Below are 127,827 nucleotides of genomic sequence, written 5' to 3' on the forward strand. Positions count from 1 at the left end.
GCACGGAAAAATGAGCATGGCGTGCGAGGCGTCGTGGCGCACAGGGGTGTGTGTGTGTGTGCGAGAGAGAGAGAGAGAGAGAGAGAGAGAGAGAGTGAGAGGGAGAGTGTGTGTGAGTGTGTGTGTGTGTAGGTGGATTTAAAGCGGAGCTCAGCTCGCGTGACAGCGTCCAGGGGCTTGGGCTGTCTGGCCTGAAGAGGGAGGGGCGGCGGCGGTACAAGTTCAAAAGAGTTCAACCCACCACCGGGGACCGACCAGGGAGGAGAGGGGGGGGGGGAGCGAGAGGCTAAACAAAGTGTCGCCCTGCCGGCCTCACCTCCTACAGGAGAGACCGATTCCGAGAGTCGTCTTCGTCTCTCTCGCACTCGTGGGGCGCCCCTTATGGGTGCGAGGGGGACGGAGTGACGAAAACGACTCTCGGAATCAGTCTGCGGGTGCTTTTGTCTCGGGCGCCGGATAAAAGTCTGGGAGCCGCAAAGTTTTGACCGAGCGGCTCATGACAAAGACTGCGGCACGCGACGGTGGCGCACGGCAGTCTCAGTCTGGTCAATTTGACGACGCAAACTTCAACCTACACTGAGAATGAATTGGCCACCACCATCACCCTTTAAATGGGTGATGCAACTTCGTTGCCCAAATTTTGGTGACGAAAAATTCGTCACCCGAAACGAGGGGTCAACAACTCTGGATTTTGGTGTACACCGAATACATGATTATGCCGAATATTTAAGATTATGGAGAATATTGCGAATATTACGATTATTTTTGATTATGGTGATTATTTTGATTCTAAGTGAATATTGTGAATATTCGTGATTATTGAAATTATTGGTAAAGATTCTGTGAGATTATAGAGATTATCGGTGATTATCGCGATTATAAATGATTATTAGTGAATATGGGATGATTATCAGGGATTATCGGAAGGAAAAAAGCCCTTACATGGAAAAAATGGTTGCATGTATGTACCCAGCATTTGTTGTGCACATGACACGTAGGCTTGATTATTCGTGATTACGAGTGATTATTGGCAATATTATGGGATTATCTTCGATTTTTAGTGATTATAGCGATTATTATGAATATGTCCGATTATTGTGATTATACTGAATACGGTTGAATAGTACGATTATACTGAATATGGTTGAATATTATGATTATATTACTGATTATCAATGATTACCAACTGAGCGTACACCGAATATCCCGAGTTGTTGACCCCTCGACCCGAAATTTGGTATAACGGGCGTTTGGTCGCCCAAATTTGGGTAACGCCGTCCGTCGACGACGCCGTGGCGATGGCGTCATTCCGGGGGCCACACCAAATTAATTTCTAAAAAAATATTCACGAACTGAAATGAGCGAAGAGACCTAGAGGTCCGAACATTTTGTACTTGAAGAAGCCCTGCCTCGTGAACTCACCCTTCAATTTCAGCAGCAGATGACTATAAAGAAGACTCAGTGCGTGAACAGGAGTAGTCGGTACAGATTCGCAAGATCATTTAGGTGGCGGTCAAGAGGTGCTTGTAAAAAAAAAAAACAACTGAAAACCGTGTCTGGGAGTAAAAAATAGAATGTTTACGGACATCCACGCGGCGGCGGCGCGAGAATAGGGTACTTTCGTAGATTCTGCACCGGAAGCAAGCAGACCAGCAGCCCGCGAAACGGAATCTTATAAACCTTTATTAGACCTTTATTTGAATTGTATAAGACTCATATAAGGGCTGTTTCAATTTACTCATTTTAATGTGTCTTATTAAGTTTTATATGGCATATATGGACATTCTTATTAAATCTTTATAAAAACCTTATACACTTTTGCTGCTCTTTATAAAGAGTCAGTATCTAAAAAAAATCCCAAATACAGTACATATATGGTTTGTATAAGGTCTATATAAAGATTAAATAAGAATGTCCATATATGCCATATTAAACATAATAAGACACATTAAAATGAGTAAATTGAAACAGCCCTTATAAGTGTCTTATACAATTTAAATTAAGGTCAAATAAAGGTTTATAAGATTCCATTTCGCGGGAGACGCCAAATTGGCCGGAAACTAACCTCCCTTCGGATCTGAAACTATAGCCGAGCTGTACAAATATTGCTCGCGAAACACATATGCACTGCAAACAAGTATCAAACGACTGTTTATGTTCAAGTGTGGCCGATACGTTTGACTAACGTATCTTTCCCAAGTCAAGTTTGGATCTACTTCCGCCAACATGGCGTCTGTGTGCTTCCGGTTCAGGGATCTACGAAAGTACCCTATCCCATCGCCTCCGTACCGCAGCGCTACGCAGGTCAGACCCTTTAGTACGAAACGCAATAAATGCACGCTAAATGTTTTTGTGCTAATTTTGTTCGAGGCATCGCAGTTTTTCATGCCCACTAACTTTTCGTACAAATTTGTACAAAATTTTGCACAATTTTGTACGAAAATGGCGAAAAATGTGCAGTTTTTCGTACGAAAATTGTACGAAAATTTCGTGTGCTCCAAGGACTGATGTCTCGCAGAAAATTGTACATAACATTTAGTGTGTGGACATCGCACTCTCGACACGTCGTGCGCTCTATTACCTTCTCCCCAGGCGGGGCTCCAGGGAGGGCAAGGGGGGTAAGTACCATCACTTGGGTACTCGATAGGCCGCCTGGAAGGTGGGCTAAATGCACCGTAAGTGCATTTAGCCCACCTTCCAGGCGGCCTATCGAGTACCCAAGTGATGGTACTTGGTGCCGTTGCAGTTATATCGACCACCTTACGGCTAGGAAGGAACCCAGGGCGCGCATTGCAGTATTATCGACCAAAATCCTAACCCCGATTCCTGCAGTGTCGACCAGTGCCAAGATGGCGAGTGCCACTGTTGTGGCCCCGGTACATTCAATTGTCAACTGTTCCCCTAGAAACGCGCGCCCCCAAAGCAATTCAAAATTTTCTGTCCCAAAATTTTCCTTTTCCCCCCAATTTTTCGAAATGTTCCAAAATTGTAGCGACGTAACCGATGTCGTGAAAGTGTTTGATGGGCAGGACCCAAAATTGTTAGAGAACTGCAAAATGAGGGGTTCCTTCGAAATTGCGGGCAATGTCCGACCTGTCCCGGCCAGCCTGAGCGCAAGTTGGGTGCCAACAAAAACTACAAGGGTGGGTATGGGGCTAGGTGCCCTTCTTGCCGCAAGTTCACCAGGCTCACAGAAGGCACATTCTTTGAAGGTACTATGTTGCTTGATAAGTATTCTTAACTGGTCAACAAATGTACACTGACGATTCTGTTTTGTACAATATCCAGGAACAAAGCACTTACTATGCTCGTAGGCTAAATGCACTACTATGCTCGTAGGCTAAAAGCACTATTTTGCCCTCCCCCTAGCAAAATTTTGGAGCCGCGCCGCGCCTGCCCCTTACGATGTGACGATGTGACAAAACTTCTGATCCCAATGTTTGTGGCTTTGGTCCTTTTTGTACAGAAAACCCCGATCCGCATCCACCACATCGATTTGGCAATGATGTTAGCGACGCGTCATGTTGGGTTACGTGCCTTGCCTCCCTGGGCGCAAGGGAGCGTGACAGGGAAGACCATCAAATTATCAGACACTGCTGTCCCATGATTCTCCTCCCCGGTCCCTGCACACCTGTCAAACTACTTGCAGCTGTTGCAATGCGGAGGGGCGAGGCTGTTTACATTGTCAATGACACCTTCCACAGCAGTGCACAGGAGTCAGATGGGGAACTAACATGGGGCTGATGGGTCATTTCACCGAAACAAGATGTTCCTTACATGCGAAAAGAGTAATGTCAGCAAGTACGAGATAACATAACTCGAAGAAAAGTCGCGTCTGGTGGAAGAATCCTGCACGGCCTCGGGAAGAAACTTTTAATAAATCCAAAGCAATTCCACAGACATCCCACCCCATTGGATCGGTTTTTTTTTCGCCTCCCCGTATCTCAGATTACTTCCCTCTCTGTCCTTCCGAGCACATCACTTTGCGAAATTTTCCTCGTGTGCCATCTTTCCGCACCGCCTTGGCATCGACATAAACAAGGGGAAATAACTTCTGCCGAATTTGGACACCAAAATGCAACACATGAGTATGGGGCGTTCCACGTCAAAGCATCATGGTCCAAAACGTACTTGCTCAGATCCGGCCCCAAATTTTTTATCTGGTAGTGTACCACTCAAAGACCACTCTCATAAATTTTTTTGAAAAAAAAATTCAAAACTTTGGCCGCAGTGATTTTTTGAAACTTCAAAAAAAAAACATAATTTTTTTTTTCAGTTTTTTTTTAAATTGTGTATTTAGGTGCTCAAATGGGTTGAAAACAGTAAAGGGCAACATAAAATAGTGGGAAAAAAAATTGGGACCCCCAGCCCTTACCAGAAACAAAGTTTACGACTAAAAAAAACACGGTTTCTTGAATTCCCCAAAATACGCCGTCTCACTTTTGGACCATATTGGCATCAAAGGACCCCAATGAGGTACTCTAACTGTCACTAAAAAATTAGGGACGGCAATCCATAAACACCAGAGATATTGTCAAAAAACTCTAAAAGTTATCGAAGGTTATCGAAGCTTTTCCCCCCAAAATTGTCAAAATGGGACCTATATTGGTTCCGCTGAGGCGCTGTGCACTGAAATACTATTAAATTGTCTGTCTTGACACCATGGAAGATGTGAGAGAGGTGAAGGTCAGCATTACAAGAGTTTTGGATTTACACGGCAATAAGTTTTTTAAATTATAATAACCAAATGCGACAAAATGCATTATTTGGCAGTCGCCAACTGAAGCTCATTGATTGGTGGGGACTTCACCCGGGGCCCATTTTCACCTTGACCATGCAACGGGTGGAGACTTAAAAGAAGAAAATGAAAAATGCCCCGGATGAAGTCCCCCCCAAATCAATGAGTTTCAGTTGGCGACTCCCAAATAATGCATTTTGACGCATTTGGTTATTAAAATTTAAAAAATTTATTGCCGTGTAATTCCAAAACTCTTGTAATGCTGACCTTCACCTCTCTCACATCTTCCATGGTCTTAAGACAGACAATTGAATAGTATTTCAGTGCACAGCGCCGCAGCGGAACCAATATAGGTCCCATTTTGACAATTTTGGGGGGAAAAGCTTCGATAACCTTCGATAACTTTTAGAGTTTTTTGACAAATCTCTGGGTTTATGGATTGCCGTCCCTAATTTTTAGTGACAGTTAGAGTACCTCTTTGGGGGTCCTTTGATCCCCAATATGGTCCAAAAGTGAGACGGCGTATTTTGGGAATTCAAAAAACCATTTTTTTTTTTAATCGTAAACTTTGTTTCTGGTAAGGGCTGGGGGTCCTAATTTTTTTTCCCACTATTTTATGTTGCCCTTTACTGTTTTCAACCCATTCAAGCACCTAGATACACAATTTAAAAAAAACTGAAAAAAAAAATTATGCTTTTTTTTTTGAAGTTTCAAAAAATCACTGCGGCCAAAGTTTTGAATTTTTTTCAAAAAAATTTATGAGAGTGGTCTTTGAGTGGTACACTACCAGATAAAAAATTGGGGGCCGGATCTGAGCAAGTACGTTTTGGACCATGATGGTTTGACGTGGAACGCCCCGTATTTTACTCGTCAAAATCGTCAAAATTTATTAAAATTTATTCAAACTACTTAACATTTACTGTTTTTTGTTTGAAATTCATTAGATTTGTGCACTGAAATTCACAGTTATTTCCCCTTGTCAACAATATCCGGTTTTCCCAGGGTTTACTTTAAAGACAAGCTCGTCAAACTAGTTTTGGACTCAGTAGATGATCTGGCACGCGTCGTGGTTACCCTATTCCAAGATGACATTCTAAGTTTACAGTGCACGCACTCACTGACTTAGTTCCTGATTTCTCGCAGAGGTTGGCTGTTTCCCCAGTTGCCGTAGTGTTAAAACAATTCCGCGCTCCGTTGGTGGGGACTTAGTTACTTCCGCAATGAGGGCTTCCCCTTCCTTCGCCAGAGGCTGGGTGGCTAAAGCAGACTGAATGCAGGAGTCGCTTTCATCGCTCTGTCTCCCTTTCACGTCAACCAACGAGTCCGAGAGAGACAGAGCGCCGAAAACGACTCTCGCATTCAGTCTGCTGTGCCACTGTCTTCAAAACGCAGTCGCAGTGGAAAACGCTTTCCCGCCCGAGCTGGCCTCTCCGTCCACTGCCTGTTTGTCGCCGCGCTGCCGAGCGATTCAGAAGAATCGTCTCGTCGCTCTTTCTCTCTCGCACCCACGGGACGCCCCAGGAGTGCGACAGAGACGAAGTCAGGCTGCTGCAGCGCACGCGTGCGCCTTGAAGGAGGCACTCATCGTGAATGCACCACGCCGCCCTGGCGTGCACGCCTCGAGGCGCCAAGACCCGAACAATGGCAGAAGCCGCACACACTGCCAAGTGAAACCAAAGGCAACGAATTCATTGCCTTGGCCTTGGGGTTCACTGCGATATCAATATCGCACGCCACCTTCATATTATGCTAGCGCCAGTTTGTCCGTAGTTAGGGACGGCCGATACCGATTCGATACTTGGAGGTATCGATACTTTTCTAAAGTATCGAACTTTTTACTCGATACTTTTGGGGTTTGATACTTTTTGGTATCGATATTTGGGTCGATTTCCCTCGATACTCGATACTCTGGCCGCCCTTTCCCACACTGCGCATGCGCGGTCTGAAGATGGCAACTTTTTGTCGCGCAACCAAAATTTCCAGTTTTTTTTTGTTTTGATATGTTAGATTATAAATTCACTTAAAAAACTGGCAATTTTGGGGCCCCTCCCCTTTATTTTTTGTAAAAAAATGACGGGGGGGACGGGCATTAGTATGATGCTGCTGTGCGTCCGTTCGTTCGTCCGTTCGTCCGTTCGTCCGTTGTTTGTCCGAGGAAATTTCCCCTGGTCCGATCTTGACCAAATTTGGTATGCAGCCTCCTTGGGGGACCCTAAGAGCCGCCCGGTGGCAGCAAATCGATCCGAGCCCCGGGGGCGCTGCTGCAGGTGCATCATGGTCTACATGGGGTCGAGGAGGATCTCGGCAACGGATGCAGCTAGAAGGCATGTGGGGGTTATTTTGGAATCGGGGCGACGAAGCAAAACCAATGGTGCCAGTTTCAAGCGAATCGGAGAAGTTTGGACCCGGGTTCAAATCCCAGTGAGGTATATTTTGTACTTTCTTTTTATTCAAGTTTTTGCATTGTTTGTAATGTTTTTGAGGGCGCTGATGACGAAAATAACTCCTATTTTGACTCCAGACTCAGGTTCAAATCCCTTTGGGGGTTAAGCATAGGCTAAAGTCGCAGTTTTTTAAATGTACGGGACGGGCCAAAGTTGCCGATGTGTATCGCTACTTTTCCTGTTATTACTGAGGAAATACTTACTGAGGTTCATTTAAAGCATCGACTCGATACTCGGGGGTATCGATACTTTTGAGGTCGAGGATCGATACTCCGATACCTTCGGCTGCTGGAAGTATCGATACCCAAGTATCGATACTTTTAGAGGTATCGGCCGTCCCTACTAGAAAGTTTCTTCACCGGTTGAACAAAGGCATAAAAATTATGTCCTTTAAGGGCGTAAACAATTTACGCCCCTGGAGCTGCGTAAATCGTTAATACCTTTTGGACGGGCATTAAAATTTTGCTTGAAATTCCTATACACTCTAAATGTTGTACAGTGAAGATTCTCCATATTATGGTGAAAATGTTCCATATTATGGTGGTGCAGCTGACTTCGTAACATACCATTGAGAATTCCCCTGTACCTTAGGGAGATTTTGACGGGAAATTTTTTGGTATATGGAGAAAATCTCTAAAAATTATGTTGGTGCAGCCTTTCACCGTAAGACATTTACTGTGTAGCATTTACGCCCTTCCCAAGGGCCTAAAACGATTTATGCCCTAAAAGGGCGTTAAAGAGTATTTATGCCCTAAAAGGCTTAATTTTTATGCCTTCGTTTTACCAGTGTTCGGAAGACTTTAAAAGTGCAAAACTGGAATTGCATCGGCATGACTTCGCGCCATGTCACATGACGGAGAGGTCATACCAAAAATTAGCGAGGCTCAAAAGGCGGGGAAAAGGCAAGAAGGAACAGAAAGACAAGGGTGACAGATTTGACTGTCACAAGCACGCACACAAACCCACTCTCTTTCGCTAGTTGAATTACCAACTATTTCTGGAATGAAGAAGAGACAAACGAGGTGTCTGGGCGGGGTGCAGGGGACGGTAATTTTGAGCGATGGAATGGGCTGTCCATGTCGAGTCAGTGTGTGTGTGTGTGTGTGTGTGTGTGTGTGTGTGAGAGAGAGAGAGAGAGAGATGGAGTGAGAGACGTAGAGAGACAGCAACAGAGGCAGAGTGAGACGTGCACAGAGAGAGAGAGAGAGAGAGAGAGAGAGAGAAATAGAGAAAGAGAGGGGGAGAGAGATGCTGCTTCCTCTGACAGCCATAAATCCTCCGGGGAGTGACGACATAACGTGACGCTGCGTCAGGCCGCGGGCGGCGTGGCTGCGGCGGCGGTCCCGCGGTCCCAGGATGGAAGGGCAGGAACTGACCACAGACAACGCGTCCCCCTGCCGCTGGGACACTGACCTCCGCAACAGCGGCAGTCACTTCCCCCTCGCCGTGATAAGCAGCCATTCCCCGCAGTAGACGGGTCTCGATCAACGCTTCGACGCTCTTCACTTCAAATCTTCGTGTGCGACAAGGACAAGCGCTCACTAGATACCCTGGGACAAGGACAGAGCACTGTGAATTTCAGTGTACAACTAAAATTCAAAATTTTCCTTCGAAAAAATTTTTTTTTGTATTTTTCGGCCAAAAATTCGAATGAAATTTCCGTTCAAAATTTTAATTTTTAATTTTAAAAATTGTAGGTGAGTTTTAAACATAAATTTGATGAAATTTTGGGGCACAAATTTCTGGGGAAATTTTCTTTTCCGTGGGACATAGGTTTTTAAACGGGGAGGGGGCCGGTTTTGGGTTTTTCTACTTTCTTTAATACGAAGGCATCGTAAAATCAAACGAAGAAATGCCAGTGAAGTAAAATCCTTCGTGCGTGGTGTACGGGAGCAAATGCACCATTCCTTTTTCTCCGTATTTTTCATTTTCTCTTAATGTCAAGGGACCTTTTTTTGTCCTATGAATGATGCAATTTTAAGCACATCAGTCGGTGATACAACTTTGTGCCCACGAGGTGACACAAATTTTCCGATGCCTATTGCAATTTGATGTTTCATCCAACAATTTGTGTCACCTGGTGGACAGAAAATTGCATCATTCGTGGGCCAAATAAGTCCCATGACAAACCGACTTTTTTTGGGGGGGGGGGGCCCAGAATAACCTTCACTTTCAGAACCTGATCCGTTAATGGCCTCGAAACCAAATTTTGCGGGGCCCGGCACGTGTGAGCTCCTCAGTGCTCTCGGCCCGACTGATTATTCATCCGAAGCACCGCTTATCACAGCGACGTGGCCCAGATCCCCTCCACGGCGCTAACCGTGCCGTAATTGAACATGATGGATCATGTCCAGCAGAGCAATTTCGCACTGCTGTGTTTTAGCCGCTCGCTCACAGTCTCTCGTGCTCTCATTCCTGCCCCACACCCTTAGAGAGAGAGAGAGAGAGAGAGAGAGAGAGAAAGACTACTCTCGGCAATTTTATGCCCTCCTTTCCCCTCGAGCTTCCGTCATCGAGGTGGACGGACCTCGTTTGCATGTACGGTGTGGGTCATCTGTCCCCATCGACGACAAGTGCGTCTTGCGGTTGTTGTTCTTCTTGTTTGATGTTACTGTTGTTGCTGTTCCGTCACCTCTGCAGTGCTAACGAGCCCCTCTGCCACATTGCGGCAACCTGATGCTTCCAATTTGCAGACTGCATGTTTGCATGTTGTTCACTCTAATTGCACACTCTCATCCTTCAATTGTCATTTTATTAATCTTCATCGAGGCTTGTGCACATGAATGCACTCTCAGACTCGTATTGTCTTTTTTCTCTCCATTATTGACTTTTTATCCTTTGCTTACGCAGTTTTTTTAAGCAGCAATAATATGTAGCTTTTCCTTCGTAACCATGTACAATAATGTTCACTATAAAGACTAAACTGTCATCAATAATTTACTATATTTTAAGTCAATTGATTATTGACTCCTTGTCAATAGCAAACTGACTTTAAGTCAATATAACGAACTAAATCCCTCATAGATATTGCTGAAATAGTTGTTTTTATTGCTGTGTAAAATACTCTTTACCGAAGGATAAAAAGTCAATGATAGTCTTAGAGTGTGGAATTTCGTCAAGGGGTCTCACAGATTTGTCAAGAGGAACTGGATAGTAAAGTTTCTGAGACAAATTCCTGGTTTTCCCCAGGAACTCCCTGGTTATCACCTTTTGTCTTTTCGACAGGCTACACTCTCAGACTCGTTCTTGACTTTTAGAACATGGTATTGACATGTTGTCGATAGCACCTCTGATTTTTTGTGCAACAATAAAATGAACTTTTAAAAGTGAATTCACTTTTGTTTATTATTTTCTGCATTTCCTCAATAATTTTATGCAGTCTATTGTTTCTATCCAAGAGGAAAACAATAAATATTATTGTTGTGGGCTTTAGGTACCGGGTTACTGACGATAAGGTCAGTACGGGGCTGAGAGTGTACCTGAGAAAACCAGGAACCGTATTTGCCGCGCCCTTTCCGATCCCCATCTTTGTTCACACGTGTCGTCGTCGCCCCCGCACAGTGGGCCAGAAGACCGATGGAGGCGGCCAAAACTCTAGACGCGTTTTGAGCTCCAGAGTCGCTAAATGGGACTCGAACCGAACGTGTGACCCCACCAATGGACTGCTCTCCTAACGAGGAATCCATTGGTGGGATCACACGTTCGGTTCGAGTCCTGTTTCGCGACTCTGGAGCTCAAAACGCGTCTAGAGTTTTGGGCGCCTCCACCGGTCTTCTGGCCCACTGTGCCCCGCCCCGTGTTCCCGCGAAGTGCGGCTTGCCCTCATTTGCGTGATGGCTGGCGGGGCTGGCGAGGCGGCGCCCTGCCACCGCACTGTGGAGCTCGTTGAGCAAGGTCCTCGTGCGACACTCACACACACACACGTACACAAACCCCCTGCACTACACATGTACGTACACGCACCCTCTCTCCCACTATCCCTTTATCTTTCTCTCCTTCTCACAACACACACACACACACACACCAACTTCTCTTCCTCCTCCCCTCGCGCATCCCACGCCACCCCCACCACAAAGCAATATGAGCAACTAGGCGCTCCGTGCGGTGAACCCGGTGCCGCCGCGATCCGCGTTCTGCAGACTGATCCCGAGAGTCGTTTTCGTCGCTCCGTCTTCCTCGCACTTTCACGGGACGCACCATGAGTGCGAGAGAGACAGCGCGACGAAAACGGCTCTCGGAATCAGTCTGCTGGCGTTAGTTTCCGCGCCGTCGCCTCCACCACTAACACTATCCCCCGAGGGTGTCAATCATCCCTTGCCGGCACTCAGGAGAGAAGTACACCCGCAGGAAGGGTTGCCTGAGGTTCCTGACTCTCCCGAGCTCTTCATTTTTAATGGGAGGACTTCTCGGGTGCGAGATCGCTGTGCCCTTCGTTTGGATGTTCAAAGCGACTGCCAGAATAGTCGAAAATGCGCACTGACGAGATTAGGAGGCGGAGGCCATGGCTGGAAGTCGCACATTACACACCCACCAAAATCATACAATGACTGTGGATCCATATTAAAGTGGATTTTGGGACAAGTAAAATACAAAAGAGCACTTCTCCGCTACATTAAACTATGCCTGATCTTCACCGACAACAAATTGTTGTTACTGTTTAGACAGACTTGCAATGGAATGCATCTTGAATATATAAGCGTTAAACACTCCTCAGTGTATTGCTAGCGTTAATCGTTTGCATGGGCAGGCACGGTCATCAGAGTGATTCTTCCCTTCTGTGGTTTCCAATAAGTCTTTAAATATATATTTTACTATTTATTTATTAGGTACGGAAGATTTTTCTGCCTCGTACATCATTTGTTTTACCACAGACTTCCAATATACGTGCGAAAGTATTCACTTTGCCTGCATACTCTGCGACTCGCGCCCTGCGTGTCGTGATGAGTGGGGCGCCTCATTACACACACACACACACACACACACACACACTGCATATCGAAATGCACGAACGCCGTCGTAATAACATCATCAGCCGATGCTGTGTGTGTGTGTGTCACTCACACCGACGCGCCACGCACTCCACGTTTTTTTCGTCTTGTTCGACGCGGCCGGGACATTTCTATTATGCAGCAACGCGAACGCGAGGATCAAGGCTGCTAACGCGAATTGCAATGACGGTATTGACAGCGAAAATCGAGGAAAAAGGAACGGAGCCGTATTTAAAAACCAGCGATACGCAGAGGGCGCGGGGCGTGCGGGCATTGCCGCCCAGGGCAGAAAATGTTTCTTGTTTTTGTTGTTGTGATCGCGAGTTCGAGATCACAATGCATCCTTCGGGTACCTGGTTTGTGCACACTAAATGAATTTGTACCATTTTGTAACTTTTGAACTTTTTCGCTCAAATGTCCACGCCAAATCGCACGCGCTCGTGCGAAATTGCGTACAAATTCATGCGAACAGAAAGTATGCCCAACATTGTGTGAGACGAATCGGCAAATTTGTAACATACCAACCGTAAACTCGTACAAAACGAAAACAAAAACTGAATGAAGGGAATTTTTAATGTTCCTAAGATCTAAAAGCAATCTTTTCCCCACAAGTTTTTTCGAAATTTTAAAAATTTATTCAGCTGAATAGAATAAAATGTTCTGCATTCAAAGTCGGTCAGATAAAAGTATTTCCTCCCAAATTTTCTGCATTCGAAGTCGGTCTGTAAATAGTACTTCCCTCAAACTTTCCTGATGACCATAACTCGTTCTATTCGAACTAAAGGATCCCCGCCCCGCCTTACAGCCCAGCTGTGGTGAGACAAGGGATAAGAGAGAGTTGTGTTGTCGTCGGCAAGTGTGGACTGCACACAGAAAGATCGCTACTGGTGTTAGACTTCAAGACCCCACAGGACATACGGCACGCCGCACCAAATCCTATAAGCGCAGCGCAGGAATACGGAAGAGAGAGAGAGAGAGAGAGAGAGAGAGAGAAGAGACGCCCCTTGTTGTGAGGGCAAACAGAGCAGCGACGGCTTTGTCAGCGAGAATCATTTCTTCTGAAAGGAGAGCTGCTGCCCGTCGGGCGGGAAAACAGAAAGAGGCGAAAGAAAAGTGAATAAGTAAAACGTGTCGAGCATCGCGTCGACGACAAGCGACTCGACTGCCGCATTCGAGCTTTCTTCCCCGAGTTGTTTGCTCGCCCCTCAGCGAAGGTGCGAATGGCACGTGATTGCAATTCGGGTTCGACTGGCACGTGATTGCGATTTGGCACGCAGTGTGCGTACCACGCGAACACGACCCAGGCAAAGCAAGTGTGCCCGTGCACCTCCTTTGCGTCGGTGCCTTTACCGCCTTCGCGACGAGTTTCCTCACTTCTCTTGATCTTTTCCACGGGATGCAGAAGGCATGCTGCTGCATGCAGCACGAGTGTGACACGCTGCCTCCGGGAAAACTGCCGAGGTCTCTCAGCCGAGGAAGGCTACATTTCGCATGTGCAGCACCCAAATTTCACTCATTCAAGAAAACGAACTGAACTGTATTTGAGCTGAAATAGTTAATTTCAAGAAAAGAGAACTTCAACGGAAACAGACTTCCCCCTTTCTCTAAAGTATAGAACGGGATTCAGCTTGACACACTGTCCGTGTGAGCCTCCAATCAGACGTCCTGAAGCAGATCACGCGAACACTGGGGAGCTGATCGACCACCGCACTTTAAAAATTTGTAAACATTTTCGTCTCTCCAAATTGAAGACAAAATCGTGTGCTGCAAGCAGCACTTGTAAAATAGGAGAGAATTCTGGACGAAAAACTCGTAGAGCTCAAAGTTTACTCCAAAATGATGACCATTTCGACACAACGCACGGTAAAAACGGAACCTGGTCTTCCCAGAAACTCCCCGGAAATCGCTTATGTTTGTACCCTGGGCCTCCTGGGAAAACCAGGAATCGTTTTTACCGTGAAATTGACTGACATTTTCACCACAGTTCCTGGACTCATTTCATTGGCGTCAAAACAACGTCATTAACTGGTTTGATGGCATTCTTGTCAGGAAAAGAAGCCTTGGAGTCATCAAAGTGACAACAAACAAAAGATTTCACCGTGCCCGCAGCTCTTTTCGCACGGTCCTGACAGTCCCTCATCCCGCTTTTATTTTCAATCTGCCTCTCCTCCGCGCCACGTGCAGATTACCCTCTTACCTCCCCCTCCCCTCCTCTTTTCCCCCGTATCCCGACAATTCATAACCGTTACGAAGCCGTTGTGTACACGGTGGCCGAGGTGAGACCCGCCACGCCTCCCGCTTGTCACGCCCGTTATATCTGAACCTCCCGCGTCGGCCTGCAGCAGCAACAACAACAACACCAGCAACAGCTTCAAACAACAACAAGAGTGCATGCGATTCATCATCGAGGCCGATGGATGCGAGTATTCTCGCGGCCGAAGCCCTTCCCCGCAGACTGACTCCGAGAGTCGTTTTCGTCGCTCTGTCTCTCTCGCACCTGTAAGGGACGCCCCATGAGTGCGAGAGAGAGAGAGAGAGAGAGAGAGAGAGAGAGAGAGAGAGAGAGAGAGAAAGAGAGAGAGAGAGAGAGAGAGAGAGAGAGAGAGAGGGACGGACGCGACTCTCGGAACAAGTCTGCAGGCGAAATTACAAGAGGAGGCGTGGCGTAGCAGCGGGGCCACAGGCGAAGCCGGGCGCATTATTGCTCAGATTTAATTTCTGTGATTGTCCGCGCCCGGCCACCGACAATTTTTCTCCGCTGATCGGTTTTCGCGCGCGTCAGTAAATATGCCGGGGTACTTCGGTCCCGCGCTCAATTTGCGCTCCGCGTCGCACAGTGGGGCAGAAGACCGCGGTCGGAGGCGGCTAAAATCCCGGACGCGTTTTGAGCTCCAGAGTCGCGAAACGGGCAATCCCGGGCAACGAGCAATCCATTGGTGGGGTCACACATTCGGTTCGAGTCCAGTTTAGCGGCTCTGGAGCTCAAAACGCGTCTCGCCTTTTGGGCCGCCTCATCCGGTCTTCTGGCCCACTGTGCGCCTCAACTCGACACGCGCAGATTACAAATACTAGATTACCAGTGCGTCCAATTCATGAATCTCGGTCTTACTTTTTCCAGGAGCTGTCACTGATAGCGGCCCTGCCTAATTGGCAGTTTGCCTCCGAGGGAACGAGCCGCCGTCTTATCGGACTGCCCAAGAAATGCCCGCGCTCCTCCAAGCGTCTCCATTACCGTAAATTCGTCCGATGCATATTTCATTGCCCGCGTGCCCATCGCCGCGCACACACTGTAAAGAAATAAGCTGTCGTTGATGCCAACATAGAATACGACATTTTCATTAATTTCAAAGAGCGTCATTTCAAAATCATGACAGCTTGTATACTAATAGACCATTATAGTTGTGGCCGAGTGAAGAACAAGAAGAATCACGAAAGAGTCATTTAGGGCATTTAAAATGCATATGTTCACTGCAAGTATGTTGTATTCACTGTAAAATATTCTCACTAAATTCTACCAAGTTAAGAGTCTTAAATATTTAAAGTAAAAGTGCTAAAAAGTTGTCTGTTGTGATTCTTCTTGTTCTTTACTTGGCCACGACTAGAATGGTCAATTGCACGGGTGTGACAATGTCTTCAACTGGTTTGATGACATTCTTTTACGTGCTTCAGGTTTTAGTACAAACACTCGTGTAAATTTTATCAGAATGTCAGAAACATGTCTGAAATCCTGATCAAAATTCGCGCACCTCTAAAACCTGAAATTATGAAAAATTACTCTGGTTTTCTGGCATTCTGACAAGATTTACACGAGTGAATTTTGTGCTGAGACCTCCCCCTAAAAAAGGTAAAATTTGTGCAGTTTTTCGTATGTAAATTGCAGTGCGCAAGGTAAATAAGCCTTTGACTTTGTCATCACATGGCAACAACCAAAATTTTCACAGTACACGTACACGTTTCTGTGACGCATACAGCGAGGGGGAAAAAGTGCATTGAAACAACAGAAAATTAAAATTAGCCCTAATCCCTTGGATATGCTAATATGCGATTATTTGCAGATGGTTGTCGATGCCGCGGGTTCGTGTTCGTAGCCTGCGGGATACAGTGTGGGAGCGATCTCGCACGCCTGTGTGTGGCGTGAGTGTAGCGAGGCGAATCTTAATTATCCCATCGTGAGCTGCTCCCGGGCAGCGCCCGCCGCCGGGACAAAGCGGAGTCGACGATACGACACCGGGGGCGCAAACGGCTTGATAAGAAGAGCTCGTTCCGTGACCTGCCGCAACTAGGACGGGCTGGGATATAGCCACTGCTTTGCTCACCGCACTGCCACCACCGTTTTCGCGCGTTGGCACTCACATACACATGCCTGTCTGAACACTGGTAAAACTAAGGCCTAGTAATACGCCTTTCGTCAAGTGTACAGTATTTACGACCTTGGAGCGTGCAAGAGCCCATGCGCTCCTTTTCTCCTATCTTAAGGCATATGGGGGAGACTGCCTTGAAGCGTACATTCCTAAAGCTGGTATGCTCTAAAACTGGGCGCCTTTGTCGCCCGCTCCACGTTTTAAGGTTCCAAATGCCCAGTTTCTTGGCTGGGAGCATCTTTGTCGCCTAGTCCCGGGAGAGACAAACCATTAAGGAACCTGCCATCACCTACAGCCCAGCAGTGCCCAAGGTGCCAATGAGAATCTGGGCACAGTCGACCAGGACCTAGGCACCTGTGCATGCTATACCATGGGAGATGGCCAGTTGCTGTGTGATTTATGCACCCCGTGACTGGGTCACAAAGATGCCCAGAGACTGAGTGACATCCCCCCCCCCCCCACCTTTCACCCAAGAAGTGGGGTGGGCGAAAAAGGCGCCCAGTTTCAGAGCATGCTAATTTAGAGTGCAGTTCTATGCTTCAATGAAGCGTAGAACTACGCTTTAGTTTTACCAGTGTACATCTAACTACGCTTACAACCACACGAAGTATTTTGAGCATATGTAAGGCAGAAACTATTTGCGTGAAGAAATAGTTCTCAATTTACGAGGTATTTCCTTTGTATGTAAGCTTATGCATTCTCAAAGTACTTTGCTATGACGAGCTGTTTGTTTTTGTAAAACCCAAAATAGTTCGTAAGGTTTTCAGAGTGCGTCTGGGCGGGAGGGCTGGATTGGCTAATAAACAAGCCCCCTTTCCCCCTCCCGCCCGTCCACTTCCGCGTGGCAGGATGAAGGATAAGCTACCTGTGGAGCGTCTCCTTAATCCCCATTGGCCCCGCCGAAAGCCCCGGCCTTTCCCGGGCGCCGGAAAGGCGGACGGCACTGTAAAAATGTGTTGTCGCTTCACGATGAAAATCGTGGATCACATTTCCATACCGCTTTGCAAAATGATGAAAATGTCATTTTCATCAGAGCTCCCATACTTGTTGCATGGGCGTGACAACTACGTCATCAATAATGTTTTCACGGCATCCTTGGTGGGAAAATTTGCCTTGAAATTGGCACCAAATGTCAACCAACATTTCATTATCTTTAATTTCTGCTGTTTTTCGCTTCATCTACGTTTATTGTATATATTTATTCTTCGTGATTTTCTGATTTTAGCCACATTGCGCCAAAACAACTGGGTGACATGTGTACAAGTTTTAATTTGCTTTCGGGCAGGTTTGGGAGGGATTAACGGAAGGGCGCTCAGGTAGCTTATAATAATGATGTCATAGGAGATTTCCTGCAAGTTTCAACTAAAACCAGGAACCGTTATTCCGTGCTAGAAATAAAACATTCTGAGAGGAAAACCAGTCTCCTGGGCGTCAGACGCACAGTTGAGGTCAACGTTCGATCTCCTTCGGGAGACACGTCGGCACGGCGCCGGGCCGCGACCATAAGAGCAGGCTGGGGTGGGCTCTGCGTCCCTAATATCGTCAGACAATAACAGACTCTCTTTGACTGAGGTCAGCCACGTGGCGGCGCGTCGTCTCCGCGGTGGGAGAGAGAGAGAGAGAGATTGAGAGAGAGAGAGAGAGAGAGAGAGAGAGAGAGACAGGGTGTCTCGAGGGGCGGTCGAACCCACGCAGGGGCGTCTGAGGGGTGGCCGCTTAAAACGCTCAGCCACCGCCATTCCACTGTCTGGCCGTCCGAATCCGAACAGCGCTTCGCCGCTCCGTCCCTCTCGCAATCCCCCCGCCGGGCGTCCCGTGAGAACGAAGATGGCAGAACGGCGACAGCCGGGTTCGGAGGCAGCCCAGCCAAATGGAGACTTGTTCGTCATTGCACGACACCCCAAGAACGCGAAGCTAGTGTTCTACTTCATACGACTATCGTCTCGCTCACTCAAATTCATTTTGACTGCGAAAGAGTTTAAGAGGCTAAGTTCACTGCTGTGAGTGTGAGAGTAGACGTACAAGCGTGCACTAGTTCAAAGAAAGTCACGCTAAGTGAGGGTCAAAGACGGCCGCTCTCGATGGTTATTTCACTTGGAAAATAGGTGTACAATGACTGATGACTGGACTGAATTTACACTCTGATTAGAATGTAAATCTTACGAAATGCGTTACAAAAATGCCGCAAATAGGGCAAATTTACGCGTATGTGCCTGTTTTTTAGGTGACTAGACCGAGACAAGGCAGTGACTGGACGAAGTGACGCACCCCGGCTAGGCCGCTCTCGCTGAAGCCTGCCGCGTGACGCACATGATTGCAAACATTTCAGAGACCCACAAGTTATTGTCAATCACGAGCACTAAGCCAGCATTTCCACGCGACGACGTAGGCTGGCTCTGGAGGAGGAAGCACCACACTCCGCTTCGTGCTAGCCCAGGCCGAAAATGCACACTTAATGTTATGAACAATTTTGTACACGACATCACAGTTTTTTGGGCACACGAAATTTTCGTACAACTTTCGTCCGAGAAACTGCACATTTTTCGCCATTTTCGTACAAAATGGTACAAAATTTTTAACAAAATGGTACAAAATTTTTAACAAAATGGTACAAAATTTTTAACAAAATGGTACAAAGTTTTGTACAAATTTGAACGAAAAGTTCGTGTGTACAAAAACATTTAGCGTATGCGCGAATATTCAACTCGACCAGCTTTGCTGCGCCAGAGAGGTAGGCAGCCGCCTTCATATTTCGCGCGAAAGCCCGGCCAACCCTCATTCCAAATGGTCTCCCGCCCGGCGGGCGTTGGCCGCTTCTTTATTCCCGCCATTATTTGAACGCGCCGCGAAGGTAGGTGCGGGTTCGTATCGGGATTGCAGTTCGCGCCGAGCCGCCTCTGCAGCCGTTGCCGTAAGTCTCCACGCCAGCCGAGGCGTGAAACGGGGCCCGGGAAGGGAGAGTCTCGGACGCAGCAGCACATAAGCCACTGGCCCGCCCCGACTCGTGGAGCAGTTTGTTATATTTTCCCGCGGCCAACACCCCCTCCCCAGTTTCACCTGCTGCGATGGCGAGTGGTGAACTGAAGGCACTGCGATGAGCAGAGATGAGGCCACCCGACCAGCAGGCAGTGCCCCCCCCCTCCCCAAATTTTGCGACAGTACTGCCTGTACAGCAGCAATTTCATGCATCACACTTAGTTTGCTGGACACGGGGTGTGCGTTGTTGATTCAGTGGACCCTGGACAGCCCGGGATACGCCTTTCTACACTTTTCCGATTTGGATTGGCAGTGGCGCACTGTGAAGCGTTTGCAAATTTATTGTCACGTGGTAAATTTCACATGGAGCTTTCCACTGCGACCTCGGAGAAGGTGCTAAGTCTGCTGAATGAAATGGGAAGACTAAAATTGTACCGAACAAAGAAATTCCGACCGAGCATATAAGTAGAGAAATCGGATATTAAAGCTGGAGTGCCCATACCTAAACAATACTGTATCCTCTTATTAGGTACACTCTCAGCCTTTTACTGACTATTTCTCATAAACAGACGCATTTCTGTAAGCAACCATAATAATTAGTATTTTTTGTCAGTATTACTTAGTAATTGCTAAGTACTGTATTGATATTACTGTTTTCTTAGTAAATTACAAAGAAATTTTTAAGTATTTAAGAACTAAATACTAAGTATTATGGTTGCTTACAGAAATACGTCTGCTAATGAGAAATAGTCAGTAAACGGCTGACAGTGTACGCTTTAGAAAAGAAGTGAAACAAGGAAGTCCGGTTTTTATCCCAATCTTATTCTGTTTTCTAAATCGCTTATTTTCTGCAACTTGCAGAAAAACAAAAATACAACACGTAGGACAAAGACGTTGTCAAATTCGGAGCTGTTAGCTGTAAATACTCGGCATCGTGCACCGTTTGTACTCTTAAAAGCCTACGAAGCATTCGCTTCATATCTACGAAGAAAATAAAGGCGTCGTAGAACTGCTTCATATTACGAAGCATTTCTTCGTAGATTTTACAATGCCTTCATTTTCTTCGTATTACGAAGCGATTCTTCGTAGAGTTTTTACTGTGTGAATATCTGCTGAGAACCCAGCTAGGTGATACGTGTCCATTTCGTTCACAATCGGTGCTATTCAGCAGGTCACGAACAGGCTCCAAGACATAAGTACCCCGCTGAAAAGCTATAGTAACACGCACTGCAAGAAAAAGTGTGGAAAGTACAACAAAACTACAACAAAAACTGTACACCACAAGTACAACAGGGATTAGACAATGTACAACGAGAATTGTACAAACCACAACGAGGCCTGGACTGCACAGCACTCGACATGCAGGTCCAATTGTACTTTGTACAACAATTGTTGTACTTTAAAAGTACAATAAATTCCTGATAAAAAATTTGCCAGAAATTTGTGTACTTTCGTTGTGGTTTTTTCTTGCAGTGGGGTATGTGTAAACAGTAACGTCCTCCTCCCGCAAATGATATACTGGACTAAATGAGGACTTTCGAAACACGAACAGAAATGCATTCGATCCCGAACCGCCTCGCAATGCACTCAGCAGAACTTAGCACGCAAAAAGTAAGCAGGAAAGAAAAACGACATACCTGAGATACTTTACTTTATTTCCGTCGAAATATTCAAGCAAAGCAACAACGGAGACACGAATAAGTTGTACCGATTATAGACACTCACAAAGCAAGAAGACACTAACAACATTGTTTTTATTAGTAGATCGACTAACTTACTCCGCAGTTTTATGAACATAAGATTTGCACAAACCTATGCATCTCGAAATGCATGCAATATCGAGCAAAGCTTATGCACATTAAACTTAGCAAGAATTTGGTGTGCACATTTGTAATATATAGGAAAAAAAGTAAGCTACATCACATCTCTCACAAGATCGAAATTAACCGAACAAACAGGTAAAACAAAAAACTTTCAAAAGGCGTGGCAAACGCGACAAAACCTAAAGAAGCAGGTCAGTACGTTTGAATGCAAAACTAAGGTTCGTTTCACCCCCAAAGGATTCGAAGACGTGTTTTGAGGCTGTCTTCAGGGAAAAAAGGAAGCAATTGCAAAAAACACTTCATTAAGACTTATCCCCTGAGTGCGTTCGAAGATGCCATTTGAGAACAGATGCATGGCGGAACATTCTATTGCAAACTGGGCACTCAAAAGGCTTTTCCCCTGTGTGGGTTTTAAGATGATCTCGAAGAGTGCCTGCTTGTCTGAACTTCTGGTTGCAAACTGTGCACTCGAAAGGCTTTTCCCCTGTGTGGGTTTTAAGATGAAGTCGGAGATAGCTTGCTACACTGAACTTCTGGTTGCAAACTGTGCACTCGAAAGGCTTTTCCCCTGTGTGGGTTTTAACATGACCTCGAAGAGTGCCTGCTCGTCTGAACTTCTGGTTGCAAACTGTGCACTCGAAAGGCTTTTCCCCTGTGTGGGTTTTAAGATGAAGTCGGAGATAGCTTGCTACACTGAACTTCTGGTTGCAAACTGTGCACTCGAAAGGCTTTTCCCCTGTGTGGGTTTTAACATGACCTCGAAGAGTGCCTGCTCGTCTGAACTTCTGGTTGCAAACTGTGCACTCGAAAGGCTTTTCCCCTGTGTGGGTTTTAAGATGTTTTCGAAGAGTGCCTGCTTGCCTGAACTTCTGGTTGCAAACTGCGCACTCGAAAGGCTTTTCCCCTGAGTGGGTTTTAAGATGTTCTCGAAGAGTGCCTGCTTGCCTGAACTTCTGGTTGCAAACTGCGCACTCGAAAGGCTTTTCCCCTGAATGGGTTCTAAGATGACGTCGAAGAGTGCCTGTTTGACTGAACTTCAATAAGCAAACTGTGCACTCGAAAGGCTTTTCCCCTGTGTGGGTTTTGACATGACCTCGAAGAGTGCCTGCTTGTCTGAACTTCTGGTTGCAAACTGTGCACTCGAAAAGCTTTTCCCCTGTGTGGGTTTTAAGATGAAGTCGGAGATGGCCTGTTTGGCTGAACTTCTGGTTGCAAACTGTGCACTCGAAAGGCTTTTCTCCTGTATGGGTTCTAAGATGATCCGCGACATGACCTCTTCGATTGAACTTCTGGTTGCACACTGCGCACTCGAAACGCTTCTTCCCAGTGTGGGTTCTCGAATGACTGCTGAGCTGGTCCTTCCCACTACATTTTGTATCGCTATCTGAGCAATGGACAGTCTTTCCTGATGCACTGCTGTTGAGATGCACCGTCGACTCCGGCGCAGGAGAGAATGCTGCACAACTCGAAGAACGTGACTTGACCATGGTCGTATGTCAAAAAAAGACGCCACCTGAAACACGCAATACATAAGAGTAAGTGGGCAGCCTGCAGATAGAGGTTCGCTCCCAGCTTACTGTGACGCGACGACACTATTCGGAGCGTCACGTCACGTTGGAAAGAGCGTTCAAAAATGTCAGGCTCCTGTATGCATTGGGTCACGCTCGCTGTAACGTCACCATGCGCTTTTCAGGCCGCAGTGCGGCCCGCAGCGGGCCGCAATGAAAGCTGGGGAAGAACCACGCGTCCAGGCCGGGCCGGCGACGGCGGCTGGCTCGTCTCCCTGCTGTCGAACGAGTCAAGCGGCCGGCAGTGAGGCTGTCTCTCTCGCACTCCCACGGTTTTATGGGAGGGACAAGGATAGCCAGTGGGCTCGCGCCTCATGATTAAGGACGTTTTTGCAGCTCATGAGGCGAGGTCACATTAAAAATAAATCGGTCGAAATCGGAAGGGGTCGGGAAGGCGTTGCACGTATTAAGAAAATTAGCAGTGCGTTGGTCAAGGTGCGCGCAAAGATAATCTTAAAAAAATTAAAACATGAGGGGATGAGTCGGCACGACATTAGGGGCGAGTCGAGTCTTCGGCCCGGGGCGAGTTAGACTGGGGTCGGAATGTACCCGAGACGAGTCAGCGGGGACGAGTCGTCCGTCGCCCGAAATGAAAACCGGGCTCGACTGAACGGCGACGAAAACGGTCGTTCAGAGGAACGAATTTTTGAATTTAATTCATAGACAAATCCTCGGAACTTTCTTTCTAGCTCTTCTCCCAGGTCACTACAGCGTGTACACTGTGGCAAAAAAGTACGGAAAATTCTGTTAAGTTTTTTGCCAGGATTATCCATAGCCCTCCTATCAATGTTCTCCACAGGCTCTTACAGTATTCTCCGTTAGGCCGCACAGTATTCTCCGCAGGACCACACAGTCTTCTCCGTAGAACCTGGAAGACTCTATAGTCCTACGGAGAACACTGTGAGGTCCTACGGAGAATACTGTGAGAGCCTACGGAGAATATTGACAAGGGGGCTACGAAGAATTACAAGCTGTTTACAGAATTTTCCGTAGCTTTTTGCCACAGTGTACCGCGATTGAAAGATAAATCTGCACCTCACTCACCTAGTGGCGTTGAAGAGTCGACGACTGCCGTCAGGGGAAGGAGTACCGCAGGGTAGAGCCGGAAGCAAATCGGAGCACGATACAGCGGAACGGCGAGTCGAAGTTCTGAAGGTCGAATAAAATCAAGGTTAGAATCGTAAGCGATGCGAATTGTAGCCAAACGAAATCAAGATAAGGTTTGTGGGCAAAGCGACTACCACAGAATGTTCTCCTTCACAACAACGGTCCCGCAAGCTGAAGACTGAAAGTCAAGGGGAAAACAAATTGAATTTTGATGTACGTTTCTCTTGGAATAACCAGGAAATAACGTGAGATAACATTAAAATGACGTCAAAGCACCGTGAAATGAATGGGGTTTGATATAACAGAGAACGAATACTTTCGAAGCTGCAAGCTGAGCAGCTTTGCGCATGCGGATAAATTTTCTTGGGTGGATGACACATTTTGTCACGAAATAGGGAATACCCTGTGGTCAGTGCCACAGACCTAATCCGTGAACTTTCACTCAGTAGTCCGTCTCGATGTTGAGCCTAGTGCAAGTAACCACCATGAGGAAAGAGTAAATCTTAAGTCAACATACCTTCAGTCGTGTCGCAGAGTTGACAGCCGTCAGGGAGCAATCCCGCAGGAGAGCCGGAAGCAGGTCAATGTGCGTCAGAGCAACAGCCAATCGCAGTTCTGCAGGACAAACAAAGGTCAGATTAGAATTTTGAAACGAAACCAAGGTTATACCCTGTGAAGAGTGAGGAAAGAATGGGATTAGAAACTCAAGGTACCTTCCGTCGTATTGCAGAGGCGACAGCCGTATGGGCGAAGCAGTCCCACAGCGAGTAAAATCAGAAGCGAATAGAAGTGCGTCGGACGAACAGCCAATCGCAGATCTGGAGGGCAAATGAACTCTAGGTTAGAAATGCAAGCAATGTGACTGTTACAAACGGCCTTCTTGCATCTTAAAATAAAAGATCAGGTTCAATTACTACAAGGGAGAAAACTTCTGGTCATAAAATGGGGGGCAAATGTACCGCAGGAACAGAATAATCATGACTTCCGGTTTAGCCGATTGTTGGATAAGTGGATGAGAAAGAAATGAGCGGGTCCGAACGGTACTCCAACTTAACTTGGAACGAATGGAGAACAGAAGCAAAACCGCTTCTGTGTATGAGCACATGGATCCTCTCACGATCAAGAAACCCATATTTTACATGGTTACGAACTGAACTCCACACTCGACGGTAACCTACAACTATGCATCAACGATCAAGCGTCTTCTCAACAAAGGGTCCTAATGAATCTTGAAACGGAAGATCTGATGTAAGCCCCAACAACAGCTTTTGAGCGTGCGCAGACGTTCCCGCACCTCCCAGTACGCATGCGCCACGGTTCCCCCACCACCAGGTGAGCATTACCAGAAGCTATTTTGAGGTCTTACTTTTGTTTCTCGTCTTCCGTTTCAATAAAACAATAGAATACCCTATTGTCTTCATGCGGTTCTTGCAGTCGATTAGTACGCTGGGACACCGTGAGAAACTTTCAAAGTAGGTTCCTTTGAAATTGACCACCACCACGGGCGTAAACCCAAAGCTTTAAAAGGCAACGGGCTTCCCCTGGGAAGCGGTTAACAATTACCTGAAGTCAGCCCTCAAACGAAATTTACATTCTTTGGACGTCCGGATCCTCTACTGAAAGTCTCTCACTGGTCTGACTGCACCATACCACATGCTGGCGTATCAGGCTTCTATCATCCATAGACTTGCGTACCATTGTCGCAGAGCTCCACTATACGCAAGAGGGGTAGTTAGAATTAAAGAAGAAGAAGAGAAATAGCAAATCAGCTGCCGCTTGATCATATCAATCCCATATGCTTGTTCTCAAATTTCCTCTGCCTCGTGCAAGAGCAAAAGCTCTCGAGCAGCAAAAAATACGTAAACGAGTGAGGGTCTGTTATGTTCTTGAGGCGGCCAACTTGCAATTTCATTCGTACTTCTTTCAACCGAAATACCTCATTCCCAACCCTTACCCAGTTACGCTGGCTGTGCACAGTCGTCACGTTGTCGCACCCACTGCAAGAGAAGAAGGGTCCGCAGGCTCCTGAACTTCCGCTGACGTGGAAGAGAATGCAAGCTCTCACGTGCTTCGGGCGACGATTGGATCGTTAGTGGTAAGATGACACCCCGAGCATGTGCCCAGTGTTAAGTGCAGGGCATTCCGATGTTGAAACCCTCAGCGTAGACCCGAGAAATAGATGCCTGATCACCAACGTCTTTGTGGCGACGAAGCCGCGTTCGCTGGTGATTGAGGTTCCGTTCCCGATCAAGATTTAGTTGAACACCCTAGTTCGGAGTGGTAATGTTAATGAAACTGCCGGTGTTTACTAGCACGGAATTTTAAGGGGCATTTTACATTGGCCGCGGGATGGAAGCAGGATAAGCCAACCGGTGAGTCAACGACCCAATAGGAATCCGTTAAGGAGGGAAACATGCAATGTGAACAGAGCCTCTTACCGCAGCGCGTTTCAAACAGTTCGCAGATGTTTTCGTTCTTCTGCTGAAATACGATGGGCTACATTTAAAACTATTTCTTGGTCATGCTTAAGTTTCTCTTACTTCCGGTGCAAAGACACTGGTCGATGACTACGCACTTCGCTCTTGACAGGGGCTTCTTTCTAGGGAGGGGTGTATACCAGGTAGAGGCCGTCCTTCCAAGGCGTATTGTAACGAATCCCTAGACCGGAAGTAAAAAATCTACAGCAAGACCGGTTCTGCGCATGCGCAGACGTCCGCCCTCCACTGGGAAGTAAGCGTCTGAGCATGCGCGGAAGTGGTTTTGGTTCTTACTTCTTTGACTTCCGGTCCAGAGATACGATAAAATACCCATTAGAGTCACGTAGTTAACGCATGGTCAACCACCCTCCACACAAGCCGGTGTTACGCTGGACCACGTGCCACCCCCTCCTCCTGCGTAACGTTTCGCAAAATTTGTCATTGTAAGCAGAATTCTTACCCTCATGTACTGATTGCTTGTCATTAAGTGCTCCCACACGTGGTGTCTTACGTAACGGTAGTACACTCTAAATGTTGTACAGTGAAGATTCTCCATATTATGGTGAAAATGTTCCATATTATGGTGGTGCAGCTGACTTCGTAACATACCATTAAGAATTCACTGTACCGTATAGAGATTTTGACGAATTTCGTTGGTATTATGGAGAAAATCGCCACCATATTATGGTGGTGCAGCCTTTCACCATAAGACATTTACTGTGTATCCAATAGTAGGGATCGCAGCAGGGGTCACTGCTTGCTGTGAACTTCTCTTAGACCTATGCTTGCGATCAGAGTTCGGCTTTTGACGGTTTACGCTAACGCACTATTGGTGGCGCGCGGCTGGATCCTGACGGTTTGAGTACTTTCGTTCACTCTCAGACTCGTATTGACTTTTTATCTGTTGCCATAAAGGTTTTAGTGCAAACGTAATATGTCCTATTTTCTCTTTGGCTATGCACTATTTTGTTCATTGTATAATGTTTAAAGTCCCATTAAACCGGACTTAATGTCATTTGCAATATACTTTTTAATTTCTACATGATCTATTGACAATTATATCCCGGAAACGATCAAAATTGTGCATAGTTACGGAGATAATAGTACATTTGACGTTTGCTCAAAAACCGCTATAAGCAAGAGAGAAAAAAGTCCTTATTGGTCTGAGCGTTAGAGGGGTTCGTTTTGCACGAAGTTTCGAAATGTCATTGGGCCCGCTCGGATTCCGGTTCTACGTCCAATTATAAGATTTTTGACACCTTGGTCGACTTGATCAGACCACCGGAAGGGGTCGCACCAGGCCTCGGAAGTTCCTGTCGACGGACACGCCGGTTGCCGACTTTCCAGGGGCTAAACACGCGTAACGCTTCGTTTCCCAGAAAATTTCATAAAATGAAAGTTGCTGGAAATGTAAAAGTACGTTGGAATCAAAATTTTGATATTCAAAAACTCAAAAAAGTCGAACTTTTGTTGCCTACTTACAGGGGGCAAAAGGTCGGAAATCTATATTAAACACGTTACACATAGGAACTGTTAGACAAATGTATGTAGGTTAGTAAAAAACAATTATATTTAAGTACACTTCGGCTTCATATATTTATAAATAATGTTTTTGTACCATTATGCAGATTATGGTTACACAGTTCACTAACGCTGCCTAAAGAATTTGCTAAGTTCATCACATTTACAATCCACTGTTACAACGAAGAGGAGACGCTGCATTTCTTCTTCGTCGGTGGTAATCTCGTTTCCCTCGATGAGCCTGGTAACTCATTGCAACCCCACGTCATCTGATTTATTTACATTGTTAAAATTTGAGACCATCTCTGTGCTCTCCTAAAAGTTTATGTCAGTATTCAAGACTGGTGTTCATCTACCTAGCTTGTTATGTTTCTCTTTAACATCGAAGTGATCTTCGAGGAAAATAAAGGCTAAGAAACTACATTTGACGTAGGCTGCTACGATGAGCCACCTGTTTTGGCCTCAGTCACCCTGGCTGACACTGTGAATGCAAGCAATTCTTGTGGTTTTTTAAAGCTACGAGGTAAGCAACTAGCTTTCCGAAAAGAGATTCCTTAGTATTGAATACTGACATAAACTTCCAGGAGAGCACAGAGATGGTCTCAAATTTTAACAAGGTAGGTTTACGCCAGACCGCGTCTTGTCGTAACAGGCTTCGCGATGTCTCGCTGCCTGTTCCTCCAATCCACGCCTGGCGTACCTACCTTGGCCTGCGGCGCTAGCCTGCCTGCGGCAGGCAATGGCTTGTCCGTTGTCGGTTATTTTTTAACTTGTTGAATGCTGGGGGGCTCCGCCCCCCAGACCCCCCAACATTCTAAACAGAGTTGTTTTATCTACAGATAACACGATCTTGACCCTTGTCACTTTTTAACTTGTCGAGGCTGGGGGGCCCCGCCCCCCAGACCCCCCTTTCTCCAAGACAGAAGTGGTCTATCTGCAGAAATCTCTATTTTTCGCCGTTTTTTAGGTGTTTTTCGCCTATAAAAACTGAACCAGTTGAGCTAGGATGGTGAAATTTCGCGTGTGCCGAGCCAAGGACATACCCAAGAAGTGTGCAAAATCTCACCGAGATCGGCCGAGCCGTTCAGGAGGAGTAGTGCGGACAGACAGACCGACAGACAGACCGACAGACAGACAGACCGACAGACAGACAGACAAAACTTTTCAACCCCACTGGAGTAACAGGCTTCGCTATCGCTCAGCCAACAATGTAAATAAATCAGATGACGTGGGGTTGCAATGAGTTACCAGGCTCATCGAGGGAAACGAGATTACCACCGACGAAGAAGAAATGCAGCGTCTCCTCTTCGTTGTAACAGTGGATCGTAAATGCGATAAACTTAACAAATTCTTTAGGCAGCGTTCGTGAACTGCAACCATAATCTGCATAATGGTACTAAAACATTATTTATGATATATGAAGTCAAAGTGTACTCAATTATAATTGTTTTTTACTAACCTACATACATTTGTGTAACAGTTCCTATGTGTAACGTGTTTAATATAGTTTTCCGACCTTTTGCCCCCTGTAAGTAGGCAACAAAAGTTCGACTTTTTTGAGTTTTTGAGTATCAAAATTTTGATTCCAACGTACTTTTACATTTCCAGCAACTTTCATTTTATGAAATTTTCTGAGAAACGAAGCGTTACGCGTGTTTAGCCCCTGGAAAGTCGGCAACCGGTGTGTCCGTCGACAAGAACTTCCGAGGCCTGGTGCGACCCCTTCCGGTGGTCTGATCGAGTCGACCAAGGTGTCAAAAATCTTATAATTGGACGTAGAACCGGAATCCGAGCGGGCCCAATGACATTTCGAAACTTCGTGCAAAACGAACCCCTCTATCTGAGCGTGCTCCTCTCCGTTGGCGATGATTAGAAGGGTCTATGGATTCTCCAATGAATCCGGTAGCGGAAGAAGAACAATCGTTTGTCCTTAATGGGCATGCGTATCAGTGGTGGGGGAACGTCTCCGCACGTCTTGAAGCTGTTTTAGGGGCTACTTTTGTTCTTCCGTTTCAAGATTCATTGGAGTACCGTCTACACTGACTCCATACCTTTTACCGCTTGGCCTGACTCGCTGTGACCACGCCTGCGGTTGTCGTGACCTGATGTTGTCCTGCCAGAAGCTCAGATTGTTCGGAAACAACGCTAATGCGATCCTTCCTCATTCCAGAAGTTGCTGCTTCGATCCGCTGGACGACGCCGGCGGACCATCTCTTCGACGCGGCGACTGCAGTGTTCCGTGCTCACTTTCAGTGCGTCTACAGCAGCGGCACTCCACGTCAAGGTATTCTTGTAGGGTTAGATCGTTTACTACTTTATGGTTTTTTCATCACGTCCGACTGATGACTTCTTTATCCCAAATTTACGACCTTTCCATGAAAGTTCCCATACTGATTGCGTGGTCGTGACAACTTGGTCATCAACTGGTTAGTTAAAATTATTCGATTGGGACGCGTCGATTTGATCAGTTCTGAGTCCGGTCTGAAGCGGGTGCATTCTGAGAGAATATTGTGTCAGTGATGTAATTTTTACTCGTTCTCCACCCTTACTCTTGTTTGTCGTGTCCTTGTAAATGTCTACCAATGCTGTTCCCTCCTGAATGTCTCGCGGGTAGATATACTAGGTCAGTATTTTGGCTTGAGTTTTTCATGTCTCAGGGATGTTACGGTCTCAATTAGGTCTGCAATATTTTGCGATGATTTCCACTTCGGTTTCGCGGTCATCAAAGACTTTGTATGCTTAATATTGCATCTTAACCATGAAAATGTGCGCGATAATTATTTTTTTTGTAAAATTGGGCAGTCGGCGTAGCTTACTGCTACGAATAACAGTGTCGTGTTGCGTTCAAAGGGGAAACATGTTAAATTTTTGTGAATTATGGCGTACTTTCCTTGGAATGACAACGTCAAATATCGTGGAAATGACGAGTATTAACGGCGTAGTAACTTGTACACTGCTATCCGGAGTGCGATAATGAACTCGTTTTAAATGCAATGCCATTTTCATTGCATCATTAGCGCAATGAAAAAGTTCTTGCACCATAAGTGTCATAAATATCTTATGGCGTGGTATGTTACAACTTTACTACGTCTTAAATGATAATCTGGGCCGAAACCGACCAGCATGCAAAGAAAATCATTGCATTTTTAACGCGAAATTTTTTTATTGCTCAGATGCCACAAGTTGCAGGAATCACATTGGCCTAACTGCTTATCGTATGAAATTTATCATGTCAGAAACAAGGGGAAATCACTGTGAATTTCGGTGTACAAATCCGATAAATTTCGATAAATTTCAGTCAAATTTCGATTTATTTCAGTCGAATTTCGATCAATTTCAGTCGAATTTCAGTCGAATTTCGACGATTTTCAGTCGAATTTTGATGAATGTTACGTGAATGATGAATTTCGGTGTACAAATTCGACTGGAGTTATTTCCCCTTGGTCAGAAATACCAGTGTAATGACTTGCATTCGAAGCGACGGCGTTTCGATGTTGTTTGCCTCTCGGTCGCGTCGTACTGCAGACCGATTCCAAGAGTCGTTTGCATCGCTCTGTCTCTCGCGCTCACGGGGCGTCCCCTACAGGTGCGAGAGAGACAGAGCGACGAACACGACTCTCGGAATCAGTCTGCGTGGAGCCGGGCTTTTGAAGTCTCCGCGTACCGCTGTGTGTAAGTTCCTGGAGCGAGGTGCGTCTGGCGGCCGAGAGGGAGTCCTGGAAAAGGGCGAGGCGGAGCGGGGCGGATTGGCAACGGGGACCAGCACAGTGTAAGCCGCAAGGAAATCCCTCCAGTCGGAGCATGCCCCGGGCGATCCTGTTTTAAACGCGACCCTTTGGCGGCGAGTCCGAGTCGCAAGGCTCAGGGCTGCTGCCGGCCAACCCTTGCCCTCTGCGCGCCCCGCCGCCGTCTCTTGCGGACACATCTTGGTCACCGACTCCACTTTTACTCATTAAAAACGGAAAAGGAACATGAGGGAGTGCGCGGGGGGTAACGTTTTTCATGAAGTACACGGACGCGCTCAGTCTGAATTTGCGAAAAACAATGGGGAAAAGATAGGTTTTTAAATGGGTTATGAAAGGTCTGGCTTGAAGATGTCTAAGAACCATGTTACCTGCACTGTAAGGGGGAGTGTTGTGTTGAAACCTATTTCATTAACATGTAACGTGCCTGGCACCTAATTTTATAGACCACCGGAAATATCTCCAGTAATATCTCTGAATTCATTCTTCTTTATTTTGTACTGTTATCGTTGCTATCACACGGCAAAAACAGCGTCCGGGTTTCCCAGGCGCACCCTGGAAAAATGCCCTGTTTTTTCCAGGTTGCGCCTGGGAAACCCGGACTTTGGTTTTGCCGTGCACTTTAATAGTCACATCAGCAATCAGGTTGGTCCTGGCTCCAAAAGTAGCGAAAACGAAGTGGCTGCTCGGAGCGAGGAGGCAGTTTCTGTTGGACTGTGATTGCTACCGTAGACCGAGGTAATATGAGACAATTTCGGGGTAATATGAGACGCATGATTCTTATCGTTAGAATTATGATGCTTGTGGCATTTGATGACTTATCCCTGTCAAACTTCACGGCGAAAAATGGTACCAATCAAGAGTAATAAATTTTTTAGAGCAGTGGCTCTCTTTGTGGCCTAATAGCGAGCTCAGAGTGAATCTTACGCAAACCAAACTCCGTCTCATATTACCCCGAAATTGTCTCATATTACCCCGGCTTACGGTATTCTTTTTGGAGTGTCCCCGTTCCCCTCATCCTGTCTCGGTCGCCTGCAGTGGACGCGGTGAGGGAGACCCGCGGCGAACGCGAGTTTTACTCGGAACGAAGTTAGCTGCTTGGGGCAGCGCGGCTGAAAAGAGTCGGTACCTTAACCGGCGGAACCGGCGGACCAGGAAAGACCGTAACGAAATGAAGAGATAGAGACGAGAGACGTCGCGGGCTCACCTACACTGTTTAAGTCGCACGGTGAAAATTCTTTCCAGTGCAAGCCGACCTTGTGACAAACCTCAGAAAGTTCACCGCACTTAAAAGACATTTCGTCGAATTTCTTTCTTCACTCTCATTCCAGGAATGTGATCACGTTGAAACGAACGTGCTAAAGTGTCACGTTCGTTTGGGCATTGTGTCACGTTCGTTTGAATGTGAACAAGCTGATTTTTGGCCAATTCACACCCAAACGAATGTGACACAATGCTGAAACGAACGTGACATTTTGTCACGTTCGTTTCAACGTGATGTCGCGTTCCTGGAATGAGAGTGTTGATGCGGAGGAAATCTTATTATTTTATAGTCGGTGCAGCATGTTACCGTATGACATTAACAGTGCAGACGCCTTATGGCGGGCCAGCCCGCGGGCCTCGCGTGTGCTGCGGCACAGCCTACCCCCGACTTCGCAGGCGCTAGGCTGCCAGGAGGCCGGGTCGGCAGTGCGCACGCACTGAGATTCTAACCGCTATGAACATAGAACGTGTGGTGAATTGTGATATCGCACACGCTTTACACCCTACCAAGTATTTTGAGCACATGCAAGGCGCAATCTATTTTGTTTGTTATACGAAGAAATAGGTATTCAATTACGAAATATTTTCTTTGTAAGCTTATGTATGTACAAAATACTCTGTTCTAATATGCTGCTTTTCTTTGCGAGGTCATAAATAGTTTGTCACGTTTTACCAGAGTGCGCCGTTCTCTCCCGTCGCAAGGGTTTGGTCAACATCTTACACGGTTCCTGGTTTTGCAAGGAGCTCCCTGGAAATCACCCATGCCTTCATCATAGCCTTCCTGCGAAAACCAGAAACTGTTTTTTTGCCGTGTACGCCCTCCATCCACTCGCTCTAATAAAGAATGGATGTCATATTGGGTGGGAAATCAAACGCGGGTCGGCGTGTTTACAACAGCTTTAGGCAACGCCGGACAGACCATTTGCCGCGTGCGTACACCATGTTGACGTGAGTGCAGTTTGACATGAAGGGGGATGGGGGGCTCATTTCAGTGCACGCGTCCTCCCTTTTTGATCGGGGACGCTGCAGCCTTTTACATTATCGCGGCTGTCCATATTGCGAGGATCTCATTTTGTGATTTCTGCGCGCTTGCTTGTGTGTGTGTGTGTGTGTGTGTGTGTGTGTGTGTGTGTGGTTTGGACCAGCTAAAAGCGCGTGCGTCCACACACCCACACACGGACTACACGGTAAAAACGGTTCCTGGTTTTCCCAGGAACCCCCTGGAAATCGCCTATATCTTCGCCATAGGGCTCCTGGGAAAACCAGGTACCGTGTTTACCGTGTAGGGTCACTCGTTATGTTCCGTTTTTATGCAAAACAGCCCTGTGGCGACGGGCTGCACGTCGGGGGCCCCGGCGCGGGAAAGGGGGCGGGGGTGCAAGAGGGGCGCCAGCCTGGACCGCGGAGCTGTGCGACCCAAGCCAGGGCCAACGGGTGCCGTCAAACTTGTGGATGCATCAGGGTTGGCCGGGACCAAGGCGCACATGGCGATTTCTCATGCTGGGGCAAGGCGGGCTTAATGGAGGGACTGAGAGTAGGTTGATGGAACGGTCTGTTGGATGTGACACTATAGATAAAGTGAGTTTTAATGTCCCAGAGGAACATGCGTGGCAGGTGTTGTCTTCGCAACTTTTGACGCTGAACTGGTCGTTGCAGACTTTTTCGGAGAGTCGTTTTTTGTCGCTCTGTCTCTATCCCTCTCGCACTGATGTGGCGCCCGTTACGGGTGCGAGGGAGACAGAGTGACGGTAAGGACTATGTGGAGCAAGTGCCACGTCCCTGCTGGAATGAATTCTCCTTGAATGGAAGCCCACCCCTGTGGAAAATGTGAAAGACAAGTGCAATGGTAACCGAAAAGAAGACACAAATCCTGGTGCAACATGACTGAGGTGTGTGTGTGTGTGTGTGTGAGAGAGAGAGAGAGAGAGAGAGAGAGAGAGAGAGATGCTGGCGTCGCTTTCAAGCCTTACCGCGTCCTTCAGGGCGAAAGGCTCTGCACCGAATCGTGGCCCTTTGAGAGTTTACTCGAATTTCACAGTAGAGGCGGCCGCCGGCAAAGGGTGGCTGGACGGGGGTCGGCTGCCTCATTAGGGCGGACTGGTCGCTCTTTCTCTCTCGCACTCGTGGCGCGTGCCGTAGGGCCCGGAGAGAGAGGGCGCGCCGTGCATGGTCGCAATCACTACTTGCTTAGTGCAGTGCAGAACAACCTTCCCCAGTGCCGGCCTGCTTGTCCGTCCGAGCTCCCCTCACAGCCTCAGCCTGCCAGCCCGCCGGAGCGGTACACGTTACGTCTGCCGGCCTGATGTCTGTTAATTTCTGTCAGCTCGCTGCGGTCCGAGACGCTGACGCTACTAGTTGTGTTTTCTGGTCGATGCATCGAAGCTCTACCCCCGACCACCTACAAGTCATTCGGTCTCCTTCCATTCTTCATTTTGATATCACATTCTCACTGCGCGTGACCAGAGGTGGACAGTCCACTTAACATTTTTCGTGAGTTAACTGTCACGTTTCTGCTATAGGGAAAACTTCGCTGGGGTCGATTCTCCCTTAGTGGGTACGAGTTTGCGTCGCTTGTACACGGTAAAAACGGTACCTTGTTTTCCCAGGAGCCCTATGGCGAAGACATAGGCGATTTTCAGGGGGTTCCTGGGAAAACCAGGAGCCGTTTTTACCGTGTACACAGTCCCCATTTCCTACTGAGAAATGTCGTGCAGTCCTAATACTGAGCTAATTCGCGGTATTTTACGATACAAATCTGTCATAAAACACTTCCACTACCCTACTGAGTTTTTCCTCGTAATACGAACGAAAAGCTTAGTATTATGACTGCGCAGCGAAGGTAGAAACTTACGATAGTGACTTGTGGTTCCGTGCGTCACCCAATGAAAGGGCAATGGTGATAATTCACCCTCAGTGTATAATAGTCATCGTCTGAAGAGTAAGATGGGAACTCTGCTTACAGCTGCCAGAGCCTGCTGCTGGTGACTCATTGGAATCTGCTGAGAAGTTGCGTCCATTGGGGTGTTGCGTCGCCAGCAGAGAAATCACCATTGAAGTAAGTCATGTCTATAAGCCTTGGTGAGGCATACTTTTTAAAGTTACATTTGCAGAGTATGTACACGCTTAAAATCTACGAAGTATTTTCAGCATACGTAAGGCACCAACTGTTAAGTTTGTGTTACGAAGAAATGGTTTCTACGTCACGGAATATTTTCTTTGTAAGCCCACGTTTGCTCAAAATACTGTGTTATAGGGTATGTAGCTACATACTTTACTTCGTAAGGCTAAAAGTAGTTCGTAATGTTTTCAGAGTGTAATCTGGCTGAGACTCGAAAAGTCAAAAGTGGCAGTTCGAAACTTGAAATGCGGGATCCACCGTGCCGCGCACATTTGAAATGTCATGTGGTGTTTCTGACTTCCGCTCTGGTTCGTCTTCGTCCTGGCCACCTTCGACGTTCCGCTGTTAGTTGGTGTACAGCACTATTTGAAAGCACGTTAAAACGTTAACATGCGTGGCAAAGAAGTACTTTTCCATTGGTTTTTGGAACGGCCCTTACATACTCTGAAAAGGTTGCGAAAAATACAGTGCGCATTGCAAAGAAATTTCTTCGCAGACGTCAGTGAAAACACGGTCATTGAAAAGCAAACATTTTTTTTCGCAAGCGTATGAAGAATTTTCCTCAATGCAAAAATTATGTTGTGGATTTACAACGGAATATTTTACGAAGGTTTTTGGGAATGTCCAAAAGTGCACTGTAAATGTTTCTTTCCTTCAGGAACTTTTGTAAATCAACGGAAGTTCGTCGTTAATTTACTAAGGTTCTTAGTAAATTTACGAAGAAAAATCGTAAATGTACAGAATCTGTTGTAAATTTACGAAGGGCTTCGTAAATTTACGACGGGCTTCGTTAATCTACGACGGGTCTTCGTAAATCTACGGCGGACCTTCGTAAATAAACGAAGGAACTGTTGGAAAATATTTTGCCGAAGGATCCGTTGTTAATTCCAGACGTATAATTACGAGGGTTCTCTGTATATTAACGAAGGTTCTTCGTTCATTAACGAAGGTTCCCTGTAAATTTACGAAGGATCTTTGTAGATTTACGAAGGTGCTTCGTAAATTTCCATTGTGATTGTAAAATCGACAGAGATCGTTCAAAAAATTAACAAAGGTTTTTGTAAATATACGAACAGCTTCGTAAATTAACGAAGGAACCGTTGGCAATTTTTTTGCCGAAGGATCCTTCGTTTATTCCGGACATTAATTTTTACAGTGCTGTAAGTTTGCGTATTAAGTTCTTCGTAGATTTGCATGGAAATTTCGTTGTAAACTTGCGGAGGACAAATGGCCGTCCTATTGTGTGATAACAAAGCGATCATAATATGTTATAGAAGGAATTCAATTTTAAGATAGATAGACGTATATTTGTGCCATATCATTCAGATGTGAAAATGACGGCTTACATTTTACGCATGAAATTAGGTCGCAAGTTACGAGGAAATGTCTCAAATTGTTTCATTCGTAGAGTTGGTTTGCTAGGTGCTCACAAATTTGTTTGAAGCCCAAAGTATTTGTTAACTTTATTCGTAAGCGTGCAAAGAAATTTCTTAACATTGCGAAGAAAACTGGCATGTCTTATTTAAGTTGCATCATCCGATCCTGTCATGTTCAGATTGGAATTTAATTGGTGGATGCTCTTCTGGATTCCAGATTGGTAAGTGCAATTGGATTTTTGGCCCGCTAATGCTCGCGTGTACTAGAGTTTCCCTTCAATGCGCAAGATGGTTGTGCATAGCCGCATTGATGCCGACAAGAACCCTCTCCAGTGCAAATTTTGTCATAAGAAGTTCCAGAACGGTAAAACACTTTCAGCTCATTACCAGATCCATACAAAAGAGGAACTGCACGAATGCGTCGTTTGCTCTAAGAAGTTGAGTCGTAAAGATTCTCTCAAGATTCATCTAAGAACCCATACCGGGGAGAAGCCTTTCGAATGCACAGTTTGCAAGAAGAGGTTTTCTTCATCCAGTGGTTTCTTGACTCATGCAAAAACCCACACAGGGGAGAAGCGTTACGAGTGCATGATTTGCAGCAAGAAGTGGAGTGCATTAAGGGACCTCAAGACCCATCTTAGAATCCATTCTGGGGACAAGCCTTTCGAGTGCAACGTTTGCAACAAGAAGTTTAATCAAGGAAGTAATCTGAAGACCCATCTTAAAACCCACTCGGAAGAGAAACCTTTCGAATGCACAATTTGCAGTAAGAAGTTTAGGTTTAGAAGTAACCTCATAGACCATCTTGTAACTCATAAAGAGGAGCGACCTTTCAAGTGCACAGTTTGCTCTATGAAATTTAGCCTAAGACAAAGCCTCAAAACTCATTTGCAAACGCATCTAAAAGGGCCCAAACCTTACGAGTGCACAGTTTGCAGTAAGAAGTTTACTGCAGTGGGTGGCCTCAAAACTCACCTTTCAGTTCACACTGGTGACAAGCCATTCGAGTGCGCTGTTTGCAATAAGAAGTTCAGGACAGGGTGTGAACTCAAAATTCATCAGAGAAATCACACGGGGGACAAGCCTTTTGAGTGCAGTGTTTGCAACAAGCAGTTCAAGCAATCGGCCCATCTCAGAAGTCACGTTAAAACGCACACGGAGGAGAGGCCGTTTGAGTGCACAGTTTGCAAAAAGCAGTTTAAGCAGAAGGATATTCTTAAGTCTCACCTTCAAACTCATACCGGCGAAAAGAAATTTGAGTGCGTAGTTTGCAATAAAAAGTTTAGCCGATCTTTCGTCCTCAAAACTCACTTTAGAACCCACACAGGGGAGAAGCCTTTCCAGTGCGCGGTCTGCAATCACAAGTTTGCTGATCGAAGTGACCTAACCAAGCATTCCAGAGTTCACACAGGGGAGAAGCCTTTCGAGTGCACGGTTTGCGGGAAGAAGTACAGTGAAGCACGTGCTCTCCGAACTCATCTTAGAAGCAGCCATACAGGGGAGAAGCCTTTTGAGTGCACAGTATGTGATGAGAAGTTTACTTCAGCAGATCACCTGAGGCGTCATCTAAGAAGAACGCATACAGAGGAGGAGCCTCTCTAGTGCACAGTATGCCATCAAATATTCACTGTATCAGGCCATCTTAGAACCCATAAATGGAAGCAGCCATTTGAGTAAGCTCGCCCGCCAAAATGAAGCAGAAAGTTCTCTCGAACGTCCATCAGCTTCAGGGATTAGGCCCCACGGAGTGCACTGACACCATTGAGTTTCTTCAAGGATCTCATCAAAAAATTAAGGCAAGGGTGGGGTTAAACCTGGTGCACCAATTATTGTTTGAAGGTATTTTGTGCTCAGCAAACGTATCATAAAACTTCCTGTAAACTTTGTTTTGATCGTGGTCAGTGTTCAGTGAACATTGTAATTAGAGTTAGTCGGCTTTAAAACCATTTTTTGGAACTTTATTCCATGCCAAATTGGTGTGAAGTTTAAAAAGATAGTATCTGCATCGACTGCTCCAAGGTGTAATGTTAATTTTGTTTTAATGAGCCCTTTGGCGTCACTGTGCGCAAAAAGTTACTTTTCTGTTCATATGTGCAAATAATTTTTGGAGGGACGTGAGACCCTATGTGTTATCTCTTAAAAATCTTATCGATAGCTACCTTTTCATTTCTCTTGAGTGTTTCTTGTGTGTGTTTCTACAGGTATCATTAGTGATTGTTTTGAAAACTTTTGTTAGTTTCGTCAATCGTAAATATATATATTTTTTTTGTATTGTTACTTGATTAATTTGTGGGGGCTTTTTTGCCGGCCAAAGATATTGTTTTTGTTTTCAAGATGCTGCAGCTGATCCACTGTTCTTTGCTTATTTACAGGGAAGCAGAAGATATGCATATATTTTCAAATGTTAGTTATTTTTGAGAAGTGTTTTGACTAATTAAATTTGACATAATGTGGCGTTGTGGCTCGAAAAATATGTTAGACGTCTCTCTAACCCTCCACCCCTCATAATCTTTTTTTTGTGTATCAGAACAAGCAGAAGAGCAGGTGTTACTGCGCCATGGCGCCTCCGAACACACTCTACTCACTAGCTCATTTGGGAGCAATCTGGCGGGGACCAGGAAGTTCGTCTTCGTGTCGGTGATCCATTTGTAGTTTCAGTGGAAGTTATTACTTTCCACGAAGGTCTTGACATTCGCACTCACCATGTTACTGACTTTTTTCTTATGAATTACGTATTTGTATAAGCAACAATAATACTTTGTACTTCCTAAGAAAGTATGATTAATGTTGCACAAATTACTCACATAAATACTCACAAAATGAGTAAAAAGTCAGTAAAGTGCTTAGAGTGCGTCCTCGTCTGGTGCATTGAAACTTGGAGAGGCGTACTCAGTCGAATAGAGGCGAGGTGGGCGTCTTGAGACGGCGATAGCAAGCAGCGCGGTGACGCAAATCTTCTCGCACAATGTTTTGTCTCAGCCTTGCAGCCCGATGCGAACAGTAACTTAGTTAACGAGGGTCCACCATTGGGTGCGACCAGCTACCCACTCAACCCCAGGCGGGTCGCACCCGCCTCAAGTGAGGCCACTGTGTACGAGACAGCACGTCTCCCCGGGTGGATTCGTGGCGTGGCAAGCGGCCGACCAGGTGCCAGCGGCAGACTGATTCCGAGGGTCGCGGGTTCGTCGCTGTGTCTCTCTCGCACTCATGGGGCGTTCTCGTGGGTGCGAGAGAGAGAGAGAGAGAGACAGGGAAGAAAACGTATCTCGGAATCGGAGGGCACAGAGGGGTAGGGACCTCCGCCGAAACTGATTGGTGCGCACGGAGTACCAGAGCAAAGTGAGTAGAACCCCGGACTGGAGCTCGCACCTTATCCCCCCCCCTCTCTCTCTCTCTCTTCTCTCTCTCTCTCTCTCTCTCTCTCTCTCTCTCTCTCTCTCTCTCTCTCTCTCTCTCCAACCCTTCCTCCCTACGGAAACTGTGCGCTATCGCACAGCCATTCCCGTCATTCATTTCGGTCATCTTCTCGATCGTGTGTGTCTTCTTCTTCTTCTTCTATACCACTATACTACTACTACATTCTTCTTTTTTGTCGTCCTCTTCTTCCTCTTCTTCTTCAGTTTACGTCTGCTCTTGTCCCGGGTGCGAGCAACCAGGCGCGCGTTACCTGGACCTCCCTAGGACCCGGGCGCGCCAAATTTATACCAGCAAAATTGCCGTCAGTGACCGACTATTAATTATCCGGGGCGAGCCAGCAGCAGCAGCAGGGAGAATCCGAACGGTTCATCGCTGCCTTGTCTCTCTCGCACTGCGGCGCTTTGTTGACGCGCGAGCGAGAGAGAACGCGGGAGCACTGTTGGGAATCGGCCCGCAGCAGCGTCGGGCTGTACCTAAACTAGTAGCGTATGAAGTAGTAGTAGAAAATGGACGGGGGGGGGGGTGTGCAAACACGACGTGCACCGTAGCGACCTGACAGGAAAGGTTCCCTGCCTTGTTATCCAGTAGACTGATTCCGAGATTCGTCGCTCTGTCGCACTCGTGGAGCGTTCCGTGCAGGTGCGAGAGACAGAGCGACGAAAACGACTCTCGGAATGCGTCTGCCGAGGCTGGCGTGGGGCGGGCCCTCCACCCGCGAGTGCATTATTAATCGCAACGTAATTGTAGGCGAGGTTGGTAATAACCGGTGTGTTTAAGCAGGACGGGGTGAATTGGTGGGGTAAAGCGAACGCAGTGGCGACCGAGCACGCGCAGATAAGGATATATAGTTGTGCCGCTGTGTCAACCTCATTACCTGGCCGCAAATACTGATGAACGCCCCTCTGGAGTCGGCCGGCCCGTCCCGGCATGGCCCTGGCACGGCTAGTGCAGCGAACGGTCCCACCGGGAGGTTTGGAAGGCAATGACTCGGGGCACACTTGCTGCTATACGCGTACTTGACCAAGGGCACACAGCGCAGGTGTCTCTCCACTGAGGAAAACTGGCTCGCCACGGCAAACACACCAGTTTATTTGCAGTTCAAATGTACAGAATGTTACAACCTCACTGTGAAAATTTGAGTCGTTACTTGCTGGCACTTTCAGAGCTAGTTTCTCTTGCAACGTCATCAAAACAATTTGACATTGTTGTCACATCCATGCAATAAGTAAAGGAGCTTTGATGAAAACGTCATCAATTTGTTATGCGATCATTTGAAAGTGGTGAAAATATCCAAAAATTTGTCAGAAGTGACAACAAATTTTCACAGTTGTCACAGCAACAGCAGCAGTACCACAACTAGGAGAGCTGTAGTTTGCTGTTCTCCAAGTGTGTAGCATCCCCACTTGCTGCCTTCCAGTTTCGGCCAGTCCCAGGGATCCGTTCTACCAGTCGCCCTGATTAATGAAAGGAAAGGGGTAGGTAAATTAAAAAGACGACTTTGGGAGAAGAGGTGCTATATTTACTCACCCAAATGCCACCCTGGAACCGGCGACGGGGGCGAGAGGTAAACCCCCCCTTTTTTTCGTGGATCCCTGCCTGCACGCAAAAAAATAAATCGATTTAGAGCTAAAAAGTTAGCACCAGTGCTAATTTATCTAGCTCTGTAGGCCCAGCAAAATTTTTAGCTGCACAGCTAAAAATTATTAGCTGGGTAAATTTAGCTATGGAGAAAACGGAGATTAGTGGCATTGAAAACAACTCTGGCTGCATTAGCAGTGTAGAATTCTTCATGATTATGATATTTATTAGAAGGTGCGGGATTTTCTGTTTAAGACGGACCAGTCGTCCTGAGGCGTAAGGCTCCTCCGGGACAGACGTGTCTCAAGGGACTTTTAAAATTGCTGACCATGGGTGATGTCACGGTGAGAACATGGGGAGCATCCGTTCCCCGACTAACCCATCTCTCACTGCTAGCCACCAGCGCGAGCGAAGCGCCACGGAACGAACGTAGCCTTGCCCTATCTCCTAAACATTTTTGCTGCATTGTAAATCCCATTTTTGCAGTCATTGATTAGCACTGCAGCAAACTGAAGTAGCTGAATCCTCAAGAAATATAGGTTCCGGGAAAGCCGATCTCCGGCAGACCCTCAACTAAAGGAGCAGCGCTACTCAGCAGAGGTCGCTAGCAGAGTTGCAATTTTTTTAGCTGTGGTGCTAAAAAACGCCAACTAAGAAAGTTAGCTCTGGACTGACTTTTATTTTTTTGCGTGTGGCACCACAAATTGCATCCCGGGGTGGACAAGGAGGGCTCAACACAGAGAGGAGTAAGGTCCCGGTCAACGTGCCGTCCCGCCGCTGTATTCCGAAGAATCGTTTTGTCGCTCTGTCTCTCTCGCACTCACGGGGCGTCCAGGGTGCGAGAGAGACAGAGTGAAGAGGCGGTCCTTCGAAATCCAGCGGCTGGGGGTGACGGGGTGGAGAGAGAGTCGTGCTGGGGAAGAACGGGGGTCGGCTGAGTCAACAAATCAAGGAGATAATACACTGCTAGAGGTCTCCGCCGTTCACTGTTGCAAATGAGTCAGGGCGAAGCACGCTGTCACAGCCGCTGAATAAGGACCGAGATAAAAACCACGCCAAGTCCGTTTTCTTCCGACTCGGGTTCGAGACGGAGTACCGCCGTCGCCCGGCCAGAAAGTTGCCCCCGATCGTCCTTATGCAGGAAACCAAGTTCGGAACTAACTTGCGCAGCGCGGTGGAGAGAATATTGACTTCTTCGCAGGAAAGAAAAGTCCATTAATTACGTGGATGCTGGCAGGGCGGCCGGCGGACGGGAGATACTATGCAGACTGAGAGTTGCAAGAGTCGTTTTCGTCGCTATGGCTCTCTTGCACTCATGGGGCGTCTCGTGCGGGTGCGAGAGAGACATAGCAACGAAAACGACTCTCGAAGATTTAAAGCGAGGCGAGGGTGCTGCATAAATCTCGCCAAATCTCACATGAAGGAGGTTGAGCGAGCGACGAAAAGGGGCCAGCCTCGCGCTAGCTGCGCTGACTCTCGGGCTGCAAGCCAGGTAGTGCGAGAACAATAACCGCTATTTACTGTTCAGGGTAAAAACGCGACACGGCGAGATTGCGGCTCCAGGAGGTGGCAGGGCAGTGCGTTGCCCCGAGTCCTAATTTGAGCATCCCTTCCTTCCCCTTCCCTCCCCTTTACCTCCCCTTGCCCTCCCTCTCCCTTTTCCCTCCCCTTGCCCTCCCTTTTCCCTCCCTTTTCCCTCCCCTTGCCCTCCCTTTTCCCTCCCCTTCCTTCCTCTCCTTCCCTTTACCTTCCCCTTTCCTCCTCTTACCCTCCCTTTTCCCTTCCCCTCCCCTAGTGCCTCCTGCACCTTCCCCCGTCCGTCAGCACTGGCACCTTCAACGGGTGGACGGCATTTCGGACGGGACAAATTTGATTTCTGCTCCAGGGCACGAGCCCTTGCCGTCGAAATGGAATGGCACCTTCGGAGGATTGAGAGTGGAGCTAGGACGGCGACGGGTGCCGCTGGGAGCACTGGTACTGGTCTGTCGACGGAATATAGAAGAACACGGCAAAATGGGAGGGGAGGGGGTCACCTTTTTGCTTTGCGAGAGGAATTTTTGAATTAACTGCTGAGCAGACCACAACACACAATTCAGGGCTGGGAAATACCTAGGTAAAAAGTACCTAGGTACTTTTTTGATACCTATAACTGTACCTAGGTACTCAAGTCACAATTGTAACTGTACCTGTACCTAGGTACATTTTGGGCAGTAACTTTACCTAGAACTGCAGGTACTTTTACAGGTACTTTTGAGCGCGAATGTAGGGAAAGACGGGTAATGAGATGCGCTCACAACAGTGCGGGGATAAAGAGAGACACTCAGAGGACTGCCTGTTTTCGGGTCGGCCCCCTCCCCTTTTTATGCGCCTCCTCCGGGCTGGTCACCGCACGCACTGCCAAGGTGAACGCAGAGGACTTGCACTATGAAACAATGGACACACTCAGCAGGGATCATAGGGTTTGTCCCTAAAATGCGTTACCGGAACCATCCCATTATAGGAGCGAGGTCAAGGATGGTCCCTGGAGCCGCCGGCGATGCGGCGTGACGAATCGGGGTTGTAAACAGCACACACGTTGGCATGAAAAGGGTCATTGACGCAAGAAAGTTTAAAGGGACGAAAAAGTCGCGCGAGGTTTGTTTTGGTTGCGTTACTGGGCGGATGTGTTAAAATATCAAAATATCTGAAAGTACCTGAAAAGTACCTAGGTATTTTGCCAAAGTACCTGTAACTGTACCTAGGTACTGAGCTCGATCAAGTACCTGTAACTGTACCTAGGTACTTTTTTGATCCAGTATCTGTATCTGTACCTAGGTAAAAATATAAAGTATCTGTCCCAGCCCTGACACAATTCTGACACGTCGCAAACTGAAGAGTGATTGACCCTTTTGTCAACCTGATACCTGATAGTTGACCGAGTAGTTGTTGACGATTATTGTCGTCCTCCTGGACGGACCTGTCAGTAGCGTATGTATGCGCAAATATCGCAGCACTTCCGGACGATGAAAGTACACAATCATTCAGTGCCGACGCCGCCCTGCAATTCGGCGGATTCTCCCCACCGCTATCGGGATCTTTGCTACAGCCACTGCCTGCCGGTTCTGTTATCTCCCGCTAAATGGTGAAGGTCATAGGTGGCCGCGCAGTCCATGCATCTGACGCGGACTGCCCGTCTGTATCAGGGAGGGGTTTGGCGTCGAAGCAGTTCGCCGCAGTTTGCGCTGTGCTCCCGTCTTGTAAGGCCGACAGTTTTTTACGACTGTGGACCGCAGTGCAGTGTCTTTGTGCCTGCGGCACCGCGAACCTTCTACGATTATGTCATCTTTTCACCTGTACCAACTGTGAAATCGTTTGTAAAATACTGGTTTTTAATTCTAATGGAAGCATGATCATTTTAGCACCTGTCAGACTTAAGTCCTTTTGTTTCTTTCCTTCTTTGCTGCTGCAGGCATCCAAGTCAAAGATGAGGGTTTTCCTTTGCTTTTCATTGGTTTTGAGTGCTGTTGTAGCTCATCCTGTCAATCAAAGCACAAAAAGACCCGATGATGGACTTTTGGAACAGAAAGAAATAGTTTGTCCTCCTTCGGTTTGTAATTTTCATGTCATTTTCTTCTTGTGGCAGTTTATTGGGACTCCATTTTCATCATGTGAAATGTTTTTTCAGGACACCGACGCCTCTGAACAACTCTATCTGCATAGAGTTTTTGGAACCTTGCGCAACGATGCTACATTCCGAGAAAAACTTGTCCAAACAGACATTCAAGTAATTGATATCACATTTAATGACCATTTTTTTTATTCATAATAGTTACAGCAAACTTAGCCTAATTTACTCTTTGTGTAGTCTAGTGAAATTGCCTACGATTTGAAGTCGGCAAGCCCTGACATTCAAACACGTTTGCATGAAGGTAAGAGGATGGAAATGGAACGCCTGGGAAGGAACTGTACCTTTGGTACAAAACATATTGATTGTGCGCACCCTGATTCCTTCAAAGAAGAGGACTTGAAAAAGACTTTGTCTGTGGTTGGTATTTGCGATGGTTTTAATCACAATTTCCTCTAAAACCCCATTTGATTCTCTTTTTCGTCCTATCAGACGATAAAGTACTTCGCAGTACAATTTTTGGGTACTCCCAACCCGAAAACTTTCTTCCATCTACATGGTGAGCATAGTTTTCCTCTTGTAGTTATTCTTACCTAGTTGAAAGCGAAGTTGAATTCGTCACAGTATGACTGATTTTGCTGATCCATTTATTCTAGATCGCAATGGAAATGGTGTGTTGGAATTCGAAGAAGTTAAGGCCATGATAAAAGCTCAGTTAACTTTTCTGAGAAAGTGCAGTAGAGACTCGAAGACGGATTTAGATGAAGCATCTGCAGCTGCTCTAAAAGACCGCCTGGAGCGTGTATTCCAGGATGGAGACACCAACAAAGATGGCCTCACTACTTATGAAGAATTTCAACGGATTTTCATGACAGGAGTTCTGACATGGTTTGACTTTCTGGCTGTCATAGATGAAGTCATAAAGCAAACTCTTGATGGCCTGGCCAGAGGCTTGAAACAGGTTGTTGAAGTGTTAAGACACTAGTGCTTTTTACGTCTTCCCTCAAAAAGTTTTTCACTCTGTCCGTTACGCGACCAAAACGCTGAGAAATTTTATGAGGCCTTATTCCCAATTTCTCAAGGCCTCATTTTCATTGCGCGTTTGTCGTTGGAGCTTGAATCCAGCCCCCGCTAAGACAGGAACCCTGTTCGAATGGCGCAGTCCCATTGTGTCCGTTCAGTATGTCAAACAAATAAAAAATAAATACAAAAATTAATGTTTTTGTGGCGGTGTTCCTGGTTGTCGGAGGCGCGTGCCCGGGTGCGTGGTGCTAGACTTAAGTCACAGGAGGGCCGTTTGGCGGCGGCAGACGACACGCGACCGCCATAATCCGTGCAACAAACACCCTTCCCAACTTGGTGTCGTCAACAACATCCTATCTACCAGGGATCCTTAACTTACCTCATAAGGGCATCATAACGTTATCATAAGAGTTAAAGTTATTACCCTTAACTTCTAACATCTTTTCAAAAGGGTAAGTTATTTCTTTTTGTCTCGAACTTGTGTGAATATACTTTTGGAAGTACTTGCAGAAGTCCGTACCCTTAACCTTTAGGGGACATTGTCTAATGTTACGTTATGAAAGCAGTGTTAGTTAAATGTTAAGTTAAGGATCCCTGCTATCTACACTGCCAATCCAAGTGAGACAGTCTCACACTATTTAGTACGAACCACGATGTCTCACGCTTACAAGCGTGAGCCACGTGTGTCCCACGCTTGCAAGTGTGAGGCAAGCGTGAGACACGGTTTGTCTCACACTTACGAGCGTGGATCCTGTGGCATTAAACCACGGGGAACCAATGGTTCCGAACCATAGGCTGTAAGAGTGGGACAAACCGATGTCTCACACTTGCAAGCGTGGGACAAACGTGCGAAATTTTTTTTCTCCAAACGACAAAACTCTCTTGGAGATTGATCAAGGTGACCTTTTTGTCTCCAAGCTTTTGTTTCCGCTGCCGTGGCCGCTTGACTGTAATCACAAGCTGGCGGGGGAATTCCGCGGACTGATTCCGAGGGTCGTTGTCGTCGCTGTCTCTTCCACACCTGCAGGAGACGCTCCGAGTAGGAGAGAGACAGAGCGACGAAAACGACTCAGAATCAGTCTGTGGGAAATCACTGGGAGGCGCCGTCTTTTGTCTCGGGACAGACAATCCAAATCGAAGCCGGAAATTAATTTCTTCGCTCACATCGCTAGACTTCCTCAATCCTGACGTCGACGTTTTATATCTATTATTTTGGCGCGCGAATGGTTCGTCCCGTGCACGATGCACGTCATGCTAGACGCAACCCTCCCCGCCCCTCCTCTCCTCCCGATTGCACTTAGGCCGCGCCGAGCTCACTCCCCACACGGCCCCACCGCGCCATACATTAATAATCCCAAAATTCGGCGCGTATAAAACGAGCGCAACCGCGGCGGCGCGAAAGCAGCTTGGTGCACCGCCGCCGTCGGAGCAGCTGGAGCGGACCAGTGGCTTCGCGTGGATAGATCAACCGACCTGCTCGGCGAAAATGAAAAAAAGAACAAAATCAGTGGAGCGGAGGGAGACGAGAGCAGGGGGTTGGGGGAAACGGGTGGGGGGCAGGTGCCTCACCACAAGCAATCGAGGGAGCGAAGGTATTAGACGGGATTGTGTACTCACAAACATGAATTATGAATGACGGTTAATATGAAAGCTAGCAGTATGTGCACACAGACACGTATCGACTCACCCCACGAGCGGGCACACACACACGCACACACTCGTACACACACCAAAGCCCAATCGCACCACGCGGCAGGCAAACGCGCTCGCATCCCGGTATAAGACAATCTCTCTCCGGTCTGGCTGACTAGACGCAAAGCACCGTGCCCACACACTCGAAAACACACACACACACACACACACAATGTCGGGAAAAAAATTCCGAGTCAACATCGCCAATCCTGCCACCACAAAGCAAGCTCTTCTCGACGCGAACTGGGCAATATGAAGCTCACACACCGCTGCCGAGCCGAGACCCGCGGCAAGCCTGCAGAATACAAACAAGAGGAGCACTATGATTTCATTTTGTTTTTGTTTATGACTTCATTGCCCGTTTGGAAGCCAACGCGTGGCACTGACAGGGGCCGACAAATAATACGACGAGCGGGGCCACTGCACATTTTCGGAATAAATGGCCGAAAACGCTGTCCCCGGACTGCTCTCGGGTGCGGAAATAAAATGCAAAACCGAGCAGCGCGAAGGTCTTCGTTTTGTTTTCGTTCCAGCCATGATCCCCCTGCAGCGCACTGCCTAAAGTAATGTATTGGACGAAATGTCGGAGTTCGTCGGGGAAATTACGGGTGGTTTCGTTTCTTAAAAGGGGCACATTTTTACCATACCTTTTGACATCTCATAAAACATGTACAAACCTTTCTCTACACAGTAAATGTCTTACGGTGAAAGGCTGCACCAACATATTATGCTGAAGATTTCTCCATATTACCAACAAAATTCGTCAAAATATCATTAAGGTTCAGTGAATTCTCAATGGTTTGTTATAAAGTCAGCTGCACCACCATAAAATGGAACATTTTCACCATAATATGGAGAATTTTCAGTGTACAACATTTAGAGTGTAGTCTGAAGTTAAGTCCCCTGACGAGTTTGCTTTTAGGTGTGTACCCTAGTTCTTACGATTAAGCGATCCTAAACTTGTTCCAAAATTGCTAATTGTTGTTATAATTGCCATCTGCATCTAACCAACTATTTTTCGTTTGACGTGTTTGCGTTGCACGGTTTTGGATTTGGATGCATCATCATAGCATCTGCAGTGGACGGCCCCTAAAAAAAGGGGAAAAACGCATTTTAATGAGGATGTAATTTTTTTCGTGAGAGCTTTGATTTTATTTATTCATTGTTTTTACGTCGAGGGCGGGGGACTCAGTTTAGCCCCGGGCATAATGCATTCACAACTAAAGCCATGCAATTGTGCAGTCATGGTGGTGGGCCTGTGGCCACCAAAGGCTGGCGGGCTGTGTCCGGCTGGGGTCGCGCGTTGCGTGCGGCGTTTCCGTCCTGTTCGCAATTGCGGCCGATGAGCTGACGCACAATGTTCCTGCACTATGTACCATGACTATTGTATTATTTGTGCTGGTGTCAACTATGTACCGGTGCTTAAGCATCCGGACCTGGCAGCATTCTGACATCCGTAACTCTTTCCTTATAAATTCTATACCTTTATAGAAATCTTTATAATTCTTATACCATCTACTTAAAATATCGACGTTCGTTTTAACGCTAACTTACTACGATTAGTCAGGATTTTTTTCTCCGCGTGCAATAAGTCTCTGTAGGCGATTTTGGTAAACGTTACGGAATTCGCGAATCACGAGTTGAGGCAAGTTATGGATCCCTGCTCTTGTCGCCAAACACCGCCGGCACGCAGAGATTCCAAGTGGGCAACTCCACCCATAAAAAACTTGTCGAGCGCGGTGTGGCCGCGCTGGTGTGGCTTCGCAGCCGGCGCTACAGGCTGCTTCCCCTCAGTGCCTGCGACGTCGCTGTCTCTCTCTCGCGCTCAAATGGTTTCGTCCCACTGAAGTGCGAGAGAGACAGAGCGACGAAGCGCCGTTCGGAATCAGCCTGGGTGGCGCGTGCTGCGACTGTCTGGAGAAGGTGACTGCCTCACGTCGCATTATGAGACAGGCGCCTCAGCCCCCTCTTCCTCTCCCTCTCCCTTTCTCTCTCTCCCTCTCTCTCTCTCTCTCTCTCTCTCTCTCTCTCTCTCACACACACACACAAACACAGACAGACGAGGCTAAATTGTGCGGCTCACATGATTGTCATTCTTCGTCCCAATTATCTTATTCTGGGTGTCGCTTTTGTCTTTGTGTGTGTGCCCCTGGCTTCCGACGCCCGAGAGGCGACACGCACACACATGCCTCAACGACACACGCACACACACGGACGACGCACACACACACGCACGCCAGCGTGTTATTGTCAAGCCGCGGGGCACGGCGGCGGTGTGTGCGGCCGCCGATTCCAAGCAGCGGGCCGCTTCCGAGAGTCGTTCTCGTCGCTCTGTCTCTCACGCACCCGCATGGGACGCCTCATGAGTGCGAGGGAGACAGAGCGACGGAAACGACCCTCGGCATGAGTCCGCAGGAAACGAGTAAACTGCAATAAAGACCGCCGCCCCTTTTGGGGGAATGGGAGCTTAATTTTTAATTCGTCCCCGAGCATTCCATAATTAGACCTCGGTGTGTTACACGCCGACTAATGACGGGTCTGCCGCGCCAGACGCGCCGTGTCCAGTGCCGTGTGCTTTTGGTTCAAAATTTATGGGGCTAGAGGGGAGGTTGTAGAAATGCCCACAGCAGTGAAGCATGCAAAGGACAAGTGTCCTCAACTTACCCCAAAAGGTGGTCCAACTCTGCTTATGACCTCAGTCTTGGCTGGAAAACCGAAAAAAAATTATGAATGCAACTGATAACAGTCCTGTGGAACTGAACATCGTTTGAGGTTGGTGAAAAAGTCTGACACTTGACCAAAACCAACGTCAAATATAGTCGCAAGTAACCATGTGGTGATTTGAACTGGCTCCCGAAATGTGTGCCATAGAGTTTGCCGTCTTGCTATCTTTTTACCAGTCCAGTCAGGAATCACTGGCAAAACTAAAGCAGAACATTGCGCCTTTCGCCAATGTGTCCACTCCGTACGCCCTTCTTGGATCGCATACGACACACATTGCGAGAAAAAAGTATACAGAAAAAGTACGGAACATGTCTGGTCAATTATTTGCCTGGACCGTCGGGTATACCCGATTACTTAAGTTCTTATGCAACAAGTAAGGACGCTGCGTACTTTTTTCAGTACTTGCGTACTTTATTTGTCTGTACATTTTCTGTAAACAGAAACGGATTTTTTACGGTGCACACCCTCAGATTCCTATGATGAAAGGGTCATCGTAACATACGTTGAAATGAGAACATACGTACTACAATCAAATTCATGCGTAATACGATGAAATTTATGCGTAATACGATGATATACATGCGTTATACGATGAAATTCATGCGTAATACGATGAAAAATTAAGCATATTACGTATGTGCAAATTTATGCGTACCTTACGATGAAAAACCATCGTAATACGTATAAAAACGATCATAAGATGTTGAGTGTGCAAGAGCTCCTTTCAAGCGCTCCTTTCCTCCGATATCAAAATGCACGGAGGAGTTGCCTCGAAGCCTAATTGTATGCTTCAAAAAGGGCATTAGGTCTCTCTCTAGACTCGAATCAAGCGTCGAACTACGTTTGAGTTTTGTAAGTGGTGTGTCTATACTTTATACAATGAATGTGAGGAGTTTGTTCCCTGCCGCTTCTCAGCAACGTGGTCGCGCCATCTGGCGGCGCTATCCACCGCTGCGTCGATACCCCCCGTGTCGAGGCTCCTTCAGGCGATACTCCACGACTCTCCAGTGAAAGTTTCGCGCGCGGGGTGTATTCGCCGCAGGCTGAGCAGTGAGTGGAGCACGCAGCGAAGGGCCCAACCGACTACCTTACTTATTATAGCCGGTTTGCGTTGGCAGGAGATGTCGGTCAATTAAACGATCAATTTTAGCCTCAATGCGCACTTGTTTTTCTGTCAAATGCTGCGTAGATATTCATCCAACAGCAACCCATTTCAAATCTCCCATTCGTAAACGAGGCACTTGGTACTATAACTAGTTGTAATCTTGTGAAGAAGCTGGCGTGGCTGAAGCGCCTGTCAATGTGAGGGTAGGCAACGCCGCAACACTCGCTTGTCTTTGGGTCGCCTACCCTCATTGTCGCAGGGGTCTTCCGACAGTAGAGTTTTGTACTCCTTTTGAATCAAGTCATTTCGATGCGAGCTATCGACTTCGAATGCAGGTATGCATGCCTGTTTCCACCTTTGACGAGCGATAAAAAAACGGAAGATCGACTTTTAGAACAGTTAACTTTGGACACAATATTGTAACATGATGCCACCGCAACCAGCCTTTTTATCGTGTTTATTCAACTCTGGTACGCAGCTAACTGTCAAGCAACTGGACGCCTTCAATAAATCTCGGACATTTTCTGGTTTTCATTCCACATTTTGAATGACAGGTCAGCTCATTTCATGCATTTCTTTTGTCAAACTAACGCTTTCCACCCAAAAAAGTCACAGAGATGCGACGATGTCGTGACAAAAGACCAAGATCTTTTGTGCATGCATTTCAATGCCGATTATTTGACTCGAATTTGATCATAATCGGGCCAGATGGTCGGGAGAATGACTCTGTTCTCCTAGGGCAAGGCCTCGCTTTGAGGCTGTGACGAAGTAGTCGTGTCCGGCGGGGGCTCCGGCCGACCAGCAGCGAGATTCCGAGCGGTGCTTCAGTCGCTCTGTCTCTCTCGCACTCACGGGACCCTCCGTTCGGGAGCGAGGGAGACAGATCGTCGTGCGAAATGCGCTTGCAGCGGTCTTTCTTTCTCTCTGGACCTGGAAGGAACGGAGAAAGAAAGGTCGGCGCATTAGAAGGCGCTGAGATGCCCCGGCCTTCTGCAGCCGGAGTGTTTGGCCGTGGCCGTGGCGGGCACGGCGGAGCGAGAGGGACAGAGCGACGCCACTTTTATTGCGTTACTTGGGCGCTACTTGCAACAGCGGACACTGCTAACATAGCGCGACCCGCGTTAAATGATTCAAGTTACGAGCCACGATATCTTCCTCGGCATGATTGCGGGTTGCCGGGCGCCGAGAGTGACGGTCTGAGCAGTGTTATGAAAAGTTTGCTGGATGTACACTTACTGTTCGTGTAATTTCGTTTTCCATAACTATTGCCATACTTGTGCAAATGGAAGACATTAATGACATATTAAGAGTTTCCACACTGAACGAGCATTTAGTACACAGTTTTATCACTGCCATGAGTGAATAGATTGTGCCTATGCTGAGAGGAAGACACGGATCCTGGACACCAGTCGTCAGGACAAGTATTCCACCTGCAGACATGCAATCCAAATACGTCATTCCTCGGCTAAAATTACTTCCCCAGTGATGTTTTTTGAGCGGAATATTGAAGGCAAAGGTATAGAAAGAAAAGGTAAAGAAAAAAGGTAAAGAGAACTGCACTCACTGCAAAGCCAGTGGTAAGTTTACTTGCCACAAATTTAGCAAGCCGTTTTGAATGCCAAAATTTGGCAAGCTTTGGTCGGAAATCTTCACAAGCTTGCCAAATTTTGGCAAGCTAGGGAGTATTTCCAGGCCAAGCTTGCCAATTTTTGGCATTGAAAACGGCCAAATTTGTGGCAAGTAAACTTACCACCGGCTTTGCAGTGCTTCAGCAGCCTCATACACCGAAGTTAGGTAGTCACGGCCAGGTGGCCAAAATTTTGGCATTAAAACACGGCAAGAACTTTTTCCGATTTTCTGAAGAACTGCAAAGAATCTAGGCCCTTACACTGTGAAATTTTGTTGTCACTTTATGGCAAACACGTGGATGATATTTTCGTCACAGTCAAATGATGACAATCAATGATCACAAATTGGTGAAATTTTCATCGAAACTCCCAAACTTATTCCATGGGCTTGTTTTGATGATATTGTTATAAGGAAAATTAGCCTTGAAATTGTCATCAAGTGACGCCTCAAATTTTCACAGTGTACTGAGGAAACCAGGAACCGCTTTTACCGTGAAATGATCGAGCACCACTGCAGTGGCAAGGTAACTTACCGACGGAGTTCGCTGTGCAGGAAGGACAGTGCGCGCTTTTTGCAGGACCGCGCGCGGGGTATCAGCAGTGCATCGGCGATACCCCACGCGCCGCGTTCCCATGCGGCAAGCCGGCCGGAGGGCACGCGGCCCAAGGGCGACGCATTGTGAGGGAGGCGGCGGCGTTCACATGCGGGGATGCTAATTGTGATATGGGAACCGCCACGCCTCGCCACGCCCCCTGGAAGGAGACTCACTCCAAGAGTCGTTTTCGTCGCTCTGTCTCTCACGCACCAATACGGGACGCTACATGAGTGCGAGAGAGGCAGAGCGACGAGAAAGACTCTCGGAATCAGTCTGCAGGAGGCGCTAAACCGACCGGCAACCACGTGGGCATTTGGGCTCCGGGACGGTAGTCCCTAACAAAAACAAGGCGGGTGTGCGAACTTTAAGCCTTTCTCCTTCTTTTGCCTCGCGGTTCCTTTCCATGATACAAACCTACAAAAAGCATTCGTTTTAGAATGGCAAGAGTGCTAATACCACATCAATTCTGTCGATTGACCGTTTATTGTTGTGATTACATTTGGTCCCGAATCTCGGTTCCGAGCGAAAGATAAAACTGGCGATAAGGCTTCTTCTGTGCAGTTTATATAAAGCAATAAGTTGTACGGTTATTTTTCAAATGTGTAGCATGACGACAGAGTCAGTAGCACACATGGAATTTATGGTCAATTTAATAGGCGAGATGCCACGTACTAAATCTTCGATACGCTATTTATGTTCCGTAATCAGCGAGGGGTACCTCACTTCGAAAACAGGTGTACACTGACTGGTGACTATACTCAATTTCCACTTTGGCTAGACTGAAAATATCACGAAATGCGTTGCAAAAATACTAAAATTGGGACAAATTTACGTGGTTTTGCCGACTTTTTCAGTGACTAGACTGAAACAAGGCAGTGACTGGAGTCAGGGGGTGTACACTGACTAGTAGGGGGCGTCATACTCAGGCGACCTTCGATTTCGGCATGCGGGTGTGACTCAAAATTTTCGTTTTTTAGTGCTGAGTTCAGATTTGTGTCGGGTTTTGCGATCGGACTGCGTCTTGATCACCCTACCCGACGATATATGTCAAAAAGCGGCGAAAATTCGTTTTTTCCCATTGTTTTGCCCCCTTGAGTTCGGGGTGGCGGTTTCTCGACTGGATTGCCTTCACTCACTCTAGACACGACTCTTCCAACCACCAGAGTCCATGTGAGCCACCCCATTTGGAGCCTAGGCCTCAAAACATGCCAAAATTTGGTGAAAAAATGAAAATTTTCACCGTTTTTCTGACATTTTTGAGCCATTTTGAGCCCCACATCGCCCCCTTAGGTGACCTGCATGGATAAAAAGGAGGAAGGGTGTGTAGGAAAGGCTGCGCAGCGCCGGGGCATCGCCCGGGGTGTCGTGGAGGGCGGCTTTGAGTCGGCAAAAACAGGATTTTTTCGAAAAATTGAAGAAAATGGTCGAAGCAGCCGCCGTAGCAGCGGCAGCGAATGGGCAGGTCTTAGCTCGTTAAGCAAGTTTGCTGTGCCTCCCAGGGCTCACCACGAGGAGGTGCCTGCACGTCGAGCCCCGCCCGCCCACCCACCAGGGCGTAGCGTTTAGCTGCGTTTAACGCTGCTTTTCGGCCATCGAAATACAAAGCCTCTGGTTGAGAGCACTCCGCCAGACCCGCAGCATTGACTCCTCCCATGACCCCCCATTTTTTTCAATTTTTCGAAAAAATCCTGTTTTTGCCGACTCCAAGCCGCCCTCCACGACACCCCGGGCGATGCCCCGGCGCTGCGCTGCCTTTTCTACACACCCTTCCTCCTTTTTGTCCATACAGGTCACCTAAGGGGGCGATGTGGGGCTCAAAATGGCTCAAAAATGTCAGAAAAACGGTGAAAATTTTCATTTTTTTCACCAAATTTTGGCATGTTTTGAGGCCTAGGCTCCAAATGGGGTGGCTCACATGGACTCTGGTGGTTGGAAGAGTCGTGTCTAGAGTGAGTGAAGGCAATCCAGTCGAGAAACCGCCACCCCGAACTCAAGGGGGCAAAACAATGGGAAAAAACGAATTTTCGCCGCTTTTTGACATAAATCGTCGGGTAGGGTGATCAAGACGCAGTCCGATCGCAAAACCCGACACGAATCTGAACTCAGCACTAAAAAACTAAAATTTTGAGTCACACCCGCATGCCGAAATCGAAGGTCGCCTGAGTATGACGCCCCCTACTGACTAGACGAAGTGAGGTACCCCTCGGTAATCAGCCGCTACCTAAAGCACAATAACAACTGAAGTGTATACTGAGTACGCTCTTAATTTTTCAGTGCACCCCCTAAAACCTTACGAAGTATTTCGAGCATAAATACGTACAAACTAATTTACTTTGTTATGCGAAGAAATAGTTCGTAAATTACGAAGTATTTTCTTGTAAACTTATGTATGCTCTACTTTGTTCTAACAAACTGCTTTGCTTTGTAAGGCCTGAAATAGTTTGTTAGGTTTTCTCAGTGCAGTCAGTGGAAATAACGGAAAATCACACATGTTTCCCAGCAGCACGGCAGGGGAGCTACCGTCGTTCGGCGCAGGGATTTGAAGACCGATATGAAGTCGGCTCGGGCGCTTTGACGGCCCGCGTGACATGATTGTGATGTCAGCTTTACGGCCAGCCGCAGACGCATTCGTCGTCCGTGCGCCATTCGACATGCAGACTCCGGACAGAGTACAGTCACGCATTTCTCGCGCTGTGTGCAAAAGTACGGTAACGGGTCGCGATTAAACGGTCGAAATTTCGCGCCTGGTCTTGCACTGACTTTATGAAGGCCCTAAATGACTATTGCCGTATTTCAGCAGGTGTAAGTTGAGCACAATTTTTTTCTTAAATAAGGAACAATTTTAAAAATACTTCAACACTATGGAAATATTGTCCTTAATTCAAGAGCTTACGTAAGCACAAGACAATGGATAAACATTTAGTTTGTTGTTCGAACCTGGGTGCCAGGTGACACGCTGTTTTCAAGAGTATTCAGCTAACGCTGGTTCAATGGTTGGTTCAATGAGCACTCGAGCTCAAAGTTGTTGGGGACTCTGTAAAGTGGCGCGGAGCTCCATGTCGTTGTGATCTAGGTACTGGACTGGTACTGGAGTCCGAGTAGAGACCAAGAGGGAAAATGAATATCCCAGCCAACACAAATTTGCTTGAAGAGAATTTTTTTTAAGCGATCGTCTTGGATTTATGGGTACAAATGATCGTGACGCCTCTGTACTGGAGCCACGACAGGGCATTTGCCGTAGATTTCCGCGTCCACGCTGCGACCCACGGCAGCGGCGAGCCACGCGGCCATTCAGACAACTCGCCTCGTCGCTGTCTGTCTCTGTCCCACTCACGGGGCTTTCCACCCGCGTGCGAGAGAGAGAGAGAGAGAGAGCTCTTCGCTGAATGACACTGCCGAGTGCCCGGCAGACGGAGTGTATACGCAGGAAGAGGAAAGCGCCGCCCTTGCCATTCATTCGCAATATCGGTGCGACTCGCTGTGTGTGCGTAGTGCGTCGGCGTTAACAAGGGCTTGTCACTGTGTGTGTGTGTGTGTGTGTGTGTTCCGGGTTCCGTCCTCGCCCGTCTCGGCCTGGGCGGCCCACTCGTCCTTGGGATTGACCCAGACAGGCACAAAGGGCTGCGCCAGCGGGCGAATTCCGAACGGTCTCCCTGCTCGCTGCGTCTCCCTCACACCCCCTGCGGGCCCTGCGGGACGCCGCGCGAGTGCGACAGAGACAGACGACTTCGCGATCCACCCGGCAGTGTACGCGCACTAGGATGCACGCTGCCGACGGTGGCTCGTTGAGTGGCGAGGGTCCTCGGGCGGCGCCTCCTCCTGTCGCTCTTGTTCGATTACGGCCGCCGCGGCGCTTCTTCTCTTCCGCAAGGGGCACGTGCACCACGCCACTCGGCGAAACGCGCGCTTTTGCCGAAACGCGCCGCCACCGCATACACTGTAAAAAAGTCCGTACTTTTGTACGGAAATGGTAGAGAAAAATATAGTACGGAGGTACGGAGAAAAGTACGGAACGTTCCGCACTTGCTCCATATGAACCCATGTAAATGGGTACGGAAAAAAAGTACGGAACGTTCCGTAGTTGGCAAGTACGGACGCTCCAGGCAAATTATTGACCAGACTTGTTCCGTACTTTTTCCGTACTTTTTTCTCACAGTGTTCTGATTCCGTTTTCGTCGCTCTGCCTGTCTCGCTCGCTTGGGGCGCCCAGTGTAGGTGCGGAAGAGACAGCGACAAAGACGACTTCCCCGGAATCAGTCAGCTGATGCACGCGCCCGTTGGGACGTTTGTGGTGTCACTTGGCGTCTCCAAGATCTTATTTACCAAACTCCATTGACGCACCAGTCGACGGTGGGTGGGAGATTCGATTAGTTTATCTCCAAATTTTGATGTGATGAACAAGCACAGGCCCTTTCGCACAAGGGGTCCGCCACTTTTTGCACTCATCGTATGTGCCCAGCCTACACTCACATTCACTTACACTCACAGATTTATCCTGAAAAACACCTGTATGTACGCAATGTGTGACACTCCCACCTGTAGGCAGGCAAAGCGGCAAAGGCATAGCCAAAGTCACAAGGAAAGTAACTCAACACCGAACTCCATTATACAGCATTTTAGTCAGTGGCAGCCCCCTCTCTTTGGGATCTAGACGCCACTTGGTGTCACCAGGATAAGATCTGTACACGAGACTCGTTGACGTATCGGTCGACGCGGTGGGAGGCGGCAGGCTCGATATTGTCTGGCTCCAAATTCTGCCATTGCCATCAAAAGTGCACATTCAAGAATACAGAGGCATATTGATTTTGAAAACCGAATGGGGAGGAACATCTTCGAAGTGCATGCCTTTAGTGTTGCATGAACGTGCGTTTTAGTAAGGGGTTCAGGAGAGAGCAAACATGCTCACTAGGGTAGATCCTGAAAATGCTAGGTGGTGGAGCCCAAGTGAATGGCAAAATCATTTCCCACGTTGAAAACTCTGCATGTCAATTTTATTTACATTTCAAAATTAAAGCGTAGGTATACTGCACAGAGGTACTTGGCTAAGTCACAACGTACACTGACATTCCTAACGCTGTGAAATAGCACGTATGGCACTGAGATATCGCATCACATGTGCATTGCACTTGCAATTCATATGCAATACAAAAGCATTCCACCAATTGACACTATATTCATAGCGTTTATATATTCTCAGTGTAAAACTCTCATGTGACAAAATTCTCATTCTGAAGAAAATGACGTTAAACAACGGTGAACTCGCGCGAGCTCATTCCCCTTTCAATCCCCGTGTTGCCTCGCAAGAAAGTCATTGTTCCCGCGCGATGCACTCCGTCCGGTGAAAAGATGCGGCCTTCGCCCACCGAAATAAAATGCCGCTCAAATTGCCCGCCGAATAAGTGGCTGTCACAGTGGCTGCATGCGCTGGCCGCATCTGCACTGGACCAAGGTAGCGGCGCGACTGCCCCCCCCCCCCCCCTTTTCCCCTCTTCCTCTCCCTCTTCCCCCTCCCCCTCCTCCTTGATTCTAGTGACCGTGGCGCCGCGACGCACCCCTAGTGCCCCCTACCCCGGCCTCGGTGCACTGCGCGTCGCTATAAAGCGGACGGTGAGGCTCTGTCCGGCATCAGTTCTTCGAGACCGGGAAACATGAAGGTGAGTCCCAAGCCGCCAAGTTGAAGATAAGGGTCCAGCTTGGAGCGGCAGGCACGAGCACTACTTTTTCACGCCCACACTGAAAATTTGTATTTACTTTATGACAACCGTGGATGATATTTTCGTCACTTTCAAATGATGACAATCTCATCACAAATTGATGACATTTTCATCAAAGCTCCTATACTTTTTGCATGGGCGTGACAACAATGTCATCAATTTTTTTGATGACATTGCTGTAAGGAAAATTAGCCTTGAATTTGTCATCAAGTGACGACTCAAATTTTCACAGTGGCAGTGCAACTGTCGCGAGAGCCATCGAAGCAAACAATTCACTAATACGCTGAAACAATTTTGGCTATAACTTCATGACAAATGCAAGGCTAGTTTTCCTCACTGTGATGCCATCAAAATATCTGAAAACATAGTTGTCACGCCCATGGATTAGGTATCTAAGCTTTCATGAAAATGAAAATGTCATCAATTTGAGATAAAATTGTCATCAGTTAAAAGTCATCAAAATGTCATCCATAATTTTGTCCTTCTGAAATTTTTTTTACTGTGTATCCGAATGAAATGTTTTGACAAGGAATGAATCATCCTGTTTGTTGTCGGCAGGTGTTCTTGGCCGTGGTGGTGCTTGGCGTGGTGCTGAATGAGGTTTTGGGAGGTAAGATGACATGTTGGTTACAAGAACAAGGGAAAGAAATTTAATGCCGAACTTTGAGAGGCATTATGTCCCCATGAAATCAGTTCATTTACTATCAAAAATTTGGTCGGTATCGCAAATAATTTTCTACCAAAAAATGGCAAACATTTATTTTAAGCTTGTTCCATGTCACACGCTTCTATTTTGAAGATTTTGTTTCAAGGAGACCGTGTTCCATATGTTAAAAGCGTCTGGTCCAGTGTAGTGTGAAAATTTCTAAATTTCTCCTTCCGCCCACTGAAGTGACAGTAAACAGTTTTCATTGCATTCTGGCTGGGGGACGGACGCGTTGGGACGGCCCCCTCCACCCCACTGCTTTTTTTTCCCTTCCTCTGAGTGGATAGCGCCAAAAAGCAAGCAATTTAATTTGAGAGACCCAAGGGAATAAGGCCGCCAAGGGAAGCGGACGACGCTGTCGGAGTTTGAAGTGTGAGGGGGCGAAAAGGGGGGGGGGGCAAGGCGACGGCGTGAAGGGAGAGGGGGGGAGGGGGGGTTCAAGTGTCCGAATCTTATTGCGACGCCGGTCACAGCATTGGGAGTTAGCGCACGGTCCGCCGTGCCAGAGAGTTCTCCGGTCAGTCCTCGTGCCTCCACTGTTGCAATCAAATGGACACCTCGGGCGGTGCAGTTTTTCGCCTCGCTGTTTGTAAAGTCGCGCGCGGCTGAACTTTTCCCCCTTTGGTAGTGGAGAGCGCGCGAACGCGTGTGTTTTCGCATCACCCATTCAATACGAGTTCGTGAAATTAGAAATGAGCTATTCTCGTGTTCGAATGAGCCTCTCAGAAATTCGGTTTATGGTTTGCAAGCCCAGCTGCCAAGGCGTAGAAAAGATGAAGCTCCACTGAGACAAATTTTACGAACGTCGCACCCAGAAAACTCGTTTTTGTTTCGCCATAATAATTAAGTTCTACTGAAGAAATATAAGTTAATTATTTTCTTTTGCGTAAATGATTTCTTGATTCAACAAATGGCTCTTTTGTCACGGGTCGCTCGGTTGCTCGTTCAAAAATCCACCAATAGGCGTAGGATTACCGATTGCCTGACGGCCATCGGTCGTTTTCCCGAAGAGACGGGGGAAAAGGGGGGGGGACGAGTCTTAGCCGTGATGCCGTTGATGACAGAAAGATAGATTAGTTGCAGGTTTTTGTCGCGCCCTTGTCCGTCGGCTAGGCTAGGCCCGCGGCGGCCATAGTGCACTTGGCGCCAATCTGGAGGCTCAGGGCTGCCAACGGCACGCCGCGCCACGGCCCGGCAGGGAAGGCCGGCGGCGCCGCTATCATTCAAACGAAGGGGAAGGTTGGCCATTGTCAGCGGACACCGACGTCACCACCGTCACCACCGCAGCAGACTGTTTTCGTCGCACTGTCTCTCTCGCACCTTCACGGGACGCCCCGTGAGTCCGAGCTTAAAGAATCGCTCGTCCAATTTCAACAAATGCGGCATGTTAGCTTCTTTTTCTGTCGGATCTTGGTGTCCAGCGGAGGAGACGCGCGGTGCAGGTGAGAGTGCCTGAACGCACCGCGCAGCTCAGTGGGCCAGAAAACCGGCGCTGGCGGTCAAAACTCTTGACACGTTTTGAACTACAGAGTCGTTTAACAGGACTCAAACTGAGCGAGTGACCCCACCAATGGATTCCTCCTTCGGAGAGGAATCCATTGGTGGGGTCATTCGCTCGTTTCGAGTTCTAATTAACGACTCTGGAGCTCAAAACGCATCCGGGGTTTCGGCCGCCTCCACCGGTCTTCTGGCCCACTGTGATCGGTCCGGTGATGCCCGCCGCCTGGGCGCTGATACCCAGTGAAAGCACGGGTGCCAACCTTGCTCGCTGCTGAATGCGGTCTGGCCGAGGCAAACGTGCGAGAGGGCGACGAGGCGATGGTACCCGCCTTTTGTCGCCCGCGCCGCGCCCGGAATAAAAATAAAATTTTACTCCGCTGCAGGCTGCAGATTCCGAAACGTCGCTGTCTCTGTCGCACTCTTGAGGCGTCCCGTTTGGGTGCGAGTGAGACAGAGCGACGAGAGCACTGTCGGCAGTGTGCTGGCAGCAGGGGTTCGACACGTGGCTCCGATGGGTCATGCGATCGGCACCCGAAAACGTCGCCAAGTTGGCGGCCCCCCTTATCTAGCCGAGCAGCAAACCGATTCCAAGAGTCGTCGCTCTGTCTCTCTCGCACTCATGGGGCGTCCCGCACAGGTGCGAGAGAGACAGAGCGACGAACACGACTCTCGGAATCAGTCTGCTGGCAGCGTCTTTCTTTTATTCAGCCATATTCCTTTCTTTTCGCAGGGGGTGGCGGCTGGAACGGCGGAGGCGGCGGCGGCGGATACGGCAACGGGGGCGGCGGAGGCGGCGGCTGGCAGAGGGGCGGTGGAGGCGGCGGGGGCGGCGGCTGGCAGCGGGGCGGCAACAGCCTGACGTCTGGCTGGTCTAGGTGAGTCCCTGGTTGGATCTAACGCTGCAAGGAAGGGGAATGCACACGTCTTTTGTACGGACATTCAAACTGCGATGGTACGTACTATCAAATGTCTTCGCAGTACACTGTTGTACAGTGAAGATTCTCCATATTATGGTGACAATGTTCCACATTTATGGTGGTGCAGCTGACTTGGTAACATACCATTGAGAATTCACTGAACCTTTTAGATATTTTGACGAATTTTGTTGGTATTATGGAGAAAATCTTCACCATAATATGTTGGTGCAGCCTTTCACTGTAAGACATTTACAGTGCACGTCTTTTGCACTGACGTTCAAACTGCAATGGTACTAACAACTGTCCTTGCAGAGAAGCTTGCCCAAAAAAAATGGAACTAAAGTTTTAATTTCAAGTTGTGCAGTAAAAGACTTTCTTATTGCAAATATTAAGAGGTCGTCCCAGCAAATATTCATCAACTAAAGTACTGCCCCCCAGGGTGCGATAATTTATCGTGGCTGCAGACTGACAAACTGCTGCAAAAATTCGAAGCGAAAGAACTGCGGAATGTATGCAAGCGTGCCCACGGCCTGACGCGACCGTGAATCCGACAAAAAGACGAGAAGCGACCTTGCGGAAACAATTTTCCCAGGCGCATTTCTTTACGTCGTTTACGACGGCGTTGTCTCCTCTCATTAGCGTGGCTTTCTTTGGCAGTGGCGGCTCCGGCGGCTCCGGCGGCGGCTGGAGGAGCGGGGGCGGCTCCGGGGGCTGGCAGTCGGGGTGAGTACTTCCTCAATAACGCACAGTGGACCAGAAGACCGGCGCCGGCGGCGAAAACCCTTGACGTGCTTTGGGCTGCAGAGTCGCTTAACAGGACTCGAACCTGACGTGTGACCCCACCAATGGATTCCTCGTTCGGAGAGCAATCCATTGGTGGGGTCACACGTTCGGTTCGAGTCCCATTTGGCAACTCTGGAGCTCAAAACGCGTCCGGGATTTTCGCCGCCTCCACCGGTCTTCCGGCCCACTGTGGAACGTCGTGCTTCTCGTTTACCGCCGGCCATACTCCGCGCTGCGAGGCAGTCGCCTTGCGGCGCGGGGTATTTCCATACGCGTCATGCAGCGCGGGGTATTGCCACCAGGCGCACTGAGGTCATTCCCTCTTGTTGTCTGCAGCGGCTCCGGCGGCTACGGCAGCGGCGGCGGCGGCGGCTCCGGTTGGAAATCTGGCGGTGGCGGCGGCTCTGGCTGGAAATCCGGCGGCGGTGGCGGCGGCTCTGGGTGGAAGTCCGGAGGCGGCGGCGGCGGTGGATACGGCGGCGGCAGCTCCGGTTGGAAGTCAGGAGGCGGCGGCGGCTTCGGCGGCGGTGGCTCCGGGTGGAAGTCCGGCGGCGGCGGCGGCTTCGGAGGCGGCAGCAGCGGCTGGCAATCCGGCGGCGGCGGCGGCTCTGGGTGGAAGTCTGGTGGCGGCTCAGGCGGCTTCGGAGGCGGCGGACACGGAGGCTTCGGCGGCGGCAGCTCAGGCTGGAAGTCCGGCGGCGGCTCCGGCGGCTTCGGCGGCGGCAGCAGCTACGGCAGCGGCGGCCACGGCGGCGGCAGCGGCGGCGGCTGGCAGTCAGGCGGATCCGGCGGCTCCGGCTGGAGGTCCGGCGGCGGCGGCGGTGGCAACCGTGGGTGGTCATCTGGCGGTTCCGGAGGCTACGGCGGCGGCGGCAGCTCCGGTGGATGGCAGTCTGGTGGTGAGTAATCTACAAGTTATTTTGTCATCCATTCCTCAACCACGCCTGGACAGGTCGTTTCTTGCTCCTTGATTATAATTCGCGTGGGACAAGTGTGTATCAATTATATTCAATATTTTCAATTCACTTGTTCCACATAAATGAAACGGTTCGAGAAACACCTGCTCGGTTCAAAATACACCTTTTCCGGATGCACTTAACATGGGCGATCACGCGGTTAAAAACTTCGCGCTGTCAGAACATTTCATTTGGTGGACAATTTCGGAACTGAAACCCGAATGATTTTTTAGAGCGGATGAAGTGTATCTAAAGCTGTTAAGTTCACCTCGGCTGCCTAACGATGCGGCGACCCAGGGAAGGCAGCGCAGAGTGGGCCGGAAGACCGGAGGAGGCGGCCAAAAGTCGAGACGCGTTTTGAGCTCCAGAGTCGCTAAATGGGACTCGAACTGAACGTGTGACCCCACCAATGGATTCCTCGTTCGGAGAGCAATCCATTGGTGGGGTCACACGTTCGGTTCGAGTCCCATTCAGCGACTCTGGACGTCAAAACGCGTCTAGAGTTTTAGCCGCCTCCACCGGTCTTCTGGCCCACTGTGCAGCGCAGAGACTCGTGTCACAGTGTGTGCAAATACGGTAAAGTGCGGCGGCAGTGTCTCGGCGGCGTCGTCTGCTGGGCTTGCGTCAGGGAGCGCACAAAGAAGGACGACTTGAAGGGAGGGGCGCCGCGCACAGACTGATTCCGAGAGTCGTTTTCGCCCTCTCCGTCTCTCTCGCACTCTTGGAGTGTCCCGCGTGTGCGTGAGAGAGACAGAGCGACGACAACGACCCTCGGAGTCAGTCTGCAGAGCTGTTGAATGGGACTCGGCCTCCACGAGGAAAAGAAGCAGCGTCAGAGCGGGGAGGTGGGGGGGACACTGGAGAGAGGAACGGAACTCGAGAGTTGTGGTACACACGGACCCGTTGTTTGACGTCAGTAATCCTAACCTTGCCCACGTCGTCGCCATGACTGGGTCTGCGGCGCCGCGGCACGCCGCTCGCTTCGCAGGGGTCAGGTGATGATCTGCGAGGGCAGCTGTGTCGCGAATGTGGCTCGCCTGCGACGAAATTGAACGGAGCTAGAACTCTGTGGCCTTCGCCAGCTGGTGTGAGCTCACACCCAGCCTATGGGCTGAATGTACTCTACAAACTGAAGTGTGTACTCAGTATGCATCTGTAGACGCATACTTGCAAGTACACACCTACAGATGCATACTTAGATGAGTACACATCTACAGATGCATACTCAGCTGAGTACACATCATCAGATGCATACCTGGATGAGTTAGGTATGCATTTGTAGGTGTGTACTCAGCCAAGTATGCATCTGCAGATGTGTGCTCATCTAAGTATGCATCTGTAGGTGTGTACTTGCAAGTATGCGTCTACAGATGCATACTGAGTACACACTTCAGTTTGTAGAGTAAATCATTCATGGGGAGATTATTCTTAATTTTGGTATGAACTGCACGTTGGTGAGGTATGAAGGGTTCTATCAAATCTTTTTGCTATCATTTTGACTCAATATAGGACTTTCGCCAAAGAACCATGGGGACGCAATTTCGAAATTCCCTTACATAATTCACTAGACGATTTTCTGAAATGGAGCAAGGCTAGTCAGAACACTAAGTTGGTCGAATCGAGTCGATCAAAATCTGATGCCTGTCAACGTCGTTTATACTAACCATTTTCTTGCTAGGTCTCCGTTGACTGTACTGGATTGACCTTTGTCTTGCAAGAAAAACGTTTCTTCAGGTGTACTCCAAGGTCGTTCAAGGTGGTGCTTTCCAGTGTAGACTGACTCCGAGATCAGTTTTCGTCGCTCTGTCACTCACACATTCACGATGCGTCCCATATTAGTGCGAGAGAGAAAGAGCGACGAAAACGATCTTGGAATCAGTTTGCTGGCAACGCTAACGTTCCACTTGATTTCCAGGAGGCAGCTGGTGATCGCCGTCGGGCAGTTCGCGCCACGCCACGCCCTCAGATGCACCCTTCCTCGGCAGAAGATCTGAAAACGGTGACGTCATGCAGCTGGGCTCCAACGCCCTGGGCATGAAACAAGTGATAGGACACATGTCTGTCCCACCGATTTGGACTTGTCTCGCAAGAAAACGCCATAAAACTCAGAAAAAAAATAATGAATCAAGTCAAGCTTTGATAAGCCAGTCTACTGTAAAGTTGTAAAGTAAATAAACGTTTTATATTTTTTTTAAACTTTGGTGGAATCTTTGAGAGAGGAGTTCCACCCACTTCCCACATTCTCCCGGCTAGCATACACACGCAGAAAACCTTTTGAAGTAATTTGAGCACATGAAGGTTGAAACAATTAAGTTTGTGCGTAAAACGAAGAAATAGTTCGTAAATAAAGAAGTTTTCTCATTGTCAGCTTTTGTGTGCTCAAAGTAGTTTGTGATAACAACAAGCAACTTCTAAGTCCTACGCAATGCAATGAGACTTTTTGGTCTCATGAATGATGCAATTTTAAGCTCATCTGTCGCTGATACAATTTTGTTTCCACCAGGTGACACAACTTGTCCAATGAAATGAAAAATTGCAATAGGCATCGGACAATTTGTATCACCTGGTGGACACAACATTGTATCACCGAATGATGTGCTTAAAATGTTCCCATTGACATCTAGTGTGTTTAATAGTTTGTAAAGTTTTCAGAGTGTAACACTGGTAAAACTAAAGCGTAACTTTATGCTTGAGTCAAGCATAAAACTACGCTTGAAGACTAGAAAGTCCTCCATGCATTTAGATAGGGGAAATCAAGGCGGCTGAGCCTGTTACGCCAGCTGATTTCGAGCGTTAACTGATTACGCTTGAAGACCTAGGGTAATACTACGCTGGTTTTATCAGTGAATTGTGCACGTTCGTTACCGTTTCACACCTCTCCGTATAACTTTTCGCAGACTTTTAACGGAGTTCACGGTAAGGACGGGCGACGACACGTCCCACTGCAAGTCCGTCGGTGTCCTCCTCTCCTCGCCGAATTTCGAGCCGCGCCTCTGGGACCAATTACCGTGTCTTGCCGGACGCTAACAGGTTTCCTGGAGATAAATGGAGGTGACAGCTCCCGTGATCCCTGAGGGAGGGGGAAGGGGGTGACCACTGTAGGGGCGGTCCGGGCGTGGTCAGGATGGCGGTAACACACTGCCTTCGCAGAGTGCGGCGCGTTTGGCGGCGCGCTCGCCTGGCCCCGCCTGCTTTGCAACGTGAGTATGACAAATTTGTCGTCCACGGGGACTCGGCCGACTCGGCGCGCCGCGGCGCCACCAGGACGAGCAGCAACAAGAAAGGGGCTTTTCGGTTTCACGAGGGGGAGAACAGTGTCGCGGATAGGATGACATTGTTAAAGTGTATCACTGATTGGCAGCAAAACGAAAAGAATAGAATTTGTGTCTGTCGTAAAATTCTGAAGCGTCGATGCTAAAATTCGCACGTCCAAAAAGGGTCCGAGGTTTTCTTTAGATACCTCCTGGAAATGGTCTATGTCTTAGCCGTGGGCTACCTGTGAAAACAAACCAGGAAACTGCTTTTGCCGTGCGTAACATTCTTGACTTGATACGAAAATTAGAATCGTTGGCACACATATTTGTACCCAACTGACGCGTTGCATCATTTTGTTTCAAAATAGATAAGGAATCCACCTTTTAAGAGTGGGATGATGCCCACTGTCCTTGACTTTGATCATTGTCAACAAGGCAAGGCACCCAACTCGCGGCCGGGTTTAGCTTTAGCAGCACGGCAACACTGCAAAGCCAGTGGTAAGTTTGCTTGCCACGAATTTGGCAAGCTGTTTTGAATGCCAAAATTTGGCAAGCTTTGGTCGGAAATCTTCATAAGCTTGCCAAAGTTTGGCAAGCTAAGTATCCAAAGTTTGGCAAGCTGGGTGGTATTTCCGGGGTAAGGTTGCCATGTTTTGGCATTCAAAACGGCTTGCCAAATTTGTGGCAAGCAAACTTACCACCGGCTTTGCAGTGAAGTGCCTGTAAAGTCCCAATAGTATTGGCGTGGGGCGCCACAAACGTACCCTGACCTCACAGCCCAGCTCCAAGCTCGTTACTGTTTTCGTCGCTCCGTCTCTCTCGCACTTAGAGGGCGCTTCGTCAGGGAGCGACAGAGAGATGGAACGGCGCGAGCACTCCTCGGAATCAGCCTGGAGGGCAGAGCGACGACAGCATCGCAAAGTGCCGCATGACTCCGCACATTCAATTCAGTGCTTTACAATAGGGAGGGAAGGACGACCCTAACCTCACAATGTCAGCCATGGTTTGGCATCGATTAACGCGCTGCCTGGGCGTGCTGTCGGGCTTTGGGTGCGGTTTAGCAAGCCAGATGGCTTTGAAAAAAAAAAAACCAGTAAGCAACTGCCAAGGTCTATAGTACCATATTTATTTCAGATACTGATGCTTCGTTGCAGTACTATGTAGCTGTTGTGTACGAGGAAGAAATTTGTGGCAACATAACAAACGAGCTGGTTTACATTTCAAATCTGTTTTGTCTTTCCTTTCACACTAAATGTTTTTGTACAATTTTTTTACGAGGCATCACAGTTTTTTGTGCACACGAACTTTTCGTACAAATGTGCACTAAATTTTGTACAATTTTGAACAAAAATGGCAAAAAATGTGCAGTTTTTCGTACGAAAATTGTACGAAAATTTCGTGTGCCCAAAATCTATGATGTCTCGTACAAAATTGTACATAACATTTAGTGTGTTGCACAGTAAAAACTCCACGAAGAATCGCTTCGTAATACAACGAAAATAAAGGCATGGTAAAATCTACGAAGGAATGCTTCATATTACGAAGCCAGCAAAATCCTTCGTAATACGAAGCATTTCTTCATAGTACGAAATGAAGCAATCCTACAATGCCTTTATTTTCTTCGTAGTTACAAGAAGCAAATGCTTCGTATGCTGTTAAGATTGTAATTAGTTCATAGAGCTTAATATTGAGGGGGAAATGCACTAGGAGAAATAATGAAGATTGTGGCTGTTAAACCTAATGCCACTCTCCACTGTTTACCGAAAGAAGGTGTTTACCGTACCCTGGGATACAGTAGACACCGTACCTGAAGAACGGCGTTCACTGTATCCAGGGAACCTGCATCCACTGTACTTGGAAACTTTTCAGCACGGCATTCAGTATAACTGTAAGAAAAGGCAAAACCCAAAAATCGCGATAGGAACGTTTCGATGACGGAAATGAATTCATCTCAACAAGACGAACAAAAAATGATAAGCATGTTATGGGCTCAGACTCGAAATTCAACAGATTCGGCATCAAAAGTCTAAAAAGTAGAATTTTGGAACGAAATTTGATGAGTCCTATGTTAGGGGTCCAAAAACCCTTTTCTTTTTTAGACTTCTGATCACGATTTCCACTAAATTTACGAGTCTGAGACCATAACATCTTATCATTTTTTGTTCGTCTTGTTGAGATGAATTCATTTCCGTCATCGAAACGTTCCTATCGCGATTTTGGAATTTCGCCTTTATCTTACAGTTATACTGAATGCCGTGTCTGAAAATTTTCCAAGGTACAGTGGATGCGGGTTTCCCTGGATACAGTGAACGCCGTTCTTTCAGGTACGGTGTCTTCTGTACCCAGGGTACGGAAAAACCCTTCTTTCGGTAAACAGTGGAGAGTGGCATTGGGTTTTAACAGCCACAATCTTCATTATTTCTCCCAGTGTGGCCCAATGCTGTGTTTGTTGAAAAGTCTTTGTACTAAAAAGAAGTGGTGTTGGGTCTCTTATTCGCAAGACTTGAAGAGGGAACTCTTCCTCTCATACATTTTCTAAGGAATGTTTTGAGAGCGTGGGCCCTTCGGTCATGATTTTCAGATGGACTTCTAACAACAGTCAATTTTACTTCCAGTTAACTGAAAATCCAAACTTGAGGGCGTTGGAGAGACAGAGCGACGAAAACGGCTCTCGGAATTAGTCTTCTGGCCGTGAAGCCAGCGTGGAGTGCGCACACTTATCATCTTACGATGGTAACGCGAACGTAACATACGCTGAAATCAAAACATGCGTATTACGCTGAAATGTCATCGTACTACAATCGCAACCAACGTACCTTACGTTGACAACATGCGTATTACGTTGAAAATCCTGCGTACCTTACGTTGACATTCGTGCGTATTATGCAGGTTGGAAATTGGTCGTACCTTACGATGGAAAATCATCGTATTACGCACGAAAACCAACGTAAGATGATAAGCGTGCGCGCTCCCGAGCGTCTGGCCTTATAGACAACGGGACCGGGAGAATCCGATATAGTTCAACTCGTTCAAGTCCTTCGTGGAGAAGTCACGGCCTTATGCAAGTTCGCCGTCGGGGAGGACGACGCCAGGACGGACATCAACCTTCGCTTCCACGGCCCCTGGGCCCCATCGTCAAGGTGAGGGAGACCACGACAGTGCCGCCTTGAAATCCTTATGGTTTCATTCAATTAAGTTTTGAACGCTCCGCGTGGCGACCCACTGACCGGAGGAAGCGGTCAGAATCCCGGACGCGTTTTGAGCTCCAGAGTCACTAAATGGGACTCGAACCGAACCGTGTGACCCCACCAATGGATAGCTCTACTAACGAGGAATCCATTAAAGGGGTCACTCCCTTGGTTAGAGTCCTATTTAGCGACTCTGGAGCCCGAATCGAAACGGAGTCTGTAGTTTATGCCACCGGCGCCGGTCGTCTGGCCCGCTGTGCAACCCGAACACGCCCGTCATCCTGCTGAACGAGAGGGGCGCGAGGACAGAGGCACCGCGATGGACTAGTAGTGCACCGCCATACCGGCCTGCAGCAGCCGTCCCATACACTTAAAGTCTTACCATGAAATTTGACCAATGTTATTCGTATGTTACAATGAATTCGGTGCAAGCATAATACGAAGCAATTTTTCTTCGTGATACGAATCTTTTTAGCGTTTTCATTGTAAGATTCAAAGAAAAACCTTCGTAATACGAAGAAAAACCATCTTCGTTTTATGCTTGCGCCTTTTCTTTCGTATTAAAGGAAATTTCTTCGTCAGACATTTAGAGTGCAGTTGCCTTTGCTCGCGTCACTGGTGGGCCCTCGACCGCACTGCCTCCACGCCGACCTTCTCCTAGGCCAATCATTTTGTCTGTCCCTGCCCTCCTTACCTTCGTTGCTGAGTCCTCTCCTGCATGGTGTCATCCTCTTCCCCGTATCCCTCTTCCCACTCCCCCCTCTCTCCTGGTCTCCCTTCCCCCTTCCCCCTTCCTTCTTCTCCCTTACCTCTCTCTCCTCCCCTCTTCCCCTTCCCCTCCCTCGCTTGCTCTGCTTCTTAGCCTGCATGTTTTCCTCAGCGTGTCACGCAGCGGTCCGGCGCCCCCGCTGCAGACTGATTCCGACAGTCGTACTCGTCGCTCTGTCTCTCTCGCACCCACACGGAACGCCCCATGAGTGCGAGAGAGACTGAGCGACGAAAACGATCCTCGAAATCAGTCTCCTGGTGCACCGCCCGCGGCGCCTGGTTTGCATCCTCGGGGTGTTGTTAGTGACGGCGAAAATAAATTTCGGAAATGTCAACAACATCTACTTGAACGCAGGCCTCCTGGAGTCCATCTGGAGTTCACCGCCACAATGCAAGAAGGGTGATGCCGAACAGATCTTTTCGTTGCTCTGTCTCTCTCGAGCGCATGGGGTGTTCCGTGGGGGTGCGAGGGAGACAGTGCGACGAAAGCGGTGTTCGGGAGTCTCGGCCTCGCCTTCGGCGGAAGGGTTGGGTATCGGGGCATCCGCCCCAACAGTGGGCCAGAAGACCGGTGGAGGCGGCCGAAACTCTAGACGCGTTTTGAGCCCCAGGGTCGCTAATAAGGGCTCGAACCGAACGTGTGACCCCCACCAATGGATTCCTCGTTCGGAGAGTAATCCATTGGTGGGGTCACACGCTCGGTTCTAGTCCCATTTAGCGACTCTGGAGCTCAAAACGCGTCTAGAGTTTTGGCCGCCTCCACCGGTCTTCTGGCCCACTGTGGGGCCTCCGAGGCCACCGATTCGGAAAGACTGCGGCCGAGTTGTTGGCCAACTTTTATTCTCTGGACTTGGGTTTATTGGGTGCCGTCGCGCTGGCCGATTCCGAGCGGTGCTTTTCTTTCTGTCTCTCTCGCACGCATGGCGCGTCCCGTCTGAGTGCGAGAGAGAGAGAGAGAAGAGAGAGAGAGAGAGAGAGAGAGAGAGAGAGAGAGAGAGAGCGACGAAGCGTCTGCGTGCCGGCGAGGCCCTCGTCAGGCCGCTCCGCCCCAAGTTCGGGTGTCATTTTAATGGTGTGTGTGGTTTCGAGCGTCGTCGGCTGCATTGGGATTTATTGATCAGGAAAGCACACTGTCGTGTGTTGTTGTTGTTTGGCAGAAGAAGGGTTGGTTGGTGACGTAGAGCCTCGGCCGCCAAACCCTGGGTTGAGTTTGGGTCTCTTGATCGCGCTGCTGTGTGACTAGAGTTCTTCATTTTTGTTGATTTCGTCTCAGAGCTTCCGGTTTCCTGTCAGCCTGGAACACGGACGCACAGATGCATTAAGCATTAGTAACTTTAAAAACAAACGTCCGAACAAATTTGTACCAGATCCTAGAGTTTTTTAGCACACAAACTGTCTCGTTTCATTTGATTGTCGGAAACACGCCACGATGTGCGAATTCACGTCAGATTTTCTGCGGAACCATTTCCGAACTGGGAGATGTTGTACCAATATTGTGCGAAACTGTCTTGACGAGGGCTTGTCGTTTTGTACGTGGGTCCATATAGCTGCTCTGGCAGCAGGACTTCAATTTGATGCCTTTTGTGGCAAAGAGGTGCAAACTTTAGACACCTATCCACCCTATCAGGGCAATAATCCTTTGTTGCCGAAAATGTCGGATGAAGTGCGTTCGTATTGGGTTAACGCTTGTTAAGGGAATGAAATGAATGCCTTGCTGCTGCCAGTGTGAAGCACCTCCGGTCCGAGGGAGCCTCTGCGAATCGAAGGGTAGGCAACAAAAGCACAGCGGTGCCGGGTCGGCTCGGTAGGCGCTATCGTCCCGGAACCGGACAGTGGGCCAGAACACCGGTGGAGGCGGCCAAAACTCCAGACGCGTTTTCAGGCCCAGAGTCGCTAAACGGGACTCTAGCCGAACGTGTGACCCCACCAATGGGTTGCTCTCTGAACAAAGAATCCATTGCTGGGGTCACCTGCTCGATTCGAGTCCTGTTTAGCGACTCTGGAGCTCAAAACGCGTCTAGAGTTTCGGCCGCCGGCGCCGGTCCTCCGGCCTGCTGCGACCCGCCCCGCTCACCTTGCACGCTCCGCCTGCTGAAGCTGTTGCTGGCCGGGTAGGAGCCCCCCGAGAGGCTGGCCTGGGGCGGCGCCGCGTACGAGCTGGCGGGCTGCTGCTGCGGAGCCCCGTACGAGGAGCTGGGCCTGGCCGGCGCTGGCGCCTGTGCCGGTGCACCGTAGGAAGAGCTTGGCCGTGCCGGGGCGGGTGCTGGTGCACCGTAGGAGGAGCTTGGCGGCCTGGGGGCACCGTAGCCGCCGCTCGGGGTGTAGCTGCCGCCCTTGACGGACGACCCGCTGGAGCCGCCCAGCCCGCTGGTGAAGCTGCTCTTGAGCGACATGAGCATGTTGAGGAGTCCGCTGATGTCGAAGCCGCCACCGCCGCCTCCACTGTTGCCGCCTCCGTAACCACCGCCGCCGCCACCGCCGCCCTTGCCGCCGCCGAACTTGCTGAAGATGCTGCCGAGGTTGAACCCGCCGCCGCCGCCGCTGCTGCTGCCTGCCGAGCTACCACTGCTGCTCCGGCTCGGAGGCAGGTAGCTGGAGGACGGCCTGCTCTGCGTGGGCGCGGGGGCACCGTAGCTCGGCCGCGGGGCGGGGGCGCCGTAGCTCTGGCTGGGCGCCGGGGCGCCGTAGCTGGAGCGCGGCGCGCTCTGCTGCGGCGGCAGGTAGCTACTGCCGCCTCCGCCTCCACCGCCCCCGAGACCCTTCATGAACATGGAGAACAGGCTGCCCAGGTTGCCTGTCGGGGCAGAACAGAGGACCGCGCTGATGCACTGTGTTCCCGCAATCTGACGTCTTATTTATTTGAGCAAGAAACGTGTCACATTCGTTTACAGTCGTTTCAATGTGAGTCGGCAACACACTAAATGTTGTGGGAAAATTCCTTTACCTAAGAGGTTCAATGCTTCTGAGACTTTTAAAGGATTTCTTCCACAAGTTTTATTAAGAGTGTGATTTTCTTCCTATGTTCTTTACTCTTTCCATAACTGAGCACATTTAATCTATGTATTGATTTAATACATAAATTAGGAACGATACTTCTGTCTTGTGCTTAAGTTGTGCGTGATTTATGTACAAATTCGTACATAACTTACACCTGTACAAATATGCATTCCAATGCTTAAGTACGTACAGTAAGTAAAGCTTTTCGTGCGTAGGTAGACACGGGCTCAATTGATTGATTATCGGATATAGCAGCCTATCCTTAATGGGTCCCGTGTCAGTAACTTACGCCTACGCCCAACGTCCAGTGAATTGCGTCGCGATTCACATTGAAACGCATGTAACAAAAGTGTTTAAACGAGTGACATCATATTCCTGGAACAACAGCAGTGAACGATTTTTGAAAATGTTTCAGTGAGGGAGACCTACCGCCATCGATGGGCTGCTGGGCGGCCAGGAGCACCAAGGTGGCCAACAGCACGGCGGACGGCGTCTACGGCACAGGGAGACGCAATGGTACACTCCAGCACTCGAAACGCGCCACAACACACTGCAAATTCACTCGGAAAACTAAGGCGTAACGTTACGACGAGGCGAGCAACAAGTTTTTAACAGTGCACACACTAAATGTTGTGTACAAATTTTGTACGAGACATCACAGTTTTTTGTGCACACGAACTTTTCGTGCAAATTTGTACAAAATTTTGTACAATTTTGTACAAAAATGGTGAAAAATTTGCAGTTTTTCGTACGAAAATTGTACGAAAATTTCGTGTGCACTAAAAACTGTGATGTCTCGCACAAAATTGTACATAACATTTAGTGTGCACATTAATTTTTTTTCCGCACATCCTGAAAACGCCACAACCTATTTTAGGCCTTCCACACGAATGTCGCTTGTCATTGTAATTTCAGCGTAGAAGCTCACAAAGGAAACACTTGTGGTTTACGAACTGTCTCCTTGTTTAACAAACTAAATGGTTTGTACCTTTACGTATGCTCAGAATAATTCGCAAGGTTTCAAGCGTTCAAGTTCACAACGAATATTCCACATGCACCAATTTTTTATGAGGCCACACTCTCAGCACGTTACTGACTTTTTGCTCATTTTGTCAGTACTTATGCAAGTAATTTGTGCAACTATGGTACGTACTTTTCCTTTTTTAAAGTTTAAAGAACTACTTAGGAAATATAAAGTAATGTATTGACAGGCTTTGTACATAATTTTGCATAGGAAATTAGTCATAACTACTTAGAAAATATTAAGTATTATTGCTGTTTATACGAATACGTAATGAATGAGGAAAAAGTCAGAAACGGCTGAGAGTGCACGTGCGAAATCGAACTTCATGATTCATTATTGTGAGCGCATATTGTCTCAACGACATCTCTACTTTCAATCCCGCTGAAGCAGAGTAGCATCACTGGCACTCGTCCGCAACGACTCACACACTGAAACACACACACACACACACACTTAAACACAAAACAATCACTCACGCCCTCTCATCCACCCACATATGCACTCAGAGTGTGACTTACTCTCGCCCTACTCACACGCCCACCCACACTATGATACTCGCCCCTCACACACCCTCACCACACACACAGACACACACACACTCGCGCGCGCCACTCACCATGTCGGTGGGCGCTGCGAATAGCGTCAAGTGCTGCGTGCACGGCTTGCCATCGGCGCGCGTTATTGGCAGTCGGCGTGCTCGCGCGGTGACGGCTCGTTGGGATGTCGGCCCGGCCCTGTGCCCTCGCCGCACTTTTATAAGATGGGGGCCGGGCGGGGTGGACTGAGGCGGGGTGAGGCGGGCGGGGAGTGAGAGGCGACGCGAAGATGACGCGCCGGAGACACAACCTTCGGGAGGAGGCTCGGCATAAGCGATGCACCAGTGTAGTGCCCGCAGACTGAACAAGCATTCCAGCCGAAGGCTGCGTGCCCCGGGGCACCACTGGAAACAACAACAAAAATGTTTTTGTTGTGCACTGTGCGAAAAAACCACAGTAAATCCCGATAATTTTTTTTTGCCGGGATTTACTGTAGTTCAGTATCCTGGCTTCAGTATTTACTGTATCTGGTACAGGATATTCTGTACTCCACTCCTGCGGTACAGTAAATCCCGTACAAAGTGCAGTAGATCCTGTAAAAACGCACAGTAAATTCTATTTTGGTTCCTTTTTTTTCCAGGCAAGCCTATTAAACGAATTTGTGCAATTTCGTACGTCGTATGGTCTCACATAATCTGAAACATGAGAAACCACCATGTACGTAGAATCGCACAAAATTTTTCGAGAGTGCATCCAAAATTTGTACAAAAAGCAGGTATGGGCAATATTGTGTGTTCAGAGGGGATTACGTGTGTATAGTTATGACATACGCGATTGCCTGGAATTTCCTGAGAAAACCAGGAGCCGTTTTTACCGTGTAAAATGTATGTTGTGATCTGCTTGTGAATAAATCACACTCTCAATGTCCATGGCCTTCTTTTTGAACCTACTGGAAACAATTCAGCGCACTGCCAAATCTAGCGACTAAATTGTAACCAGCTAGTGACGAGTTCGCTACAGGCTGCTTACCATTTCGTCACCAGATTAAATTTTGACTATGAGCAGAAATCGTTTTCAGTTGGTTACGAAAAGTGTCCGTAGACATTCAGTGTGCATGTTCCGACTCTTAAGCTCGTGCTTTTCGTTTTCCTCAGATGACCGAGCTGCGATGCGGACAAGTGGAACGGGACCTGGCGCTCTCGACCTCGGCGGCAGTGCGAGCCAGAGCCCCTGCGAAGCGACGGATAGGCCACCATCTCCACTGCGGTGCCCTGGTTGTCCGGCGGTGCCTACCTGCCAGGCGCCAGCGTCTACACTTCAAATCCAGCCAGGCCGTTCACTACCGCCTCTTCTGGTGCGTACACTGAGAAGCCGGACATCTGACAGTGGGTCAGAAGACCGGTTGAGGCGGTCAACATCTCGGACGAGTTCTGACGTCCAGAGACGCTGAATTAAACTCGAACCGAACGTTTGATCCCACCAATGGATTGCTCTCCGAACGACGAATCCATTAATGGGGTCACACGTTCGGTTCGAGTTTCATTTCACGACTCTGGAGCTCAAAACGCGTCAAGAGTTTCGGCCGCCTCCACCGGTCTTCTGGCTCACTGTGCAGTTCGCAGCCAATGAGTATACCGCGTCACCTGATGCGTTCACTGAAAAGCCGCTTTCCTCCCACGGTGTGGTGGGATGACACAGTGTGTGTGACGCCTATTGCCCTCGACTACACAGTGCTTCAAATCGTAGCGCATTAGGCCTGATTCGTTTCACTTTGAGCACATCCTCGGCGGATGGGCGCCTCTTGCAAGAGTGCGTGTCCGTCTGTCTGTCTGTTGTGTCTGTCTGTCTGTCCCGCCTGTCTGTCCGTTTGTCAGTCTGTCTGTCCGTCCGCCTGTCTGCGCCGCCACTTGCGTTCCGTGAGTGTTGTGCTGGACTCCGGGTCGCGCTGCGCCGGCCCTGGTCGTGTTGCGGTTGGTCGCCACCGATCAGCAGGGATGCAGGGCAGCTAGAGAGAGAGAGAGAGAGAGAGAGAGAGAGAGAGAGAGAGAGAGAGAGAGAGAGAGAGAGCTGCGGGAACACATGAGTGCGCGTGACAATCGCAAACAGTTAGAGTGCACCACGCCCGCGCTCCGCCAGGCCGGCCAGGCCGCCATTACACGTTGATATGTGCCAGCCAGCTTCCCCCACCCCCTCCTGGTGAACTGACCAACCCCTCCGCGCCTCGCCCTTCCCCCTCTCATCCGGATCAACACAGGGGGTCACCGCTCACGAGGTCATCAATGCCCTCGTGTATGCAGTGCAGCAGTCTGGCTGGACATACCCCTTTCTCTCCCCCTCCCCCCCTCTCTCTCTCCCGCTGTCCCTCCCTCACTCCCCCTCTCTTTCTCTTCCTCTCTCCCTCTCTATTCCTCCCTCTCTTCGTCTCTCTCCCTCTCTCTCTCTCTCTCTCTCTCTCTCTCTCTCTCTTTTCTCTCTCTCTCTCTCTCTCTCTCTCTCTCTCTCCTCTCTCTCTCTCGCTACGAGCCTACCTCTCTCCTCCTCTCTGGTTCTTTCTCCGCTCCGGATAGTCCACCCGAGAGATCGGGCGGGGGAAAAGAAGGCCTAAGAGCGGCCTATGATGGGGTGCGGAAGGTTTTTACTCCGCTCCGGATAGTGCGCCCCACGCCCAGGCTTGCAAAGGGCCCGAAACCCATGGCGGCGGAAAATTGAAGCGGGCTGATGAAAAGGCAGTTCGGGAAACGAAGTTTTTTTCTCCCCTCCAAGATTGCGCGCCGAGCACGGCCGGGGGCGGGTTCAAAATTTGGGGCCGAAAACCATTTAGCGCTCTGGGCCAAACTCTAGAGTTTTGGGCGCCCCCAGGTCCCAAATGGGGCCAACCGAACGTGGGGACCCCTCAATCGGTCGCGTCGCCCACTTTGAATCCATTCGCGGGGTCTCAAGCTTTAAGTTGAGTCATTTAGCGCTGATGGGCTCAATATGCGTGGCAGGTTTTGGCCGGGCGCCGCCCTCTGGCCATGGCGGCGACAGCCCTTAGCGCGTCGCGCTTTGTCCCCCGTCTTTCGCAAAGAAAACGCGCCCATTTTAAGTGCGAGAGCTGACGGGCTCTTGCTCGGGTGGCCAGGGCAGGGCCCCCCCCTGCGACGGGCCGTCGTCGCTGTCTCTCTCGCACCCCCACGGGACGCCCCATGAGTGCGAGAGAGACGGAGCGCCGCTCGGGATGAGCCCTCAGGGCAGCCAACGGCGGCGAAACAAAAGACTGATAACGTGGCCTCGTGATGCCGTGAGGGAGAGCCATCGAAAGATCCATCACCCCTTTGTGAGGGACGTCGCGCTCAACGAGGCGGACAGACGGGCAGGCAGGCAGCCTGGGGACGGACAGACGGGCAGGCAGCCAGCCTGGGGACGGACAGACGGGCAGGCAGGCAGCCTGGGGACGGACAGACGGGCTGGCAGGCAGCCTGGGGACGGACAGACGGGCAGGCAGGCAGCCTGGGGACGGACAGACGGGCAGGCAGCCAGCCTGGGGACGGACAGACGGGCAGGCAGCCAGCCTGGGGACGGACAGACGGGCAGGCAGCCAGCCTGGGGACGGACAGACGGGCTGGCAGGCAGCCTGGGGACGGACAGGCAGGCAGGCAGCCAGCCGGGGGACGGACAGACGGGCAGGCAGGCAGCCTGGGGACGGACAGACGGGCTGGCAGGCAGCCTGGGGACGGACAGACGGGCTGGCAGGCAGCCTGGGGACGGACAGACGGGCAGGCAGCCAGCCTGGGGACGGACAGACGGGCAGGCAGCCAGCCTGGGGACGGACAGACGAGCTGGCAGACCGGGGTACGTACACAGGCGTGACGACAGACCTGCACTCATTGCACTCTAAATTTCTTTCGACCAAAGGCTTTGCTGTGGTGAAGCTGCATTGTGTGGTGAATCTCGAGTGAACTTACGAATATATTTGCAGCGGGGGCAATGAGGCGCAGACACTGCAAAGTGCCAGTGCAAACTGGTTGCCACAAATTTGGCAAGCCGTTTTGAATGCCAAAATTTGGCAAGCTTTGGTCGGCAATCTTCAAAAACTTGCCAAGTTTTGGGAAGCTGAGGAGTATTTCCGGGCCAAGCTTGCCAATTTTTGGCATTCAAAACGACTTGCCAAATTTGTGGCAAGTAAGCTTACCATAGGCATTGCAATGGACAGAGGGGGGGGCAGTGGGGTTTTTGTCCCCTCCCTCCCAAAAGCCCAGGCACGAATGCATGAAAGGTAGCAAAAGTGCTTTGCCCCTATACAAGGCAAAAAGTGCTATTTTGCCCTCCCCCCCCGTTTTGGCCGCCTCTGGATCCGCCCCTGGAGGCAATGGGCTTGCCGGATAGGCATATGCGTAGCTGGTGAACGGTCGGACGGACAAACGGACAGACAGGCGGACGGAAAGGACGAGGCAGTTGGGAGATGAAGAGAGTGGCCTGCCGCGGCAGCTCCAGGGATGGCCGTCCCAGAGGAACATACGCTGGAAAAAGTGGTCCTCTTTATGCTCCGCGCCGTCAGCGCGTTGCTGGGAAGGGCCGAGGTAAAACCGGGGTAAATAGAAGACTTCCCCGTCGTCCCCTGCTCCCCCCGGGCCGCCTAGCCTGATGCAAGGTGACATTTTGTTTGTCGCTCCGTTATTGAAGATGTAACTCTTGTGCAAAAACATTGACCATGTTTCAGGTGGGCGCCAAATTGAACGGCGCCGGTGTTTGAACCTCCGACCTTCCAGTTTGATCCAAAGCCGAGGAGCCGTCGGCGGATTAGCACGGCCTCCTTGAGTGAGGTCCTTGCGAGCAGAGGAGCACGAAATTGTGAGGTTGGAGCCCGGCGAGACGCGGCACGGCGAGGCACGGCGGCACGGCGCACAGTGGGCCAGAAGACCCGCGCCGGCGGCCTAAACCCCCGACGCGTTTTGAGCTCCAGAGTCCCTAAACATGGCTCGAACCGATTGTGTGACCCCACCAATGGATTCCTCGTTCGGAGAGCAACCCATTGGTGGGGTCACACGGGGTCACAGTCTCATTTAGCGACCCTGGAGCTCAAAATGCGTCCGGGGTTTTGCCTGCCTCCACCTGTCTTCTGGCCCACTGTGCGGCGTGGCACGGTAGCAGGGCATGGCACGGTGTCAGAGCGTGGCATGGCGCGGCACGGTGGCAGGGCGTGGCGCAGCCCCAGGCCTAGACAAACCTAACCCGCTGCCTGGCGGGGCTGGCGGGGCTGGCGTTAATGCTAGGGTAACACGGAGCGATTAGAGGAGGCCGGGCACGCCTTTAGGCACGCCTCTGCGCACCGAGACCGCCGTCGGGTCGTGGCCTTTCCTCGCAGCGGCGGATCCAGAAGCTGCCTCACGGGGTGGGGAGGCGTGGAGCAGCTTTTTTCCCCACCTACCGATGCAAAGGTGTTGCTTTTTGCGTACGTTTCAGGCAGCTGTCTAGGGGTCAACTGTCCCTTTGCCCCCTCCCCCTCCCTCTTTCCCTCTGCGTCTGCGCTTGATCCTGGGGCGTGGGGCCCTACTTCCCCTTGCCCTTTCGGCAGATGATATCAACGGAACAGCCGCCGAGGGGTTACCCACTCGGTACTTGGGCGTACACACGATTCCGGATTCCCGCGATTCCTCAACAAATGTTGCATAAAAGGAGAGGTTTTTGAAGATTTTTCTTAGCTTTTGAGTGTTTTGTGTCCATAACATATCCCTCTCCATTGAAACTTAAAAGATTTTCGATAAAATTTTGAGCAAAATTACGATCGATCCCCGGACTGAGTGTACACACGATTCCCGGAGTGGGTAACCCCTCGACAGCCGCCCCCGTCCCATTCCGGCAATTGATTAAAGTATCAAAGCCCAGTGTGGTTTGCTCACTTTCTAGTGAAGTTTGGTTGTTGACGACATTTTAACAGTTGTTGAATATGGTTTCTTCTTTGTTACTTATTTTTCTTTCAGTAGGGGTGATGGGTTTGATAATTTGGCCCATTTTTCGTACTTCTGTTCTGCCCAGTTTAATGTTTTGGCCTTATTTTTCCCTTGATTCAAATATCTTGCATCTCCCCAATTCTTTCCGCTTACTTCCTTTGCCCCCTTTCGAAAGAGAATTTTTTTTGAAACTGACCGTGTTTGGCCATTGTGTGCCTCCCCCCCCCCTGCCCTGCTCTTTTTCCCGTTGATGTTCATTTCCCCTTTCCCTTGCTTGCCCCTCATTCAGCAATTTTTCAGAAAAATTTTTACAAACCCCTGGACACACAGTTTCGGAGTGCGAGATCCACTCTTCCTTATTCCCAAGATTACAGCGCTCTTTTGGGTTATGCTCGTTTCTTGTCTTGCTGTATAGGAAGTATGGGAGATTTTTAAAAAGTCGGAACTTTCAGAAAAAAGTGAGTATTTACACAATCTGTCGTAATTAGGTTTTAGTCTGCCTGGGAGTGCTGTTTCATGCAAAACTGTTGTTTATTCTAGGATTGTAATACTGAGCCAGTCATTCAGAATCTGTAGACACTCTAACAATTCTTTGAGACTGTCCAGAGTGTCGCTCTTCTGTTTTGTTTATTTCCAGTGTCCATGATCTTAATTCTCTATTTTTGCTCTGATACTATTAAGCACGATGAAAAATAATTTTGCTATGTCACTCTCTGTTGCAGGTAGTCACCATGGCAAAGCGTGTTTGCTTGTCTGATGTAAAAGCATTCCATGAAGTATTTAAAAAGTCAAAAAATATTGTAGTCTTGACGGGTGCTGGAGTCTCAGCTGAATCTGGTATCCCTACATTCCGAGGTTCAGGAGGCTTTTGGAGGAAATATCAAGCAACTGATTTAGCAACGCCGACAGCTTTCAAGAGAGACCCTTCATTAGTTTGGGAGTTTTACCATTACCGCCGTGAAGTTGTGATGGCAGCATCTCCTAACAAGGTAAATGGCCCGTAAAATGTTCATGACTAAAGATTACTGAGTTCAAATGCGGTGTTTAGATCCATTTACTTCACGGTTTAAAATTTTTTTGTTTTCAAATTATAGTCTGACTTAAGTTATTTTTTTCTTATTTCAGGCACATACTGCCTTAGCTGAAGCTGAACGTCGACTCACAGCTGAGGGACGCCAATTTAATGTTGTTACTCAAAATGTTGACGGGCTTCATTTGAAAGCTGGGTCAAGTAACGTATTGGAGCTGCATGGTTCCCTCATGAAGACTCGCTGTCTGAAGTGTGAAGATGTTCGTGAGAATAGAGACAGCCCCATCTGTCCAGCTCTTGAGGGGCGTGGGTAAGAACTTTGCATTGCCAATAATTTGCATCAAATATGGAATTTGAAGTTATGTATTCAATTTTAGCATTTTCTTTTCTGTTTTATGCTTTTTAGGTTGCCGGATGTTAACAGTTGTTCCTCTTCCATTCCCACTGAGCAGCTTCCAAGATGTCAGTCTGGTTCTTGCAATGGTCTGCTCAGGCCACATGTGGTCTGGTTTGGTGAAAATCTGGACAGCGGAGTCTTGGCTGAAGCTGGTATGTTTAACGTTGACCACAGATTAGTCTGTACCAATCCAGCTCATTACGCCTTGAAGTTGGATTGGATTGAACTTGGTGTCATGATTATTTTTATGGTTCCTAGAATGATGAAGAATGATCATCACCAACAGAACTCTAGCGGTCGAGTAGATGGTTAAATTTATTTTCAGTCTTTTGTAAAATGGAAGTGGTATGATTTCCTGTGGTGTTCTCCAGTAATGCAATCTTTACTTTAGCTCTCATAATGTCCAATAACCATGATATAAATTGTTGTGTATTTATGCGTCCTTCCATTAAGACCAACAATTTAACTTGCTAACAATGCACAATACTATGAATTAGGACATACGGATGTTTAAAAACATAGTTGCTCCAAATGCATTTTGTGAGGCTTATGCCTTAGAGTCGTCAGAACAGTTTGGAAAATAAATAAATAAAAGCTGGTATATACAGCAGAAAAAGAATAAATTTAACCTTTTGAAAGATTCGGGTTTAATATGTGAAGAAGGGAATCGGTTTTCTTTTTAAAGAATATCGTATAATTTGTCATGGCCCTTACAGCTTTTTATTTTAATCGTTGAAACATGTATTAGAAAGTAGACAGAAAAGGCTGCTCACTTTGAGGTATTTCTTCAAGGGTTAATATAGTTCAGGCAACTATTTTTTTTTTTTTTGTAAATCTTGATAAAAAAATAATTTATGTAACTCAACCCAGATTTACCCATGGTTGTGCATTTAGGTGAAGTGAAATACCTCTCTACTTTCGGCGTTCTTAGAAAGTTCACGCAGGCTTTATGACTCATTTGGTTTTCTTAACGATATTTTCCAGAACGCCTCCTTTCAGCCTGTGATTTGTGCTTGGTGATTGGCACATCATCGGTTGTTTACCCAGCTGCTGCATTTGCTCCTTCTGCTGCTGCACGAGGGATTCCTGTGGCGGAGTTCAACATAGAAGAATCACCCACTGTTCACGATTTGCTGTAAGTACCTGTTTGATCAAAGAAACGTTTCTAATTTTAGGTACATATTGGATGTAGTTGGCATCGAAGGAGTAGGCGCACGTTTAAAATTCGGTTTACTTTCTTCTCTATTTGTAAATATTTGCAATATAATAGGGCAGTACCAATAATTCTGTGAATTTTGCCTGTTTTTGGGGCTGATTATCCGCTTGGTTTGGAGAACAATTTGTGTTTCATCTGACAATAATGATGCTAGTCTCAACAGAATCCTACTAAACATGCATACCATAATACGTGATTTGACTACTTGTATGTTTTTTTTTTTGGAGGGGGAGGTACTTTTTAAACCTGCATTTGATACTGGTGACCTGACCTGGCAGTATTGTTCTCAAATCGCAATTAGCGCAAGGTGTGGCTGAATACTGAATAAAGGAATCAGAGTGTGTCCGGTATGACCGTTGTTTATCAGATGGTACGTTTATCAAACCGTTCGCGAGCCACCTAAGGCTATCATTCTGAAAGCGGCCGAGGTTCGGTGTGAGGCCGTTTGCGTTGGCCCTCACTGAAAAACAAAACGTAGCCCCCCAGACTGCACCACTGGAGCGGTCAGATGAGCGCCATTTTGGCCGCATCAGTATTGGTGTGGTCTTTCCATTCAATGGCCACACTAAACGTACCAACTGATGCGGCCAACATGGCACTCATTTGACCGCATCAGTTGATGCGGTAGACGACGTTTGGTTTTTCAGTGCCGTCCGCGCCCGGCGTGGCCGTGGCCCGTCGTGGTCCGGAGTACGATGGGTTGCCTACCCTTCCGGCGGTCCGCTGGCCACAGCGTGATGGCACCATCCAGGACTGCGGCGCCACGCGGTGGGGGTAGAGAGCCTCGGTGGGGGTGGTGCAGCACGCGTGGACTGTACTTTCCATGCGTTAAAGTTCATAGTGTTACCTATGTCAGCTTGCGTAGTGAGCCGTCCTTGGCCTAGTCGTAGCGGTGGACTAGAAGATAATGAGTGGACTCGGTTAGCAACTGACCCTGTACTTTTTTACATGTTGCAGGTCGTTTTATTTCAAAGGTCCGTGCGGTACAACCGTCCCAGAGGCACTTTCAGTCTGAAGGCTTTCAAGTGGAGCAAGAGGCCGACAAAAGTGGGTGGAGGGTGCGGAGGACTGTACTCATTTTAATTTTAGTTAAGGTTTACTTTATCCAATTTGTCGTATTTATTCTCTACAGCTAGCTGTGCACTGCAACAGTTTCTGTCCGTTTTCAGCTGACTGCTTTCAAGTGGTAAAGATGTCCTAACGATATGTCATGCTTAGGGAGTCAGATCAGTGCGCTTTGTTAAATTAATATTTTTATTTATTTAGTCGTTTTAGTCGTGGACAAGTTTGTAAAATACTGAGCTATTCACTTAAAATTTCCGCGGACACGTTTTGTTACTAGCCATAGACTTATGTTAAAGCATTCAAATGAAAATGGAAAACGTCTAAAACTGAACTGGGTTTGTGTTTCCCTTTTCCAAGTTCCAAGTCCTCACGAGATTCTGGAGGACATGTTTAAAAATACGACTGAAGAGCATTGACTGCTATATGTTCCACCTTTTTTCGCACTTCCCGTCCGGGTAAGACAAAGAAACAAAAGTGAGAAAATGAAAGGGGGCCTGTACCCCTGGCTAGCAACGGTGTTGCACCGTGTGCCGTCATTCGCGTTGCGTCTGTCAGCGCTTCGCTGGCTGGGGCTGCCTCCCAGCTGGCGCTAGCAGACGACACGGAGAAAGGCCGAGTGACTGATGGCTAAAATCTGTATTCAAACAAATGAGATCGAAATAGACCAGGGGTCTCAGAGTGGCGGCCCGCGGGCCGGATCCGGCCCCGGCTGCTCGGTGCCCGGCCCCGGGTGGGCCGGTGCCGAACGATGTTCGGCGTTCGCCGAGCGACGCCCTGGGCCGGCGTCGGTGGCTGGCTCGTCGCCGCTCGTCTCGCTGCTGTCAAGCGTGTCAACCGACAGGCAGTGTGTCTATCTCTCTCGCACTCACACAGTCATATGGGTGAGGGACAAGGAAAGACAGTGTTCCGTGTCGGGGAGTCCGCTCAGCCGGCTGCGGACTGCCGCTGGCCGGCCGGCTCGAGCTTCACACCTCCCTAGCCGACGCGACGCGCTCCGATCTTCTATCTCTCTCTTTTTCCTAGTCCGGCCCCGGGTTTGCCGCCAGTCTGAGACCCCTGAAATAGACCCTTCTGGTCATCGCCCAGTACACTCTCAGTGTGGTTAAGCACTCTAAATGTTCTACAGTGAAGATTCTCCATATTATGGTGAAAATGTTCCATATTATGGTGGTGCAGCTGACTTCGTAACATACCATTGAGAATTCACTGTACCTTATAGAGATTTTGACGAATTTCGTTGGTATTATGGAGAAAATCTCCACCATATTATGTTGGTGCAGCCTTTCACCGTAAGACATTTACTGTGAGACTGTCTGGACCGTTCCGTATTTGCCGAAAATGGAACCTTCGTACTTACTTTCGACCGATTCATGAGTTCACACAGAACAAGTACGGGCGTTCCGCACGGTGGAAACATCTCCTGGGATTCCCAGGAACATCGGTCAATGTCAGAAAAATCTCCTAGGATTCTCAGGAATATAGGTAAATTCCCGGGGGCAAGGAAGGATCCAGGGACGCCCCCCCCCCCCCCACTGGATCCGTGCATGCCCGGGAGACACTTGTCCCGTGCGTACTTTTTACCGTGTTTCCTTGCGCGACTCTTGTACAGTGTCCGTACCACAGAAATAAATTTTTTAAGCGGGTTTAAGCTTCACGCTCATCGTGATCGAAAAACTCAATCATTTTGGAAAAAACCCAGTGGTGCTTGTCCCCTTGCGATACTAGCCCGGATCACAACATATACCATCAGTGGAAATGAGGTTATTTTGAAGATGGAGGACAGGGAAAATCTTTGCAAGTCGTGTGCCAGGCACTCAAACTAACAGCTAAAAAAGCAACTTTTATCAAAACTAAGTTTAAATATTACCTTAAGCCCCATTTTGACACCGGTGGTGATTGGAGACGAAATGTAGGCACGACGAAATGTAGACACGCTTAAAAATTAACTTAGGGTAAGGTTAACAAACATGGATCACTTTTTAAATAATCTTCTCTTGATCGAAATTAAGTATGGGTTGACTACTATTTTTGAATCTAATATTGATGTTTACCTTACTGGTCATATGGCTACCAAAAATGGTACCTCTAACTCGATTACTTTGGAAGTTGTGAGGACAAGAAAATATGGCTAATTTTGCTAAGGTTAGGTTAGGGTGGTCCAATCATGGATCACCCCACCAGCGCACTATGATCTAGAATCCCGAAAACGCGGAAAAAATTCAGAAAAACGAAAGTGCTCTGATTTGGCTCCCGTGTGGCTTAAACTATCCTTGAATGTCCATCTGACAAGAATCAAGTCAAGAAACACCTCGGTCGGTCGCCTCCGACTAATGGGAGGCTCCCAAAGTTGACAAATTTGTCAAATTGACTGGACGTTTGTTGACGTTCTTCGTTGAGGTTCCGTCCGTCCTCGATTTCCCGGGGAAGGCGGGTTCGAACCCACAAACCCTGTATACCATTTTAAAGGTCTTTTTTCAGGCTTTTTTTTGCACTTTACGGTGTTTTTTTATGTGTCATTCTCGGATTAATGGCAAAGCCAGAAAACTTCTTTACACAATTTGGCAAAATTGTTAAAATTCGAATTTTTCCGAGAGCCGGGATCAAAATGGCTGGGTTTGGCTGGGTTCTGGTGGTCAGTTTTCAGTAGTCCGGTCACCATAGTTTGATAATCCATCGGCAAATGCTGCGACCACCTGCGACCCCGCGATTTTACAGCCCTCAAACATGGTTTTTTTAAGCTTTTTAAAGACAAAATTCCGTCCGTGCCTGCTTTAGGACTCATGGACACATACATATATGGAACGAACGGGCTTCAAAAGTGCTATCAAGGACATATATTTACTCTTAGTTCATACCGGAAGTGAACTCAAAATCACCGGAAGTGGGCTTAAAAGCTCAGAAAATAGGCAGAAAAATGCCGAGATTGAGAAACGTGAAACCGAAAATGAACCCAGGGACATCAGAAGTGAGTCTGCAGGGAGCAAATGGAGGCTGGTTGCAACTTTTTCGCAGTGATGTATGAACATGATGCGAGGTATCAAGGAAAATGCGGCACAATTCTCACTCTCAGAAAAGCAGTTTAGAAGAAATGGAAAGAGCTCAGTTTTATTCCAAAAGTAAATTAAGGAATGTGCCTTTTTGTATAACTTTCGCGTTCTGAAACTAGTTAAATTACATTTTTAAAGTGACAAGACAAAATGTGTTTTTGTCGCTTTGTGTTTTACATTTTGTTTAAGACATTTTTTCGGATTTTTTCTGTACATTTTGTTTCGTTTTATACCGTATTTACACGCATATAACCCGCACACGCATATAACCCGCAGCGGGTTTTAGAGTGTCCAAAAAGGTGAAAAATCGTTTGTTGACGAATATAACCCGCACCCGCGACAGGGTACAAGGATGACGGCTACCCCCTGTTTGAACTGGCGGCGCGGGCCGCCACGAACCGACAGAGGGCAGCACCGTCGTATTTTTATATTTCTGCCCATTATTCAGTGGTTTCTACGACTATTGCCAGTATTACATTTTATTGGAAATTGTATTCGTTGTCATTATTGCAGCCGCCAAATGACCGTAGTTCACAACTCTAGCGCTAGCTTCGCACACTCTACCTCGCCCCACCCTCCCCGCTCCACTCCCCGGTAGTTAGAGCGCTTAAATACGATTTTTCACCTTTGTGCACTCATATAACCCGCACACGCATATAACCCGCAGCGGGTTTTGGAGGTGTCAAAACGAGGTAAAAAAGTGCGGGTTATATGCGTGTAAATACGGTACATTGAATGAAATTCAACTGGTTGTGGTAAATCGTGTGGTAAATTCAAATATTTAATAAAAAAAAATTTGAATGGCAGAGTAAAGCCGCTTCATCGTTGTGTTATATCTTGCACACCCCTTCTTCTTTTTACGAAGTAAAGGTCCCAGACCTCCATACTAGTGCCAGCAGCTCTTTACCCGACTTCAATTGTCTTATACAGCAATATTTTCTCAATTTTTAGTCTTTTTCAGCTTTTTTTGCAGTTTTTTTCAGAGGCACGTCACCATAGGTCAAAACTAATGTCAGATTCGGATTCCCCGACCCAAAATAACTACTAGAGGAAAATTTCAAGGCCGTAGGAATTTTTTCCGCGATTCCGAGATTCTAGATCATAGTGCAGCGTACGGACACAAAGCAAGGTATGCATTCAGTAGTCCCAAAATATCAAAGTAGTCTGTCCAAAGTGCACGATGAAAAATTTTGAGGTGACTGCGGTGGTTGCTTGGCCCAGAATCAGGGGTGCCAAAATCACCTTTTTGAACGTCATTTTTCCATCGATTTTCGGGGGCCTGTTTTAGGTGTCTTTCTAAACGCAACCCTGAAGAGTAGAGAGACGCAGTTACAAACTTGTCAGCTTCACATCGAACAGTCAAAGGGCCAGTCTAAGCAAGGAAAGACAGAAATTTGAATCTGGTCACCTGGTCTTTAGTTATAGACCCCCAAACAGAAATGATCCATGTTTTGGTACCCCGATCCATGTTCGGCACTTTACCCTACGAAGTATTTTGAGCACATGTAAGGTTGTTTAGTTCGTTATACGGAGAATAGTTCGTAAATTACGAAATTTTCTTTGAAAGCTTCTCTATGCTCCAAGTACTTTGGTATGACAAGCTACTTTTCTTTGTGAGGCCTAAAATAGTATTTCAGGTTTTCAGAGTGAATAAACACTTGGTTACATCCTTCATATACGAAGGATGTACATTATTTTGGCCATTTTAGCCCTTTCAGTCTATTAAAGAACATGTATCGTAAGAGACTGTGAAGACCTTCACTCTCATTCCAGAAACGTGACGTCACGCTCAAACGAATGTGACAAAAGGTCACGTTCGTTTGAGCATTGTGTCCCACTCTATTGGGTGTAAATCAGCCATAAATTAGTTCGTTCACATTAAAACGAATGTTACAATGTTCAAAGGAACGTGACATTTTCTCATATTCATTTGAACGTGATGCCACGTTCCTGGAACAAGCGTTACTTCTTCTTTCTGGAACTCATGGCGTAATGCCATTTGTTGGATCTTTAGCGAACTTTGCAGCGTCATTGGAAGTCAACTTCTGTTATCTGTGTCTTGGAAGCATGACACCATCAGATCCATATCCTGCAGAGGGTCAAGATTATGCACCTCGGTTTGGACGCTGTGGCCGCTCAAAACCTGCCCATTTTGGAAGATTCGGACATTTGTTAACTTTGTCGGCAAGTAACAGAATTTAGAGGCCTTACCACCTCTTTCTGAATCTGAAAAGTAGGATCTTGAGTAATGATTGAACACACCAACCAAAAAAATTGTTGTAAATACGAAATTTTATTTCTCTGCAATCATTCTAGAGGTGACAATCATCAAAATTCTTAAGCAACGTGTAAGTAAATGGAAAATCGATTACATAGTCCATCTTCAATTTCAGAAATTCAGGATTCATGAACTCCAGCACAACCCTTCATCGAAAGTTCAGTTGAATAATACCAAAATGTACATGACGAATACTCTGTGCTTATACTTGAAAATACAAATATTGCACTCATCTACGGAAAAATGGAGGAGCATATCCTGCTCTTTTACCTCTATGCGCAGCGGAACTTATGTTAAGAAACTGGAGTCACTTGTTTGCATATTCAGATTTTCTTCGCACCTTCCCATGGCGTGACCATCTCATCAGGAACCCAATATAGTTTTGGTTTCAGGTTAAATGGGTTTGGAGATGCGTTCTTAGATAGCCTGATCGAATAAACCTCTTCCTGCAAACTGTGCACACGTAAGGCTTCTCCCCTGTGTGGGTTCGAAGATGCAGTTTGAGAGTTTGCTTGAGACCATACTTCTTGTTGCAAACACTGCACTCGAACGCCTTCTCTCCTGTATGGACTACGAGATGAGTTCGGAGGTAACCTCTTCGGCTGAACTTCTTACTGCAAATTGTGCACTGGAAAGGCGTCTCTCCTGTATGCCTTCTAAGATGGAGAGTGACCGCCTGTTTACTACAAAACTTCTCGTTGCAAACTTCGCACTCGAAAGGCTTCTCCCCTGTGTGGGTTCTAAGGTGAGCGTTCATGTAACTTTTTAATCGAAACATCTTCTGACAAACTGAGCATTTGAAGGGCTTCTCCCCTGTATGGACTCCCAGATGCTTTACAAGAGGATTTTTGCTTTTGAAATTCTTATTGCAAATTGTGCACTCAAAAGGCCTCTCCGCTGTATGGGTTCGAAGATGAATTCTAAGACTTCCTGCTTCCGAAAACGTTCTATCGCAAACTGTGCACTGGAATGGCTTTTCTCCTGTGTGGGTTCTTTGATGCTTTTTGAGTTTGCCTGCTTCGCCAAATGTCTTCTTGCAGACTGAGCACTCGAAAGGCTTCTCGCCCATGTGGGTTCTTCTAACATGACCTTTGAGACCGTCTCTGCGGCTGAACTTCTTGTTGCAAACTGTGCACTCGAAAGGCTTCTCGCCCGTGTGGGTTCTCAGATGAGCCCTGAGAACACTTCGGGTACTGAAGTTCTGATTGCAAACTGTGCACTCATAAGGCTTCTCCCCGGTATGGGTTTCAACATGACTTCGAAGACTTTCCGCATAACTAAACTTCTTGTTGCAAACTAGGCACTCAAAAGGCTTCTCTCCTGTATGCATTCGAAGATGGATTTGAAGACTTTGCCCTGAACAGAGCTTCTTGTTGCAAACATTGCACTCGAAAGGCTTCTCCTTCGAGTGGGTTCTAAGATGAAATTTCAAGCTATTTCCTGACCTGTACATTTTGTTGCAAAGTGTGCACTTATAAGGTTTCTCTCCTGTATGGGTTCTAAGATGAACTCGAAGTGCACCTGATTCGGCATACTTCTTACTGCAAACAGTACACTGGAAAGGCTTCTCCCCTGTGTGTGTTCTTAGATGAGTTCTGAGATTACTTTGTTGATTAAACTTCTTAAAACAAAGTGAGCACTCGAAAGGCTTCTCTCCTGTATGGATTCTAAAGTGGGAACTGAGATCTCGTCGGTCATTAAACTTCTTTTTACATACTGTGCACTCGAAAGGCTTTTCCCCTGTATGGGTTCTAAGATGCGTCGTGAGATGACCTCGTTGACGGAAGTTCCTATTGCAAACTGGGCACTTGACTGGCTTCTCCCCTGTATGGATTCTTTGATGGATTCCGAGGTACTGTTTACTAGTAAACTTCTTATTGCAAACCGTGCACTCAAAATGATTCTCCCCGGTATGGGTTCTAAGATGAGGGTCCAGGTCACTTCTTTTTCTGAACATCTTATTGCAAACTGAGCACTGAAAAGGGGAGAAAACTGGGGAGGATCCCCAGTGTGGATTTTAGGATGAGTGTCCAGGCTTCCCTTTTCGGCTCAACTTCCTCTCGCAAACTGAGCACTCGTGAGACTTTTCCCCGGCATTCACCGAGACGTGCACTTCCAGTTTCGGCGTCCGAAGGCGGTTAGTGATGCTACCTGAAACAGGAAACACATTGCGACGCATATAGCAGGGTAAGGTGCCTAGGAGCGATTCGATGGCATGGCGCTGCAACGTGGTCGCATGTTGGTGCCAGTTTCGCATGGACTGCAATGGGCCATCGTGATTTAACTTTCGACTTGAGGATTAGAATCGGCCACATAGAGTGCGCACATCACTGTGATCGATCACAGTGATGTGCGTACTCGATGTTCACTGCAAATGCAAAGGCGATACTTGAGTACATTTTTTGGCGATACAGTTGAGTATCGCCAATAAACGGCCTTACGGAAAAGTATTGCCTTCAGAACGGCGATACACAGAAGTATCGCCAAAATTTGGCGTTTATTGCCAAATCGTGGCGATACTTCAAAGTATCACATTTGTGTATCGCTGTTTTGAAGGCAATCCTTTTCCGTAAGGCCGTTTATTGGCGATTCTCAATTGTATCGCCAAAAAAGGTACTAAAAGTATTGCTTTTGGATTTACAGTGTTGCAGCGATTCTAAGATATTTCTCCCTTCCCACGCTGAGATGTCATGCTATGAAAACAGTTTTCATAGTATGAATTACTCGAGCAGCACTGAAAAGTAAGAGCTCATTGCTCTGCGTGCTCCGAGTACACACTCAACGGGGCTGATACGAGTCAAAATGGTCATATAATCGATTTACGGGTTACGATGTCACATGAAAAAGCACATTTTTGTGTTGTAAATATTTTGCATGTTTAGTGTGCATAATCCTTCTGACATATTTGAATATTCCCGCCATGTTGTCATTTCTTTCAACTGTCTGTTATGGTCTGTCAAGTTAAGGACGCGCGTCAGACGCGCGTACGCGCGTACGCGCGTTCGGCTGCGGCTAGCGACCCTGGAGGACTTTTGATCCATGCATTGCATTTAAGTTGTTCAACCCGTACCTTTTTGGAAACGGGAGATGCCACGGATTCTCGTAATGCAAATAAAAGCGTGCATAGACGAATTACAAGGTTTCAAGTGACACAGGAACGGTCGCAACAATTCTGAGCAGCTGGTCGCCTGAGTCTGGGAAGTTCCCTTCATAACAACTAGCTGTTTAGTTAAAAAATCAGTATTTTGGTGAATTGTTGACGGTTTCCATTCTACTTTCCTTTTTGTCTTCCATTGATTGAACCCTGTGTGTGACAAGATGTTCCAAAGTACGTTAGATGGGAAATAGATTATATGTGTACAACCCATTAGCGAGCAAATAATACCACCATAACCTTACCTACTGTCGCGTCATCAAAATGCTCCAATCCATCCATGTCATTAACAATTTCCTGAATTTCCTAGTTTTGATTTGCAAACGAGTGGAAGGGATAGGGATGGGAGCCCGACAATCAATTTATCCGGATGCAGCCCGAGATGTGTGACCGTTCCTGTGTCACTTGAAACCTTGTAATTCGTCTATGCACGCTTTTATTTGTAATACGAGAATCCGTGGCATCTCCCGTTTCCAAAAAGGTACGGGTTGAACAACTTTAATGCAATGCATGGATCAAAAGTCCTCCACTCGCAGCCAGACGCGCGTACGCGCGTACGCGCGTCCGACGCGCGTTCTTAACTTGACAGACCATTACGGATATCCTTGCGCACGCCCACGCACTACTTGCCCTACTGCCCTACAGGAAGTAATTGCAGCACATATGCGGATGAATGAAAAGTGTCACTCCCTGCTTGTGTGTTGTGTCTAAGTTTTTCTACCACTCACTGATTGATCATCAATTTAATTATACATGCCCAAGTTGAACGATAATTTCAACATTTTAAGTCTAAGGAGAGGACTGAATTCGAGAAACTCACGCCACAGGGGCTAGCGCACCGTAGTTCCTGGACACGCCACACGCACCCGGCGACCTGCGGAGAGGGAGACGTGACCCCTGTTTTCTCAGGTCGCCTTTTTTAGCAGATGACACCGTTGCTAAAGCTAAAGCAAGCTATACAATTGTAATGAAGGTGTCAGCTTGCTTTTACTCTCGAGATAGTCTTGAGGCGGGGCGGGACCATGCGTGCGTCTGTGCGTCTGTGCGTGCGTGAAGCCGGCCTGGGCCGGAAAAGGGCATGGGGCCTGCCCCCCCTCCCCCCTCCCCCGGGCGCAGTGGCGCGGCGTGCTGCGTAGCAGGCCTAGGCAAGGCTCGGCCGGCTCGGCTCGGCTCTCAAGCAGGGCCGAAGCGTGGCCTGCTCAGCTCGTATCGCCTTCGGAGCTAGGTCGGCTTCGCTCGGCCGATACCGATGTAGGATGCAGCGTGGCCCCAGGAGAACTAGAAATGCCTTCGGCTCGGGAACGGACGCTGGGTCTGGCGTTCTGACCATGGTCGGTAGTAGTTTGAAGAAACGAAAATACTCAGAATTAAATGATATGTAAGCAAAAATATATATTGAGGCGGACTCAGTAAGACATTTTTGAGTAAACCGAACACCTTTTATCCTGGATTAGACGGTTTTAAACGTGGAAATGACAAAAAAGGAAGCAGCGGCGGGGGTCGACGGCAGTGTCTGGCGAAGATCCGCGGCGGGCCCCAACTGCAGGGCCACATAGTATACCATTTTTTATCTTTGTTAAGCTCTAAAGGGTAAAAAATGGGGGCTTTTATTAAAGCTAGAGGCATATACTATCAAATGGAAAGGTTATTGGAAAACATCAGGGCAGGAAATATTTGCATTCTCCTTACAAAGTTGGACGTCCTCAGGCCGTTAGCAGGCGGTGACGTCGACTAACCGACCATGGTCAGAAAGGGTATCTGACGACTTTGCAAGGAGAATGCAAATATTTCCTGCCCTGATGTTTTCCGATAACCTATCCATTTGATAGTATATGTCTCTAGCTTTAATAAAAGCCCCCAGTTTTTACCCTTTAGGGCTGGACAAAGATTAAATTTGGTAAAGAGTTCGGCCCTGCAGATAGTGCCCGCCACGAGCCTCCACTCCCCACTCGCCTGGTGGCCCCGCCGCCGGCGACGCCGCATGCCGCTGGAGGCGAGGGGAGCGGGGGCCCCGCACCGCAAAACAACAACAGTGTCGCCGGCTGGCCTGAAGGAGCGCGTTGCACGTGTGAAGTGTAACAGCTAAGATATGTGGGAAGAAGCAGGCGAAGCGGCAATTATTGGCCTAAGCTATGGCCCCCAGGAAGCACAACGAGAGCGTAAACGTGAAAGGGCCCGGCAGCTGTATCGGGAGAAAGGAGTCGAAAGTTGTCAATTTTGGTGAATGAAGTGATAAACAAGCATACATTAAAATAAACATTTTCATTAGAATGTCATCTGCTTCCACGTTAGCGTTAGCGTTAGCGTTTTTTAGACCTTGCACGGCAAAAGCACCGCCTGGGATTCCCAGGCGGTGCCTGGAAAATAGGCCCTTTTCCCCATGATGCGCCTGGGAATCCCAGGCGGTACTTTTGCCGTGTGCTGCGAGGGGGTAAACACTCGTGTAATACCCTGTACACAAAAACTGTGTATTACGCGTAATACACGTAATTGCAATACCATTTTTGGGCCAAAGGTGCTGGCGAGCACTGGCGGGAACAACTTTTAAGTTGATCAAAACGGTCACAAATGTCTTTGAAAAATCGTGTTTTGGGCCGACTTTAGGCATCCACTGCGTCTGATCCGAGGCGGTACTTCGTCCTCCCTCAACGGGCAGTTGGTCTTTAGACCTTTCTTTAGCATGCCTTTGTTACGGAGTGCGATTATCTGCCTTAATTTGGGAGCAGTATTGCCGCAATATTGATCAAAACGGTCACAATTGTCTGTGAAAAATCGTGTTTTGGGCTGACTTTAAGCAGCAACTGCGTCTGATCTAAGGCGGTATTTCATCCTCCCTCAACGGGAAATTGGTCTTTGGACCTTCCTTTAGCATGCCTTTGTTACGGAGTGCGATTATCTGCCTTAGTTTGGGAGCAGTATTGCCGCAAAGTTGATCAATACACGATTTTTCAGACATTTGTGACCGTTTTGATCAACTTTGCGGCAATACTGCTCCCAAACTAAGGCAGATAATCGCACTCCGTAACAAAGGCATGCTAAAGGAAGGTCCAAAGACCAATTTCCCGTTGAGGGAGGATGAAATACCGCCTTAGATCAGACGCAGTTGCTGCTTAAAGTCAGCCCAAAACACGATTTTTCACAGACAATTGTGACCGTTTTGATCAATATTGCGGCAATACTGCTCCCAAATTAAGGCAGATAATCGCACTCCGTAACAAAGGCATGCTAAAGAAAGGTCTAAAGACCAACTGCCCGTTGAGGGAGGACGAAGTACCGCCTCGGATCAGACGCAGTGGATGCCTAAAGTCGGCCCAAAACACGATTTTTCAAAGACATTTGTGACCGTTTTGATCATTTTTGCTGCAATACTGCTTCGAAACTAAGGTGGATTATCGCACTTTGTATCAAAGGCATGCTAAAGGAGGGGTCACGTGGGGTCACGAAATTTTTCCTGGGGGTCGCGGAAATTTTTCGCTACAAATTTGGGGTCGCGAACCGAAAACGGTTGAGAAACGCTGTCCTTGCCCTTTATTCTTGCCGCCACCGGCCGGTGGACCGGTGTGATCGACGCTCGACGAGCGAGCACATCTTGCATCTCTCTCGCACTGGGACTCTCTATGGGACTCGGACATCCATTTTCTACTTAGATGTTCATAAAACTGTTCCTACCTTATGCGCAAATTTGCACTTAACTTTCGAATTTACGAATACGGTCATAGTGAGGGACAAAAAGTCTAAAGGAATTTAGTGTGTATACCCACTATGTGTGCTGTGCTCGCTATGCGTCCGCAGCAGCGCGTTTCATCGCAGGTCGGCTTCTGTGCTTTCTTCCAGCGCGCCCGTACTGCGCGTCGTGTCTCGTGCGGCCAACTGGCACTAAGGCTGCTGGACTCCCACTCATGTGGTCGGCGTCCGTGTCGGAATGCTTGCTGGGAGACCGCGCGCGTTGCGTTCGGGTCTCCCCGATCCGACCACTCGCCTTGCCAGGAGGTGGCGTGGCAACAGTGTGGCGACGCGATGCGCGACGCTCGGGCCGGCAAGCGGCCGAACCAAACGACCGGCTACAGAACGGAGTGAAGAACATGAGTAATCAAAATGCAGGAACCAGCTGCGCGCGCCACCTAGCGGCCACTGCTGTGAACTTCGTCCACACGTACTCTTGCGACCAATCAGGGTTCAGGTCTTTCACGGTGACGGCCGTTATGTGGCGTTCATCTGGTTCCTGACTGTTTGACTACATTCTTGCCAGACATCGGTACACAAACCGAAGTGATCGCAAGTCGAAGCAGCGCTCGGATTTTACCTCTGCGAGCATAAGCACGATGCATGCGATTTAAAACGCACGAATTTCATGCGGAATAAAGCACATTTTCGTACGTATTAGCGCACAAATTCGCGTATTTTGAAACGCATGCGCAGTTTCGTGCATAGATTCTACTGCAAAGTTAATAAGTGTGTTCAAAAAATGTGAAACTTGCCGTTTACATTATCAAAAGACTTCAAAATAAAAGAAAATCATCACAACAAAACAAAAACTTTCTACGCTAAATGAGAACGCTCCATGAAGCGTGAATATAAAACACGAAAACATCATAACGAATGTCTCCTAACTAGGAATAAAAATGGCGGGAAATTCAAAATGGTTGAAATAATTCATGCGCTCAATTCAAACCAATCATTCAAATAAGGCCTCTGGTTAATAAATACAACAGAAAAATAGATGTGAATATTAATTTAATGTCCCCAACAATGCTTTCACGTCCATTTTTGGCCCGTCCCGTTTATTTTTTGTAAAAAAAATGACGGAGGGACGGGCATATACAGTCTTCATCGGCAAAGAGTCGACGGATCGGGACCGGACTTCGACTCTTTGCCGACACGAAAACCGAACAGCACATGTTGGTAGATAAAAGATCCGGTAGTGCTCCGAGCTCGGGAGGGCCATAAAACCATTGTGGCCCGAGCTCGCCCCCGCCGCATAAGCGGGGACCGTCGCACAAAGTCGACTCTTTGCCGGTCGACTCTTTGCCGATGAAGACTGTAGTATGATCCCTGCTGTGCGTCCGTTCGTTCGTCCGTTCGTTCGTTCGTCCGAGGACTTCCCGTGGTCCGATCTTGACCAAATTTGGCATGCAGCCTCCTTGGGTGACCCTAAGAACCGCCCGGTGGCAGCAAATCCGATCCGAGCCCCGGGGGCGCTGCTGCAGGTGCATCATGGTCTACATGGGGTCGAGGAGGATTTCGGCAACGGATACAGCTGGCAGGGCATGTAGTAGTATTTTTGGAATCGGGGCGACGAAACAAAACCAACGGTGCCAGTTTCAAGCGAATCGGAGAAGTTTGGATCCGGGTTCAAATCCCAGTGGGGTATATTATGAACATTCTTTTTATCCGAGTTTTTGCATTGTTTCTGATGTTTTTGAGGGCGCTGATGACGAAAATAACATCTATTTCGACCCCAGACTCAGGTTCAAACCCGTCAGGGTTAAACAAAGGCGAAATTAACACATTTGTTGGCTGAGCGATAGCGAAGCCTGTTACTCCAGTGGGGTTGAAAAGTTTTTTCTGTCTGTCTGTCTGCGTGTCTGTGTGTCCGCACTACTCCTCCTGAACGGCTCGGCCGATCTCGGTGAGATTTTGCACACTCCTTGGGTATGTCCTTGGCTCGGCACACGCGAAATTTCACTACCCTAGCTCTGGTTCAGTTTTTATAGCCAAAAAACACCTAGAAAACGGCGAAAAATCGAGTTTTCCGCAGATAGATCACTTCTGTCTTGGAGAAAGGGGGGTCTGGGGGGCGGAGCCCCCCAGCCTCGACAAGTTAAAAAGTGACAAGGGTCAAGATCGTGTTATCTGAAGATAAAACAACTCTATTTATAATGTAGGGGGGTCTGGGGGGCGGAGCCCCCCAGCATTCAACAAGTTAAAAAATAACCAACAATGGACAAGCCATTGCCTGCCGCAGGCAGGCTAGCGCCGCAGGCCAAGGTAGGTACTTACGCCAGGCGCGGATTGGAGAAACAGGCAGCGAGACATCGCGAAGCCTGTTACGACAAGACGCGGTCTGGCGTAAACCTACCTTGTTAATGTACGGGACGGGCCAAAGTTGCCGATGTTTATCGCTACTTTTCCTGTTATTTTTTTCTTATACTGGCACACAGTGCAATACATTGGCATTAATTTTTGGGGAGTAAAATGCAGACGTTATGTGAGGTGTCTTGCGATGCGGTAGCGCTGTTCACGCCCAGCAAGGCTGTGGCCCGTCGTGGTCCGGGGTACCATGGGTTGCCTACCCTTCAGGCGGTCCGCTGGTGACAGCGTTGGGCTGTATCCAGGAATCACCGCAACGCAGCAGGGGTGCTCTACTGCACGCAGATTGAACTTTTCGTGCACGCTGATAGCGGGACCCGTTATCAGCGTGCGTAGTAAACAATTTGTGGCGGGAGGAACTCGCCATGCGTCCTTGAGTGGACCATGTTTGGTCCACGCATCCTTGCGTGCATCAGCTTGGTCCAAGCTTCACTGGTCCGTGTCAATCGAGGAAGCGTGGGCCGACCTGTGGTCTACACGCAAGTCAAGCAAGGAAGCCGAGGGGGCCACCACTCTCATTTCAGGCGTACACAAGATTACGGGATTACGGGATATTTACCAGGGATTACGCGTAAAATTTTCGAAAATTGGTTTGAAAACGTTGAAAAATAGCTCGAAAACGTTGGAAAATGACTCAAAAACGTTGAAAAATGACAGAATTTTGTCAAGGATTACGTGATTACGCCATGGATTACCAGAGATTACCAGCAAACTTGTACGCAGGATTACGGGGGTGGTGGCCCCCTCGAAGGAAGCGTGGGCCCAATTGCGGTCCACGAGGGAAGCCTGGACTTTGTCCACACTTAGACTGGCAGAGTAAGGAACGTGTATCGTGTAGGCCTGAGTGCAAGACTTGTACATCTTAACACATCTTTCTTTAAAGTTTTGTGGAATTGATTTCACGGGAAAAATAGACTCTCCAGGAATAAGTTAACGCACCAACAAGAAAGAAAAATGTTGAGAATTAATTTTATTTCTGTCATATAAATCTAGTCGTGCCAAGTAGTTTCGACCATCAACATGCTCGGGAAACGAGTGCATCAACGCAAAATCGGTTAAAACATAGGCATTCTCAGCTGTAAGAAATTTGAAGATTCCCGTGTTAATGCACGTCTCTCGAAAAGTCAAATTCAACAGTAGCAAGGGGAAACTGTGGATAACTAACATAACTTCACAATATGCCAAAACTTTCAAAAAACTATTCGAGTCACTTGTCTGCATTCATAATTCGATATTTCCACATGCTACCACTAGGCCTGGTCATCTAGAGATAAATAAAAAGTTGGCGTCATGCTCTGTGGGTTCGGAAATGAGTACAGCTGCCGGCTCGACTGAAGATATCTTTACATGGAATCATACAAAGGCATCTCCCTATGAATTGTGGGATGACGTTTAAGGTCAACCTTCTGGCTAAAAGTCTTATTGCAAATTGCACACTTAACAAGCTTTTCCCCCGTGGATCCTGAGATGAGTTCTGAGGTTGCCTGCTTGAGAAAACGTCTTGTAACAAAGTGTGCACCCGAAAGGCTTCTCTCCTGTATGTGTTCTAAGATGAGTTCTAAGACTTCCTGCTGCCGAAAACTTTTTATTGCAAACCATGCACTTGAAAGGTTTGTCCCCTGTATGGGTCCTAGCATGGTATTTGAGTCCCTGTCCAGTGCCAAACTTCTTTTTGCAAACTACGCACTCCAACTCCAAAGACTTCTGCCCCAAATGGGCTCTTAAATGTTTGAACAGATTGCCTCTATCATTGAATTTCTTATTGCACACTGTGCACTTATAGGGCTTTTCCCCTGAATGGGTTCTTAAATGAATCATGAGAACATGTTTACGACTAAACTTCTTCGTGCAAACTGTGCACTCGAAAGGCTTCTCTCCTGTATGGGTCCTAACATGGATTTTAACACTATTTTCAGTGCCAAACTTCTTGTTGCAAACTGCACACTCGAAACGCTTCTCCCCTGTATGAGTTCTAAGATGAGTTTGGAGATCACTTTTTCTTTTGAACTTCTTATTGCAAACTTCGCACTCGAATGGCTTCTCTCCTGAATGGGTTCTGAGATGAGCGTGGAGGTAACTGTTAGAACTAAACTTCGAGTTGCAAACTGCACACTCGAAGGGCTTCTGCCCTGAATGGGTTCTAAGATGAGTTTGAAGAATACCACTTTGGCTAAACTTCTTATTGCAAACTGAGCACTCAAATGGCTTCTCTCCCGTATGGATTCTGAGATGAATTTGGAGAGCATGTTGATAACCAAATGTCTTGTTACAAACTGTGCACTCAAAAGGCTTCTCCCTTGTATGGGTTCTAAAGTGCGTTTTCAGATAACCACTGTCTTTAAATGCCTTATTGCAAATTGTGCATTTGAAGGGTTTTTCTCCTGTATGGATTTTCTGGTGAGATCGCAGATTACTGATTTGACTAAATTTCTTATTGCAAACCATGCACTTGAAAGGCGTTTCTCCTGTGTGAGTTCTAGCATGTTTTCTGACATCAACTACACTGCCGAATTTCTTTTTGCATACTACGCACTCGAAAGGTTTCTCCCCTGTATGGATTTTTAGATGGCTTTGGAGGTTCCCTCTTTGACTGAACTTCCTATTGCAAACCGTGCACTCGAAAGGCTTCTCCCCTGTATGGATTTTTAGATGTTTTTGGAGGTTCCCTCTTTGGCTGAACTTCCTATTGCAAACTGCGCACTCGTAAGGCTTCTGCCCGGTATGGGTTCTGAGATGAATTTTAAGATGGCCCGTTGTAGTGAACTCCTTATTACAAACAGTGCATTCGAAACGCTTTTCTGCTGTATGAGTTCCATGATTGGTTTTGAGTTCATGCCCGTGACCAATTTTTGTGTTGCAACCCGCGAACTCGAAAGGCTTCTTCCCTGTGTCGTTGCAGACTTGCTCTTTCAGCATCGACGAGAACGGGAATTCCGTACCACCCGAGGAAGCTTTGTTCAGCATGATTCGATGTGACCTTATCTGAAACACATAGCGAAGCGAGCAGATAAGACATTTTGCCACTGAGTGTTTCGGTTGCGTGGCGTTTAACTGCAAGGCGACAGGGTTTAAGTAGTAGAGGCGTTAGTATGATGCGATTTTGGGAACCAAAGCAAGGCAAAATTTTAGAACAAAAGTTACACCATGGGTTTTCACACTGAGCCTTTTACTGGCCGAGAGTTAAATGGCGCCAAGCAAAGCGTTTGAAAGTGTGTACTTGGTCATGCATGCGTTTGTGAGTGTGTACTTGCAAGCATGCACTTGCATGTACTTGCATACATACTTGCGTCCCCTCGCCTGCGGGGGGACGGAACTTCCGCTGCCCCTCTCGTCCCCGTGCAGGCGAGGGGACGGCAGAGTGTGATAACTTAACTAAATTAACGGAAATAACGCTTTTGTTATTTATTAAAGGTACAACCAATAACCGCAAACATTTGTAAAAGAATTAACGTTTATTCATAGTAACAATAACTGTGGATAAACATTTAAACGGTATAAAAGATCACATTTTTGAGTAGTACAACTCGTTTTGGTTTAGCAAAATAACGGTTATTCCTTAGTAACGATAATCCTGTAGCAATTAACGGTTACATTTCATATTAATAACATAATGTTTAATCGTTATCATAGCGGGCAAGCGAAGCAAGGCTAGACGGCTTCCTCGCCGAGCTATAAGAAATCGCGTCCACGATAAGTCGGCGCTTCGAGTCCTAAAGTCTCCTCTGGGGGCCCCAAAGGGGTCTATACGACTCTAGCGGCACTTATCAAGCCGTACGCCAGGCGAGCGCGCGGAAGGAGAAAGAAGCGCATCGTGAAATATAAAAAATAACGTTAAATCGGAACGGTTTTGCGATTATTGATATGAATTGCAACCTAAAAACGATGGGCCACAATTAACGTTATTAATGGTTCTCCAATGATTAAGGTTAATTTCAATAATCGTTATTCTGTATAACCGTTAATAGCTATTAACCGTTGTTAACCTGATTAGATGTGGGTATAATTTTATCGGTAATGTTTCAATCGTATGTTATATTTGTTACTAACATTAACTAACAAAATTAAAATAACGGCAATAATGGTATCTTCCGAATTTCCGTTAAGTTACCGGTTACGTTAAGTTTTCGCACCCTGGGGGACGGAAGTTGTGTACTTCTTTTCTTCCTCTTTTCCAACCAGCGGAATGGCCTATTGTAAGTGTGTACTAAGAAGACAGTAAGGTTTTGTAGTGTAGGCTTTTAAGAAGGTTAGTGGTAAAGCAATGGTATACTTACTGGTTTTCTTCCCGTTACAGTTGAAGCAGTCCGTCCGACCGCCGGCCGACTGTTCTGGGCGCTCCTCCAGCTCGTCCGTCCTGGGCGTCGTGTCGTGGCCAACTGAGAACGTTGACTGACGATGTTTATGACGCGTTCCACGGAGAAGGTGTGGGAGAGAGAGAGGAGGTGGGTGGCAGAGTCCGGGAGCAGGCGGCTTGTCCAGTGCAGGGCGAAGCGTGTCGCTGTACCCAAGCGGCAACAGCCTCGTGCGCGCTTGAAGTGATGCGGGCTCTGCGGCTCGCCGGCGACGGGCGGCTGAAACAAACGAAATCAAACGTTTGTCAAGCACATTATTGAAATTGAGTGAACCAAGTCGTTTTCGCAGGTGGTACACTACTGTACACTTTGCAGACTGAATAGTGTACGTTGTTTGACATGAGTCAGCCAAGGTTGAGTGATGGCTACTTGCAGGTATGCTCAGAAAAAGAGTCTACGACATGTCCTTACACACTGAGGGCAGGGATGGCTGTAAATTAGGGTGTGCTTGCCATGTACAATTTTATTTACAGCATGCCTGTCAAGTACCCTCTTAAAGGCCTTCTAAGCATTTAATTCATAACTACAAAGAAAATAAAAGGCTTTGTACAATTGCTAATGAATATTACAAATATTACAAAACCTTTCTCACCCAAATTTGGGCAAGGAACCTTTCTCACCCAAAATTTTCAGTCCTGATTATCTCTCATTCTCGGTGTTGCTCGATAAAGTTGCAAAGAATTCATCTAACCCCAACCGACGCACGCGTGTATCATTGACGCTATCGGTAGTCTTTTCTTACTTCTCGGGAAATTACATCATTAGTTGAAGTTCGTTCAGTCGAAGAAGAAACGCATCTCGGACTGCAGATAGGTGCCAGCTCAAAATTCCCGATCTTTCCTTCTATTTAATAATGTATCCCCGACTTCCGGTCTAGCTCATCCCTCAAGTAGCATTCAGGATGTTTCATACGCTGGCAGACGAACAAGCGCGGATTGGTGCGATATGCGGAACTGTTCTATGTTTGGAATAGTGTGTAAAATCTTCTGTTCCCTTTTTCAGATCACGCTCGGACTTCAGCCATCGTAAGCTTATTGGAATCACGTGAGACGCAATGAGACAACTCTGCCTTACTTCGATCAGCTCAACTGAAATGCAGTATCTGACTTCCGGTCTTCGCTTCATCCTTCCAGTACAAGCCGGTCAATGAAGTAACGTATCACAATGTAAGTACTTTCTGGCCACATCTTGGCGTAGCAGGTTTCTAGCGAAGACCTAGGAGAACTTCTTGAGGTGCTTTAGTCAGATCTTTTCAAAAGGCTTTTTCCGCAGAACGTCATGTGAAGAATACGAGGGAAAAGAAGCACTGGAATCAGTTCCTCAAACCGTCTTATGTGGAGGTTTTAGCGGGTTTAAATCATGAAATTAACCATTTTCAAAATTTTCAACAACATTAAGAATCAGATAAACCCGGTTTCCCTTTAAAAACCCGGCTTTTAGGACTTTTACCGGTTTACTTTCTCAAGCGTTTCTGGGGGGAAGTGTCTTTTCAAAACATTCCGCAACGCGGGAAAGTGGGAAAAAAACACTGGAACCCCTTCAAAAAACGCGTATTTTAGGGGGTTTTAATACAAAAAATTTTAACCATTTTGGCAAATTCCAAAACATTTGGGCCTAATAACACGGTTTCCCCCTAAAAAGGGGTAATACCGGTATTTTTCTTCACGTTGGGGGAAAGTGTTACCCCTCGGCAAGCTGTAGCAGATCTCACGCACATGTCGTCTCTCGTTCGTTCGCTGTCAAACCGACAAATTTAAGTTTAAATTTGTATTAAAATCACTCAAACATGTCAGTGACAACGAACGGGAAAAAGCATAGGATCTTGCCGAGGGGTAGACAACTTCGTAAAAATTTGTACTAAGTTATTTCAAATTCACGTTATTTCATGTACTTTCAACGTTATTTCAAGGAAAATGTACACGAAAATTCAAGTTGTTTGCCCCTCGGATCTTGCATAGAATAATTTCACATTTACCTGAGGTGCTTGCGAAACGGCGAATTTTTATGAAGTCTCTAACTAGAATACTTACTAGAAACCTTCGGAAGTATTTTGAGCATATAAGGTTATTTAGCGTGTTATGCAAAGAAATAGCTCGAAAATTAATCCAGGAAGTGGAAAAAATAATTTGACCTATCTCAAAACCGAGGTTGGGTCTTCTTCTAATGTGCCATAGAATAGTTTACATTATCACACCAAATTATTTGACTGAATTCCTAACAGTTTAAGAGAAAATCCAGACGATAAAAGGATACATCTCTACTAAACCCCTTTTAAGCTCTCAACTTAGCAAAAATTTGAAGCATCTCAATCGTAGTCAACATGACTCTTTTGATACTGCTGAAATGAGATAACTCAACTTGTGATTTTATTAATCTATTGTTAAAAAAATCAAGTCAACTTAACCCTCTATCATTTTAACAACCTTAATGTAAAAAAGAATCAAGTCAAAAATACACCACAGTAACAAACAGTTACTTTTGATGTTTATCTCATAATGTGACTTAAGGGGGGACCCTGGTGAAACTTTCAAGTAGGCTTTAAAATAATCCCAGAAAGTTGAAACTTTGCTTGATTATTAGGTTCATTATGGTGAGTTCATAAAACAAAATTCAATCCAAAATGTTGAACGGTCTCTGAGAAAAGTGGCTTTTTAGTGTTTTTTAGAGCGTTGGAGAAAAATCTTCCTGCGTCTTTCATTGGAAGGGAAAGTCTTGAAAATTTTTTGGGGTTATCCTTAAGATGTTTAGAAGAGATTTTAGTGACGGAATTTCCAATTTCAACTTCTGTCCTGAGATATAAATTTTTAAAATTTTAACTTTTAAAAAAAAGTGAACTTTTTCCCTTTTTTTTAAAACTTTTAGGTGTTTTAAAAAAAGTAGGCCTGATATAAAGGGTTCCGTCACAAAAATTTGTCGACAAGTCTCAATGAATAGAGTCCATGCAAGACGACTCATGTAGGTGTCAACCAGGAACACAGAAATCTTTCTACGAAAAAATTTTTTGTCGACTGAGCAAAGCTGTGAATTTGGCGTATAAGCCAACGACATCTGATCTCGTTATTTCTTTCCAAATGATGAAGGAACTACCCACATAGTTTAAAGGTGTTCAACCTGTTGAACCTGAAACCTTTTATGCACATTTTTATCTATGAACTTTAAAAATACTATTTTTGGCAGTTTTGGCCATTTTTTCACCAGGGTCCCCCCTTAAAACAATTTTTTGTTTCTCCAGAAAAACAGTTGAAATGGAGTTATCCCCTCTTCCGCTTCCTGAATCAGTTACGAAGTAATTTCTTTCGTTTGCTCAAAATACTTTGCTATGAGAACCTACTTTTCTTTGTAAGGCATAAAATTGTTTGTAAAGTTTTCTGAGTGTAGGTATGCAACTGTTTCTGCAGACCAACTCCAAGCATGATCGTTTCATCACATTCTGGAGATTGGTTCCTCGCTGCATCAGAAATAAATTCTGGGACTCCTTGTTCGACCGAACATTCCTTTGCACTTGGAAGGCTTTCTCTCCTGTGCGGGTCCCAAGGTGAGTTTTTGTCAACTGTGCCCCCTTTATGGGTTCTCAGATAGGTTTGAGAATGTGTTAATATTAACTCCGGATAAAGAGGCTGGTTGTTTGATACTGACCATAGTTGGTCCAGTACTCACTTATCCTTAGTTGAACAAGCCTAAAAACTTTCAACTCAAGCCTCAGTTTAATCGATCTGCATTTTATACTTTGTAAGCTAAATCTTGTATCAAAACTTGCACAGCATGAATCATGTGCACTCGCTTTTGTTTCTTCTCGTTGGCCATTTGTAAAAGAGAAAAATGGTGCAGACCAAGTTTTGTACGTTGCTGGGTTTGGCCTACACGAGAAATAATTCTGCTGGAATCATCAAAACTCTCATCCTCAAAATATTTTATCTTAGATTTGACCCTGGTATGTCTCATTTCACTTCTTTTACTCTATTAAACCATTACTATGTAGTCAATTCCATAAAACCCAAAAGAAGCAAAAGCAAATTTTTTCAATCCTTTATTTTGACCTATTTTGGTGCTTATGTCAAGATTGGGGCTTCTCCATGACCCTGGGTGATAAGAATGATCCTGGCTACCCTCAATTTATGTAGTCTCTACTCAAACGAAGAAACCCAAACTCAAGTCGCTCCAAAACATTGTAATGAAATTGTCTTGAGTAAATTTTACGTTTATAAGGGGTGTCAGGAATTTAAATTGGAAGAAAATGCATTGCTTCAGCCAAAAGTTGATTTGGAGTTCATTAGTTAGCTTTTTCTAGAAGGTTCAGTGCCCTTTTAATTATGAGAATGCCTTCTTGATAATAAGTGTCAAAACCCTGAATTGATCTGGGGTTGTTGGACCCATGAGCTGAACGCACTAACAAAGTAATGATCTATTTGTTTAGGTTGTTTGCAACATGTAACTTCAACCACTTGGTCTCAATAACTAACCTATTGAACTAAAACGTTGCAAACAACCTAAATGCATGAATCATTATTTGGTCAATGCGTTCAGCTCATAAGTGCAACAACCTGAGACCAAAGCAGGGTTTTCACAATTATTATCAAGATGGAACATTTTCATGATTTTAAGGGCACTAAACCTTCTAGAAAAAGCTAACTAATGAACTCCAAATAAACTTTAAACTGAAGCGTTGCATTTTCTTCCAATTCAAATTCCTGACGCCCCTTGTAAACTAGTAAAATATTCTCAAAACAATTTCATTAAATTTTTTTAGTGCAACTTGTTAAGTTTTTGCTTTTGTAGGGCTTCTATGGGATTGTTGCTCCTAGGGACTACATAGTAATTGTTTAGTAGAGAAAATAAAAACGGACTCCGGGGGTAAATCGAGATGGAATATCGGGGATAATTTTGATATTTCGAAAAATTCCTTCAAAACCAAGAATTAGTCAAAACCTGGCCTGCACCATTTTCCTCTTTTTCCTATGACTTAAGGCAAGAAAAAAAGAAACCCCGGCAAAAATTTTTAGAAAAAAAAATCGCCCGGGACATTTTTTGGAAAATTTTGTAAAAACTTAAAAAACAGAAAATATCTTAATTGTTAATTGAGGTAGCCAGCTTTCCTCCTAGTGGTACTTATTGAACCCACAAAGTTTGAAACAATTCCGTGACCCAATCCCAGATCCCGGTCCACTTTGGGCAGGAGTTGCTCTTAAAGTGTGGCTTGGTTTTATATTGTATGATACTACAGTAACTTTAAATTGCCCTAGGATAATTTGAGAAAAAATGTATTTGCCAGATTCCGTCAAAGCTATCCGCAAAAAAAAAATTTTATGCCTTGTTTCCATACTTCCAAATTTCAAATAATTTTGAAAGGTCCTTTTAAATGGTCAATTTTTTAGACGAACTGGTTGAACAAAATCCTTGCCACAAGCAAGTTTCTCACATTAAGTTGTTACGTCGTGGATTGGATATGTCTGCACCCAAAATCCTTTCTTACGGTTTGGGAAATAAATCTTAGACAAATAATTCCCCCCAGAAAGGTTAAAAAAAAACAGTAAGTCTTTCTTTCTTTAAAAAAACTACCTTTTTCGTCCACTTCCTCTAGTTAATTTTTTGCCAACCAAAGTAACCACTTCCTGGTTTATTTTACTTCTTGTCCTTAAAGCGGGTATTTTCATTCCTCACCCTTTAAACCATACCATAACTTTTTGGGAATCATTAAATTGGTCCACGCCGAAGAAATTGAAAACTAACAAGAAAAAAAATGTTTGTCCCAGACAGAAGTACAACAGCAGGCCTGGCAGCGAACTGCGTAAGGCACGTGCAACTTTTGAAACAAAAGCCTATCATATGTATGAGAAATTCTGGGAAATAGGATTTTCATACCGGAAGTTGACTCAGCGCTATTTACGCTTCTCAGCGCAAGTATTCAAAAAGTATGGTGAAGTAACTGGGACTTGAGATTGAACTTGAAGCAAAGAAATAAGTGCGTCGTGTGTGGTGACTCGTTCAAAATACAGTGAGGCACTGCATTTAAAACAACGTGAAGTGTTACTTGACTTGTAGTGATTGCATAGCGTGCTAAAAAAACTTTTTTTTTGTGACTTTTGAAGATTTATTTCGTAAACGGCTGGAATTTATAAATTATGCATAAAGTAACTAAAACTCAAAAATTAAAATTTTAAATTGAAATCACCCTGCGCATAACTTTTTTTATCTCTACCTGTTAACGAACCCAAAATCTGATTTCATGTTGAGTTCGCACGCCCTGAGTGAGCGGCGATCGAAGTGCAGTGGACAATGAGTGCCCCAACCGGCAGATCTCTCTCCCTCTTGGGGCGTTCTAGTGCAAGGAGTGCAAGAGAGTGGAACACTGTCGGCCTTCGGATCCACAGCAGGCTGATCACGAGAGTCGTTTTCGTCGCTCTGTCTCTCTCGCACTCACGGGGCGTTCCCTATAGGTGAGAGAGAGACAGAGCGACGAAAACGTCTCTCGGAATCAGTCTGCACCCGGCCACTTGTCGCGGCCCGCCGGGGCGCCGAGGTCCGCCTGACCCTGTTTATCTGCCGCGCGTCGCCAAAGTGGCACTCTTTTATCTCTCATGAATTTTAACCGGGGCCGCTGGTACAAGTCGGCGGCGTGGTCGCGGTGGCGTCGCGAGGAGCAGCGGGGATGAAAAAAAAGGAGAGGGACCGGATCACCGTTTTGAGTGGCGGCGTCGCACGACCACTTTGAGTTTTACTTCTTTTCATTTCATTCGTCGTTGCCCCTCCCCCCTCTACCCCCTACACGTCTCCGTGCCCACCCATGCAAGGCGCCAAGGAATTCCCCCCCCCCCCTCCCAATCTCTCTCTCACTCGATATCTTCTTCACTGATAAAAATTTTGTAACTTAGCGACATATTTGTCACTAACTTTTTTAACGACAACATTTGTTGTGAAATGAATAGCTTGTTAAACCATAGTGGTACAGAAACTAAAGGATAATTTCACAACCACTAACTTGTAATAACACATCAACAGTCCACCTTCAAAAACAAGTCGTTGACGAACAACAAATGATGTTCTTCAACGACAAGTATTGTTAGTTGAAAAAGATTTTGTTATGTCTGCGACAAGTACTCATGGAGAACTTTTGTCGCTAAATTTATTTTGCATGGTTCTTTTTTTATCAATAGTAATTTCCCTATGACTTGGCGAACAAAATAGATGAATATTCATAATACGCTTTAATTGAGCAGATAATTGCAAAAGATGTTGTTTCCACTCAAATTGTATTGTTAAGGGTGATGACAAGAATATTGTTCTTCAATGACAAATTGTCGCTTACTTGAATCAAGGACATTTGTTTCGCTTTGGTTCATGATGAAATTCTATGTTTTGGAACGACTAAATTTCCACTCATCTGATTGTTTCTGCACAACCTTTTTTTTAACAGTGTTGTTTACTTGCCTTTCGTTTCTCACTCGCTGTGCGCATTGAACTTTAGCCCCCCTTCCCCCCCCAAGCCCCAGATGGATGGAAGATTTTTGGCTCCGAGGTCTGGGGCCCCCCTGGCCCCAATATTGGGGCCCCTTCCCCCCCCAAGAATTTCCCAGCCCCGGGCCCCCATGACCCCTTTACCCCCATTTGACCCCCATTAAATTTACCCCGGTGAAGGGGTTTTGCAAATTTTTCTTATGAATTGGGGTTTAATTAAAACGGGGCAGTTCGTTTTGGTTCAGTGAATTCATGTTTGGACACTTTAAAATTTTGGGTTGGGGTCCCCAAAACCCTAAACCCCGGTGGTTTTTTGGGCCTTTCGTTCTCCCCTCGGGGCTAACAGCCCCCCTTTTCCTAGCCCCTAGATATCCTCCTGAAAGGTAGACAAAAAGTGCTACTTTGCCCCCCTCCCCAGGCCGCTTCTGGATCCGCCACTGCGACGGCATTTCTCAGTAGGAAATTGAGAGCGTAGCTAGCGCGAGGGAGTCAGATCCGTCGCAGAGCCAGCTAGCGAGTCCTGGGAGAGAGACAGACTGAGAGAGAGAGAGAGAGAGAGAGAGGGAGAGAGAGAAAGACACACACCGCTGGGCAGAAAAAAGGAAGGCTTCTTGGTTAAAAAAACCTAGGTCAGCCGGCTTGTGGGCTCCCCCCTGGTACAGAAGGCTTTGGCCCCCCGGTCCTTTCAGTCCGTCCCCCCCCTCCGCCAGTAAGGGGGCCCCCCTCGCCGGGGCTTTCGCTTTTTTTGCGGGGTGCCCCCGGGCCCGGGGGGGGGGCCCCCGTTCGGGGCCCATCCGGGGGCTCCAGGGCCACCGCTCGCCTTGGGGGGTTCGGCAACCCCCTGCCGCCCCTTGGCCCGCCGGAAGGGGGGAAGGCAAGTCCTCTCGGTTTCCCCTTTTTTTTTTCGGTTTACCCCGTGCTGCCGGGGGTAAAAAGGGGGGGGCCCGAATTCGGTCCTTCCCCGCAGGGGCCCGAGTGGCCCCCCCCGCTGGGTGGGATTCTCCCCCCACTCGGCCCAAAAACCGAAAAGCTTGGGGGTTTCGCCCCTTCCGGGCTCCGGGGGGCTAGTGGAAGAGTCCCTAATGACCTGGCGGCCAGTTTTACGGAGGGAGGGGGAGCACACAGGGGGCTCTCAAGAGCGAGGAGCACCCGGGCGAGATGCAAGCGCCTTCTTGCTGTGTAAAACGCATAGCGCTGCAGCCGGTCTCCGCTGCCGGCTCCACCCTCGGCCTACAGCAAGGCTTACAGTGGCGTGGCGCCCCCGGCGCTTGCAGTGCCGCCCCGTGCCGCCCGCCGCGCGGCCCTACCGGCGTCTCTAGTGAGGCCGGTCCTTGCTGGCTCGGCGCGCGCCGCGCCGCGTCGGGGTTGTCGGCGGGGGTGGGGGCGTCGAGCCGGGCCGGGCCGGGGGTGCGCGTCGGGGCTCCATCCCCCGCAGACTCAGTCGCCAGCCGCTCGCGCTGCCGGTGTGTTCAGGCCAGCCCCCCTCCGCCCGTCGCGCTCTCTGGCGGGCACGCCGGCAACCGCGCGGCGCGACCAGCAGCACGTCGCTCTCGGTCCCTTTCCTTTTTCGTTGACTCCCGGTGGCGTCGCCGTGTTGTCGTGGTTTTTGGAAATTCGGCGTTCGGCTCGCGAGTGCGCGTCGCGGTGCCGCCGGTGCACGCGCGCGACGACGATGGCGGCGCCGGCCGCCGCGTGGCGTGGGACTTCCCTGCCGACGCGGCCCGACTCGAGGACGACGACGAGGACGTAGTGCAGCAGCGCGTCCGCCCGCCGCGGCCTCGGCCTTGGATACGGCCTAGCGGATGGCCTTGTGAACGACCTTGTGAACGGCCTTGTGGACTGTCTTGTGCGCGACCTCCGCCTTGTGGACGGCCTCCTCGACGGCCTTGTGGGGGCTTGTGGACGGCTTTGAGCACGGCCTTGTGGATGACCTTTTCGACGGCCTTGCGGCCCGTCTTGTGCGCGACCGCCGCCTTGTCGACGGCCTCCTCGACGGCCTCCTCGACGGCCTCCTCGACGGCCTCCTCGACGGCCTCCTCGACGGCCTTGGGCACGGCCCCGGGCATGGCGGCCAGGGCGTGCCGGGACCGCTGCTCGCGGAGTGCCGCCCGGAGCGTGGCGCGCCTCGCGCCGCCGCGGGTCCCCCGGGCATCCTCCTCGCGTTCATCATGATGACAGGTGAGACTCGCCGAGTGCTTCCCCCGCGCGTCGCTCTGTCCCTCTCGCTCCCCGGTGGGACCCGCCGCGAGTGCGACAGAGACGGAGCGACGAGGCAGCGGCCGTTCGGAGTGGTCGTCCTGGTGGTGCGCGGCTGCGCGCACGTCGGGGACGTCGGGGTGCGTTTGCGGCGACGCGAGTGAGTGGTGCGCTGGGCCGCTGCGGCGCGCTGCGCACAGTGGGCCAGAAGACCGGCGGAGGCGGCCAAAACTCTAGACGGGTTTTGAGCTCCAGAGTCGCTAAATGGGACTGGAACTGAACGTGTGACCCCACCAATGGATTGCTCTCCGAACGAGGAATCCATTGGTGGGGTCACACGTTGAGTTTGAGTCCCATTTAGCGACTCTGGAGCTCAAAACCCGTCTAGAGTTTTGGCCGCCTCCGCCGGTCTTCTGGCCCACTGTGCTGCGGCGCGCTGCGGCGCTGCCCCGCCAGGTCCAGCAACGGAAGACGCAGTCGGATGTCGGATCGAATATATTTTTGGGGATGACAGGGCCGGGCGGCTAGGAAATCGAACTGCACGCAGTAACGCAGTCCGCAGCCGCGATACAACTGTGTTCATGCTGAACCTCTTGCGGATATATGCATGCAGTGCAGTTGCGAAATACAGAGAATTTCTCAATAGCAGCTCACCTAACGTTGCACGTGAATTCTTTAAGAGTCACGTCAAAAACGCACAGTGGGCCAGAGGCGAGCGGGTGACCTCACCGATGGATTCCTCGTTCGGACAGCAATCCTTTGGTGGGGTCACACGTTCAGTGCAAGTCTCATCCACACTCTTAAAACCTTACGAAGTATTGTGAGCATACATATACAAACTAAAATACTTTGTTATACGAAGAAATAGTTCGTAAATTACGAAGTATTTTCTTTGTAAGTTGTAAGCTTACGTATGCTCAAAATACTTTGTTAACAAACTACTTTTCTTTGTAAGGCCCAAAATAGTTTGTAAGGTTTTCTCAGTGCAGCGACTCGGGAGCTCAAAACGCATTTTGAGATTTTGACCGCCTCCAGCAGTCAGTCTTCTGGTGCCCACGGTGAAACGGTGCCTGGTTTTTCGAGGCAGTCTACGGTGAAGACGTTGGCAATTTCCGGGAAAGGCGTGGGAAAACCGGGAACGGTTTTTGCCGCGGAATGCACGGGGTGTCCCGTCGGGTTCACAGGTCACTTCTTTGGCGATGCGTGAGGCCTGCGTCTCCGGGCGCTCCGTGTGCGCGTCCTTCCGTGGACCGATTCCTGAGAGAGAGGGAGAGAGAGAGAGAGAGAGAGAGAGAGGGAGAGGAGGGAAGAGAGAAGGAGAGAGGAGAGAGAGAGAGAGAAAGAAGGAGAGAGAGCGAGAGAGAGAGAGGCTGGCCCGCCGCCAGGGACGTGCCGCGATACCGGAAGGCGAAAGGCGCGTCTCTTTTTACTCCGACGTGGAAAATATCGGCCGGCCGTGCGCCGCGGCGCTGCAGCCCGAAGCGTCGCTCTGTCTCTCTCGCACTCACGGCGCGCCCCGCTGGGGTGCGAGAGAGACAGAGCGAACCGTTCGAAACGCAGCGCGCCGCGTCCCGCGGGCGTCCAGCAGCAGCCGGATTCCGAGAGTCGTCTTCGTCGCTCTGTCTCTCTCGCACTCATGGGGCGTTCGGTATGGGTGCGAGAGAGACAGAGCGACGAAAACGACTCTCAGAATCGGTCTGCGGGCCGAGTTGGCCGCGCTGTCGCCGTGAGTGGACGGGACGGAGAGGCCCTCGGAGGAGAGCAACTCGATTTGACGGGGTCAGGGCGTTTGTGTGTCTTTCGGGGCCGCGCGGCGCGGACCGCCAGCACCGCCAGCCAGTGCCGCGCCACGCACGCCACCCCGCGTGTCCGCACTGTAAAATTGTACCAAACGCTGCGAGGGCGTGGACACCTTAGCGATGCACACACTGAGAAAACCTTACAAACTATTTTGGGCCTTACAGAGAAAAGTAGTTTGTAAATTACAAAGTATTTTGAGCATACGTAAGCTTACAGAGAAAATACTTTGTAATTTACAAACTATTTCTTCGTATAAGAAAGTATTTTAGTTTGTTATATTTATGCTCAAAATACTTCGTACGGTTTTAAGAGTGCACGGTTGAAACCTGAAGAAGTATTTTGAGAGCATATGCAATGTACAAACTGTTTAGTTTGTTATACAAATAACAGGAAAAGTAGCGATTTACATCGGCAACTTTGGCCCGTCCCGTACAGTAAGATACGTACGAATTTCGCCTATGTTTGACTCTGACGGGAATTAAACCTGAGTCTGGGGTTAAAATAAATGTCGTTTTCGTCATCAGCACCCTCAATAACGTCAGAAACAATGCAAAAACTCGAATAAAAAGTATGTTCGAGAAAATAGCCCGCTTCGGGATTTGCCCGGGCCGAATTCCCGCTTCTCTGGGGAAACCCGGGGGGAAAAACCTTTTGGGGTTTTTTTTTTCGGGCCGCCCCGGGGACCTCCAAAAATACCCTACATGCCCTTCTAGCTGCATCCGTTTGCCGAGGATCCTACCTCGACCCATTAGACCATATGCACGCAGCAAGGCGTCCCCGGGGCTCGGATCGGATTTGTCTGCCACCGAGCGGTTCTTAGAGGTCACCCAAGGAGGCTGCATACCAAATTGGTCCAAGATCGGAGCACGGGACGTCCTGGAGGACGGACGACACGGAAACGTACGGATTGCACAGCAGGGATAAAATATTTTATATGCCCGTACCAAATCCGTCATTTTTTTTTACAAAAAAATGAACGGGACGGGCCAAAAATTACGGAACATTTACTTTATAAGATAACACATGTTCAAAATACTTCGCTATAAACGAACTGCACACTAAATTATTACTGTGAAGTGTTTCGTGCATAAGCTTTGCACAGAATTATAGATGCGTATTAGAGTACATGAATTTGAACGAAGCTAAGCATGAAAGCGTGCATTGTTTTCACGCGCATGCACAATTCTCTGCCAAAACTATACACAAAGAAGTACGCACGTTTAGTGAGTGGTTTTGTTTGTACTAAGGTTTCAAGAGTGTGTGATCCACGCGTTTGCTACCAAGCGGCGACAGGATTTTCACAGTGCGGGGCTCACACAGCTTCCACGCCCATGCAGGCTATTCTCAGAGGTACCACCGGACCGGAAACTTCGCGGCGAGCGACCCTCGGGGGCGAAGTGACCACCGCCACTCTACGGGCCGGTCGGCCAGCAGGCTCATTCCGAGTGGGAGGTCTCTCTCTCTCTCTCTCTCTCTCTCTCTCTCTCTCTCTCTCTCTCTCTCTCTCTCTCTCTCTCTCTCTCTCTCTCTCTCTCTCGCACCCACGTGGTGGCCCGTAAGGGTGCGAGAGAGACAGAGCGACGAAAGCGCTCTTCGCAGTGAAGCACCTGCTGCGGCCGGCCGGATAGTCAAAGCCAAAGCGCAAACCTATTCATTGATTTAACAGCAAAATAATTAATTCCGTTTATTTAGGCTCGCGGAACGGGCCATTCAAACGGGGCTCTCGCAAACGGCTCTGATCGAAGCTGGCTTTGCGTTCGGTTGACAAGGCCCGCACCGAGCGACCGACCGGTTGGACTGCATCGGTTGAGCCTCTGCCTACACTCTGGTCGCAAAGTGCGTGCCGCGTTAACATGAAAGGGCGGCGTATTGGCGACGCGTCGTGCCTCTTTTGGCGTTCCACAAAGCTATCGCATGGTTTCACAATGAGCTTTTAGGCCTTCACTCACAGGGCTGTCACAGGGCTTTCACGGGGATTTCTCCACGGGGCTTTCACATGGCTTTCCCTGGGCTTTCCGGGGGGTTTCGCCATGAGGCTTTCACGTAGCTTCCTGAGGGCTTTTTCTCCGGGCCGCTTTCGTTGGGCTTTCAGTCGGCTTTCACAGGGCTTTTACTTGACTTCTATCAAGCTTTCTTTTTCACTTCACTTCCATCAAGCTTTCTTTTTACTTGACTTTTACGAAGCTTTCTTAGGTCTTGCGCAGGTTGTTTCCCGCGCTTTCACTTGGCTTTCATTTGACCGTGCTGGGCTTCCACAGACTTACACTGGGGGTTTCACAAGGACATTCTGAACAGCGGGCCTCTAATGGACTTTCAAAGGGCTTTCACCAGGGATCCTTAACTTAACTTAACATTTAACTAACACTGCTTTCATAACGTAACATTAGACAATGTCCCCTAAAGGTTAAGGGTACGGACTTCTGCAAGTACTTCCAAAAGTATATTCACACAAGTTCGAGACAAAAAGAAATAACTTACCCTTTTGAAAAACTTTAACTCTTATGATAACGTTATGATGCCCTTATGAGGTAAGTTAAGGATCCCTGGCTTCCACTAGGATGTCACAGTGCGTTCACAAGGCTTTCACGAGGGCTTTCACGGGCCCCTGGCACTGCTTCCACGGCGCTTCCACGGGTTGGACTGAGAACGCAGATGTCCGCAGAGGACACAATGGTCTACCTTCCCCTGTGTCAACACGACGGCCCTGACCGACCGCCGTGTCCCAGTGGGGCGAACGGATGAACGGCCGAAGCGGGACGCTTTGGCCAAATATTGATATTTCTGGTTCTTCCTTTTGGCGCCGCTTTTTCCCTTGGCTTTCTCTCCCCCCCTTCCCTTTTTTCCATGTGTCGTTTCACCTTTCGCTCTTGTCCTCGTGGAGAAGCCTTCGTGTCATTAGGTTGTGACTGATTTCTTCTTGTTAACGTTTCTCTCATTTCCCCAAACTTCCTTTGATTGACGTCTCTGCCGCTCTTCGCCCGGACAGAAGTTCATTTTAAGATTCAAGGTCGAATCAACGTCGATCTGAAAGGTAATACTTTCCTCGTCGACAGCAATGTGCTTCGAATATTCGTTGATTTAAGGTCAATTTCAGGTCGATTAAGGCTTTCCAGTCTGTCCAATCTTCTAAAGGCCTAAGTGTTCGATTTCATTGAAAGTCTGAGGTGAGAATCGATATTTTATCGAGTGTGACGTCATTCGACCCAGGATCGAAAAATGAATGTTCTGCTGAGTCATTCAGCAGCGCGTGCGAGAAAGAGAAGCAGAGCGATGCCAACTGTAGCGCTGTGCCGAATCGCAATGTCTCTATCTTCGTTTCAGTGTAGGTACGGTCTATCGCTGTTTCGATTTGTTTTGGCCCTTTCATTGTGCTTTTTCTTATTATTTCTCCCTTCGAGGCGCGGCCGTGGCCAAGAGTAGGAGGGGGGGGGGGGGGGCAGCTGGGCCGAAGGACCGGGGCCGAAACAAAAAGTTTTGTTATTAAACTTCGCCATCTCGAAAGATCACCTCGGGAATGAGACTTTTTAATTATTTTTCTGTCGTCCGCCTTGAATGGTCCCAGAAGGCCGGCCGGCCGGGACCACGTCGTACCGGATACCAACGCCCGGCGGAGCGATAGAGCGCCGTCTTGTCTCGTTCAAGGGACAGGCAGGAATAAGTGCACCCGCGGCGCACAGTGGGCCAGACAGAAGACCGGTGGAGGCGGTCAAAATCTTGGACGGGTTTTGAGCCTCAGAGTCGCTAAATGGAACTCGAACGTGTGACCCCAAGAATGGATTCCTCGTTCGGAGAGCAATCCATTGGTGGGGTCACACTGGTTCGAGTCCTGTTTAGCGACTCTGGAGCTCAAAACTGCGTTTAGAGTTTTGGCCGCCTCCACCGGTCTTCTGGCCCACGGAGTCAATACGCAGGACGAAGAAGTGCTGCCGAAAGTGCGGCGGAAGCTAAGTAGAATGAACGCGGGTCGTCTGCTGCAGCCTGCGATTCCGGGAGTCGTTTTCGTCGCTCTCTCTCTCTCTCTCCTGCACACAAGCGGCGTCCTGTATAGGTGCGAGAGAGACAGAGCGACGAAAACGAGTCTCTTGGAATCAGTCTGCTGGCGGCAAGTGGCTTATCTCCGCGTTACGTAATTTACGGACGGCCGCTGCCCAGCGCCGCGTCGCGCCAAACTCGACGGCTAATTTAGTGCCGAGCCGCCTCTGGGGAGGGTCACTGTCGGGCCGCCTGTTCACTGTTTTAAATTCGCGCGCTCGAGATACACTCTGAATCGAGGGGGTATGCGCACTCGTGTAATAGTTTGGTCACTCCATCTGTAACAGCACGCGTAACAGTTTGCGTAAAGGCCAGAACTCTCAACATTTTAACATTTTTTCGGGCTTGCACGCTAACGGAACCTGGTTTTCCCAGGAAGCCGATGGTAAAGGTATGGGCGATTTCCAGGAGGTTCCTGGGAAAACCAGGAACCGTTTTTACCGTGTGGGCTATGTTTACTTGAGCGTAATGGACGGAATACCCTAGTCTCGTGAATAAATTTCCCATAACACGAAGGCAGGTTTCTTCGTATCACGTTTTCTTTGCGTCTTACAATGAAAATACTTTCTTATACGATTCGTATTTTGGAGAAATATTGCTTCGCATTATTATGCTTTCGCCGCGGAGTCACTGTAACACAGCCTAAATTTGGTTTTGAGGGTGCATTCCCCTTCGCTCAACAGGTCTGATCAAGAAATTTTCGATCTGGGAAAGGTGCGAGCATCATGTGAAGTAGTTTTTTTCCCTGTATCTTACAATGAAATTACAGGAAAATGCTCGTATCATTGAATAATGTTGCTTCGTTCGCTTGCGGCGAATTCACTGTTGTTCTAATTTCATTTTGCGAGTGTAGCGCCGCCTGGCGGCAGAAAGTCGAAGCTCCGTGAGTTAAGAAGTCATCGGGCGGAAAGGGCTCCGAAACTAAAGATATACATCCTGGGAACAACACACCAAGTTTCCATCTGGCGATTGAAGCTCCTCGCCGTGTCGGCCCTCCACTGTAGAACTCGCGGAAGGCTCAATCAAGCGGGAGTCCCGGAAACGCCAGGTTGCGATTTCGATGTTCTTCTTACCGACGCCGAACGACGTCCAATCACTCGCCGTCTTTCGCCGACTTCTTTGTCCATCATCGGTGTTGCCGCCTGCGTACACACTAAATGGTATGTACAATTTTGTACGAGACATCACAGTTTTTTGTGCACACAAACTTTTCGTACAATTTTTGTACGAAAAACTGCTCAAAATTCCCCATTTAGTGCAAAATTTCGTACAAATTTGTACGAAAAGTTTGTGTGCACAATAAACTGTGATGTCTCGTACAAAATTTGTACAAAAACATTTAGTGTGTACGTCCTCCGACCTCCGTCTTTTCCTGTTTTAATTTCTGACCGTTTCTGCCTTATCTCCACACGGAAGCAGCGGGAAAGCCTCCGCCAGGCCTGCACTATAGACGTCTTACGAAAAAAAATTTCCCGCAATACGAAACAAAAATGGCGCTAGCATCATGCGAACGCATTCGGATTGTGAAGGTTTCCCTTTGTATTTCCAGCGAAAATCCGAGAGATGTCCGTATCAAAGAGAATTTTTGATTCGTTTTATACCTGCGCCGCAATAACTATCTTAGTTTAAATTTGATGTGAAGGTATCTAGAGTGTTTCAGTTTCATTGAATTTGGAGTCCACCTCGGGCGCCTGCAGTTTGGCGGGTAGGCTAGCCCGCAACACACCCGAGCTTAACGGGCGGGCCTATCCCAAGTTTCGCAGGCGCTACCCTAGCGCAGGCTTGAGACTCAAATTGCATGATATTTAGGGTAAAATTTTATTAGTTATGTTCATCGGAGATTTCTTCGTGAAATACGGAGATACAGATTTGAGTTTGATCCGAATCCGCCGACAGCCCGCCGAGGTAGCGCCTGCGAACTTGGGATAGGCCCGCCCGTTGAGCTCGGGTGTGTTGCGGGCTTGTCTACCCGCCGCACTGCAGGCGCCGTGCTAGCGGTGGTTTACTCTCTAAATGTCTCCCCGGTAATTTCTGCGCAGGCATGATACGAAGCAAGAAATTAACATACTATCTTCATAGAAAATTTTCATTGTAAGATACAAAAAACCCTCGTAATACAAAGAAAAACTACGTTCTTCATATGCTTGCACTCTTTCCTTCGTACTACGGGAAATTTATTCGTTAGACTTTTGGAGAATAGTGGTAAATTTAACTCGCGGCGTCGTAGGGTGCAGGGTGCAACTTGAACCCACTTTCCGGGATGTGCGTAGTTCCAAGTAACCTTTACCCTTGCACTTCAAATAACTTTGACTCCTCATCTCGCTGGAACTAAGTCCACTCATCAAGCGACTTGCACGCTGCACCGGCGGCGTCTGCGACCACCCCTCCCACCCTCTCGGAAAAAAAATAAACAAAAATATAATAATTGCATGTTGCTTTCTTCTTCTCTTCCTCCTCATGCTGCTGCTCCCTCTGCCTTTTTTCTATTACTCTTCCGCCCTTGCCTTCCTCGTCAACCCCCCCCCCTCTCCACCCCCCCACTTCTCTGTACTCCCCCTTCCCCTCCTCTCACCTCTCCATCCCCCTTCCCCTCCCTCCACCTCCCCCCCCCACTTCGTTCCTCCTTCCCCTCCCCACCCCTCTGCACTTCCGCCCCACCCTGCTATACTCTCCACCCCCAGCCCTACTCCTGCCGCCCCCTCCCCACCCCTCTGCACTTCCTCCCCCCTCTACCCCCACCCCTCCCCTCTCATCTCTGCATCTTCACTTTGCACCTCTTGACACTGCACGGGTGAGTGAACGCTGCTCGCGCCACGCGGCGCCACGCCCCGCCCCCTTGAAGCAACGCTCATGTGAATGGATGTCTCTTTATGCTGGGGTCGCCAAGGCGCGCCTTTGAAAGCTCCCCCCCCCCTCCACTTTCCCTCCTTGTCCGCCCCTTGCCGCAACCCATCGCGCATCTAACGGCAAAACGGTATCGCCCTACAGGCTGCTTCCGAGTGGGAAGTGTCTCTCTTTCTCTCTCGCACTCGTGAGGCGCTCCGGAAGGGTGCGAGAGAGACAGACCGACGAAAGAGCACCGTGTTCGAAATCGCCCCGCCCGCTGCCGACGGGACCTCCGCGAGATGTTCGAATTGATATGGTGAGGTCTTTGCTGCGCCCATGGTTCGCAGAGGATCTGCACAGAGAGGTTCTACTAGTGGCATTTTGTATCGATGATGCAGTCACGAAAAGTCCCTCTTTTGTGTGTCGATTTTTTCTTTTGTCGCGAGGTCCCTTGCACCATACGCCTGCGCGTTGTCGTTTTTTAGCACGGGGTTTGCTGCATGGATTTTCACCGCCTTTTTCCTCTGCGCGCAGGAAGCGTATCCCACCGAAACAGTTTTGTCGTCTCAAAAGCAGAGGACGTTGCCCCCTCCGAAGGGGCGAACACATGCACTAAATTGATATGTAGTTTTGTGTGCGCAAGGCTCACACAAAATAGTGCAAACGTTTCAAAACTCACGAATTTTTTTGCAGCTCAACTCGAAAGAGTGCGTTTTTTGAGAATAAATTCGTGCGTTTCACGCGCATGCTCAATTTTGTTCAAAAGCTATGCACAAAAAAAAAACGTATTAATTTGGAGTGTACATTCCCAGCGAAAATTCGTGTGAAAATTTCGTATGAAAAGTTAATTGCCTCACAATGATTGCGGATCATCTCATGAAAATAATGACTACATGTATCTTATTTTCTCACATTTCCGTGAGTTTTTCTTAAAACGGCCACGAAATAAATTGTTCCCGCACGGACCCAAGCACCCCGTCGCGTTGCCGTTTTCTCCCTGCTTCCCTTCGCTGTGCATGGCGAGCGGGGCGAGTTGTGCTGCTTCTCTTTCCACCTGATTTGAGTTTAAAATTCTTGGCACCGCGTCTCTCTCTCTCTCTCTCTCTCTCTCTCTCTCTCTCTCTCTCTCTCTCTCTCTCTCTCTCCTCTTTTTCATTGCGAAACTCTCATCTCCGGGTGCGCGGCACGGGACGACGACGCCGTTTTGTAATGTCTCGCATGCATACGTACACTGCCGCCCGCCTGTGCTCACACACTTACACTCGCCACACACGCAGACACACACACACACACACACACACAGATATGGGAGAGAGATAGAGATAGGGAGAGAGGGAGAGAGAAAGAGGGAGGGCGAGAGAGGAAGAGAGAGAAAAACAGAGATAGAGGAAGAGAGAGACAGAGCAAGGAATAGTAAAAAGGGGAGAGGGGTAAAGAGAGAAAAGAGACGTGGCGAGATCGGCTCCGGAAAAGACCTCCGCAAGGACCCATAAAAGCGGCTCGAGCCCTTCAGCCTTCGGCAGGACAGGGCCGAGTGCATTATTTTGAGAGAGAGAGAGAGAGAGAGAGAGAGAGAGAGAGAGGAGAGAGAGAGAGAGAGAGAGAGAGGGTCGACGCCTCTGCGGCCGGCCACGGCTATAGCCATAAGCCGCGCGGGATGGAAATCCTTTTTGTCTCCCTTAATTGCCTTAATCAAATCGCCGCGAAAAGGGGACTGTAAATAAGCGGCAGCGACAGCTGGCTTATCTCCCTGACCGCGCCCAGTTTGGATCGTCGCTCTGTCTCTCTCGCACCCCCAAGGGGGCGCCGTGGGTGCGAGAGCGACGGAGTGACGAGCTAACCTCTGGTGGGAAAAAAGGAAAGGAAGAGTACGGAACATGTCTGGTCAATGCTTTACCTAGACGGACCTGGACCGTTGTTCGTGCCTTGCAGTGCTAGCAAAGAAGGTTCCGTGCATGTTCTCCGTTCCAGTATGAGATCCTTCGGTGTCTACGTAGAGACCCACTAGAGGAAGGAAAACTGCTGGTTTGGAAAAGTACACCACGGAGCTGCTACCATGTATATCTTCACTTTGAGCCATCCCTCGATCAGTTCATTTCACCTGAAACTGTAAGGCGAAGGGTCCACCTCACTCTAAGTGTTCTACAGTGAAGATTCTCCATATTATGGTGAAAATGTTCCATATTATGGTGGTGCAGCTGACTTCGTAACATACCATTGAGAATTCACTGTACCTTACAGATATTTTGACGAATTTCGCTGGTATTATGGAGAAAATCTCCACCATAATATGTTGGTGCAGCCTTTCACCGTCAGACATTTACTGTGCACTCAGCTCAAAAGTACACGCGATTACTGATTACTGACGTTCTAACAAAATTTACAGCAGTGATGTAAGGCCTATGTGAAATCCCTGTCAAATGGATGTCGAGATCTCTGCAGTGGGCCAGAGCGGGCTGCACTTTTCTTACCCCGCACCCCCTTCCCCAACTTACCTCTACTAAACGTCCACGCTTTTTCCGCGCACACCACTTTTCCGCCCATTCACCGACTTTCCGAAGTCAGCCGGTTGAAAATCGGGAACTTGCACTGTACGTGGCCATTACCAGTGTACTCGCGTCCAGTGCTGCTGGATGTTGGCAGGGAGGGCTTTGCATCGACGTCAGGGAGGTTCAGCAGCAGTAGGAAAGACGCGCTGCCCCCGCGGGGGGGGGGGGGACAGTGTAAGTGGAAAAAAGGGGGGCAGGTGAGCCTTGGGGAGGGGCTGGGGGGGGGGAAAGGGGGGAGGGAGGCGGAAGCCCGGAGGGGAGGGGTAGGGGACCGTACGGGTTGCTCGGATGGGAAGTAGTGGGATTTGAAGGCAGGTTCTCGCCAGAAAAGGGGGTTGCTGGGCCCGGGGCCCGGGGCGGCGGGTGCGTCCCGTCAGCTACAGACCGGCCCCGGCCATGCCATCCATTTGAATCTGACGCCAAGAAGCCCCACCTGTATGTTTAGCACGTTCGCGTCGGCCGTTGCCCGTCGCCCAGCTGATTTGTGACCGGCTGTGACCGCCGTGCCGTGCCGTGCCACGCCGTGCCACGCCGGGCCGTGGCCTGGCGGCGTATGCCAGGTGGACGGCCCCCGTGGCCCCGTGGCGCCCCATGGCTACATTAACAGATCGCGACAGCGCAACGGCAGCGAGACACACGATCTTGTGTGTGTGTGTTGGGGTGTGGGTGTGTGTGCGTAAGCCAAGGGGGAAAAAACTTTGAATTTCGGTGTACAAAATTTTGAATTTCGCATGAATTTTGGTGAAATTTTAGTGAATTTCATTTAATTTCAATGAATTTCAATGATTTCGATGAATTTTGATGAATTTCGATGAATTTCGATGAAATTTTGATGAAAATTTTGATGAATTTCAATGAATTTCATTGAATTTCACAGCAAAATTCATGAATTTCACAACAAAATTCATGAATTTCATCACAAAATTGAGGAATTTCGGTGTGAGATTTCGTTGCCGCTGGCCTGCAGAGCGACTCCGCTATCACCTTCGTCGCTCCGTCTCTTCGCCTCTGGGGGCCCGCATAAGTGCGAGAGAGACAGAGCGACGAGGCTCTGTGCGGAGTCGGTCGGCAGTCGGCCGGGGAGCTGTGCTGGGAGCTGCGAACGTGTCTGTCTGTCTTTCCCCCGCGCCCGCAAGGCCGCCAAGCTAGGCGACGAGGCGCGGGCGGCCACGGCTCAGACGAGCCCCGTTTGCACCGGCG

The 127,827-nt window shown here is 48.1% G+C and overlaps 6 protein-coding genes and 3 long non-coding RNA genes across 34 annotated transcripts; 5 read left to right on the plus strand and 4 right to left on the minus strand.

The window, feature by feature from the left end:
* Nucleotides 1-21,145: 21,145 nt before the first annotated feature.
* Nucleotides 21,146-26,663, minus strand: LOC117640620 (gastrula zinc finger protein XlCGF57.1-like). 10 transcript variants are annotated; one of them, XM_034377314.1, is made up of 6 exons: nt 25,960-26,097; nt 24,719-24,823; nt 24,523-24,620; nt 23,943-24,047; nt 22,151-22,843; nt 21,146-21,982 (listed from the first exon to the last, which is right to left on the minus strand). In XM_034377314.1, the coding sequence occupies exons 5-6, from the start codon at nt 22,815-22,817 to the stop codon at nt 21,633-21,635; spliced, it is 1,017 nt and encodes a 338-aa protein (XP_034233205.1). In that variant the 5' UTR covers nt 22,818-22,843; nt 23,943-24,047; nt 24,523-24,620; nt 24,719-24,823; nt 25,960-26,097; the 3' UTR covers nt 21,146-21,632. The 10 variants fall into 10 exon arrangements, with proteins under 10 accessions (XP_034233205.1, XP_034233200.1, XP_034233196.1 ...); XM_034377309.1 differs by lacking the exon at nt 25,960-26,097 and adding an exon at nt 26,546-26,663 and having other exon boundaries at nt 21,146-22,843; XM_034377305.1 differs by lacking the exon at nt 25,960-26,097 and adding an exon at nt 26,444-26,595 and having other exon boundaries at nt 21,146-22,843.
* On the plus strand, nt 25,208-39,963 carry LOC117640618 (zinc finger protein 470-like). 15 transcript variants are annotated; one of them, XM_034377270.1, is made up of 5 exons: nt 25,977-26,100; nt 30,174-30,300; nt 35,972-36,064; nt 36,148-36,263; nt 37,721-39,963. In XM_034377270.1, exon 5 carries the CDS (start codon nt 37,783-37,785, stop codon nt 39,103-39,105), a length of 1,323 nt encoding a protein of 440 aa, XP_034233161.1. In that variant the 5' UTR covers nt 25,977-26,100; nt 30,174-30,300; nt 35,972-36,064; nt 36,148-36,263; nt 37,721-37,782; the 3' UTR covers nt 39,106-39,963. The 15 variants fall into 15 exon arrangements, with proteins under 15 accessions (XP_034233153.1, XP_034233150.1, XP_034233152.1 ...); XM_034377271.1 differs by having other exon boundaries at nt 36,157-36,263; XM_034377272.1 differs by having other exon boundaries at nt 30,174-30,287.
* A 5,719-nt stretch (nt 39,964-45,682) lies between these two features.
* On the plus strand, nt 45,683-47,315 carry LOC117640023. Of its 2 annotated transcripts, none has more exons than XM_034376207.1 (6): nt 45,683-45,851; nt 45,947-46,084; nt 46,163-46,261; nt 46,343-46,522; nt 46,595-46,661; nt 46,759-47,315. In XM_034376207.1, the coding sequence occupies exons 2-6, from the start codon at nt 45,962-45,964 to the stop codon at nt 47,085-47,087; spliced, it is 798 nt and encodes a 265-aa protein (XP_034232098.1). In that variant the 5' UTR covers nt 45,683-45,851; nt 45,947-45,961; the 3' UTR covers nt 47,088-47,315. The 2 variants fall into 2 exon arrangements, with proteins under 2 accessions (XP_034232098.1, XP_034232097.1); XM_034376206.1 differs by having other exon boundaries at nt 45,684-45,847.
* A 17,936-nt stretch (nt 47,316-65,251) lies between these two features.
* On the plus strand, nt 65,252-67,642 carry LOC117640228. The gene is made up of 2 exons (XR_004587411.1): nt 65,252-65,389; nt 67,362-67,642. It is a non-coding gene; the product is annotated as an uncharacterized LOC117640228 (long non-coding RNA).
* A 6,108-nt stretch (nt 67,643-73,750) lies between these two features.
* LOC117640250 lies at nt 73,751-74,831 on the minus strand. Its single transcript, XR_004587415.1, has 2 exons — nt 74,731-74,831; nt 73,751-73,950 (listed from the first exon to the last, which is right to left on the minus strand). It is a non-coding gene; the product is annotated as an uncharacterized LOC117640250 (long non-coding RNA).
* Nucleotides 74,832-83,586: 8,755 nt separating this feature from the next.
* LOC117640034 (NAD-dependent protein deacylase sirtuin-5, mitochondrial-like) lies at nt 83,587-87,182 on the plus strand. The gene is made up of 6 exons (XM_034376225.1): nt 83,587-83,601; nt 83,866-84,132; nt 84,269-84,483; nt 84,580-84,722; nt 85,555-85,705; nt 86,744-87,182. The coding sequence occupies exons 2-6, from the start codon at nt 83,875-83,877 to the stop codon at nt 86,799-86,801; spliced, it is 825 nt and encodes a 274-aa protein (XP_034232116.1). The 5' UTR covers nt 83,587-83,601; nt 83,866-83,874; the 3' UTR covers nt 86,802-87,182.
* A 5,023-nt stretch (nt 87,183-92,205) lies between these two features.
* On the minus strand, nt 92,206-99,315 carry LOC117640308 (zinc finger protein 26-like). Its single transcript, XM_034376710.1, has 2 exons — nt 99,092-99,315; nt 92,206-94,327 (listed from the first exon to the last, which is right to left on the minus strand). Exon 2 carries the CDS (start codon nt 94,131-94,133, stop codon nt 92,565-92,567), a length of 1,569 nt encoding a protein of 522 aa, XP_034232601.1. The 5' UTR covers nt 94,134-94,327; nt 99,092-99,315; the 3' UTR covers nt 92,206-92,564.
* Nucleotides 99,316-102,421: 3,106 nt separating this feature from the next.
* LOC117640309 (gastrula zinc finger protein XlCGF57.1-like) lies at nt 102,422-105,985 on the minus strand. Its single transcript, XM_034376711.1, has 2 exons — nt 105,695-105,985; nt 102,422-104,402 (listed from the first exon to the last, which is right to left on the minus strand). Exon 2 carries the CDS (start codon nt 104,382-104,384, stop codon nt 102,858-102,860), a length of 1,527 nt encoding a protein of 508 aa, XP_034232602.1. The 5' UTR covers nt 104,385-104,402; nt 105,695-105,985; the 3' UTR covers nt 102,422-102,857.
* Nucleotides 105,721-109,323, plus strand: LOC117640310. Of its 2 annotated transcripts, none has more exons than XR_004587422.1 (3): nt 105,721-105,842; nt 106,775-106,938; nt 109,171-109,323. It is a non-coding gene; the product is annotated as an uncharacterized LOC117640310 (long non-coding RNA). The 2 variants fall into 2 exon arrangements; XR_004587423.1 differs by lacking the exon at nt 105,721-105,842 and adding an exon at nt 106,514-106,585.
* The last annotated feature ends 18,504 nt before the right edge of the window (nt 109,324-127,827 follow it).

Source organism: Thrips palmi, unplaced genomic scaffold, assembly GCF_012932325.1.
Source record: "Thrips palmi isolate BJ-2018 unplaced genomic scaffold, TpBJ-2018v1 HiC_scaffold_12, whole genome shotgun sequence".
In the NCBI taxonomy this organism is placed as follows: Eukaryota; Metazoa; Arthropoda; class Insecta; order Thysanoptera; family Thripidae; genus Thrips; species Thrips palmi.

Coding starts and splice junctions, on each gene's coding strand:
- LOC117640620 (XM_034377309.1), bottom strand. CDS start 22,817: ATGGTCAAGTCACGTTCTTCGAGTTGTGCAGCATTCTCTCCTGCGCCG.
- LOC117640618 (XM_034377262.1), top strand. CDS start 37,783: ATGCGCAAGATGGTTGTGCATAGCCGCATTGATGCCGACAAGAACCCT.
- LOC117640023 (XM_034376207.1), top strand. CDS start 45,962: ATGAGGGTTTTCCTTTGCTTTTCATTGGTTTTGAGTGCTGTTGTAGCT. Junction 46,262..46,342: donor TTGTCCAAACAGACATTCAA/GTAATTGATATC, acceptor CTCTTTGTGTAG/TCTAGTGAAATTGCCTACGA. Junction 46,662..46,758: donor AACTTTCTTCCATCTACATG/GTGAGCATAGTT, acceptor CATTTATTCTAG/ATCGCAATGGAAATGGTGTG.
- LOC117640034 (XM_034376225.1), top strand. CDS start 83,875: ATGGCAAAGCGTGTTTGCTTGTCTGATGTAAAAGCATTCCATGAAGTA. Junction 84,484..84,579: donor CCAGCTCTTGAGGGGCGTGG/GTAAGAACTTTG, acceptor TATGCTTTTTAG/GTTGCCGGATGTTAACAGTT. Junction 85,706..86,743: donor CCCACTGTTCACGATTTGCT/GTAAGTACCTGT, acceptor TACATGTTGCAG/GTCGTTTTATTTCAAAGGTC.
- LOC117640308 (XM_034376710.1), bottom strand. CDS start 94,133: ATGTTCAGAAAAAGAAGTGACCTGGACCCTCATCTTAGAACCCATACC.
- LOC117640309 (XM_034376711.1), bottom strand. CDS start 104,384: ATGCTGAACAAAGCTTCCTCGGGTGGTACGGAATTCCCGTTCTCGTCG.